Source organism: Emys orbicularis, chromosome 25, assembly GCF_028017835.1.
Source record: "Emys orbicularis isolate rEmyOrb1 chromosome 25, rEmyOrb1.hap1, whole genome shotgun sequence".
NCBI classification, from domain to species: domain Eukaryota; kingdom Metazoa; phylum Chordata; order Testudines; family Emydidae; genus Emys; species Emys orbicularis.
In genome coordinates this window covers 15,742,335-15,861,820 of record NC_088707.1, presented here as the reverse complement: position 1 = coordinate 15,861,820, position 119,486 = coordinate 15,742,335, and the positions used below count along the sequence as shown (strand labels likewise).

The window sequence follows — 119,486 nt, the reverse complement described above, 5'->3', positions numbered from 1 at the left end:
GTGAAGTAAAAGCCTGCTGGAAAAGATCAGTGACTCGCAAAGTAATGGTGCTTCTATTCAAACTAATCTGGTGCTGCTTATTTTTTGCTGAATGTCCCTCCCTGCGAAAGAAGTGTGTTCCATTTACTGAGCTCTACGGGTTCCCATCTTAGAGGAGATTCTACTTGGGATGGAAATCTGATCGATTTCCTGTGTGTAAACCCACAAGGTTTGCAGTGGAGTGCCTGTAATGGAAGTAGGTTAAAGGTCTAGTTTTTTAGGATATTCGCAATACTGAAAGCCAGAATTTTTCATACATGACTTTGCACAGGAACTGCATCTCGCCTGCTTGGGAAATAAACATAGCAGCTACCTGCAGCCAAACTGCAGGGGAACTTTTCAAGAAAAACAAAAACAAAACCTGACGCTGACATGAAGCTCTTGTGCCTTTAGCACTTTGTCCACAGCAGCTGCCTGGTCCTGCTGTTTTCGTGCCATGTGCCAAATGGCTGGGGTCTCCTGTGTACGATGAGCTGGTCAGACGTCCCCCTGTGAGAGGAAAGACCATTCTTCTCTTCTGCAGAGAAACCGCCGGCTCTTCTGCATCTAGCATCCACCAAGGAAAGAGGCCTTTTAAATAGCAAAACAAAAAACCCTGATCCTCCTGGGCTGCTACTTTTTATTTCTTGGCCAATAACGAGGCTGCTACGAGATTTTATTTTCCTTTCACTCTGATATGGGGATTATTAAAGTTTATCTAACAGGGAATATGTCCTTTGTGGAGGTTGCTCCTCTTGCTGGTGGATTATGGAAAAAGCTTTAGACTGGTCTGGAATCCAGTTTCTACATTCTCAGTGGAAACACCTGCACAGGGAAGAAATAAATTGGCCTACAGCATGGTATTATGTTACCCAGGGTAGATCCGTACCTTTGTTTTAATTACAAAAGAGGCCACACTTTGATTAAGGGCTTCCTTGGTGTTTAACTGACTTTGTTGGGACAGGCAAGTGGAAATGAAATTGTGTGTTGGATTTTGCTCCAGAAGAGCTTTGCATTTGTCACCCGTTTTTCCCTTAATGGCTGAGCAGTGATCCTGGATCCAGCTTGTCTCTTTCCCACCCTCCTACTCCCCTTTGCATCCAATACTTTAAGTGCAGCTGGTCAAAGGGGGTGCAGACCTGGAAACACATGTTTTACAACTCTCACTGGGTTTCTTACAGCCCTGCTGGGAGAGGGAGAGGAGAGGCTCTGACTGATTGGCTGCTTTTCCCACTGCCCCGCCTCCTGCGGTAGAGCAGCCAATCAGAACTGCTGCAGGAAGCAGACAGCGCTCCCTCCCCCTCTTCTCTCAAGAACTGAAGCCATTCTCACATGAAGGGAGGGGGAGAGCGAGGAGCCCAGCAGCTCAGGGCAGCTCTGCTCCCCCCTCCCATCCAGTGAGCAGCAGGATGGCTCCTAGCCCCACCCCCTGAAACACCAGGCCTGGGAATGGGGGGAGGGGAACTGCTGCAGCCCCCCCTGGCCTGGGAGAAGTGGGGAGGAAGCAGATGTGACATCGCTGTCACTCAGAGAGCAGCCCCCACTCAGATTTGCTCTTGCTGAGCTGCTGGGCTTTCCTCCTCACTTCCTCCCCCTGTTCCCTATCTCCACGGACACTCCACTCTCCAGCTGCCCCATCTCGATGCCGCCTCTGACTCAGCTCCCGCCTGCTCTGGCCTCTTGCTAAATCGTGGAGTTGCTTCTCCAAGAGCTGCCTTTGGCCCCTGCCGAACCCCTTGACATCTGTCAGCTGGATCACTGTAACCTTCTCCGTCTTGTGCCGCTGCTGCCTCCCCATGTGCCCAGACCCCGCTGCTCACACCAGGCCTGTCTCCTATGACATCACTTTCAAGCCCCTTGTCCTCAGCTGCAAGGTTCCTGCATAATCCCACTGTCCATATCTCTGCTGCCATTTCTCCCTCTCACTTCCTCCCCCAGTCTCGTCTTACAGCTCCCTTTGTAGTGTTGTGCCCTCTGTCCCATTGCTCTCTGCCTCGTCCCTGAAGCATCCTTGAGTCCCTCTGAACGGAGCCCCACAGCCCTCCGTTTCCATGCCTTGCCATGGGCTTGTCTGTCTCTTCTAACTCAGACTGTGAACCCTCTGGGGCAGGGGCCTGGGTTTATCTCTGCGTGTGAATTGACTGCACTGTGCACACACGTGTTTGATAATAGCTCTCATGTCTGCTGTACCTTCCAGTCCGTGCTTCTTGCACTCTTGAGAGTTGTTCATTCTATGGGCAGAGTCCCCAGTGGGACCAGGCTGCCCAGCAGCACACCCTAAACTCCACAGCAATGTCAGTGCCACAAACTAGCCTTAATCCTATACCTCACCCTCACCCCAGCACAGCTGGTGATACTAAGTGACACGAAATTCATGGTTGATGGAGGAGGTCGTGTCCATTTGAACCGACAAGGATCTCCACCCAACTGAGAGAGCTGTGACGTGCTTGTGAAAACCCCATTGCACACCAGCCTGGTACATGTGCAGAGCCCTGGCTTCCTGTTGTTCTCCCAGGGATTTCATTGCTGCCCGGAGCCTTCCATGTGACTTGTCACTCACTAGGATTCAATGGAGGGTTCCCACTGAAAACTGGAGCTGTAGAATCCCAAACTAGCATCTGCCGCGCAGACATCTGCGCCTGTCCCATGGTAATGTCATGGAGCTGCACCCAGCACATTCCTCTGCCAGTGGGAGCTTCCCAGCCAGTGAGGTTTCATACATGCTGGTAAAATCAGTTGTCCTGAATGCCAGCCCTTTCTGCCCAGTCCTTGCTGTGACAGCATCATTTTCAGGGGCTGCAGCCATGCCATGTGGGCTGTGAGCGAGCTGAGCAGGTAGGAGGGGCTCAGTGTGGCAGGAAGGGGTCTGTGGTTATTCAGCAGGCAGAACTTTTCCTTCTGCTCCGTGGTGCAGCATGGCATGTGGGCAGTATGGGCCACCTTTGGGGCGAGACGGGAAATGGAGCACTCCGCTACCTGCGTTCATGAAGGATCCCATGACACTATCTGTAAGAATTGACTTGTTAACCATCTTACCTGGGCAAAATGCCAGCAAAGGTCATTGTATTCTGCCTAGCAATGTGTCTGGGTGCTTTGGGTTAGATTTAGCATCCTCTGGCACTGCCTGTCCTGAGCCCTGCTGGGTAATGGTGTCCCTCTGTTAGGCAGACAGGATTGTTCCCTATGGTACCTTAGCTGGGGGCTCATCCCGTGTGATTGTTACCATTTAAAAACTAGTGAATTCTCAAGGGGAGAGCAGCTGGGGCCTGGCTTATTTCCTGGGTTGGAGGGGAAGCCAGTAGGGGGCACTGTGCCATGAGAATGGCAGGGCTGGATGGCTGGTAGGAGGCCTGGCAGATGGGTTGGAGATGCCCCCTTTCCACCAGGTGCCAGACCTCACCCTCCCCATTCCCGGGCTAAAAAGCAGCAAGGGGCGGGTGCCCAGCAGCAGAGTTTCTAGCAAGGAGCCAGGCGCCTGTGTGCAGACAGGCCGGCCAGCAAGCAGAGATGGGCATGGGGCATGAGGCTCTCTCCATAACGTCTCACTGGAGGTGGGTGGTGGCGGCGTGGGGCTTGCCGATCAGGTGGGCGGGTTCGAATGCTCTCAGTTCGGGTGTGGTCATCACTGTGTATTTGAGTTACTAAGAGGAATGCACAGGGCTGTTTATTGGCTGGGCATTTTATTAAAGCTCCTGTGAATCTAAATAATAAATCAGACCTGCAGGGGAGCCAGGCAGGGGGTAGAGGCAAGACAGAGCTCCACCTTATTACCTCAGTGCACCCAGTTCAGTGTCGCAGGTGCTGGAGCCACTCCCCAATGGAGGTTATTTGTCACCCTAAGAGCTTTCACTGCCGGGGCATTTCCAAATATTCAGCCTAATTACATCATGCTATTCCTCTTACGAGCCCTTGTTCCACCCTGAGCAGCGCAAGTCTCCTGGGCGTTTATACCTTCGGTACTGGAGACTGTAGCAGGGCCGGCTCCAGGCACGTGCTTGGGGCGACACCTTGGAAGGGGCGAAGGGGCGGCCAATCCTCAGGTGGCGGGGCAGCGCTCGGGGTTTTGTTTTTTTTTTTGGTTCGGCGGCGCGGCGCTCAGGGGGGAGGTTGTTTCGGCGGGGCAGGGCGGCGCTCAGGGGGGAGGTTGTTTCGGCGGGGCAGGGCGGCGCTCGGGGGGGAGGTTGTTTCGGCGGCGCGGCGCTCGGGGGGGAGGTTGTTTCGGCGGGGCAGGGCGGCGCTCGGGGGGGAGGTTGTTTCGGCGGGGCAGGGTGGCGCTCGGGGGGGAGGTTGTTTCGGCGGGGCAGGGCGGCGCTCGGGGGGGAGGTTGTTTCGGCGGGGCAGGGCGGCACTCGGGGGGGAGGTTGTTTCGGCGGGGCAGGGCGGCGCTCGGGGGGAGGTTGTTTCGGCGGGGCAGGGCGGCGCTCGGGGCGGGAGGTTGTTTCGGCGGGGCAGTGCTTTTTTTTTTTTTTTTTTTTTTTTTTTGGCTTGGGGTGGCAAAAAAGTTAGAGCCGGCCCTGTTCCTTGCTCACCCAAGTTGTGTGTGTGGAGCTCTTCAGTTACTCAGCCCCCTGGTCCTTGTCATGACGCTTTGCAGAGCGCATTTCAACTTGTCAAGATCTGGCATAGCTGGTTTGCACAGCTCCGTGATGGGGCTGCTAGTCCGTACCCTCAAGGGAAGCCCTTGAGACATGGGACAGGTGGTGCAAGCAGTAGGCTCCATGCAGACAGATGCTGTGCAGAACTATGAGGCTATTGAGTAAGGGGATCTACTGGCCTAGGGGGCTGAGCCACGACTTGTTCCATGGTGACCTCTCCCTTGGGGGAGCCTGCCCTACTCCCAGGACCTTTTCGGGTTTTCAGCTAATGTGCGTGATTTCCCCACTCATGTTACCTGCTGAGACACGAAGTGCTAAACGTCTGGTACCATTTTTCCAGCCATTACTGCAGCAGAGCCCTGTCCTGTGAAATGTTCACAAGCAGAAGCTCTAGAAAGTGTCGCTTTCTGGAACCATGCTGCATTGGCTGGTGGGGGTTCCATATTTAATGGCTCTCTTCCATCTCAAACTGCTGCAGCTACTTGGGCATTCCCCAGAGCCAGTGGGAAGCCCATAGGCCATAGGGATCCGATGCATTCCAGGGTGGTTAGATGCTTAGTCACAACACACTGGAGTTGTCCGTTCCTTTCCCTTCTGGGTCTGAGCTGTGGCCCTAGTTCTTATAGGAGCTGTTGTAACCTCTGGGCTTCTCCACATTCTGCCGCATGGGAAGTCTCTCTTCAGAGCCCCAAACCCCCATCAGCTGTAGCTCAGCAAACTAAGCTTCCGCTTTCTTTTTTCAAGTGTGATCCTGCTGCTTCCCATCTGTAAATAGCAGGCCGGCTTCCAGCTGCAGCGGGCAGGTTTTGCTCTCCTACCACCACTTCCCTGTACCTGTGATGAGATCCAAATTCTCTTCTGACCCATGATGCACAGAACAGAGGAGACTAGCATGACCGTCCTGTGGGTGCACCTGGCTCTGATCAGACTGTAGAGTGACTCCATGTTTGCACTTTCTCTTACCAAGCTGTTTTTGACCCTCTGTGATGGGACCCCCAGGGTACAACCTGGAGCTATGGGACCACCATGTCCCCCTTAACTCTCCAGCCTGAGCTGTCTTCACAAAGCTATGCCAGTGACAACAGTAACCCCCTCCAGGCGCTGTGATCACTCAGCCATCAGCATGGGAAGACCCACACTGAGCTAAATTGTATGAAGGCTCTGCAAGCCACTCACGAATTGTACAGAGAGAGGAACCAGCCTTGCACCCCAGAACTATAGCATCTTTCACGGCCCAAGACTCCCTTGGACAGCGCCAGCTCATCAATTAGTTTGCCACTACATTAAAGGGTAGTGGATGTGCAGCAGCCCTTGTTCACCGCAGCTGAGATTCTCCAAGCACTTCCACCAAAACCGCACTGGTTTAGATAAAATATAACACAGATTTGTTAACTGCAGAAAGATGGATTTTAAGTGATTCTAAGGAGCAGGCGCAGAGACCAAAGTTGGTTACATAGGAAATAAAAGTAAAAATGCAATCTAAATTCTACAGACTAAGGAAGGCTGGGTCTACACTGCGCTCTTTATCGCCGAGAGAGAGCTCTTCCAGTGACACAATAAAACCACCCCAACAAGGGTCTCCCGCCAACAAAGCACTGTCCATACCGGCGCTTTTTGTCATTAAAACTTTTGTCGTTCGGTGTGTGTTTTTTTCACACTCCTGAGCAACAAAAGTTTTAACAACAAAATGCGCCAATATAGACCTGGCTTAAGGTTTGAATCGAGCAATTTCTCACCCTAATAGATGTTACAGGCAGCTCACAGTTCTTAATACACAGGCTGGATTCCCTTTCAGCCTGAGATCAATCTCCCCAGTTCAGTCTTTGTCTTCCAGACAATCTTCCAGGTGTTGAGAAGGGGGAGGAGAGAGGCCAAGTGGTGATGTCCACGTTCACTAATACTTTCTCTCCAGCTAGAAAGATTCTTGCTGTGACATGTTAGGCCGCCCACGTGCTCTCTGAGGAGTCTCTGGGAGAGTGGATTGTTCTTGATGGGCTATCAACGCCTGTCTGGCCAATGTTAGTTGCTCCTTTGTTGCCACTGAAAGGCCAGTTGTGGGTGTCTCCCAACCTTAGTAATACACATCTAGGAAAACTTCCTAACTTCAGATATGACAGTAACACACGTAATCCAACAGAATCGTAACACTCAACAGATCACGACTTCTCAAATGGTACCTCACAAGGCATACTTTGTACAAAACGCATCATAATCCTATCACAGTGGTGACTCGGGGGGTCCAAGGTGCTATTTGAGGTACAGAGTATCACATCCTCCCCTTGACACCTATAATAACAGCTCCCTCCTGCCTGCGATGGTCTCCTGCCAGAGGGCTATTTTCTTCTGCAGAGTTTGAGGTTACCGGGATTCTGTTCAGTCAGCTTTAAAAATCACCACAGGAAGTCTCCTGCTCTTTGTGCTCCTGCATATCTCTGAGCGCTGCGCTGGTTGTATTCGCTCAGGGAGCAGCGCACAGGGATGTAATGAGAGACTTCACAAATCCAGGTGAGAAAATAAAGGCTGATTTGAGTTGGCTGGACAAGGGAAAGAACTTCCCACCAATTGGTTTTTAAAATTTGGTTTTGGAAAAAAAATCTCGAATCGGGACAACTTTCTTGCGGGAAGGAATGGCCTGTCCTTTGTGGCTGCCCTGCTAGAACTCTGCACTCTGCTGCCCTGTGGGGCACGTGGGGGACCAGGAGCCAGCTGCCAGGGGGAGGGGGGGGGGGGTTGGCTGTCAGCTTAGAAGTCCTAGGAGCCATAGGCTGGAGGGGGCAACTTGGGGAGCCTGCCCCCACTAATGAACTTGTCAGTGAGTGGGACAGCAGAGCCGGTGTGGAACTGGTGCCCGGCTGGGTGATTCTGCGTGTGCACCCTCGTCCCTGAAGGGTGACCAGATGTCCCGATTTTATAGGGACAGTCCCGATTTTTGGGTCTTTTTCTTATATAGGCTCCTATTACCCCCCACTCCCGTCCTGATTTTTCACATTTGCTGTCTGGTCACCCTAGGTCCCTGCTGGCTCAGGACCCCCTTGTTCAAATGGCTTCGTGTTCCTCAGTGCACCAGGGCAGCAGCCGTGGGTTGGGGGCGGCCGTAGAGGCCTCGTGGAACAGGGAAGGGATGGTTCCTGGCTCCTCTCTACCTGCACGTGGCTCTGGGGACGCTGCCCCTGGGTCTCGGGTTAAGTGCTGGGCACCAACACTGGGACGGAGCAATGGAAGGGAATGCTGAGGCTGGAGGGATAGGCCTGCTTGGCGCCTGCTGCTCCGGAGCAAACTCCCACCTCCCTACCACAGGCTTCCTGCAGCCGGAACCTCTCTTCCCACTGGAATGAAGGTGCTTCCTCTGCTCCTCCCCACGGCTGTTTCTTGGTTCCTCTACTGGGCCGTAAAGGGGCTCAGCTCTGGCAAAGCAAACTTAAACCCTTGTTTTCAAACACCACTGGAAGCAGCCCAGCCTCCCCGTGCAGCGTTTGCAGCCCAGTCCCTGCAGCATCCATCCTGCCTGGTGTGAGAGCTGGCCCGGTTCCTTGTTGCTCACACGGAGCGGAGGGCAAAAGCGGAAAAACAGCATGAACAGTGCAGAGCGAACTGGACTTTCAGGTGGATCTGAGGTCAGCCAGTGCTGGTGTCTGTGGGAACCAGGGGGTGCTGGAGCGAGGGGCCTGCTGGACTGAATTCAGGCAAGCACCTTACTGGGAAGTTGGGGGCTGAGCCTCGCTGTCTAAATCAAACGAGACAAAACCAGCCAATGAGGCATTCTGCTGTCCTTCCCTGGCCCTGCCCCCATCCCGTGGGGTGGGGCTTCCTGCACATTACAGCCCCTTCTCCTGGAGGTGGGAAGAGAGAAAATGGCACCAACTCCCCCCCTCCCAGTTAAGCCCTGCACAAATCCTGGAGATATGGGACACAACTTGCTCCCCTGGGCGAACTCCTTCCCTTCCTGACCTGCTCACCCCGGCCCCTGCCCCAGGAGAAGGGAGAAGCTGCAAGATGCCCACCACATGCCAGGAGGGGAAGCAGGAAGGGAAATTCTGGGAGTGGCTGTCCATTGCTGCAAAGGGCTTTTGTTTTCTCCAAGTTACCAGCGGTAAATGTATTGCACGCAGGAGGATCAGAGCCATTTTCCCTGTAGTCTGGTGCTGTCCTCAGACCTCATTTCTAATGTGGCGTAATCACGTCCAGTTGTGTCGGAAGCTGGAGAAAAACTTGTGCTCCTTAGCAGACAAGGGTCTGATGGGATGCAAAGGAAACCAGCTCTTTTGGGGCTGGCCAGTTTCAGTCTCCTAAGGAAGATCCAGCGCTGGGACGGGACAGGCACGCAGCGTGGTTACAGGAAGAATTTTCTGCACTGCTGTCATCTCCCCCGTTCTAACCTACAGATCCTCTTGATGTGAGGAAGTTGGTGAGAATCTCGGTTCTGTGAATTCGCTCTCTGTATTGTTCAACAGGAAACGAGGGAGCGAGCAGAAGGCAAGTTGAGACCAGCTTTAGTCACCAACACGCGCAGTCAGAAACAGGTTCCCTGCGCCGCTCCTGCCGCAGCAGGCATAGGGGCCACTGCAAGCTGCTCTCCAGCAGTCGGCAAAGCTGGCACCAGAGTGCCACGGAAATGCAGAAAATGGAAACTGGTGCGACACCACCGTAGTGACCACGCTGGAGAGGAGCTAGCAAGATGTGAGCCTGCAGGTAAATGCACCGGGCATTTCTGAGCGGGGCTGAGTGATGAACAGCCAGGTCACTGGCTGACTCTCGGAAAGTTGTCGGGGTGGGAAGCTCTTTGCCAGAGCCTTGGTTTCCCTCACGCTGTTGAAAGAGACTGCGAAGTCAGGAAGGGAGTGTAATCTCCAAGGCAGCTGGCGGGGATCAATAGCTGTTGGTGGAATTGAGCCCATGGGGGGGGTGCTTGTCTCAGCTGGAGACCTGGCGATTGGTTTCTCTTTCGCCCTGCAGCTCCCATGAGAGAGTTTGACACACAGGAGCCAAATGAAGTCTGATGGTTTTCCAGGTCAGTGGTCATAAGCCACTGTATAATTACAGAATTGCAGAGCGGCAAATGCTAAACATTTCACCGCGGTTAGCAATCCAGACGGCTTCACGGATAATAGTCTGACTTTACAATGGGGCATGCGCTTGAGTCTATTCAGTGTTACCATGTTTGGGTGTATTTAATCTTGGGCTGTACCTGGAGCTGAGACACGCGAGTGAATGGCAGGTGCTGTAGCAAACTGGTTTGGAGGCTGTGCTGCTGGGGGCTCTGGACTTGATCCTAGGATTTTTAAAGGGTTGATGCTTGTGCTCAGCTCCCCAACCATCAGGGCAATTAATGAGAGGCCTCCTGGTTGGGCTGGCCTGGGAGCTTCACATCAGCCACCAGGAGCAGGGTTTCCAAGGCTCCAAGTGTGGGGCTGACATGGCCCCTCCTTGAGGCATTTCTGAAAATCCCAGACCCATCAGGAGACGTTCTCTGCTTTGGGGATGTTCTCCCCCAGTCCCCTGGGCTCACTGCACTGGGTCCTGCGTGGTGTCAGGGCAGCCAGCAGGCTGGGGGGGAGGCACAGGGGGCGCGGATTTGGAGCCAGCCCCTGCTTCTGCTGAGCTCCAGCCAGAACTCCCTCCCAGTGACGGCAGCAGTGCAGGATTGTGCGCTGGAGCTGAGCTGCTGTGGACGGACAAACAGGCTCGCTGCCAGGGGCGCAGGGGGACGTTCTCCGGCCTAGCTCGTGGTGGAGCTCCGACGAGATGATCTAATGGTCCCTCCTGTCCCACTCCTTGGATCCACACTCAGCGGGGCTCCGTTTGGTCCAAGCAGCCCCGTGCCTGGAGCATGGCGTGGCACCATCTCCTGCTGTATCTGGTGAAAGGGAGAACGCGGGGGGAGTGGAGTAAAGGCAGCCCATCCTGAAGCGTCGCGTCTTTTGTGCATGTCTTATTGTTCTCCGTGTTGGAAGGAGACGCTAGCCTGGGCCCTGCTTGCCTGTCTGCCATTCCCAGGCTCCCCAAGGCAGAGAGACAACTAGAGACTAGGTTGCCTTGGAAAACCGTCTCACAGACACTGTGTGTCTAGCACAAACACTGCCAGGCTGGGTCAGACCTGAGGTGCCTCCCGCTCAGTGTCCTGTCTCTGACAGGGGCCAGCACCAGACACTGCAGAGGAAGGTGCAAGAACCCTGTAGTAGCAGATAATCTGGGGGGATAATCTGCCCTCTCATCGAATATCAGGGTTGGAAGGGACCTCAGGCGGTATCTAGTCCAATCAGGACCAATCCCCAACTAAATCATCCATGAGTTCTCCTGGGCTCTGATAGTCAGAGATTGCGTCTGAGTTTAAACCAGGAGATTTAATACACCTCCCCAAATGTTAGATAGCATTAACTATTCTAACTCTGCATATTCTTGTATGCAATCTCTTTTAATCTTGTTAAGCCATTGGCCTGAACATCTTCCTGTGGCAGAGAGTTCCACAGTCTAATCACATGTTGAGCATGACTTTTATCATGTCCCCTCTTATTTGTCTCCTTTCTAACAACCCTAATTGTTTCAGTCTCTCTGCACAGGGAGTTTTCCCAGGTACTTGATCATTCTCTGAGCCCCTCCAGTTCTGCAATACCCCTTGTGAGATGGGCTGACCTGTACAGCTCACAGCATCCACGCTCCCCAGTGAGCCATATCAAGCCATTAGGCTATTCCTTGTGTTATTCTCCATCCCACGGCTGATTCGGCTGCACATCTGGCTGGTTTTCCTGGCAGCAGTCGAGAAGAACACGTAGCTTTATTGTGACTTGGCTCCTGCGGGGGGATTAAATGCTGTTTTCCTGTCATTATATTATTGCCGCAACACTCGGAGACCTCGGTCAGGACCCGGCCCCACTGTGCTAGGTGCTGGACGAACGCGGCAGGAGGCTGGGCTCTTTTCTGACCCACATTCAAAGAACTAATTATTGTGTCAGCTCCGCAGCTCTCGCCGCCAGTTTGATTCATTGCCTGATTTACACTGCTGCCGCTTCTCCCTCTCCTCCCTAGCGATGCCAGAGGCGCATGCCGACAGTTCTGCAGCATACTGGGACCTTCTGGCACCAACCCAGTCCAGGATGGGGGGCAGGAAAAGGTCACTGAGCCACATTTCCCCATGCCCAGCTCCAGCTGCACCAAACAGCTGGGCTCAGCAGGGACCAAACCTGTAGGCTCTGAGTACCCACCTCACGTAGCTCTAGAATCATAGAATATCAGGGTTGGAAGGGACCTCAGGAGGTATCTAGTCCAACCCCCCTGCTCAGAGCAGGACCAATCCCCAGACAGATTTTTTGCCCCAGATCCTTAAACGGCCCCCTGTCAGGGTTTCCTCCCCACTCTGAACTTTGGGGTACAGATGTGGGGACCTGCATGAAAACCCCCCTAAGCTTATTTTTACCAGTTTAGGTTTAAAACTTTCCCAAGGCACACATTCCTTCCATGCCCTTGGTATTGCTGCCACCACCAAGTGATTTAAACAAACATTTAGGGCGGGCCACTTGGAGCCCTACCTCCCCCAAAATATCCCCCCAAACCCCTACACCCCCTTTCCTGGGGAGGCTTGAGAATAATATCCTAACCAATTGGTTACAAAATGAGCACAGATTAAACCCCCTGGGTCTTTAGGACACTGAAAAACAATTCGGTTCTTAAAAGAAGTTTATTAAAAGAATTACCTCTGTACAATCAGGATGGAAGATAACTTTACAGGGTAACAAAAAGATTTAAAACACAGAGGATTTTCCCTCTAGGCAAAACTTTAAAGTTACAAAAACAGGGATAAACCTTCCTCTTAGCACAGGGAAAATTTACAAGCTACAACAAAAGATAATTTAATGCATTTTTTGCTATTACTTACTATTTTTGTAATATTAGATGCTTAGTTCAGATATGGCTTAGGGAGATGTATTTTCCCTGCCCTGGTTCCTCACTGACCCGGAGAGAACAAAGGAACCCAAAACAAAAACCTTCCCCCACAGATTTGAAAGTATCTTCTCCCCATATTGGTCCTTTTGGTCAGGTGCCAACCAGGTTATCTGAGCTTCTTAACCCTTTACAGGGTAAGGAGGGATTATCCCTTTACAGGGTAAAGAGGGATTTTATGCTACCCTTAGCTGTATGTTTATGACACGCCCACCAAATCACAGACGGTGCTGGACAGCCTGCTCTACACTGGCTGTGATTTCTTCCTGGAGCTCTAGGAGAAAACAGAATTAATAAGACACATGCACCTCTAGATATACTACTGATTATATAAAACCTAATAATATTTTTTACATTTTAAGGACGATTTTAACCAGTTGATTCTGGGAAACTTTCACGGGAGAGTGCATCAGCCACTTTATTAGCAGCTCCTGAAATGTGTTGTATTTCAAAATGAAAATCTTGGAGAGCTAAACTCCACCGAAGAAGTTTTTTGTTATTGTTTTTGACGGTATGAAGCCACTTTAGCGCAGCATGGTCGGTTTGCAGGTGGAAACGCCGTCCCCAAACATATGGGCATAGCTTCTTCAAAGCGTACACAATGGCGTAGCATTCCTTTTCGCTGATTGACCAGTGGCATTTTCTCTCAGACAGTTTTTTGCTGAGAAACACGACAAGATGGAATTTTTGATCCGGTCCTTCCTGCATTAAAACTGCTCCCACACCATGCTTGGACGCATTTGTGGTTACTAGGAACGGTTTGTCAAAGTCTTGGGCCCTTAGCACAGGGTCAGAAATGAGTGTTGCTTTGAGCTGGTTAAAGGCCTTTTCACACTCTTCAGTTTACTGAACTGCATTTGGCTGTTTCTTTTTGGTTAGGTCTGTTAGTGGGGCGGCAATTTGGCTGTGGTGTGGTACAAATCGCCTGTAATATCCGGCCAAGCCTAAGAAGGATTGGACCTGTTTTTTTGACACTGGGACAGGCCACTTTTGGATTGCATCCACTTTGGCCTGTAGGGGGTTGATAGTTCCTTGACCCACCTGGTGTCCAAAGTAAGTCACTCTGTTTAGGCCTATTTGACACTTTTTAGCCTTAACAGTTAGTTCTGCCTTTCTTATGCGCTCGAAGACTTTTTGCAGATGCTTCAGGTGTTTTGCCCATGAATTAGAAAAGATGGCCACATCATCAAGGTAGGCCACTGCAGATTTTCCCAATTCCACTAGGAGACTATCTACAAGTTTTTGGAAAGTGGCGGGTACATTTTGCAGCCCGAAAGGGAGTACATTAAATTCATACAGCCCTACATGGGTGATGAAGGCTGACCTTCCCTTGGCAGATTCATCCAGCGGTACTTGCCAGTACCCCTTCGTTAAGTTTAAGGTAGAGGTGAACTGGGCACGTCCCAGTTTCTCCAATAGCTCATCTGTGCGTGGCATTGGATAGTTGTTTTGGGCGAGTTACAGCATTTAGCTTATGGTAGCCACGCAAAAGCGTATCTCCCCATCTGGCTTGGGAACTAGAACCACTGGAGATGCCCATGCACTGTTAAAGGAGCGGATTACACCCACTTGTAGCATGTCCTGGATTTCCCGTTTTATAGCAGTTTTGGCTTGAGAAAACACCCGGTAAGGTTGGGCTCTAATTGGGCGAGCATTACCTGTGTCAATGGAGTGGTACGCCCGTTCGGTCCGTCCTGGGGTGGCTGAGAACATTGGCGCGAAGCTAGTGCACAGCTCCTTGATCTGCTGTCGCTGCATACATCCCAGGGTCATGGAGAGGTTCACCTCCTCCACACCACCGTTACTTTTTCCTTCGTAGTAGACACCTTCAGGCCACTCAGCGTCATCTCCTCCCTGGGCTGTAAACTGACAAACCTTGAATTCTCTGGAATAAAAGGGCTTTAGAGAATTAACATGGTACACCTTAGGCTTTAGGTTTGAGGTGGGGGATGCTATGAGATAGTTAACAGCTTCCAGGTGCTCTTGGACCGTGAATGGCCCTTTTCACGACGCTTCCATCTTATGGGCCTGGAGCGCCTTCAAGATCATGACTTGGTCCCCTACTTTGAAGGAACACTCTCTGGCATGTTTCTCATACCAGGCTTTTTGCTCTTCCTGAGCATCTTTTAATTTTTTTCTAGCAAGGGCTAAAAAGTTTTGTAGGGTGTTTTGTAGGTTGCTTACAAAGTCTAGAATGTTAGTTCCTCGAGAAGGCATAAACCCCTCCCATTGCTGCTTCACCAACTGTAATGGCCCCTTAACCTCGCGGCCATACACAAGTTCAAATGGTGAAAACCCTAAACTGGGATGTGGTACAGCCCTGTAGGCAAAGAGCAACTGCTGCAACACTAGGTCCCAATCATTGGAGTGCTCATTTACGAATTTACTTGTCATGGCCACCAAAGTCTCATTAAACTTCTCCACTAGGCCATTTGTTTGATGGTGGTAAGGGGTGGCAACCAAGTGGTTCACCCCATGAGCTTCCCACAGGCTTTTCATGGTCCCTGCCAGGAAATTAGTTCCCGAATCTGTAAGGATGTTGGAGGGCCAACCTACCCTGGCAAAAATATCTGTTAATGCCTGGCACACACTTTTAGCCCGGGTGTTGCTTGGAGCTACTGCTTCTGGCCATCGGGTGGCAAAATCCATGAAAGTCAGTATGTACTGCTTTCCTCTGGGTGTCTTTTTTGCAAAAGGACCCAGAATATCCACAGCTACTCGCTGAAATGGGACCTCGATTATGGGGAGTGGCTGGAGAGGGACTTTGACCTGGTCTTGGGGTTTTCCCATATTTTGGCACACCTCACAAGACTGGACATAGGTAGAAACATCTTTGCCCATTCCCTCCCAGTGGAATGACTTCCCCAAACGGTTTTTGGTCCTGTTCACCCCAGCATGGCCACTAGGATGATCGTGGGCTAAGCTCAAGAGCTTTACCCGGTACTTAGTTGGAACTACCAACTGTCTTTGAGGATGCCAGTCTTCCTGGTGTCCACCAGAAAGTTTTCTTGTATAAAAGTCCTCTTTCTACAACAAACTGGGATCGGTTAGAAGAGCTGAGAGGCGGTGGGTTGCTCTGTGCTGCCGTCCAAGCTCCTGGGAGACTGTCATCTGCTTCCTGCTCGGCCTGGAACTGTTCCCTTGATGCTGGAGACATCAGTTCCTCATTGGATTGTGGACTTGGGCTTGGTTCCTCTGGAAGCGATGTAGGTGATGGGGCTGTTTCCGTTGACTTTGAACCGCTCTCCGCTGGCACACTAGGTTGTATTTCAGGCTCCTGCTGAGCCTCTTGCGTAGGTTTATCTGCTGCTGCCAGTTCAGGCTCGCTGGTGCCCTCTGGCGTTGGAGTTGTAGACGGGGTTGCAAGCGCAGGATTCAGTGCTGGCAAAGGTTCTGGTGCTGGTTGCTCCGTCAGTTCCGGTTTTGGGACTGGCTCTGTCTGGGTCTCTGCGACTGGATCCACTACTGCTGCCGTAGACATGGGCATGGGGTCCGGTTCCATCACCTCAGTCTGGGTCTCTGGTAACACAGACTGGGCCCTTGTAGAAGGCGCAGGAAGGGAGCTAGGTGTGAAGGTTTGCTTAGCCTGGCTGCGGGTGACCATTCCCATCCTCTTGGCTAGCTTCACATGGTTGGCCAAATCTTCCCCCAGCAGCATGGGAATGGGATAATCATCATAGACTGCAAAAGTCCACGTTCCTGACCAGCCCTTGTACTGGACAGGCAACTTGGCTGTAGGCAAGTTTAGAGAGTTTGACATGAAGGGTTGAATCGTCACCTGGTGGGTTGATGAATTTGGGGTCCACTAAGGATTGGTGGATAGCTGACACCTGTGCTCCAGTGTTTCTCCACGCAATAACCTTCTTCCCGCACACACTTACGGTTTCCCTTTTTCCTGAGGGTATCTGGGAGGCATCTGGGCCTGGGGACCTTTGGTGTGATTCCGGTGTAATGAACTGCAATCTGTTGGGGTTCTTGGGGCAGCTGGCCTTTACATGCCCCAGCTCATTACATTTAAAACATCACCCAGCTCACTGGGGTGAGATGGGTTGCTGGAGACTGGTGTGGTGGGACGATAAGGGGTTTTGGGTTTTCCTTGGGATGTAGGTGGGGCCTCGGGCTGCCCCCGGTGGTAGGGTTTTGTTTCGGATTGCCCCTTCTGATATTCCCTCCAACTGCTACTAGTTTTTTTCTTTTCTGCCACTTCCACCCATTTGGTTTCCATCTCCCCCGCCTTCATTACAGTTGTGGGCTTCCCATCTAGGATGTACCTTTCTATTTCCTCAGGAACACCCTTTAAGAACTGCTCCATTTGCATTAGGAAGGACAGATTTTCCAGAGATTTAACACTTGCTCCTGATATTCAGGCATCACAATTTTTTACAAGGTGGTAGGCGTGTCGGGAAAATGCCATGTCTGGTTTCCACTTCAGGGCTCTGAACCGCCAACAAGCATGCTCGGGTGTTAGCCCCATTCTAATTCTGGCCTGGTCTTTAAAAAGTTGACAGCTGTTCATGTGTTTCTTAGGCATTGCAGCTGCCACCTCTGCTAAGGGTTCACTGAGCTACAGCCTCAGCTCCACCATATACTGGTCTGTAGAGATGCTGTACCCAAGGCAGGCTCTTTCTGAAATTTTTAAGAAGGCCTCTGTATCATCGCCTATCTTGTAGGTGGGGAATTTTTTGGAATGGGGAGCGGCACCGGGAGAAGGATTGTTAGAGTTATCTGGTAGACCCAGCTTAGCCCTTTCCAGATCTAAGCGCTTCAGCTCTGACTCCATATCCAAGCGTTTCGCCTCTGCCTCCAAGCGTTTCATCTTCGCCTCTGCCTCCAAGCGTTTTGCTTGTTTTCTCTCCTCTGCGTCCAACTCCAAACGCTTTAAGGCCATCTGTCTTTCATGTTCTTTTTGTTTTTCTTCACCTTCAAATCTGGCTAATTCCAGTTTTTTCTGGACGTCACTTTCTGTTATCCTAGCCTTTCTGCACTTAGCCTAGCTTAACCCGAGAGCTAGAAAGAAAAAAAAAACAGCTTGTGAATTCCCTTGCAGGACTTAACTACTCTGCCCTGAGGCAGAGAAAAAAACTTCAGGTGCTTTCAGCTTAAAAAAAAAAAAAAAAAAAGTCCTTTTAGGAAAAAACCTCCCTGGCTTTTAAGCAGCCAAAAGAAAAAATGTTTTTAAACTCCTCAGGTCTGTGTTTCTGGTTCAAAATGATCCCACTGCTGCCACCATGTCAGGGTTCCCTCCCCACTCTGAACTTTGGGGTACAGATGTGGGGACCCACATGAAAAAACCTCTAAGCTTATTTTTACCAGTTTAGGTTTAAAACTTCCCCAAGGCACACATTCCTTCCATGCCCTTGGTATTGCTGCCACCACCAAGTGATTTAAACAAACATTTAGGGTGGGCCACTTGGAGCCCCCAAAATATCCCCCCAAACCCCTACACCCCCTTTCCTGGGGAGGCTTGAGAATAATATCCTCACCAATTGGTTACAAAGTGAGCACAGATTAACCCCCCTGGGTCTTTAGGACACTGAAAAACAATCAGTTTCTTAAAAGAAGTTTATTTTTAAAAAAAGATAAAAGAATCACCTCTGTAAAATCAGGATGGAAGATAACTTTACAGGGTAACAAAAAGATTTAAAACACAGAGGATTTCCCCTCTAGGCAAAACTTTAAAGTTACAAAAACAGGGATAAACCTCCCTCTTAGCACAGGGAAAATTCACAAGCTACAGCAAAAGATAATCTAACGCATTTTCTTGCTATTACTTACTATTTTTGTAATATTAGATGCTTAGTTCAGATCTGGCTTAGGGAGATGTATTTTCCCTGCCCTGGTTCCTCACTGACCCGGAGAGAACAAAGGAACCCAAAACAAAAACCTTCCCCCACAGATTTGAAAGTATCTTCTCCCCTTATTGGTCCTTTTGGTCAGGTGCCAACCAGGTTATCTGAGCTTCTTAACCCTTTACAGGTAAAGGAGGGATTAACCCTTTACAGGGTAAAGAGGGATTTTATGCTACCCTTAGCTGTATGTTTATGACACCCCCTCAAGGATTGAACTCTCAACCCTGGGTTAGCTATCCCTCCCCCCGGGGTGCAGGGGGAGCGCTGGCTTAAAGTGAGGGCAGTTAGGGATGCCACCTTTTTACCACTGACATCTAGTTGTAGATGCCTCAGTTTTGGGGGACCCAGCATCAGACACTTCCAGGATGATGGCCGAGCACCCCAAGGCTGGGCGGTGTTGAGAGCAACCCAGGGAGTCTCAAGTTGGTCTCCCAGGCACTGAGGCAACTTCTGGCCACTTCCCCAGGTCCTGTGTCGTTACTGACCTCGGAACCGAATGTAGGAGTGGGCTGATAAAGTTTGCGGATGACACAAAGTTGGGAGGTATTGCCAATTCGGAGAAGGATCGGGATATTCTGCAGGGAGACTTGGATGACCTTGTAAATTGGAGTCACAATAATAGGATGAGATTTAATAGTGGGAAGTGTAAGGTGATGCATTTAGGGATGACTAGTAATAGTAAATATGGCAGGCGACCAGCTTGGCTAAACAGTGAAATCCTTGCTGATCTTAAACGCAAAAAAGAAGCTTACAAGAAGTGGAAGATTGGACAAATGACCAGGGAGGAGTATAAAACTATTGCTCAGGCATGCAGGAATGAAATCAGGAAGGCCAAATCACACTTGGAGTTGCAGCTAGCAAGAGATGTTAAGAGTAACAAGAAAGGTTTCTTCAGGTATGTTAGCAACAAGAAGAAAGTCAAGGAAAGTGTGGGCCCCTTACTGAATGAGGGAGGCAACCTAGTGACCGAGGATGTGGAAAAAGCTAATGTACTCAATGCTTTTTTTGCCTCTGTCTTCACAAACAAGGTCAGCTCCCAGACTGCTGCACTGGGCAGCACAATATGGGGAGAAGGTGACCAGCCCTATGTGGAGAAAGAAGTGGTTCGGGACTATTTAGAAAAACTGGACGTGCACAAGTCCATGGGGCCGGATGCGCTGCATCCGAGGGTGCTAAAGGAGTTGGCGGATGAGATTGCAGAGCCATTAGCCATTATTTTTTAAAACTCCTGGCGATCGGGGGAGGTCCCGGATGACTGGAAAAAGGCTAATGTAGTGCCCATCTTTAAAAAAGGGAAGAAGGAGGATCCGGGGAACTACAGGCCAGTCAGCCTCACCTCAGTCCCTGGAAAAATCATGGAACAGGTCCTCAAGGAATCAATTATGAAACACTTAGAGGAGAGGAAAGTGATCAGGAACAGTCAGCATGGATTCACCAAAGGGAAGTCGTGCCTGACTAACCTAATTGCCTTCTATGATGAGATAACTGGCTCTGTGGATGAGGGGAAAGCAGTGGATGTGTTATTCCTTGACTTTAGCAAAGCTTTTGATACAGTCTCCCACAGTATTCTTGCCGCCAAGTTAAAGAAATATGGGCTGGATGAATGGACTGTAAGGTGGATAGAAAGCTGGCTAGATCGTCGGGCTCAACGGGTAGTGATCAATGGCTCCATGTCTAGTTGGCAGCCGGTTTCAAGCGGAGTGCCCCAAGGGTCGGTCCTGGGGCCGGTTTTGTTTAATATCTTTATTAATGATCTGGAGGATGGTGTGGACTGCACTCTCAGCAAGTTTGCAGATGACACTAAACTAGGAGGCATGGTAGATACACTAGAGGGTAGGGATCGGATACAGAGGGACCTAGACAAATTAGAGGATTGGGCCAAAAAAAAACTGATGAGGTTCAACAAGGATAAGTGCAGAGTCCTGCACTTAGGACGGAAGAATCCCATGCACTGCTACAGACTAGGGACCGAATGGCTAGGTAGCAGTTCTGCAGAAAAGGACCTAGGGGTCACAGTGGACGAGAAGCTGGATATGAGTCAACAGTGTGCTCTTGTTGCCAAGAAGGCTAACGGCATTTTGGGCTGTATAAGTAGGGGCATTGCCAGCAGATCGAGGAACGTGATCGTTCCCCTTTATTCGACATTGGTGAGGCCTCATCTGGAATACTGTGTCCAATTTTGGGCCCCACACTACAAGAAGGATGTGGAAAAATTGGAAAGAGTCCAGCGGAGGGCAACAAAAATGATTAGGGGTCTGGAGCACATGACTTATGAGGAGAGGCTGAGGGAACTGGGATTGTTTAGTCTCCAGAAGAGAAGAATGAGGGGGGATTTGATAGCAGCCTTCAACTACCTGAAGGGGGGTTCCAAAGAGGATGGAGCTCGGCTGTTCTCAGTGGTGGCAGATGACAGAACAAGGAGCAATGGTCTCAAGTTGCAGTGGGGGAGGTCCAGGTTGGATATTAGGAAACACTATTTCACTAGGAGGGTGGTGAAGCACTGGAATGCGTTACCTAGGGAGGTGGTGGAGTCTCCTTCCTTGGAGGTTTTTAAGGCCCGGCTTGACAAAGCCCTGGCTGGGATGATTTAGTTGGGAATTGGTCCTGCTTTGAGCAGGGGGTTGGACTAGATGACCTCTTGAGGTCCCTTCCAACCCTGATATTCTATGATTCTATGATTCTATGACTAACAAGAATTTTAGTTATAAGTTAGGGACGCATAGGTTGGAAGTGACGGAGGAGGAGAAGGACCTCGGAGTCCTGGTTGATCGCAGGATGACTATGAGTCGGCAATGTGACGTGGCTGTGAAAAAAGCTAATGCGATCTTGGGATGCGTTAGGCGAGGTATTTCTAGTAGGGACAGGGAGGTGCTGCTTCCGTTATACAAGGCGCTGGTGAGACCTCATTTGGAGTACTGTGTGCAGTTCTGGTCTCCTATGTTTAAAAAGGATGAACTCAAACTGGAACGGGTACAGAGAAGGGCCACTAGGATGATCCGAGGAATGGAAAACCTTTCCTATGAAAGGAGACTCGAGGAGCTCGGTTTGTTTAGCCTAACCAAAAGAAGGCTGAGGGGGGATATGATTGCTCTCTTTAAATATATCAAAGGGATTAATACCAAGGAGGGAGAGGAATTATTTCAGCTTAGTAGTAATGTGGATACGAGAACGAATGGATATAAACTGGCCGTGGGGAAGTTTAGGCTTGAAATTAGACGAAGGTTTCTGACCGTCAGAGGGGTGAAATTTTGGAACAGCCTTCCGAGGGAAACGGTGGGGGCGAAGGACCTCTCTGGCTTCAAGATTAGGCTTGATAAATTTATGGAGGGAATGGTTTGATGGGATAACGTGATTTTAGTCAATTAGGCATTAACGTGCCATCGCGGGTAAAATGAGGGTCCGGCTGTAGAATCTTGCCTGTATGCTCGGGGTTCTGCTGATCGCCATATTTGGGGTCGGGAAGGAATTTTCCTCCAGGGTAGATTGGCAGAGGCCCTGGAGGTTTTTCGCCTTCCTCCGCAGCATAGGGCAGGGGTCACAGGCTGGAAGATTCTGTTGTGGGTGGGTCAGCTTTTGTGGCCTGCATCATGCGGGAGGTCAGACTAGATGACCATATTGGTCCCTTCTGACCTTAAAGTCTATGAGTCTATGTGTCAGGATTGGGCCCACATGCCCAGCTGAGTCACTGTAGCAGTTGAGGCCAGTCCCCAGGCCTGGCCCAGGCTCTAGGGAAAAGGTCACGATCTCTGTGCTCCTCCGATTCCTGGGGCCACCAGCCACGGACTGCCCCATTGCGGCTGTCTCCAACAACAATTCCCCCAGGCATGCCCTAGACCCATCCCTTTGCCGGCGTGGGGGAGCAGGAAAGGTTGGTGCAAGGCTGGGTCTGGCAGCTCTGTGCCATCTGGGATGCACCAAGCCTCATCCTGCGGCAGGGAGCTGCAGTGATCTGCTTCCCACAACGCCCCTTTCCCTGTGACGGTGAGCACACCAGGCACAGCTGTAAACTCCACTGCCCAGGGTCACAGAGCCTGGAGAGCACCTCCCCCGGCTCTAAACCCCTGCTGCCTCTTCCCGACTGCCTCTGGGGCGCGCACACCTAGCAGGTCCCCCTTGTTGTGTAACTGCCCAGCCGACCGTGCCGGCCCCAGGCACTAGATGTGCTCTGGCCTGGAGTAGGCAGGAGGTAATGGATCTCCTGGGCCTGTGGGGAGAAGAGGCTGTGCAGGCCCAGCTCTGAACCAGCCGTGGAAACAGCTTGCCTGGGGGGTGCAGAAGAAGGGGTACGGCAGGGACCAACAGCAGTGCCACGTGGACGTAAAGGAACTTCGCCAGGGAGACCAACGATAGATCTGGTGGTGCCCCCCCAGTTCCGCTTTTACACCGAGCTCCATGCCATACAGGCAGAGACCCACCATGAACAGTGAGAAGGAGGAGGGGGGAGATGCGGCAAGCCAGGAACCCCTCTGAGACTCCGCCACAGACTTGCCAGTGCCTCCAGGTGAGTGCGAAGGAGCCTGATGCCGAGGAACATTGTGTGTGCATTTCTCCTGATGATGTTTAAATGTAAAGATAGTGCCTAGCCCATCCTCACGCTAACAAGACACCGGTATCAACTTTTCCTTGTTCACTTGGACGAGAAGAGCTGGAGGCACAACAAACAGAGGTAGCGGGGACATCTGCTTTTCCCCTGTACGGCCAGGTGGTGGGGGGCATGCGGAGCAGGGGGGTTAGGGACACGGGGGTGTCCCTTGTATCCTCACTTGATAATCGCCCTGTTCTGTTCATTCCCTCTGGGGCACCTGGCACTGGCCGCTGTCGGAAGACGGGACACTGGGCTAGATGGACCTTTGGTCTGACCCAGTGTGGCCGCTCTTACGTTATGTTCTCCTGAGAGATCTCGATGAAACTTCCACGGAGGTTTCTAGGGATGGCAGCCTTATTTCTTCCTCCACAGTAGGACACTTTCCCATGCCACTCTGCAGCAAGTTCGGCTGGCACCATTGCAGTGCACAGGCTAATGGCACATGTGCCCGGGACACTTTGGGCTCTGTGCCTTTGTTCCCCTCAGGAGTGAGATCAGCTAAAGCCACCAGCGCCTGTGGAAAATAGCGTCAACATTCAGTGTCATTGCCCTGCACTCGTACCCGTGCTACAGCCAATGACACTTTATTGTTTCATGCAACCAAAAATCCTCCCTCCCCTTTCTCTTAGTGGGCCACCCGCACCATGGCTGGGGCTGGAGAGCGGTTCTGGGCAGATGCGCCCCAAAGCTGAAGTGTCAATAAGCATGTCTTATTAGGGAATAGAGGCAGGGAGTTCTGAAATGAATCTGCCCCTTTCCGTTGTGCCTGTAAATCCAGTGTGTGGTTTCTCTGTGACTGCTGCAGTTGTGGCTTGAGCGATCCCCCTCCAGGCCTGCAGAATGCCTGACCCTGAGGAGGAGGAGGAAGAAGACTGGGGAGGACAAAGGGCCTAGAGGGCCATATGTCCATCAGCCTGGAGAAGGGAAGAGCAGAGAGGAGAAAGGCCCCAGAGTCCCAGCAGGACAAGGAGAGGGAGATGCAGCAGGACATGATGTGATTGCAGAGCCATTGGCCATTATCTTTGAAAATTCGTGGCAACTGGGGGAGGTCCCGGATGATTGGAAAAAGGCAAATATACTGCCCATCTTTAAAAAAGGGAAGAAAGAGAACCCAGGAAACTACAGACCGGTCAGCTTCACTTAAGTCCCCAACAAAATCATGGCGCAGGTCCTCAAGGAATCCATTTTGAAGCACTTGGAGGAGAGGAAAGTGATCAGGAACAGTCAACATGGATTCACCAAGGGCAAGTCATGCCTGACCAACCCTGATTGCCTTCTGTGATGAGATAACTGGCCCTGTGGATATGGGGAAAGCAGTGGATGTGATATATCTTGATTTTAGCAAAGCTTTTGATATGGTCTCCCACAGTATTCTTGCAAGCAAGTTAAAGAAGTATGGATTGGATGAATGGACTATAAGGTGGATAGAAAGCTGGCTAGATTTTCGGGCTCAGCGGGTAGTGATCAATTTTCTCCATGTCTAGTTGGCAGCCGGTATCAAGCGGAGTGCCCCAGGGGTCAATCCTTAGGCCGGTTTTGTTCAACATCTTTATTAATGATCTGGATGATGGGATGAATTGCACCCTCAGCAAGTTTACAGATGACACTAAGCTGGGGGGAGAGGTAGATATGCTGGAGGGCAGGGATAGGGTCCAGAGTCTAGACAAATTGGAGGATTGGGCCAAAAGAAATCTGATAAGGTTCAACAAGGACAAGTGCAGAGTCCTGCACTTAGGAAGGAAGAATCCCATGCACCGCTACAGGCTGGGGACCGACTGGCTAAGCAGCAGTTCTTCAGAAAAGGACCTGGAGATTACAGTGGACGAGAAGCTGGATATGAGTCAGCAGTGTGCCCTTGTTGCCAAGAAGGCCAACAGCATATTGGGCTGCATTAGTAGGAGCATTGCCAGCAGATCGAGGGAAGTGATTATTCCCCTCTCTTTGGCACTGGTGAGGCCACACCTGGAGTATTGTGTTCAGTTTTGGTCCCACCACTACAGAAGGGATGTGGACAAATTGGAGAGAGTCCAGCGGAGGGCAACGAAAATTATTAGGGGGCTGGGGCACATGACTTATGAGGAGAGGCTGAGGGAACTGGGGTTATTTAGTCTGCAGAAGAGAAGAGTGAGGGGGGATTTGATAGTAGCCTTCAACTATCTGAAAGGGGTTTCCAAAGTGGATGGAGCTCGGCTGTTCTCAGTGATGGCAGATGACAGAACAAGAAGCAATGGTCTCGAGTTGCAGTGGGGGAGGTTTAGGTTGGATATTAGGAAACACTATTTCACTAGGAGGGTGGTGAAGCACTGGAATGGGTTACCTAGGAAGGTGGTGGAATCTCCATCCTTAGAGGTTTTTAAGGCCCGTCTTGACAAAGCCCTGGCTGGGATGATTTAGTTTGGGTTGGTCCTGCTTTGAGCAGGGGTTTGGACTAGGTGACCTCCTGAGATCTCTTCCAATCCTGATATTCTATGATTCTATGACACAATGAGGCTTCTCAGGGAGCAAACCAAGTGCTGCAGACCCTGGTTGACCTACAGGTCCTTGCAGTCCTTGAAGAACTTCATGGTAGCAGCTCCCTACATCCCCCAACATATGATGTGGTGTCACAGGCTGCAGCAGTACCCTACCACGCCCCGCTGAGGGACAGCAAGGAAAACCACAGCCTCATCTACCTGACCTGTGAGAACCACGTGTGTGTGTGTGGGTGTGTGTAGCCACAGTGGACTACATTCGTGTGCTGAACCACACAGAACTGTTTGTTGCCTTTCCAATTTTAAAGTCACGTTCTGTTCATTTATGTTAAAACTTTGTATTGCATCACCTGTTGCTCTTCTGCCCGGGGTTTGCCACTCAGTAAATGTATATTTGTGGAGAATAAACTGCTCTGTCTTACTTCACAGCATACATTGCAGAATGCACGGTGGTGCTGAGTGCACTCAACCCCTGGACAGCAAGCACCACATAATTCACAGCTTCAGGAAAACTCCATCATATTTACCAATGTAAAGCAAGTCCTACACAGTTCCCAGCAGCACCCAAAGCTTCCAGCCCAGAGCACATGCCAGCCCAGAACGCTACTGTGGCCGACCATTGAAGTGCTCTTCTAAAGCCTCCTTCAACCACACAGCCAGTCCAGTCCTAACTGTGTCAGAAGAAATATGGCTGCCAGTGCCATCCCTAGAAACCTCCATGGAAGTTCCATCGAGAGTTCTCAGGAGAACATAACATACCAGTCCAGGACTAGCCGGTGCTCGTTTCTCAAGCCCAGAAGTGATGCTCTGCTGCCAGCAGCTGCTCTGTGAATGCCACCCACAATCTGGAATTGTTTTTCATTGCATCCCTCAGCAAACTGACCTCCAAGAAACTGTCGTGTTCCCCATTGTTGCAGTAAGTCCCACAGGTCTGCAAATACAGGAGAATCATGCGGCCTGTATTTGTGAAGTTCATGAGAATAGTGCCAAGCTCTGTGAGCTCCAGGCCTCTGTCAGAGATGTTGGATACCTGAAAAGTGCCACACAATTTCGTGGGATTTTAAAAAGACATTACAAATATGGGGTATGGATGGCATTATGGTCTGGAGAAAGTTACATGCTGAGAACTTGACCCTGAGCTCCCAGAGATCCCTGGGCGAGTCATTTCTACCCTACACCACAGTGCAAAAAAATTCCCAAAAGACATCGCACTGAATAGTGGTGCATGGCACACTGGGATACCTACCTGTGGTGCACCGCACTTTGCATTGACACAAGCACTTCTGGTCAGTACACGCAGTGTCAACGCAAGCAGCCAGGTTAGGCATGTGCACAAGCAATATACAAACTTTGGCAGCTGGATGCCGACGTAACTTGTGTTGACCAAAGTTTGTAGCATAGACACGGCCTAACATGGTGCCTTCATAGCCAAAGCTCATATGCCCAGGTAACTGAGGGCTCCATCCTGTGCTCTTTGGTTTCATTGGTCCAGGGTGGGTACCGGCATACAGCCCTTGCATGAAAACAGGAAAGGTGAACGTGGAGACAAAGCAGCTTATTTAATATCAGAGACATGCACAGTTGAAACACATCATCAGCAATGCCAGCCTCAGACACTCAGCCGTCATGAATCAGGCCTGCAAACGTCATGAGATTGGTTTGAAGATCATAAGTGTTTAAAAAATAATACATTTTGTGTCCTTTTTGTATTTCTTCTAGTCTCTGAGTCTTTACAGGGCACATGGGTCATGTTTTCAAGCTTTTCTCCACAATTATGAGGGCTAAAAAGTCCTTTTTTTAAAAAGTGGAGATTTCCCCCATAATCCCAGGAGGTGGGGCTTTAACACCAAACACCATGATACTCAAGATAAAAATCACACGAGCTGCCAACCTCTGGATTTTGAGGGGAGGTAGTTATTGGTGAGGGGTAGAGTCATAGGTGCCGACTCTGTGGGTGCTCTGGGGCTGGAGCACCCACGGGGAAAAATTAGTGGGTGCTCTGCACCCACCAGCAGCCAAGCTCCCCACCCCACCCCCCTGCTTCACCTCCTCCTCCACCTCCTTCCGTAAACGTGCCGCATCCCCGCTCCTCCCTCCCAGCGCTTGTCGCCGCCAAACAGCTTTCACCTAAGCTGCCTTCCACTTTCAAATTCTCAACCAGTTCCTCCCTATTTATCAAAAATAAAATCTAGACCAGCCTCTCCCCTAGTAGCTGTCTCCACCTTCTGAAATAAAAAATTGTCTCCAATACATTCCAAGAACTTGTTGTATAATCTGTGCCCTGCTGTGTTATTTTCCCAACAGATGTCTGGGTAGTTGAAATCCCTCATCACCACCAAGTCCTGTGCTTTGGATGATTTTGTTAGTTGTTTAAAAAAAGCCTCATTCACCTCTTCTCGCTGGTTAGGTGGTCTGTTGTAGACCCCCTAGCATGGTATCACCCTTGTTTTTTATCCGCTTTTATCCTTACCCAGAGACTTTCAACAAGTGTGTCTCCTATTTCCAAGTGTATACATCTTTGATAAATAAGGCAACACCTCCTCGCTTTTTCCCTGCATGTCCTTCCTGAGCAAGTTGTACCATTCTATACTAATATTCCAGTCATGCGTATTATTCCATCAAGTCTGTGATGCCAACTATGTCACAGTTGTGTTTATTAACTAGCATTTCTAATATACTGTGATGGGGCTCGCTCACTACATTGGCTGCCCTGTCTCACACCATCTCTGGGTACAGAGGGGGGCAGTTGCCAAGGGGAGGGTCTGGATCTGGCACATACAGAGCATCACAAGGAGGGGCCTGCGGGGGCGGCTTTCCAAGCACCCGGAGCTGGGGGGAGACACAGCAGCCACACACACAGTTTACAGGGAACAACACGCAGGGGCAGAAACATAGATCAGTCCCCACAATATTTCCACTAGCCCTCTGCCCCCTCTCTTCCTGGTCCACCACTCCTGGGCGGTGCTAATAACAGCACCTTTAGTTAAGGTTGCCTGTTACTTCTCATTCTAAGACCCTGGTTTGGGTTGCTTATAACTTTGTCAAAGTTCAACCATTCAGGCTGAAATCTTCCAGGCTGGGTCTCAGTCTCAGGCTCCCACCGCCGGTAGCTATGCCCCTGGTGGAGGGTGGGCTGTTTTGGGGAGAGCTCTCTCCCAGCACTGGTGCTGCGACTACACAGCCATATGGCAGCGCTTTAACGTTGCTAATGAAGACATACCCTAAGTTACTATCTTTCTTTGAGACGAGAACTGATTTTTTAGACAAAGGAAATGCAGTAGATCTAATCTACCTGGATGTCAGTAAGGCATTTGATACAATTTTACATGAGAAATTATTAGTTAAATTGGAGAAGGTTTGGATTAATATGAGAACTGAAAACTGGATAAGGAAGTGGTTAAAGGGGAGACTACAATGGGTCATACTGAAAGGTGAACTGTCAGGCTGGAGGGAAGTTACTAGTGGAGTTCCTCGGGGTCAGTCTTGGGACCAACTTTATTTAACATTTTTATTACTGACCTTTGCACAAAAAGTGGGAGTGTTCTAATAAAATTTGCAGATGATACGATGTTGGGAGGTATTGCCAATATGGAGGAGGACCGGAATATCATACAAGAAAATCTGGATGACCTTGTAAACTGGAGTAATAGAAATGGGATGATATTTAACAGTGCAAAGTCCTGCATTTAGGGACTAACAATAAGAATTTTTGCTATAATCTGGGGACTCATCAGTTGGAAATGACCGAGGAGGAGAAAGACCTGGGTGTATTGGTTGATCCCAGGATGACTATGAGCCGTCAATGTGATGCAGCCGTGAAAAGGCAAATGCAGTCCTGGGATGCATCAGGAGAGGTATTTCCAGTAGAGACAGGGAAGTGTTAGTACCATTATACAAGGCACTGATGAGACCTCATCTGGAACACTGTGTGCAGTTCTGGTCTCCCATGTTTAAGAAGGATGAATTCAAACTGGAACAGGTGCAGAGAAGAGCTACTAGGATGATCCGAGGAATGGAAAACCTACCTTATGAGAGGAGACTCAAATTGCTGGGCTTGGTTAGCCTAACCAAATGAAGGCTGAGGGGAGATCTGATCACTCTCTATAAATACATCAGAGGGATAAATACCAGGGAAGGAGAGAAGTTATTTAAATTAAGCGCCAATGTGGACACAAGAACAAATGACTATAAACTGGCCATCAACAAGTTTAGGTTTGAAACTAGGCGAAGGTTTCTAACCATCAGAGGAGTGAAGTTCTGGAGCAGCCTCCCAAGGAGAGCAAGTGGGGGCAAAAAACCCTAACTGGCTTCAAGACGGAGCTTGATACATTTATGGAGGGGATGGTATGACAGGATTGCTTACAATGGCATGTGGCCCATCGGTGACTGCCAGTAGCAAAAATCCCCAGTGACTGGAGATGGGACACTAGATGGGGAGGGCTCTGAGTTAATTCCCCTCCCTGTTCAAAGGTGATGGTTGGGTTCAGCTGAAATCAGGTCTTTTGGAGTAAAGAGGGTGACTGGAAAGAGACTGCATCAATGAGCAGGGGGAAGCAGGCTCTGGCAGGGCTAGCAGGTTGTAAACTTGTTCCCCTGCTTCGTGTCTTTCAGGCGGAGGAAACAGGAACCATTCACAGGAAGCGGCTCCACGGTGCAGGAATTTCTCAACCAGACATGGAGCCGGCCGGCGCTCTGGAGGATGTGTACGTCCTAGTGGAGTACGAGTTTGAGTATGTGGCTAAGGACGGGACGCTCATTTCCATAAAGCCCAACGAGCGGTACGTCCTGTTGAGAAGAACAAACGATCACTGGTGGCATGTTAAAAAAAGCAAGGACGCCCGTCCATTCTACATCCCGGCAAAATACGTGAAGGAACTGCCCCCAGTCACCCGGCCCACCAGTGTGTTTGAGCTTCCTCCAGAAACCCCTGGACAGCTGGTCTCCAGGGACGCCTTGGAGACAATTGTCCTACAGCCAGCCAGGGCTGGCCAGGACCAGCCTTTGGCATATGAGTACAAATTCCTGAGCGCTGCTCAGCAGAAAGAGCAGCACAAAATGGATACCAATGAACCCGACACTGACTTGGGGGCTGGGTCCATCTGGTCAGGGTCTGGAACTCTGGGGCCCACCTGCAAAGACGCCAGCTTCGAAGGCGAGACCCTGACTCGAGCCGTAGGAGAGGGGAAAGACTCCCCTCCAGTGCTGAGCTCATTTCACAACCCTCACTGCGCAAAGAGGAGCAGCCACTCTCCGGCGCTGCACATCCCCCCCAGCGAGCACATGCGCCCGACGCAGTCCCTGGATGACCTGGCCAGGGTCACCCCCAGCCCCCAACGTAGAGTCAGTCACACGGGGTCACGCAGGGCGGGGACCACAGCGGGCTCTTTGCTTTCCCCGCGGCCTCTCAGTAAGAGCCAATCTGAGAACATTTATGAATCCATCAAGGACCTGGAGAGACAGGAGAAGGCAGGGTCCAGCCAGCCAGCTCAGGTGAGTAGCACAGCTTCCTTCTGGGCCACAAAAGGGAACACAGGTGGGCGGTTAGCGGAGCTAGGGTGATCAGATGTCCTGATTTTCTTATATAGGCTCCTATTACCCCCTCACCCCCTGTCCCAATTTTTCACATTTGCTGTCTGGACACCCTAAGCGGAGCAGACTGGGAGTCAGCACTCGTGGGTTCCTAGGCTAACTCAGCCACACTATTAAGCACCTGGAGCGCCTCAGAGAAAAGGCACTGCTGACGAACAAAGTGCTGCCATGATCACACCTGCTTTGTGCTTCTGCAGGGCCATGAGGAAACCCTTGGAAGGGCTGGTCTGGGGACTTTAAGGGGCTTTTCTGGCCTTCATTTATTTTTTTCAGCCCTGTGTCTGTCTGGTCTGGCTGTTTAAGGCCCAGTCCTGTAGCTTGTCCTATGCAATCAGCGCCCCAGCTGGCGAGGCTGAATAGCTGAGGTGGAAGGACACAAGCTCATGTTCTGCCTGCAGAGCTTGTACCTATGGGGGGCAGAATATCCTAGTATTTCCCTTCACAATCTGCGAGGAGCGCTCTGCCATTGCGGGGCGCGACCCAGGCCAGCGAGGGGCTGTGTCAGCCCTGCCCTGCAACCTGGGGCGCCTCACCGCGCTTCGCTGCTGTAGCTCCCACCTGCGCTGCTCACAAACAGCCAAACTGTGTGCAGGTCACACCCCGAGTGCCTGTCTGTAGCCACAGCCTGGTCCAGCCGCTCCGGCCTCAGCAGCCTGTCCGCAAACACCAGCCACAGTCTGGCTTCCAGCAGCCTTGGTTACTACTCACAGGGTGACCCCAAGACTCCCTGTCCTGAATTCCCCCCCACCCCCAAAAAAGCATGTTCTGCACTGGCCAGCCCTCTCCTGGATAGTCCAGATATACTAGGTCTGTTGCGCCTCTAAGGAGATCAGTGTACTGGTCTGCCACCTTAAACGGAGTTACCCCCACAATTCCCATCACTGGCTTCGCTTTAATTAAAGACTAAAACAGGTTGCTTGTCTTACACAGAGAGAAACTTGAACTGAGTGCAGGTCAGAAATGGTCACAAGAAAAACTAAGATAAACCGCTTCTGAAACTGAGCAAACTCGGCCTGGTTCGAGGTGAAGTCCCTTGCCACATGTGTCTCTTAGCACTGCTGACCCAGATCTCAGGCCGAGATCTGCTCCCAAAGGCCACGGCTGCTTGATGTGTTGGCTGAGGTGAAAAGAGAGAGATGGGGAGAGAGAGAGCCTGGGGGGCGGGCTGCAGCTGCCCCTCACTTTTACAGTCTCCCTTGGATATGGTTTTTCTCGAGAGTGACCCCGGATAAAGTTCTTTCCAGCTGAGAGCAAGGAGGCATGGAGCTGGGGGGCAAGCAGAGCTGTTGTCCCTGCCCCACTTCCTTGCCAAAGATCGGCCACTTGGCAGCTGATGGCCCATCAGCTCTGATGGCACCTGGCTAGAGGCGTCAGCTTGTGCTTTGTCTTTGAGAAACAGGTTCACCCCTCCCTGAACTCGTCTGGTAAACACACCTCAGTCCTGATTTCATCGCATGTTCCTAACTTTGCATGTAATGTTGCTGCACACATTGCACCATGGTGCTACTGACCAGCGAGTTCTTAGTTTTCAAATGATGCCTCCCAATTGCGGCGTAGCTAGGAGTGGAAATTGGGGTGGGCCCCGACTTCTGGGTGGACGGGCAATGACAGATGGTGCTAGCTCAGCTTCTCCCCCGATGCCCTGTTCCTAGCCCTGGCGCCCCCAGGCAAAGGGCTTCACCTGCTGAGCTGGGCAGGCGCATGGGGCAGCTCAGGAAATGGCAAGGTAGAGCTGCTGGTGCATAGCTTTCTGAAGGGCGGGCGCAGAGCTCCATCGCGCACCTCCTTACTCCTGTCTGCACCTCCTCGCCCCCAGAGACAGGGCTGCGGCTCCAGGAGGACGGGACACAGACGGGGTAAGGGGTCTGAGGCTGGTGCCACAGCAGCCAGGGCTGGGAGCAAAGCCCCAAGCGTGTGGCCAGCAACAGAGCCCTAGGCATGGGGCTGGCAGCAGAGCCCCGGGCGTGGGGCCGGCAGCAGAGCCCCAGATGTGTAGCCAGCAACAGAGCCCTGGGCGTGGGACTGGCAGCTGGGACCCCAGGTCCGGGGCCAGGAGCGGAGCTAGGTGGCGCTCCCTCCCCGCCCCTGATGGGGTCTGGCCCGGGCCCCAGTCACGCCCCCCTGAATGGTCCTCATTTCACAGCCTGGGACATTCCCAGAGGTTGCTCCGATCTCACAGTCCCAAAACCAAGCAAAGTTGGATAGAAAATAACTTGAGTTCTGAGTCTTCCTACACAGCAGCATTTCTACTGCCAGCGCCTCACCTGCACTAACGCTGAGTGAACGTCGTGGGGAAACCTGAATTTCAGGCCCTGCCTGCCTTTCCAGCGCTGGAATTCGCAGCTGTGCTGTGACATTAATACTCTGGCTTTTGCATTGAATGATTATTGTTTGGGAGGTTGAGACGGCCCTGATCGGGTGTGACCTTTGGGCACGTCACTTCCGTGCCCTGTGGCTCAGTTTCCCCATCTGTAGAGGGAGGTTAATGATACTTTCTGGTGCCTTTGCAAAGTGCTTGGTGATCTCTGGGTGGAAGCCTCGTATCAGAGCTAGAATCCTCATGCTGCCTTGTTTAGTTATCAAATTCTCTCCTTCTTTCTGTGCTCACGTAGCGTCAAGGGACCAGCAGAGGCCGCTGTGACTCTAAGCATTCTGCAGTGGGGTCCCTTGGGCTACCGCTCCCCCTCTCCTGCCCCGGGAGCCTGGCTGCCTTTTCAGATGCAGCTTGTGGCTCAGCAATTCAGCAAACATGTTCAATTCCAGAAACTGCTGCAGCTAGCGGGGCAGTTTGAAGCTGCCGTATTTTCTTCTCCAGACTCTTCCTCTCCTCTTAGTTCTTGAGGAAGTGGCTAGTAGCAGCTCCCAGGTCAGCTTTAGTAACCACCCCTGCGGCCTCTCCCATGCGAAGCATTCAGAGAGTGACAGCCAGGCCCCAAGCAATGGGCGAGGGCCATGAAAGCTGTCCGGTTTTTAATAAGACTGAACACTGGGTTCAGTTCCTTTGTCTCCTGGTTTCTGAGCTCACAAGCAGCTCACGTGTCCCACTTTTCCCGACAAGGCCAAGAGCTAGGCGCTCACTGTCTGCCTAATGCTGACATTCTGCAGAATCATCAGGCTCCAAGAGCTGGTGATTTAGTAAAAAATACGAAATATTGTCAGACTGATAAAATCACCAGTAATCGGCGGACACTGGAGAACTAGGGTGACCACCTTTTCAAAAGGCAAAGTGGAACACATGCAGGAGCCCACCCCTCTCAGTGGCCACACCCCCTGCCCCTCCTCTTCCCCCTGAGGCCCCACCCCCTGGCCTGGGCAAAAACCAGAGTGCCCAAGGAGCCCAGGCTGCTGTGGGGAACCCTAGACACTCCACCTGCCCTGAGCAGAGGGCTGAAAGCAGGCCCCAGCCTGTGTCCCTGTCCCCCGGGGCGCACCACCCAGGGTGCTTGGAGGCATAGACACTGACTCCATGGGTGCTCCAAAAAAATAGTGAGTGCTCAGCACCCACCAGCCACCCGCCAATAATCTGTTCAGCAGCCCCCGCCGATCAGCTCTTCGGGGGTGGGTGGGAGGGGGAAGAGGTGGAGCGTGGGTGGGGCAGTGGGGGAGGGGGCGGAGCAGGGGTGGGAAGAGGTGGGGCCAGGGCAGAGCGCTCTCAGGGAGGGGGTGGAGTGGGAAGAGGTGGGGTGATGGTGGGGCCTTGGGGGAAGGGGCAGAGAGTGGGTTGGGGGTGTGGAGCACTCACCCAGAAAAATGAAGTCGACACCTGTGGGTGGAGGGTCCGGGCTGCAGCTGGTAGTTCCGGGGTTGATTTAAAGGGCCCGGGTATTTAAAGGCCCCGCCTCTTCCGGTTGAGGCCACGCCCCCTGCTCAGGACTCCGGCGTACCGGTAAGTCCTTTGAGTTACTTTCACCCCTGCTCCCAGCACTTGCCGCCTCCAAACAACTGTATCAAGCTCCAGGAGAGAGGAGGGAGGAGTGGGAATGTGGCACGCTAAGGGGAGGAGGCGGCGAAGAGGCAGGGACAGGGTGGGGATTTGGGGAAGGAGTCAGATGGGGCAGGGAGGGGGCGGAGTTGGGGAGGGACTTTGGGGAAGGGGTTGGAATGGGGGCGGGAGGGGGCAGAGGGGGGTCGAGCACCCACTGGCGCCATTAGAAGTCTGCGCCTGTGCCCAGCGCTGGCACATTACAGCGCTGACATTTGCAGCGCTCGGGGGGGGTCACACCCCTAAGCAAGAAAGTTGCAGCGCTGTAAACTGCCAGTGTAGACAAGCCCTAAGGCTTGAAGGCACCATTAGATCATCTCGTCTGACCTCCTGGAGAGCACAGGCCTTCACCCCCCTTACTCCTGTGCTTGTATTTGGCTAAAGCGGCTTCCAGAAAGGCCTCTAGCCTGGCTTTGGAGACAGCAAGAGATGAGGAATCCACCCCCAGGAGTTTGTTCCAGGGTTAATTCCCCTCCCTGGTACACATTTGTGCTGTATTTTTAATGTGACTTTGTCTGGCTTCAGCTTCCACCCCCGGGGTCTTGTTCTGCCTTTCCCTGCTCGGTTAACGGGCCCTTTACCCCCCTCTTCGCTCTGTGGAGGCATTTACACACGGCACCTCGCAATCTACTTTGCAATGAGCTAAACAGACCGAGCTCCTTATGGCTCTTCTGTGTCTTCTCCCGCCCTCCAGTCGTCCTGGTGCCTTCTCTCTGCACGAGGGGCGCTGGAACGGGGCGGGCCAGCAGGCCATGGCCCCATCATTTTTAAAACTCCAGCGGTGCCGGGGCTCTGAGCTGCCAGGCCCAGAGGTGCCGGGGCTCTGAACTCAGGGCCGTCCCTAGACATTGTGGTGCCCTATGCAGCGTGCCCCGGGGCAAGCCTCTGCGGGGGGCACATCCAAGGTCTGTGAGGGGCAGGAGGGAAACCGCCCCCCAGCACGAGCCGGCAGAGCGGAGTGGGCTGGGGCCGGGTCACTCCACTTCCTGCCGCCCGGTGATTGCAGGGCAGGCCCAACCCCGCATTCACGGAGCAGCAGGAAGTGGAGTGACTGGGCCCCAGCCTGCTCCGCTCTGCTCCCCTGGCTCCCAGCCTTGGGACTTGGGGGACAGGGGGGAACTGCCCCCCAGCACTCACCAGTGGGAGCCAGCAGAGTGGAGCAGGCTGGGGTCGGGTTGCTCCACTTCCTGCTGCCCGGTGAGTGCAGGGCGTGCCCGACCCCTGCTGCAGTCCCCCAGGTTGTAGCTCAGAGGAAGGGGTGGGGTGCAGTGAGGGCGGGGCAGGGGCTTTGAAGAAGAGGTGGGGTGGGGCGGAGCAGGGGTGGGGACAGCTCAGCCAGCCGGGGGATCGCAGCTGCATAGGGCATAGGGCACCAGGAAATTTGGGGTTTGTGTATGGGTAAGGACGGCCCTGTCTGAACTGCCATGCCCAGGGGTGCCAGGGCTCTGAGCTGCCAGGCCCCGGGGTGCCAGGGCTCTGAGCTGCCAGGCCCAGAGGTGCCAGGGCTCTGACCAATATCACTTAGGTGCCTGCTGGGCACTCGGCTGGGAGACCTGGACTTTGCAGGTGCTGAGACAGTTTCAGTGGCCAAATTTGGGAGCCACGAGGGTTTGAGTTGAGGGACCCTGCTGGGATCCCTGTGAAGGACTCCGGCGCTGGAAAGGTCGTGAGGCCCAGAGGAGGGAGCTGTTTGCTGTGATTCGGTCAGCGCAGGGCGGCTCTCCTTCCCTTTGCTTGCTGTTTGCTGCTCCCTGGTGCAGGTTGGGCGGGGTGGGTGCAGCCTGCTAGATGTCAGGCCATGGTGCCTTTCACATTCAGCCCCTCCCTGAGGCGCTCTGGGACTCTGTGCTTGGCACTGACGCTGCTGGTGGCTGGAGAGAGAGGGAGAAATTCCAGCTGCCAGTAATGAGGGCTTGGTATTGCCTGCTTCACTCAGCCTGCCTGAAAGGGCCGTGTCTTCTGCCTGACCCAAGAGCAAGTCTTCCCTGCCCCCCCGTGCAGGGGGTCATGCCCATAATGGTCCCTTCTGGCCTGCAAATCAATGAGCCATTTCCACCTTTCCCTCTCGAGGGCGTTTGCCTGAACGCGACCAACTTGTGCAGTAGCCTCCAGTTCCTCCCTCGCAGCCGCTAACACAGGCTTCGAACTGGTTCTGTGGTTTGCCATTGGGCTGTCGTGCGTAAATCAATAAAGACAAAGCTGGAGCAGCGCAGCCAGTGTGGGGAGTGTTATACAAAGCTAACTAAGCCAGGAGCCAGGCCGACTTGCCGGACCGTTCTCATTTAAACCCCGTTTTCAGCCACGTGCTACTTTCAGGGCGGGAGGAGAGTGTCTCTGTCTCTCCCATAAACAATCAATTCTCACAGTGCTCGTTCGACTGCAGTGCAAATAAATGACTAAACGTATTAAATAATAAAAACATTTATCTACGGTACTTCTAAGGACCTCCTCACTGGAGTTTCTGTGCCCCTCACAGGCTTTAATGTGTTTATTAGAAGGTATTTATTTGGGCTTCAAAGAAACAGTTCCAGAATGCTGTTTCATCAAAGCCACATTGTTTAGTGGAAATATATCAAGCTTGACAGTTTTCAGGGGAAGGTGTCTGGTCAGAGAGAGAGAGAGAGAGAGAGACATGCAGTGCAACCTTGACCCTTTGGATCTGAAAACAGATGTTCTGATACACGTCCATTCGGGGAGGAGTTTGAAAGACTTCGGTTTGGTTCCAAGGCCAAACAAAAACAGATTTTGAAATATTGAAAATTGTCGTGAAAGGGATTTATCGGTCTATGGCCAGCTCGAGGATTTGTCTTCACATTCCCATGTGGGACGGGACAGGGCTGTTATCCCCATTGTATAGATGGGAAACTGAGGCACAGAGCAACCAAGGGCCTGGCCCAGGGTCACACAGGAAGTCTGTGGGGAGCAGAGATATAAACCCAGGTCTCCCAAGCCTTTGGCTAGTGCTCTGACCACTGGGCCATCCTTCCCCTCCCGCAGTTTAATAATGGTATTTAAAATACTAATAACGCTCCACCGGTGTCTGGATGGAAGTCAGGCAGTTTGGCCAACCCTGAGCATTCAGAAATCCTGAGTCAGGACCCCACAAATCATGAGGTTGGCTGAAAAGTCATGAGATTTTTAGCAAAATACAATTAAGTTCGGGGTCTCGTTTCTGAGCTGTCAGGGTCACGCTCGGGCCACGTTGCCAAGCTGTTCTCCACATGCAGGAGGGCTAAAAACTTACTTTAAAAAAAAGAAAAGGAAGCTGGGAGTCTGACAAGCTAACATGACTCCAGGAGCTGGGGCTTTAAGAGCAACACCAAATATTGTGAGGCTCACGGTACATTGCGAGAGCTGGCGATGGTGGGGGGGCTACTTTGTACTTGCAGGTTGGTTTCTCTCCTCTCTGAAGCCGCACATGGAGGGAGGCTGAGCCCTCCCGGAGCCCGGTTCCATTCAGTGGTCACTGGCTCAAGCTGCCGAAAACGCTGCACGTGGAGCACAGGGCAGGAAAACTCCCAGGAGGAACGGATGTGATATCGGGGCAGGTAACAGAGCCAGGATTCCTGCCCCCCCAGTCAAGGCAGGGTCAGGAGACACGCAGGGTGACATCAGGCACATCACTCAGCTGCCAGTCCGAGGGGAGGGGACAGGATCTCACTGGTGGGCCTCCAGGGCAGTGGTGGATTAGCCACTGGGACAACGGGGCCTGTGCCCAGGGCCAGGGTTACCTTAGCAGAAAGGACTGGGAGCATTGAGAAGCAGTCTGGGTCTGATCTGAGGCCAGGGGAGCGGGTGGCAGAGGGCGGTAATTGGGGCTTTTCTGCTACAGTCAATAGAAACGTCAGAGTAAAACCCATCAGCTTCTCCATGGGCACCACCGCTCCAGAGCTCAACTCCTGCTGGGCCCTGCTGCCTCTTCTCCAACCCACCCACAGTTACAGAGACCAGCCCCATGCCAGGGATCTCCTGCAATCAGTTTGCTGCAGCGTCAGCACAAATATTCCCCAGCCCCACAAGAACCAGGCCTACGAATTAAGGGGTGCGTTGCACAAGGCTGACTCAGCACCGAGCTCTTCCTGCTTCCCCAGCGTTTGGGTCAGGGGGCTCTGAGCCCCCAGAAGGGCGCAGTCAGCGGAAGGCCTGTTGTGTGGCGGAGACCCTACCTCACCCTAAGGCTTAGGAAGTCAGTTACACCAGAGCTGCGGCTCCTGCAAGAGTTTGAGAAGTTGGGTTTGACCCAGAAAGCCTGGCACCGACTCATCTGAAAGAGACCTCTCTCTCCGCAGCTCCAATCAGAGCAGGGGCAGTGGAGCGGAGCTGTAGGCTTTGGAACTCACTTGCAGAGCCCTTGGTTAGAAATAGCTGCCACTCTGCAAGGCCAGGGGAGACCTGAAAGAGGGCCTTGGCTTCTTCTAGGATATTGTTGCTTGTGGCAGATGTGTTGATTCATGGTCGAGCGAGGTTTCGACAGCACTATTATTTCACGGGTGTGGATTACAGGCTATGTCTACACAGCAGCTGGAGGTAGTTGTGCATGCACTAGCTCAATCAGAACTTAAAATAGCAGCGTGGCGTGGCAGCATGCATGGGCGGCAACTCAGGCTAGCCACCCGAGTACACCACCGTCTGAGAGCCTAGGTACGTACTCAGTTGGCCAGCCCATGCTGCGGCAGCCATGAGGCTAAGTCAGAGCTAATGCACGTACGTCTACCAAAGCTAGACACTGTAGATGTGCCCTGGGGGGTCGTCAGCTGTGTGTACAAACCTAAAGAAGTAAAAAATAGAGCCCTAGAGGCTACACTTGTGTATCTGCCTGCAGAAAAAAGTGTGGTGTGGAATTGCACTGGGAAATAGTTGGTGATTGTGTAACTAGACTGTCTCTGTATATGCACCGGGGCAGAGTTAATGCAGCACGACTAGACTTTTCGTAGCCATTCCTCTTGATTTTAGCGACCTTCTTCAGGCAGCCTGGACGTTCCCTGAACCCAGGGTTTTGTTTATAGTGGAAGACGCATAACACGCATGGGACTGTCATGCACTGCTCTTCTTAAGCCAGAATTGCTAGCAGTAGATGGGGCACTTTTTATTTCTGTGACATTTCAGGCTGGAAGGTGAGTCTGCAAGGCATTCAGCAAACATGGCTGGTGGCCAAAACTTGGCAGGAAGCAACACGGGGAGGACTGACACCACACACAAAACACATTGACAGTAAGACTGTGAACTTTTTGCCTCCGCATGTCTCAGTTTTCACTACTAGATGTCACTGGTACTGAAGTACTGAGGTTGCCAAAGGCATGCCAGCCTGTTGTTCACCTGTTTGTACTGCAGATTACCCGCTCATGCCAGTTTTACCTCTTGCCTCACGCCATTCATGTTCAGGCTTGTTATTCGGGCTATGTCCCTCTTTCTAAAAGACCTGCTAGGCCCTAATAGATACATGTACGTCGCCACTGAGCTGGAATGGTTGTAATTCCTGTTGGGTTGTTTTAGTGTTATAATTATTTGTCTTGTCATGTTAATCCCTGTGCTATATCTGAAGGGCAAGGCATCTTTTCCCAGTATAACTGTCCACACGACGGGGGGTACTGGTCTGGTGTAGTTATGCTGGGTCCACATCCGGCCTAAACTCAGGGTTGGAAAATGCCCCTGTTGGCATCACCCCTCCAGCTGGCAGCGCCATGCGATGCTCTCCATTCACCATCTTGCACTGGTGGCTTTGCATTGTGCTGGATTTACTCTTGGACATGCCCACCCTGCCAAGCCCACTGTTCTCATTGGCAGAGGAAAAGGTTTTGCCTAGTGCAGGTCAACATGGGGCTCCATGGCAGCCCATCAGCTTGGACAGCGTCTTTCTGAGGGGCAAGCGGCAGCGCCGCTGAAACGCTTTGACAATTTTGTGTTGGGTTTTCATTTTTTGGTACATTGAAAATTTTCAGTGTTTCAGTTTGGTTTGGGGATTTTCAAGGCTTTTTGCCCTACTTTTCCCACTGGAATGAGAACGGGGGAGGGTCAAGGGGAGGTAAATAGGTGTGATAAAATGGGCAAACGCATTTCACACATTTTTGTATTGTTTCCAACTAGAAAGAGCTAGGGTGGGGGAGGGTGGGGGTTCCCAGTGGAAAAGGGGGAAGAGCCTGGAAAGTCCCCAAAACCCAATCAGAAAACCGATGGATTTGTTTTGTTTTGTTTCCAAAAAGCCAAACAAAATACAGGTTAGCAGGACATTTTCTTCTGACTTTTCCCAACTGAAGTGAAGCCAATGGTGCTGAAAAGTTTTGATAGTTCAACTTTTCATCTGGCATCAGGACAAAAAATGTGGGAATGTTGCAATTTACTGCAGACGAAGATTCCATTTCTCAACCAGCTCTGGTTTATCCCTGTGTGCCGGGCTGTTCTTTTGATGGTGGTCTCCATCCAGGTCCAGTGTGCGGTTCCATATGAGACCATACCATGGGGGGTGGGGTTAGGAAGTAGCACTGGTGGGCCTTGAGGGACTGGGGGAGGGGCAGGGGAGAGGGGCAATCACACCGTCATGCCTCTGGCTGGCTGTGAGCTCTCAGGCATGGAGCGAAGCAGAGACTATGGGGGGTAGTGGGGCACTAGAAGGGCTGTGCTGTATCAAGCCGCTCCCTGACGGGAGAAGGAGGAACGCCCCCCTGAGGTGCTGGGGAAATGAATCTTCTCCTCTCACGGGGGAAGGAGACCAGTGGGGCTCTGCTCCTAGACTAGCTCCTAAGGAGGCAGGAAGAACCCCCAGCGCAGGGAGGCACCTGGGACAGACAGGAGGGGTCTGCACTGCAATTGAACACTGTGGCTATTCAATTAATAGCGGTGTTGGTGTTTGGGTTCAGGCTGGAACCGGGGCTCTGGGCCCCCGTGAGGGGGGAGGGTCCCCAAGGACTGGAGAAGGGCAAACATAATGCCTATCTTTACCAGGGGGTACAAAGAGGAATTACAGACCAGTCAGCCGAACTTTGCTGCCTGGAAAGATACTGCAACAAATGATTAAGCAATCAGTTTGTGAGCACCTAGCGGCTAGTAGGGTGCTAAGGAACAGCCAGCATGGATTTGTCAAGGACACATCATGCCAGACCAACTTAATTGCCTGCTTTGACAGGGTAACTGGCCTAGTGGATGGGGGGGAGCAGTAGATGTGAGATAAGGCTTTTGACACCATCCCACATGACTCTCATAAACAAACTAGGGAGATGTAGTCTAGATGAAATCACTATAAGGCGGGTGCAGAACTGGTTGAAAGACCGTACTCAGAATAGTTATCAATGGTTTGCTGTCAAACTGGGAGGGCATATCTAGTGGGGTCCCTGGGGGGGTCAGTCCTGGATCCAGTACTATTCAATATTTTCATTAATGACTTGGAGAGTATGCTTATACAATCTGCAGATGACATCAAGCTGGCAGGGGTTGTAAGCACGTTGGAGAACAGGATTAGAATTCAAAATGACCTTGACAAATTGGAGAATTGGTCTGAAATCAACAAAATGAAATTCAGTAAAGACAAGTGCAAAATACTGCACTTAGGAAGGAAAAATCACAGGCACAATTTCAAAATCCTGAATAACTGGATAGATGCTTGTACTGCTGAAAACGATCTGGGGGTGACAGTGGCTCACAAATTGAACATGAGCCAGCAATGTGATGCAGCTGCAAAAAAGACTAATATGAACATAAGAACATAAGAACGGCCGTACCGGGTCAGACCAAAAGTCCATCTAGCCCAGTATCCTGTCTACCGACAGTGGCCAATGCCAGGTGTCCCAGAGGGAGTGAACCCAACAGGCAATGATCAAGTGATCTCTCTCCTGCCATCCATCTCCATCCTCTGACAAACAGAGGCTAGGGACACCATTCCTTACCCATCCTGGCTAATAGCCATTAATGGACTTAACCACCATGAATTTATCCAGTTCTCTTTTAAACGCTGTTATAGTCCTAGCCTTCACAACCTCCTCAGGTAAGGAGTTCCACAAGTTGACTGTGCGCTGCGTGAAGAAGAACTTCCTTGTATTTGTTTTAAACTTGCTGCCTATTAATTTCATTTGGTGACTCCTAGTTCTTGTATTATTTTATGGGAATAAGTAAATAACTTTTCCTTATCCACTTTCTCCACATCACTCATGATTTTATATACCTCTATCATATCCCCCCTTAGTCTCCTCTTATCCAAGCTGAAGAGTCCTAGCCTCTTTAATCTCTCCTCATATGGGACCCGTTCCAAACCCCTAATCATTTTAGTTGCCTTTTTCTGAACCTTTTCTAGTGCCAGTATATCTTTTTTTAGATGAGGAGACCACATCTGTACGCAGTATTCGAGATGTGGGCGTACCATCGATTTATGTAAAGGCAATAATATACTCTCAGTCTTATTCTCTATCCCCTTTTTAATGATCCCTAACATCCTGTTTGCTTTTTTGACTGCCTCTGCACACTGTGCGGACATCTTCAGAGAACTATCCACGATTACTCCAAGATCTTTTTCCTGACTTGTTGTAGCTAAATTAGCCCCCATCATATTGTATGTATAGTTGGGGTTATTTTTTCCAATGTGCATTACTTTACATTTATCCACATTAAATTTCATTTGCCATTTTGTTGCTGGGTTCTATTGACAGGAATGTCGTGTGTAAGACACGGGAGGTAATGGTCCTGCTCTGCTTGGCACTGGTGAGGCCTCAGCAGGCACACTGTGTCCAGTTCTGGGTGCCACACTAGGAAAGATGTGGACAAAAATGATCGAAGGCTCAGAAAACCTTTGAGGAAAGGTTAAAACAACTGGGCTTGTTTTGTCCTGACAAAAGACAACTGAGGGGGGACATGATGACAGTCTTCCAGTGCTCAGGGCTGTTATAAAGAGGATGGTGAGCAATTGTTTCCATCTCCACTGAAGGTAGGACAAGGAGTGATGGGCTTGATCTGCAGCAAGGGAGATTTAGGTGAGATATTAGGAAAATCTTTGTGACTCTCAGGGTGGTTAAGCTCTGGAACAGGCTCTGGAGGTTGTGGAGTGTCCCTGTCACTTTTTTAAGAACAGGTTGGACAAACCCCTGTCAGGGATGGTCGAGGTTTACTTGGTCCTGCCTCAGCATAGGGAGCTGGACTTGATGACCTCTTGAGGTCCCTTCCAGCCCCACACTTCTCTGATTCCAAGCAGAATGGGGTCCCCTAGATTTGTCCTACCTGCAGGAGGGGTATCTAATCCCTCAGCCCTGAATTTAGTTCATCACACTGAAAATGTCCCCAGGGTACACAGCCAATGCTGCCATGGGCCCCAGCATGCTGAGAGTAGCGGTCCTGGAAAATACCAGCAAGTGCTAGCACATGTGTGGCAGCAGTCAGCCCACCAATGCTTCAGCTAAGTGCACCACAGGCTCCCCAAATCAGGGCAAGGAGAAATGAGAGGGGACATGATAAAATAATGACTGGGCTTGAGAAGGGAGCCCGGGAGCTGCTGTTCTCCTCTCTCACAGCACAAGGACAAAGGACTGGTCAATGAAATTAGATGGTGGGAAATTCAAAACTGATACAAGAAAATGCTTTTTCCATACATAGTGTGATTAGACTGTGGAACTCCCTGCCACATGAGATTGCTGACTCCATGAACTTAACGAGATTCAGAAAGTGTTTGGACATTTCTGTAGATAAGGCTATCCAGCCTTCCAGCATTATCGTAATTAACAACCACAGGTTCTGGGAGGGATATTAAACTGCCAGCTGCAGGGCTTCCATCAATCTCTGCCTAGCCGAGAACAGGATGAGACCTGTCAGGAGGGCAGATTATCCCGCAGCTGCTACTGAAGGGTTCTTGCACCAGCTGGTGCTGGCCACTGTCAGCGACAGGACACTGGCCCAGCTGACCCTTGGCTCTGATCCAGTCTGGCCGGTCCCGTGTTCCATGGCACTGGGTGCTGTACAAACACCTACGCAGCAACTGTCCCTGCCTTCAAGAGTTTATAATCTGAGGCCTGGTCTACACTACGGGGTTAGGTTGAATTTAGCCGCGTTAGGTCAATTTAAAAATGAATGCGTCCACACAACCAACCCCGTTCCGTCGGCCTAAAGGGCTCTTAAAGTTGACTTCTGTACTCCTCCCCGGCGAGGGGAATAGCGCTAAAATCATGTCATTTGAACAGTTTGATTTTTAGTGTGGCTACAATAAACAATGTGGCCTTGTCCTTCCCCACCCCACCCGGGCTACCTTGTCCGTGATCTCATTTTTTTTAATTAATAAAGAAAGAATGCATGGTTTCAAAACAATAGTTATTTTATTTAGAAGGGGGGAGGGTGGTTGGCTTACAGGGAATTAAAATCAACAAAGGGGGAACACACACAACTGTCACACTGAAGCCTGGCCAGTTATGAAACTGGTTTTCAAAGCCTCTCTGATGCGCAGCGCGCCTTGCTGTGCTCTTCTAATCGCCCTGGTGTCTGGCACGAAATGACTGTCTGCCGTTGCTTTCATGGAGGGAGGGGAGACTGACGACATGTACCCAAAACCACCCGAGACAATGTTTTTGCCCCATCAGGCATTGGGAGCTTAACCCAGAATTCCAATGGGCGGCGGAGACTGCGGGAACTGTGGGATAGCTACCCACAGTGCACTGCTCCGTAAGTCGATGCTAGCCACGGTAGTGAGGACGCACTCCGCCGACTTAATGTGCTTAGTATGGACATACGCAATCGACTGTATAAAATCGGTTTCTAAAAATCGACTTCTATAAATTCAACCTAATTTCGTAGTGTAGACATACCCTGAGAGCAGACAAGACAAAAAGCAGGAGGGGAAAGAGGATTGGAGGTGGGGAGGGGGTGATTTTCCCAAGGTCACCCAGAAGGTCAGTGGCAGATCTGGGACCAGGAGCCAGCTCTCTTGACTCCCCGGCTGGTGCCCTACCCCCTAGACCACACCCGACACAGCTGGTCACTCACTGCGCTCCGGTGCAAAGGCTGCAGGCATTCTGTGTGCACTGCTATAAATAGCACCAGGAGACGGTGTGTGCCGCATGCCAGAGATGGCTTGTCAGAGCCTCGCCCCGCCAAGGCGATGGGCTGCCACAGCCCTGCCAGCCACCCAGAGCCAGCGCGCCGGCTTCCTTCCGACACTGACCGCGCAGCACGAAGCAGCATCTGCAGGAGCCAAGTGCTCCTCAGCCCCCTGCTGCGCTAGGCAGAGACCCGTTCAGCCATTCCGCTCACCCCTAGAGCCAGGACATTCCCAACCATAATGCCGGGAAGTGTCAGCGCTCCCCCCCGCATCACTCCCCCAGTGTCAGCGCTCCCCCACCGGCACCGGTCCCCGTGTCAGCGCTGCGCTCCCCCCAGCGTCAGCGCTCCCCCGTGCGCCGCTCCCCCAGTGTCAGTGCTCCCCCCTGCATCGTTCCCCCTGGTGTCAGCGCTCCCCCCCCCGCACGGCTCCACCCATTGTCAGCACTCCCCCGTGCGCCACTCCCCCAGTGTCAGCGCTCCCCCCCCACATCACTCCCACAGTGTCAGCGCTCCCCCCCGCACGGCTCCACCCATTGTCAGCGCTCCCCCAGTGTCAGTGCTCCCCCCCCGCACGGCTCCACCCATTGTCAGCACTCCCCCGTGCGCCGCTCCCCCAGTGTCAGCGCTCCCCCCCCACATCACTCCCACAGTGTCAGCGCTCCCCCCCGCACGGCTCCACCCATTGTCAGCACTCCCCCGTGCGCCGCTCCCCCAGTGTCAGCGCTCCCCCCCCATCACTCCCCCAGTGTCAGCGCTCCCCCACCAGCACCGGTCCCTGTGTCAGCGCTGCGCTCCCCCCAGTGTCAGTGCTCCCCCGTGCGCCACTCCCCCAGTGTCAGCGCTCCCCCCTGCATCGCTCCCCCTGGTGTCAGCGCTCCCCCCCGCACGGCTCCACCCATTGTCAGCACTCCCCCGTGCGCCGCTCCCCAAGTGTCAGCGCTCCCCCCAGTGTCAGCGCTCCCCTCCCCGCACTGCTCCACCCATTGTCAGTGCTCCTCCGTGCACTGCTCCCCAGTGTCAGCGCTCCCCCCCGCATCGCTCCCCCGTGCACTACTCCCCCAATGTCAGCGCTCCCCCACCAGCACTGCTTCCTGTGTCAGCGCTCCCCCCCGGCACTGCTCCACCCATTGTCAGCGCTCCCCCCTCACACCGGTCCCCCCATGTCACTGCTCCCCCCAGTGTCAGCGCTCCCCCGTGCGCCGCTCCCCCAGTGTCAGTGCTCCCCCACCAGCACCGGTCCTCGTGTCAGCGCTGCGCTCCCCCCAGTGTCAGCACTCCCCCCTGCATCGCTCCCCCTGGTATCAGTGCTCCCCCGTGCGCCGCTCCCCCAGTGTCAGCGCTCCCCCCTCACACCGGTCCCCCCCCGCATCGCTCCACCCATTGTCAGCGCTCCCCCCTGCATCGCTCTCCCTGGTGTCAGCACTCCCCCCCACATCGCTCCCCCTGGTGTCAGCGCTCCCCCCTGCACTGCTCCACTCATTGTCAGCACTCCCCCGTGCGCTTCTCCCCCAGTGTCAGCGCTCCCCCCCGCATCGCTCCCCCTGGTGTTAGCGCTCCCCCGTGCGCCGCTCCCCAAGTGTCAGCGCTCCCCCCTCAAACCGGTCCCCCCATGTCACTGCTCCCCCCAGTGTCAGCGCTCCCCTCCCCGCACTGCTCCACCCATTGTCAGTGCTCCTCAGTGCACTGCTCCCCCAGTGTCAGCGCTCCCCCCCGCATCGCTCCCCCGTGCACTACTCCCCCAGTGTCAGCGCTCCCCCACCAGCACTGCTTCCTGTGTCAGCGCTCCCCCCCGGCACTGCTCCACCCATTGTCAGCGCTCCCCCGTGCGCCGCTCCCCACCCCCCCTCCGCCCTGAGGCACCCCCCCCGTGACAGCTCCCCCCCCCCCGCCTGGGGAGCCATGCGGCAGCTCCCCACCCCAGTTCACCTCTGCTCTGCCTCCTCCCTGAGCCCTGCGGCAGCTACCCCCTGAGCCCTGCGGCAGCTCCCCCCCCCCTCCGCCCTGAGGTGCCTCCCCTCGCCCGGGGAGCCATGCGGCAGCTCCCCACCCCACCCCGGCCCGGGGAGCCATGCGGCAGCTCCCCACCCCAGCTCACCTCTGCTCCGCTCCCTCCCCGAGCATGCCATTGCTGCTCCACTTCTCCCGCCTCCCAGGCTTGCGGTGCCAATCCGCTGTTGGCGCTGCAAGCCTGGGAGGGAGAGAAGCAGAGTGGGGGCGTGCTCAGGGGAGGAGGCGGAGCAGAGGTGAGCTGGGGAGGGGAGTTCCCCTGCGTGCCGCCCCCCCCTTACTTGCTGCAGGTGGCCCTCCCCGTGCCCCCCTGCCCCAGCTCCCTCCGCCTAAATGCCGATGACGACTGGGGTGGCCGAAGATCCGGCCGCTGCAGTCGCCGCCGAAGAAAATGCCGCCCCCCAAATCCTAGCGCCCTATGCACTGGCCCTGCCCATGAACCTCACATGTGTATTCACGAGGCTAGTGGAACAGGAGGAGAGTGTTAATTAAACAAACCCAGAGTTCCAGAGCTGCTCAGAAAACAGGAGCATTTTTCACAAAAAAATAAAATATCTAAAATTGGATCGTTTTTAGGAACCATCCCGCTGCTGGATCTTGATTTAACTCCAAAGCCCTGGTGTGCTCAGACTGCTCACAAAAGCTCACACACTTAAACAGTGGCAAGAAGCGTATTCCTTCCCCTCCCCCGACCCTGCCCTGCTCGTGCCCCCTCTCCCCCATCTTCAATATAGGTGACATGGTCTCATTTCTTTAAAAAAAAATTCACCCCCAGGAGAAGCCAGAAGTGGAGACTTTTTCCCAAAAGGTGAACAACTGGGAAAGATTTTAGCACCTACCGAATGAACTCCCTTTAGGCTGGGCCTGTTTAACAGCCCTATCGCCCAGGTGAGCCGTGTGCTGCATGTGACACAGCCGCTGACGGCGTCGCTGGCCGCGTGACCCATCGGAGGCAGCGTTTTGAACTTTCATAGCTGACAGGCCAAGGATAGAAAACACCGGCAGTGGCAGGAAGTAGCCACTCATTGCAGGCAGATAAAGGGATTTCAGGACCCACCAAGCACCTTTGCAATGGGGCAGATCTTTGGATACCGCCTGAGGATTAGCTAATATCCCCGGCCTTCGGGGAGTTGTGCGGCAGTCTGCTGAGGGTGGGGAGTCAGTTTCTAGCTGCTAGGAGCTGGGGCAAAGTCATGCCCCTCCCTGGCTGGGAACTCCTTCTCCCGCCCTCTCCCACCCCACCCCAGTTCCCAGGCAGCAGGGTGTAGTGGGAGGGCAGGCAGGGGTGCAGGGGTGGGGGAATGTAGCATAGAGCCCAGAGGATCTCTGTGCAGGGAGGCAAGGCTGATTGCACCGCACCCTGGGTGGGGGTGTATATTGGGTTTAACTTGGAACCGATCTGTTGGTCAGTGAGATGCTGCATGTGTGAGGGCTGGGAACGCCCCATCACTTAGTGGAGCGGGGCAGGGCTGAGACTGAGTTCGGTCAATATCAGCCCTCCCCATGAGGAGCCCCATACCCCTCCCAGGGCCGGCGCTTCCACTAGGCGACCCTAGGCGGTCGCCTAGGGCGGCAGGATTTGGGGGGCAGCATTTTGCCGTCCCCGGCGGCAATTCAGCGGCGGGGGTCCTTCCACTCCACGTCTTCGGGGCGCTTCGGCAGCGGGTCCTTCACTCGCTCCGGGACCTGCCGCCGAAGCGCCCCGAAGATGCGGAGCGGAAGGACCCCCACCGCCGAATGCTCTGAGGAGGAGCGCTGCTGCCTAGGGCGGCAAAAACCCTGGTGCCACTCCTGACCCCTCCCCCTGGCATTGGGGGGTCTCCCCGTGCTCTGGAGAAGGTCCAGTCATGGCTTAACACATGTTAACAACCAGCACGTCTTGGCGTCACCAGCAAAATATATTTTCACACCACGCTGACCTGTGTTCCCATCCTGCTGCAGCTCCAGCTGCAGCTTTAACCCGCATTAGCCGGATCAGGTAACCCCTCCCCGACCACTTGGGTTCCCCGCTGCAACTGCCTTGTGTGCACTAGGAGTGTCACATCACTTGCGTTAGCACGCGCCTGGCAGAGACACCTTTTTCTCCAGGGCACACAAGCCTGCTCCCAGCTGTGATTAGGCATCGTGTTAGGAAACGTGAAAACAGGATTCAAAGTTCCAGGGACAAGATCCTCATGGCCTCAGGTTTGGGGTTTTCAACCTGACACCCCCAAGTGTGGCCCTGTTTGCAGATGGGGCCAGGCTCAGCCTTTGAAAGTCAAGCCCCTTTAATGTGCCTCACATTGGGAGCCCCAATTCACTAGTCACTTCTGCAAACGTCCTGCTGAGCCCCTGCAGGCCAGGCTGTGTCCTCAAGGGGGTGGGGAATGGGGGAATTGAATTGAGGAGAGAGGTTCTGCTTGCTAATGCTTTGGACCCAAACTCCACTAGCAGGTGGGGCCGTGCTGCCTGCAGGCACAGAAATGCAGCAGGCTCCGCACACCAAGGGCATGAGACAGACCCGATTTCCCCACCTCTCTGGATTTGACTGAACTGCCCTGGCTAGAACGGCCTGCCTGGCCTACAAGCAGATGGCCACAGACTCCGGAGCATTACCAGGAACGTTACCTAGGGAAGGTCCCGCAGGCTCCAAAGGGCTTGGTCTCTGCACAGGTTAAATTTGCTTAAGCCAGTCCTTTGTGATTAGTCAGAGCACTCCCCAGCAGCTGGGATGGGGCAACAGAAGGGTTAAAGCCAAGGAGGACTAGCCCCTCCCTATGCAAATCAGGGTATGTGTCTTACCTGATCCAGACCAGGATGTGTGAGCAAACGGAAGACACTGTAAGCAGGGCGGAGGGGTGGCTGTTGAATGCATTCACCATAGTGCCATGCAGGTGGGGATCAGAGCCCCGAGCAGCCAGGAGTCTCAGCCAGCCCCATTCACCTCACTGTGAGTATGTAGCAACCGGCCTTTTCTCACTGATGCCCTATGGGGGTGTTCAGAGATTTATAGGAGTGGGGCACGGGTGCAGGATGGCTGGCTCTGAGCTGGGCCTCTCAAGAGGTGAGTGGGGTGGCACCCAACTGTATGGGCCAGGCAGGGCAGGTTCAGCTGGCTTGTGACTCATTTGTCCACTTGTCACAGGCCAGGGCTGTTAAGGGCAGAGTGTTCTCCTTTAACAGCTTTTCTGCAGCCTTGAAGGAATAAGCGTGGCAGCATGAAATGCCTGCCCAGCCCCCTCTCCTGTTAGCAAGGCATGTCCAGGTACCAGCCCCTCAACTAGGGATGGACTCTGTCCCCATCAGCTCAGAGGTCGTTCAGCAGGCTTAGAGGTGAATTGGTTGGGAAGGCAATGGGCGAGTCCGTTCCCAGTCTTCCCTGACTGTCGGTGCTCTCTGTGGGACTATCTCCTCCATCCCTGCCCCACTGACACAGACAGGAGCTGGGCAGCACATTTACACCCACCTGCACTGAAGGGGCAGATGCAGACATGCACAGTGCGCACAGGAACATGCATGTGAAAAGGAGAGGTGCATTCCTAACATCCATGCGTGCTTCATTGTGGTCCCAGAGTCCCCAGCTAAACCTGATTTTATAATCCAGTCCCCGTGATCTCGCAAAATCAAACCTATCACCTGGGAACATCACATGCCATGGCTCATCCCAAGGTGGAATCCCAGAAAGCTTGGGCCAGCTGCAGAACAGCGAGGGTCAAAATATCCCCTTCACTCACCTAGGGTGTGATTTTGTGACTGCTTTTATTGCCAGAATAGTAACTCTGCTGCTGAGTGCCTGAACAACCTCTGAAAAAGTCCCTAGCTAAGAAGCAGGCCCTTCGCAGGACCCATGCAGGAATTCAGAATTCAAAGGGGTCTTCTCACGAATACAGGGACACAGGAATCTATTCACTTGAATGTATAGTTTGAGGAGTAACAATGTCTCTCTTGCACTTGTCATTGTACGTGTCCCAGTTCCCATGCGTTGCACAGATTTTAATGTGTGCGTCAGTCTGATTCTCTCCACTCACACCCCACACTTAGATGCAGTTGCAGCAAAATACCCTCGGGAGAATGTTGTTTCCTTAAAAAAAGAAAACCAAACCCAAAGACATTTGAAATACCAAGCTCCGTTTTCACAGGTGAGGGTCACTTCACCAGCCGTACCTAGGCATGGAAATGGGCTTCTCCCCCCTTCGTGCTGGCTCAGTAGCATTAAGCGGAGAAGTATCCAGATGTGTTTTTGTGGTCACTAAAAAGAAGATCCTGTGTGGTAGCTGGAGAAGGATCTCGGGTGTCTAATGGAGCTCGGGCTGCTGCTATGGGTCAGAGTTAAGGGCATGTCAGGGACCCTCAACAGGCAGATGGATACTTTGGAGTGCATTGTTTGTGTCAAGTAGGTTCAAGCGGTGGGATTGGCCCCCTCCTATTTATTACGGGTGCCCCTTACGGGTTTTACACTAGCCTGAACTCCAGGGGAACACCACACTTGTTTGGAATATAGCCATGGGATTTCGAGATGGAACAGACCCATCAGGGGCACCCTGCCCCCCGCAGCTGGCACCAGAGTTACTGTGAGGCCAGGGCTGAATGACCCAGTAATTACAATCCCCCATCCCACAGCTTCCCTGTCACTGCTGCTTCCAGAAAAGGGGGGTTGGAGAAAGACCCACTCCCATAACCCCAGGAGGAAAGGGGGGGCTTCGCAGCAGCCCCAGAAACTGATGGGGGAGGGGCATGTGGCACTTGAGATGGAAGGGTAGCCCCAGAGTCACCCTGCCAGGAGAAGCAACATGGGCTGCAGGGAAGGGGGCCAGGCAGAGCAGCAACAGCCTGGGTGGGAAGAGATCCCCCGACTCCTTTGGTCTGGAGGAGTGGGGACAGTAGGGGGAGGGGAGCCCCTTCTCCTTGGTCCTGCTCAGCGGTGGCAGCTGTGAAAGGGCCGGTGGCTCCAGAGCAGGGTTCATGCTAACCGGGGCACAGGGGTGCTTGCCTAAGGCCTGTGGTCTCACCCCGAGACCGCACAGGCTCCCTCCTGCAAAGTAGGCCAGGGGCCAGGTCGCTTTGCTGGGCTGAGGGGAAGCCCTGGGGCCGAAGCCCCTCTCTGCTAGTGCTCAGTCCAGCGTCTCTAGGGCTGGTGCCTCTACCCCTCCTTCGGGCACAGTTCTCACTGCCTGCTGCAGCTGCTTATGCCCTAGCACAGTTTGTTCTTTTCCTTCCAGGCTCTTTACGTGGCCCCTATTACTGTAATATCAGAGCACCTCTCTGTTTGCACAGCTGTCTCCTCACGCCCCCCTCAGCGGCAGGGCTGGTAACCCCACTGCTCAGAGCGGGCTGAGGCGCCGACACACTAAGTGACTCACCCAAGGAGTATGTGGCAGAGCAGGGAATTGAATCCTGGTCTCCCCTGTCCTAGGCCAGAGCCCCAACCACTAGGCCATCCTTCCTCCTCCATTGCTCCCCTGTCTCTCCTCACCCATCTCCCAGGAGCCTAGCCTGCTCACCCTCTGGGCCTTTCCTCAGCTGCGCCTTTCAGACCTCCGCTCTCCACAGCCTTCACTCCTCAACAAGGGCAGCCAGGAGCAGCTGCTGGATCTCTGACAGGGGGAGCAGGAGCAGCCGACCTCTTCCTCCTGTAGTGGCCCTCCCACCTCACTGCCTCCTGGCAGAGCATACCCTGAGCTCTGCCTGTCAGCTCGGGGAGTAGCTGTCTTGCCCCCCAACATGGGGCTCTTGCTCCCCGCTTTCCCTGGAGCTACAGGTTTCCTTGCTGCCTCCAAAAACCTCTCCATCAGGCTGCAAGTGCCTTCACTTTGGGGCCAGCCCCTCAGGCTCCGCCCCAGCCGCCATCTTAGCACTATTCCACCCACCGCTATCCCCTGCCAGCCCCCTGCCACCGCCTCTCCTCAGCCTCTTCTCCACTCTCCTGCTGACCTCCTTCCGCCTATTCCCAGCCTTCCTCCCACCTCCCCAGCACCCTCCTGCCTCCCCCCTGGGCTCAGTGTGGCCAGCATGCACAGGAGGGAGGGCAGCAGGACTGGGCTGGAGAGCTCGGCTGGCTGGGCATTTGGTACAAACCCCAGGGGGCTCATTCCTTGGGGGTCCATGAGCCCGGACCAGAGGAGCAGGGCTTGTGGTTAAGACCCTGAGTGGCTCAGCTGTTCTCCCGGGCAGCCCAGCTCACCGGGGCCGCTCAGAACAAACAGCAGCACCAGAGAGCCGAGTTCACGACACCCCAGTTATAACACACGTGGCAGCCTAATATTCGTATACCCTAAGGGCACATGCCAGCTCCCCACAGTCCCTGTACCCTGCTGGGAGCCGCTTATCTCCCTCTCTTCCCTAGCTCTGCTTCTCCATCTGCAGGGAGAGCCCTGTTTATAAAGGGCCCCAGGAGCCATCCTGATCAGCCTTCTAAAATGTCCGCCTGGCCTGGGCCTGCCTTTCCCAGCCAGCCTGGTGAGAGTGCTGCGCCAAGCCCGGGCAGGCTGGGAATAAATGCCCCCCGATGGCCAGCGCTAGGCTCCAGCTGGCAGTTGGCCCACCACAGGTGAGGGGCTATTTGAGGGTTTGTTCTCTCTCCCTTCCTGGTGGCTGTGTTTTATAGGAGCAAACACAGGACGGGGGAGGTTTAGCCGGGGGTTAGGGGGTGAAGGAAGGGCATGGGGGGGGAGAACAAAGGGGACCAACTAATTGGTCAGGCAGCCGTTCCCCTTCTGGAATGAAAAGCTGGGCCATGTTACTGAGGGGGTGGCACGGAGACAACAGGGGTTATCCTGGGTCACTTTTCCTGCTTCCCTCAGACCCAAACCACTGAACTAGGCAGTACTGGATTGCCCTATGTGCTCAGTGCCCAGTCTGCCCGGCTGCTTGGGGAACCCGCCCTGGCTGTGTGTGCCTCCTACCCAACTGGAGACACCTGGGGCCTCATGTGCAGAAGTGCTGAGCACTCCCAGCTGTAGCTGAAAGCAGTGGGAGCTGTGAGTGCTCAGCGCCTCTGGAAAAACAGGCCCTTGGTGGCTGTAGCTGAGCACCCAGGAACAGAGGCCCCAGCAATTCATGGATACTTTTGCAAACGTTGGCCTTGCTCTCCTTGTGTCTCAGTGAACCCATCTGTAAAATGGGGGTAATGCTATCTCACCTTGTATTGCTACGGTGAGTTCAGGACTGGTTTGCAGTACTCCATTTCTGCAGCCATGAGCACTACAGAAAAGCCTAGGAGGAAATGAATAATTCTGAATTTAGTGCAGCATTTGAAGGGTGTGCAGTAAACAAGGCCTGGGGCTGCGTATTGAACAAGGCCGCCCAGAGGGGGGGACAAGTGGGGCAATTTGCCCTGGGCCCCGCAGGGGCCCCGCGAGCCCTGGCCCGGCGGCGGTCCGGGTCTTCGGCGGCATTTCGGCAGCGGGGGGCCCTTCAGTCACTCCAGGTCTTTGGCGGCGGGGGGCCCTTCAGTGCTGCCGAGGACGCGGAGCGACTGAAGGGCCCCCCACCGCAGAAATGCTGCCGAAGACCCGGACCGCTGCCAGGTGAGTACAAGCGCCGCAGCTCCCCCGCTTTGCTCCAGGCCCCCTGAATCTTCTGGGTGGCCCTGGTATTGAATGAGGAGGCGAAAAAGAAATAATGAACTGCTATCTAATCCACTGGGCACTGAATGAGCCCAGGGTCCTGTGGGGAAAACAATAGTCTGTGATTAAAAACTACATCCTGATGCGTGTGGGCCCAAATTAAGGTTGCATGGGCAACCTTTACTCGGGCATTTCCTGTCTTTTGAGCAACTGACTGTGCACCTTTGATATTCGTGTTAATGTAGATTTTTGCTTATAGTTAAGGCTACGATTATGTCATGCCTTGACTTCCATTGACCTCTGTGACATTTTCTGCCCCAGGGCTGGAACTCCCAGCCAGCCCCCCAACAGATCCCAGCCCCTGCCCTGGAGGGAACCCCCTGCATCTGCCCAGCCGGGAGGGGCGGTGGGGGAACCCCCCGCAGCAGCCCAGCTGTTGCGGGGGACCCCCCTGAGCGTCCAGCTGCCCTGGGGGGCAAGGGGACCCCACAGTAGCCCAGCCCCTGCAGGCAGGGGAACCCCAGAGCTCCTACTCACCGCAGCGGTGGGGAACCCTGGACCCTCAGCAGCAGTGGGTGCTGAACCCACCTCTCCATCTTATCAGGGATGTTTTCAGTGAAAGTCAGGGACAAGTCATAGACTTCCGTGAATTTTTGTTTATTGCCCATGACCTGTTCATGACTTTTACTAAAAATATCCGTGACAAAAACTTAGCCCTATTGATAATATAATATAACCATGCTTTATTTAACTTCTTTGCCATTCCAGTGCCATGTGTCATCTGGGAATGGAATGATTTTAGATGCCATTCTAGCTGCCTCTTTTTAGGGAGTCTGGAGAAACTGCAGTCTGAAGCTGGCTTGTTTGCAAGCTTAGATCAGCTTTAGCATGCTAATGTCTTGAGAGTTTAGTCCATGAGTCAGCCTGCATGTCTCCTCAGAATATTGTGTTCAAAAGCTCTCCTGCAGTGAGGCCTTTGTTTGGCTTAAATCTGGTTTTCCTGTCTTCGCTGCTTAGATGATGCCTTTTACACTAATCCTGGCTGTCAGTGCTGTGATTCTGTGTGTCAGCGAAACAATACAGCAGCTATGAAATCTGCTTTCACCATTACTAACAAAATGAACGCTGAACTTTCAGTATGAAGCTCTGGAGTGGCCTATGTAGTTAGCTGGTCTGGCCCCACGGACCTTGTGTGCCGTATTAGCTCTATTCTATAAAACAACTGCAAGACTGCGCCAAACCGTTTAAAAAAGAGATCTTGGCTGTCAGCTCTCTTTGAGGGCAAAAGGATAAAAGATGCTTGGTGTTTCTAGGCCAAGTGGTTTGTTGAACGGACTAATCCAAAAAAGATTGTGGCCCTGATTCAGTCTGGCCCTGGAGCACATGCTTAACTTGAAACATGTGAGTCATTGAATTTAGCGGGGCTATTCCCATGCTTAAGATTACGTGTGTGCTTAGGTGCCTTGCTGAGTCAGGGCTGAGGAAAGTTTTGCAAAAGTGAAAACCTCCAGCCACATGGTACTTTTCTCCCCCCACTTCATTTCCCTGTGTGCACCCTCCAGTTTGCTGGGTGGAGAAGCTACAGATTTGTGCCTAAATTCTAATTGGAATTTGTCTGCCCCGTCTGCAGACTCAGGCAAATGTTGCTGAATGGGTTGTTGCTTTGCCCATGTTTTACTCTGGAGTAGGTCTCCTCCGGGTGTATTGAGCCACCCCCGTGCCCCGGGAGACGCTGTTTCTGAAAATCTAAGGGAGAGCTCTTCAGTGGCTTTTGAGAACTTGTTCAGCGTTTTCAGCTGGTTGTTGCTGACCGGTAAATCAGAGAGCTGGTGTGAACTCATACCCTTGCACATGCAGCTCCTCTCAAAGAGGCATGATTGTTGGTTTCTTTTTTTAACCAAATCACCACATTAGTGCAACACAAGATCGACTAACGCACACGCTGAGTTTCCGATGGGAACTTTAACTCTCCACTGTCACACGGCTGGACTGTTGTAACCCGGCCTCCTGCCAGGCGCGGCTGGGTGTGCGGCAGGTCCAGTCCCCTAGAGAGGTTGGGTAGTGCACTGGGCGCACCGGGAACAGAGGCGAGTGCTGCAGGTGCTCCAGGTACTGGGCTTGTTGGTGGATTCCCGTGACCACTCGCACGTTCCAGGTGACGGAGGATTCCTTCAGGAGGGCTGCCAGGAACAAGCTGCCAACTCCATGGGCACCAGGACTGCAACAGTCAACGAATGCCACCCCCGTTCCTAACCCAGCCCCTAAGGGCAGCCCCCTGAAGGGGTCAAGGGTAACTGTGTTCCGTGCAGCTCCCCAGACTAGTCTAGGGCCACGCCTCCCATTGGCCTGTTAAACCCAGGGTTGTGAGTTCAATCCTTGAGGGGGCCATTTAGGGATCGGGCAAAAATCTGTCTGGGGATTGGTCCTGCTTTGAGCAGGGGGTTGGACTAGATGACCTCCTGAGGTCCCTTCCAACCCTGATAGTTTATGATTCTGCAGTTCTTTTTTTATGAAGCAATGCCAACACGCACACCCTGGCCTGCAGAGCCAACCCATGGCCGGCTCTTTCGTCTGCACTCTCGCTGCGGCCCATTCACCCACGCTGTCCTGCTGTCACACCCTGCAGCTGCCCCCACGCCTCCTGTTCCCTGGCAAGCCACAGGCTGCTTCCTTGCCTGCCACTGGCTCCCTGACCGCCCCATGGTAGCTCCTTTTCCTATAGGGGTTATGGAGCCCTCTGCAGGCTGGATGCTGAGCTGGATAGAGGCGCCCTCAACTGGCTGCATCCTTTCCCTGCAGCTGAGCCAAGTGCAGTACAGTGTTTTTCAGTCCTTAATATGTGCTCTATTCTTTGCCAGTCCCCAGATGGTGTTTGTCTCACTTTCCTCCTGGGAGGTGGGAATTTAACAGTCCTCTGTGTAGATGAGACTTTTCTGGCTCTGGAGGGAATCTTTAGAAAAGCAAATCTTTGAAGGTGGGTTAAACGTTGGCTCTTTCCCCTCGATCCAACCTAGTCCCAGAAGTTACTGCTCAGATTTTCGCCACCAGCGAGCCACTTTTAGAAGCGTGAATGCAGCCGCCAGGTTGCAAGAATATGTAAAATGTCAACAAATAACTAATTATGCATAACTTGAAACTTGTGTAACCACGGCAACCCTTCCGCCCCACAAACCCCAACAGGAAACGTGTGAAAGGCTCAGGCCCATATCAGGGCAGGTTTGGGGAAGTCTCTCTCCTCTCTCGATTGGCCTCTCGCTAGGGGCCAGTTCCCTTTGCTTTGCTGCTGTGACGCTCCTGCCCGCCAAAGCGCCCGCGCTCGCTCCTCTTCGTGGTCCCGGGGGCTGGAAGATGGACACCCATGCTCCTAAAGCGCTGCCCAGAACTCGGAGCAGGCTCTTGCGTTTGTTCAGCTCATCCCAGGTGCGGAAGCGTAGATCTTAGCCAGCAAGAAAGAGTAACTGTCGCTTATGGGCTAAGCCGAGGGCGCAGCATCCTACCGCTCAGCACTCGCAATACCCTGGAGTGGGCTTCAGTCGACGGGCTCAGGGGATCGGGCTCAAATTGTAAACGTGTCTTGACGTGGCTGGGGGCTCTGCTATAGGTCTGTGACAAAGGGTGACGGAGATGGGAATCATGTTACGTTGTGGAGGGTTCAGTGAATCGCCCCAGAGACTGATGTTGAGTCTGTAAATAGTTTGTCTCCATCACCGGTTTGGAAAGGAAGAGGAAGTAGGTAGCATGTTGGTAAATATAGCCAGCAACACTGACGGGGGGGACTGTGGCAAATGGGGCCTGGAGAGGAATAGTATCCTGGGCCTAAAATAATTCAATGAGTTTCAACTGGGCAGAATCAACCCAAGCTACAGAATGCCCAAGAGAGGGGAGAGGCTGGGAAAACGGTGATTGCTATGGGAACCTTTGGTGGGGACCTTGTGGTCAGGGGCTGCTCTACCTCTAGGCAGCTGCCGCAGGTGGCAGATTTCTGGGAGGAGTGGGGGTGGGGGTTGGTTATTTTGAGTGCTTGGCTGGTGAAATTTGCAGTGGCGCCTGAAGGACTGCAACAGTGGGGAGGGGGGGCGACCAGGCCAGCTCTGAGTGACTGGTGCTGTGACGCGGTACATGGGGTCACAGCACCACTCCAGCTGGCCCAGCTGCCCTTCCATCATGTGTGAGGGGTGGCTGGGCCAAGGTAAGGGGCAATACAGTTACACCTCCCAGCTTCAGTCAGGGGTCAAGGGGGGCACCTGCCCCCCCTCCCCCCCGTTGTCACACCTCTGCTGAGTTCAGGTTCTCATATGTGGGGAGCAAAGATTCCAGCACCAAGGAGGGGGTGTCACACTGAAGTTCTGCCTAGGGCAGCAGGTTGGCTTGAGCAGCCTCCGAGTTTGGTCTAGCCAGCGGATGGGAACAGGGTGCCAGGTGAGAGAGGTGGCTTCTGTTCCTGGCTCTGCCTGTGTGAGTGTGAGCAAGTCACCTCCCTGCTCAGTGCCTCAGTTTCCTCACCTGCCCTTTGGCTGGGTTCTCAACTGAGACTGCTGGCTCTGTGTGTGTGTACCGTGGGAGATGGGCGTGAGACGCTGCGGGGCAATCAACTCTCGGTGTTTCTGTGTGAAAACTTTGTACCCATTATAGCTCCAATAACACATATGATCATAGAACTACAGCGATCACAAGGAGAAAACAACTGTCTGCGTCTTATCAGCTCATTTCCTTTGGACATGTGACAGCAGTTTACCTGAAGCCAGTTAGTTTCCTGGTACAGTCAATAAGCCAATCTTCCCTCTTGCTCAGATGACATTTAACAACGCCACAGGGGCGTGGTGGGAAAGCTTTATATGTTTGTAGTAGGAAAATTTAAAATTTCCTGCAATTGAAAGGGGATTTATCAGAAAGTTGACAATGTTCTGAGGTTGTGCATTCCCTGACTTTCCAGAGGGAACTGCACATTTTTCACGTTCCATTAAATTGGGCCAAAATGTCCAAATTTGGATGATTAAATCTAGATATGTAAAGAAGCAGTCTGGTTTGGCACCAAAAAAGTGACCCTGCTTTAACTACAAGTGTGCGGATTGGTTGGGTTTTTTTAAATCAATTTGGTGAAACCTGTACAAATGCAAAAGGATGCTGGCCCCACCTCAGTCTGCTGCCTGGGACCCATTGCTGGATTATCTGAGCACCTCACAATGCTCCCCTCCCCCCACGAGGCGAGGCAGGGCAAGGCTATTCTCCCCTTGCTCCAGATGGGAGCTGAGAGAAATTAAGTGACTTGCCCAAGATCACACAGTCTGTGGCAGGGAAGAGAATTGAACTGAGCTCTCTCAAGTGAGGGCTCTAACCCCTGGTCCAGCCTTCCTCTTCTGCCCTTCCCTTTCATGCATAGGAAACAGCCCAATTACAGGAGCAGGTGCTGGGTTTTTATTGTGTGCAATACACTGCTTTTACACTGCCTTACCATGCCACTATTTTTAGACCTCAAGTGCAAGTGTAGCACTGTGTAGTTTTTGCCCTGTGTACTCACAATAATGGATCTCTATCCAGCTGTATCTCTAGTGACTTTATCGATATTCCTTCTGTAGAAGGGGTTTTGTAGTGTCATTTTGTCCCCAGATATGTACAAAGTATGTTTTGCAGCAAAAATAGCTCCGCGTTAAGGGGGCTAGTTTGAGCTCCTCCACTGGCTACAATGCCCCCTGAGGGCGGTTGTGCTGAGCAGGGATAGCCAGACTGCAGCACTCTCTCGCAATGCCCTCTCCACCCTGGGGGGCCAGGAGAAGGTGAGGTAGAGCTTGTGGTGCCCACTGGGGGGGCAGGCAGGTGGAGGGCTGGCTGTGTGGCCTGGGAGACTGAATGAATGGCTTGGCAGTGTAGGGCTGTGAGTGAAGGCTCCAAAACTGCGATGTTGGGGCTCTCCTGGGGGGGCCTGGGAAGAGCCTGGTGCAGCAGTGGGGGAAGGGAGTGAAACCTGGCATGCCCCATGAGGATGTGTTACAGAGGTGAGTACCGGACTCTTTCCCATGGCTGGAGTTCAGGGTTGGGGAGGCTGAGTTGCCAATGGTTACAATTCCATCATGAGTCTCATGACGGTGTTTGTTTGGTTTTTAAAGCCCCAGCTCCTGGAGTCTTGTGAGAGCTCAGTTCTCATTGACATCAGAGTGAGTTCCTAGGTGGAGAAAAGCTGGAAAACATGACCCCCAAGGGCTCGAAACCCAGAAGGTCCTCGGGCCACAGTATTTATAATCTTTTAAACTCATGACTTTTGGGGCCTGGCTCATGGGTTTGGGACACGTGGGCTTAGCAGTCCCGGGAGGGAGCCTGGCCTGACAGTGCAGCAATGTCCCTCTGGCAGCCAGAGCCCTGCCATGAGTTCCCAGAAACCCTGGCTCCGTCGGCTGTTCTCCCCACCACGGCCGGCGCATTTCTGACGGTCCGACCAGAATGCTCTCGCCATCCCTGCCCAGACCCCACCCACGTCGTCTCCTGCCCAGTGCTGCCATCCCAAATCCACCCTGACAGACTGTGGTCCCGATCTCTCCCCAGGCCTGCCAGGAGGAGGAGAAGAACCCCACCCCAGTGTATGTGAACATACAGGAGCTCCGGCAGCAATCAGCAGCCACTGACCCCTCCCCACCCCAGCACTGCCCTAGCAGTGTCCTTGCGGACTGGGAGACCCATACGGACACGGGCAGTGGGCACTTGTTCTACTACAACTCTGTGACGGGCGAAACCACCTGGGATTCCCCGTTCGGGTGCCCAGAAGATGGAGTGAGTCCTGCTCCCTCTCCCTCGCCATCTCTTGCCCCCAGTCCCGCGGCGGCCGAATGGGGCCAGTATGTGGATGATGCCAGCGGCGAGGTGTTTTTCTATAATTCGGTAACGGGTGAGACATCGTGGGAGCCGCCTCCGGCTGCGGACGAGCCCAGCACCCAGGAGATGCAGCCTGCAATTGCACAGTACGGACCCATGGACCAGAGGGTGAGCCACCAGGAAGAGCAGGAGTGAGAGAAAAGCTGGCTGGTCCAGGAGGGGGGCACAAGGGGGAGCCCAAGCCAGTAGCTCTGGGGAGCGCGGGGTGATGGCTGGGTTTGGTGAAGTGCAGAATGGAACAGCGCCGACCGGGCGGGTAGATTCTTGGTGCTGATCTGGGGAATAACCCAGGGAAGTGCTGGGGATCTCCAGGATCCTGCTGGATTCTCTCCTCTCTGCGAGGGGGTCTGGGGAGCGCACCCTGGCGGGGCACAGGGAGCGTGGGGGGAGGCAGAGAGGTGCGCAGAGGTGACCTCTCTTACGTTCTCAGCCGCCGACTCCGGAAACGGACTATCCGGACCTGTCCCCTGAGGAGCTGGACGGTTACCCGGAGGAGGACTATTCTCCGGTGGGGTCCTACGAGCAGAGCACCTACCCTTACCTTCTGCCAGGGAGATCCCCCAGGCACTCGGCAGAGCTGAGCCCCTCTCCAGGCTGGTGCAGCCAGAACAACCCCGAGGGGCAAGCCTTCTACCCTGACCATTATGCCTCGGACACGGTACGGAGCTGGTGGGGGAATGGGAGTCATTGGAGGGGGACGAGAGCCAGGCAGGACGTATGGGGTTTGAAAGGAGAGGAAATGGAGCCTGATGGCTCTTGGGGAAGAAGTTGGGGTGGAAGTGGAGTGGGGGGGAGGGGTGAAGGGGAGTGGGGACAGCACAGGGAAGGGGAGGATGACGTGTGCTGGAGACTCAACCTGCCCTTTTAATGATCTGGCAAGCCCCTGGGCTGTGGAGGTGGCGGAGGGGCACCTGGGGAGAGAGGCCGAGAACAGACTGGCCCGGCGTCCGTGCGGGGCACAGAGCTGTTCCCCAGGGAAGGTGGGCGCAGTCCGCCCAAGCGCTGGATTTCCCCAGAGGTTCTCAGCAGTGAGGGGGCAGGAGCGAAGGAAGCGGGTGCCACCAGTGGCAGGGCGGGGAGTGAGAGAGTTCAGCCGGCTCGGTGGGAGTGAAGGAGTGTCTGTGCAGAGCGGCGGGGCTGGGGGCTGAGAGGAGTCTGGGGGGCGACGGCTGAGGAGTTCCCAGCATTAAAGGGCTGATGCTCAGGAGCTCTGGGGCAGCAGGGCTGGGTGAGGAGAAGGCTGAGGGCTCGATGTGGGGGGGAGGGGCTGGCGCCTTGGGCTTCTGATCTCAGGAGGGGCCTCTAGGCACGACTGGAAAACCCACAAATGACGTGATGAAAGCACCAGCCCCAGGGCGTGGGGCCAAGCTGGAGGCAGCAACGTGAGAGGGGAAGGGGGACGATTGGGCTTACAGGCAGCTGGAGGGCACTGTGTCAGGGTGGGTGATGGAAGAGCTGGGAGGGTAGAAGTTCCCCACACACCCTGTGGTGGGGCTGGGGTGGAGGGCGGGAGCCCACGATCCCGAGGGAGCAGCTGTGGCAGGCTGGCGCTTGAGGGCGAGCCAGGAGGGAAGCCCTGCAGTGACAGCTGCCCACTAGGGGGCAGGATCCCACAGCCGCCCAGCACTGCCGCTGCCAAACGTGTGTTCGTGGGTTTCCAGGCCAGAAGGGACCATGTTGACCCTCCCATCCATCCTGCATGGCCCAGGCCAGAGAACCTTCCCGCGGCAAGGCCAGAACTCCTGCCGGAGCGAGAGCAGTGGGGGTGCCCCGAGACCTTGGGCCCCCGCGCTGGGTGCTGTATGTGCACGTACCAAACATGGGCCCTGCCCCCGAGACCACCTAGTCTGGGGCTCTGCCTAGCCTGGAGTTCCGAGCTGGGGCCGCTGCCCCAGCACAAGCCCCATATCGCTCCAGGGCAGCCAGTCCGTGCTGTGGGATTGCAGCTGTGCCCCCCCCTGCAGGGACAGGGCCTAGGACAGAGCTAGTAAGCAAAGTAACGCCGAGCCCCTTGAGGGTGGGGTGGCTTTACACAGGCTGGCCAGGCAGAAAAAGCAGCTGCGCTCCATGGGAGCTTTGAGGTGGAGCCGGCCCCTGCTCCTGGGGGGATACAGGGCTCCCTGCAAACACTGGCGTTCTCCAGCCCAGGGAGGGGCTGTGCCGAGGGGAGCCTGCCCCACCCCAGCACTGTTCCGTAGTCTCTGCACGGGGCCTGCTCAGCGGAGCTAGTGGCAGATACTTTTAAAGCAAACCCTCCTTTCCCTGCCAGGTGCCCGGCTTGCGGGGCCATGTGGCTGGGGCTGGGCTGGAGAACGGGCTGGCCAGTGATATCAGGGTTTCTGCCTGCTAAGCTCAGGGCAGTCATATCTCACGCCACAGGCTGTGCCCTGAGCCTCGCAGAAATTCTCACGCTAGCCGGGGGTTGGCCTCTGAGCCCTCAGGTACTGGCTACAGTATGAAGACGAAGGCCAGGCATGGTGGGTTTGCTTTGCCCGCTGCCACCCTTGGTCAGGGAGTGATTCACTCCAGCCAGCAGAGTGACGCCAGAGGGCACAGAGGAGGTGTCAGGAAAGTGGAGGACAGCATGGCCTGTGGGCAGGGCACTGGCCTGGCATGCAACAGACCTGGGTTCTATTCCCAGCTCTGCCCTGCTGGGTGACCTTGGGTGAGTCCCTGCTCCTCGGCTGCTTCTGTCCCCTCTCCTCCCAATCTTGGTGTGTTCAGAGGAAGTTCTCTACTGTACAGCTCCCAGCACAATGGGGTTTGCTGGCTGGGGCTCTCAGCGTTGGTGATAAATACAGTTTGTGACTAACTGGTATCTGCTTTCAGGTCTCTGTGCCAGGGGGCCGCCGGAGAGCGAGCAGTGGGTCCAGCCAGGACAGCAGCCCCTTTGCCAGCTGGCACAACTCTATGCCGGCCATCCTCATCCAGAAAGAGGAGAAGGTGAGGGAGATGGCTGGGCTCATTTTGCTAATGGGGTCATGCTGGCTTCTTTGGAGCTGACAGCAGATCTGACTTTAACTCTGCCCTTTGGTGCCGTTCCCCAACAAGTTCTGTTCACCTGCCTGGGTCCCGGGGGGGGGGCACCCATACGGCCGGGGCCGGGCAGCTGTTGTAGTGGCCAGGCTGGCTAACTCAAGGGGTACTGTAGCTGTGGAGCAATTGTGACCATAAAGGACAGCTGCAGGGATCCCCAGACTCCTGACCCCACCCTGTCAGCGGGCAGCCACTGGGCCTCGGGTCAGGGAGGTGCTGTAGCATGTGCCTGACTTGAAGCGCGTGGGTCACCTCCTGGATTTCAGTGGGCCTGCTCGTGTGGGCTTCCAACTAAGCATGTGCTCCGAGCACTTCCTGGGGCAAGTTATTTTCCTGGTGAGCTTGTGATCCAGATGCCCAAGTGAAAATCCATGGGCGTTTCCCGGGTGCTTACCGGGCGGGGAGGGAGATGGCACCAGGGCACTAGAACGGTGCATTGTGGCCACTCCAGCAGTGGCCCTGATGATCGGCTGTTTGAAAGCCAGTTTCCCTTGGAAATGCTCACGGAGCAGATTTAAACCCTGACTTATCTTTGATTTCAGTTCAAAAGCCTGGACAAGGCCGGAGTTCTTTACCGGACAAAAACAGCTGATAAAGGAAAGCGATTACGGTAAGAGAGTCTCAGCGTGACAAGCACCAGGGCAGACTTCCGACTCGCTGGCCTTCCACAGAGCAGACAATAATTCCCAGAACAGAGCTTTTAGAGCAATGTCCAACCTTGATTTAAAAATGATCAGTGATTCTCCATCACTGACAACCCTCGGTGGCTAATGACCTTCCCTGTTGAACATTTTCACCTTCTTTCCAGTCTGTTGAATGGATCCAGGGGACGTGCTGCTGTGGGGTATGGTTGGAGATGGGAGTAAAAGCCTCTGGGCGCCTGGCGGTGTGTTACTAACAGTGCTGTAGGCAAGGAATAAAGGAGACTTTTCCCATAACTTCTTATTTCCCTGCTTTGAAGGTTTGGGGGGGCTGGGGGTTGTCCTGCTTGATCTTTCACTAAAGGGAGACAGGTCACTAATGAGTTGTTTGTGTTCACGCTATTAACCGCTCGGTCACAGATTTCCTGTGTGATCTTGGGGCAGGTCACTCAGGGTGTCGCTATGTTGCAACCAGGGGGTGACTGCAGCATGCACAGCCAGACCCAAGCTAGGTTGGATCTTGCTAGCCCAAGTGCCAAGAGCAGCGTGTTCTCCAGTGCTGGAGAGCCACTCAAGCCAGTACTCAGGGTACGGGTGGGATCGTACAGCCTGCGCTGAAGTCTGTTCTGCCCCGGGCTTCGCTGCTGTTGGTACCTGGGCTAGCTAATTAGAGGTAGCTTGGGTCTGTCTATGCGTGCTGCAGTCACCCCCCGCCGGCAGCGTGGACGTGTTCCATGCGTCTCTCGGTGCTGCAGTTCTCCATGTGTGCAATGTGGTGGTAGCCGCACCCCACAGGCCTGTTCAGATACTAGAATGAGGTGGGCCCTGGAACCACCTGAGCCAGGGAGACGAAACTAGGAAAGTCTCAGCCAGTCCTGCTCTTTGAGGGTGTTGCCACCATTTTTGATGCATTCTGCAAATTTCTCCAAATTTGGCAAGATCCAGCCTCCATTCCAAGACGAGACTGAGGAGGGATTTGCTCTCCTGCTATGGCCCTTATACATCACTGCACCATCCTCCAGGGGCCAGGACAGTCACGGAGCTGACTAGGGGACAATTCCCCCAGTACAAGTTCTGTGCAGGGGTTTGTCTCCTGGGCGCTTACCCCTGGCCCATCCCCACACACAACTCCCATACCCAAGTGGGGTGCAGCTTTCAACTCGGCCTAGCTGGCCCATTGGGGGTCTTGGTTACAGCCCTGGGTCTGGTAATCCGCCCACACAGAAGCCCTCCAGCGCCTTCCCACAATTCCCTCCTGTGTGCCCACAAGGGCAGAGGATCACAGAGCGGCTCAGTGTAGTGCGGCACAATGAACCGGGGGCTGCCCCCCTGAAATCCTAGTGACACGCACTGGGCAATGCAGCACCACTGAGGTCCCAGTGACGCCGGCAGGGCTTTGCAGCCTGGCTGCTCACACCTGGGCTAGGCCAACCCGGAGCTGATCCCCCAGACTAGCTCTGCGGTGTAGACCCGGGGGCTGCAGTATCCCAGCTCACTGCTCTGGGGACTCACTGCTGGCTGAAGAGGGGCCCATGGGTAGTCCTGGGGGGGGGGGGGGGGCAGAACCTAGAACAGCTCCCAGCTATTATGCAGGAGGTCAGACGAGATTATAATGGTCCCTTCTGGCTTTGAAATCTATGCACCTGCTTTTGCAAACATTCACGTTTTGAGCAGAACTTGCCAGGAGCTCCCTGCCCCAGCCTGAGCAGCCTGCGGTGGGATGCAGGGTTAGGTAGATAATGTTCATTTGGGTCTAACCTCCCCTCCTCTACTGGTAAGTTTTCCAGGCCGCCCAGCCTCCCGGACAGCAAAGGACTGTGCCAGCATCTGGCCACAGACCAGCAAACTCTGCACTTCTCCCTGCGTACAGCTCCGAGCACAGGGAGGAGGATTTTGATGTAGAACTCCCGGACCAGCCAGCAATGAAGGAACCATTGTCTCCTTAGGAAGTGAGGAGGCCATTGAGGGAAGGGGCTGTGCCATGCGTAGGGCTGCCCCCCACCTTCCCTTCCTCAGCTGGCACCATGAGAACAGGGTCCTGCCAGCGTAACCAACATCTGGGTTTAATGCTTTCCTCACCATTCCTCCCCCAGGAAGAACTGGAGCTCATCCTGGACTGTCCTGGAGGGGGGCAACTTGACCTTTTTTAAGGAGTCGAAGCATTTGTCTTCCAGCAGCTTGGTGAGTTGCCAGCCTTTGGCTACTGTCCTTGCTAGGCCCAGGTTGGGAATTGCTGACAGGCTGCAGGCTGCTCACCAGCACAATTTCCCAGCCCTTCCCTGTGCAGCCTCTGGCTTGTACCCTCCCTCCTTCATCACCCTGCAGGAGACGCTTCCCAGGTACCGAGCAAGCTTTCTGCAAGGAGCAAAGTGTGCAAGCAGACTCTGGGCCTGGCTGACTTGTCTCCCAATTGACCCTGAAAATAGTGGGACCATAGAATCCTAGAAGATTAGGGTTGGAAGAGACCTCAAGAGGTATCTAGTCCAACCCCCTGCTCAAAGCAGGACCAACCCCAACTAAATCATCCCAGCCAGGGCTTTGACAGTCAATTGACCAGTTGAATCCCGCTCTGGAATCTGAAATTGGGTGATGTTCCCTAGAGTGTGTGGCTTGCATTCAAAAGCCCCCTGTTCATGTGGCTTCCAGACCCCTTCTAGGTGCTGGATGCTAGTGGAGTGACTCAGCAGGGGAAGAGACAGAGCTGCTCTGCAAGGGCTGTTTTCCCCCTCCCGGATTAGTGTTTATAATAAGAGACGCGAGTAAGTTACCGCCAGCGACAAAGGAAACCCAGAACTCCCTCGCGTGGCCTTCGAGCTGTGGTCAGAGCCGCTCGAAATAGGGAAGGCTGCTCGCAGCACTGGTGTGTATTGTCACACAGCTCAGGGCTGGTGTGGGCTTGCAACACTTTTGGCGGCATTTTGCAGCAAGGGGAAGAGAATGAGGGCGAGAGAAGAAATGTATCTGCAAGGAGCTCCATGCCCCAAGCAGACCCCTAGCCAGATGCAGCAATGTTGACATCCACGCACAGTGCGGGGAGCTCTGTAGGGCCACATCCTATTCCTGCAAACTCCATCACTGAGGCTCAACCAGGGTGGAGAGCTGTGCTCATGTGGGGGGAAATTAATAAAAATGATGCATCCGGGGAGCCCTTCAGCCCACTGAAATGCCTGATGCAATTTCCTGACTGGTGGACGATGGGGGCTAGGATTTCAAAGGAACCTCAGGGAATAAGGTGCCAAATCCCCACTGAAATCTAATGGGATCTGGGTTCCTAACTGCCTTAGGGCTTGTCTGCCTGGGGAACCTGAGCAGAAGAGCAATTGTGGAACAGAAATGGCTAACCCAGGCTAGGTCTACACTACAGCGGGGGTCCGACCTAAGATACGCAACTTCAGCTACGTGAATACCGTAGCTGAAGTTGCGTATTTTAGGTCGGCTTACCTAGCGGTGAGGACGCGGGAAAGTCGACCGCTGCCGCGCTGCCGCCGACTCCGCTGCCGCCTCCTGCCGAGGTGGATTTCCGGAGTCGACGGCAGAGCGATCAGGGATCGATTTTACCGCGTCTTCACTAGACGCGGTAAGCCGATCCCCGATAAACCGATTGCTACCCGCCGGATCGGCGGGTAGTGAAGACAAAGCCCCAGAAAACGGCACTCTTCTTCTGGAATAAGAGAGTCCGTACAGGGAGTTAATCAGAAATAAATATTGCTCTTGCAATTCAAACCCTCCCTTATTCCGGATTAGTTCCCGAGGTATACTCGCTCTGTGGAAACTCCCCACCCATGAGGTTGGAGCAGACAGACTCTTTAATCCCCTGTGGAATAGCAAAGTGCCTGGGTATTTCACTGACATTTCCCAGTGGAAAGCTGTGTTCTATTAGAAAAACCCAGCAAACCACATGCACACCAGAGCCCTGACCCCCCCAGACACAAAACCGATAACCACGTGCCCAATGCCAGCATTACTGACGTACCAGAGAGAGCATCCAGGAAGGGGCGTTCCTCCCCTTTATGGGAGAATTCCGTGCTGGCCCCCTAGCCGTCACCACCTCCTCACTCAGGCCTTGGCTACACTTGCGAGTTACAGCGCTGTAAAGCCTCCCCCAGCGCTGTAACTCACTGACCGGCTACACTGGCAAGGCACGTACAGCGCTGTATCTCCCTGGGTACACTGCTGCGGGTACTCCACCTCCCCGAGAAGCGTAAGAGATACAGCAGAGTCGCTACGACTCTCCCCTGTGAGTGTGTACCAGGAATCAACCTGCAGCGCTGTACTGATCACCTTGTCAAGTGGCCAATCCTCTCCATTGTTGTGACCGGCTGCAGGAATGCGGAAGTGCCAGTTTCAAAGCTCGTACCACAGAGAAAAAGCAAATAGTTTGCTGTTTGCTTTGAGTGAGTGAATGAGTGAGCAGGGGGCCGGGAGTTCGGAACTTGCAAAATAGAGTGCTGACACGCTCCAAAAAGCACTCTCTCTCCCCCCACGCTCCCCGTCACACTCCACCCCCCACCGTTTTGAAAAGCACGTTGCAGCCACATGAATGCTGGGATAGCTGCCCATAATGCACCGCTCCCAACACAGCTGCAAATGTTGCAAGTGTGGCCACACCACTGCGCTGGCAGCTGTCAGTGTGGACAGACTGCAGCGCTTTCCCCACTCAGCTGTACGAAGACAGGTTTACCTCACAGCGCTCTACAGCTGCACGTGTAGCCAAGGCCCCAGATTGCTTCAGATGTGAGTTCTGCTCCCTCTGGTATTTAGGTCTAGGCTCCTTTAGGCACAGTTATAGTGGAGATGCAGCTTCCATCAACAAAAGTGTGGCTTTGCTGGTATAGCTTATACCAGTTCAAAATAAGCTCTCCCAGCAAAAGGACTTTTGGGCCAGTATAACTGTGTCCACGCTAGGGCTTTTGCCTGGATTAAAATGTCATAAAAAGATTGCATCCCTACCTGCAATTGCTAGCCAGGCAAAAGTTTCTAGTATTGCCCTAGGCTTAGAAATACTCGGGGCAATCTTGGTGTCCAGTCCAGGGGAGGGTTGAATTACATTTTTAATTATGGCCCATGAGCATCCGTTTAGAATTGAAAACTCCCCTCAGTGCACGCACATCGCCCGGTGACCTCACTGGGAGGCACAAATGAAATAGTCAGTTGTCATCACTGAGCTTTACCCCAACCCCTCTCCCTGAGGTGATTACTAGGGACCGGCAGAGTTCATTCTTCTCGGAGCTATTGTTTCAGGCATTCTGCAGGCGTCACTGCAAAGTCCCACCCTGCTTCTGCTGGGGTGGTTAACTGCAACCACGAGCAGTTTTGTTTTGAATGAAAGCTGAGATGCTGCAGAATGGGAGAGAGTTCCGCCACCTCTTGTGGCTTCATCCCAGGTCTCGTGATCTTTGATGTTTTTCTTAAAGCCCAACTCCTGCAAACATGATTAGGTGTAGGGTGACCAGATGTCCCGTTTTGAAAGGGACAGTCCAGTTTTTTGGGACTTTTTCGTATATAGGCATCTATTACCCCCCACCCCCTGTCCTGTTTTTTCACAGTTGCTATCTGGTCACCCTAATTAGGTGAGAATTTCAGCTTTCAGTTTTAAAAAAGGAAGTTTCTACTCTCGTGGTTGTGGAGAAAAAGCTGGGAAACACAACCCCAAATGGCTCCAGCACCCAGAGGCAAAGGAAAACACCCCACAGTAGTAGTATTTTAAACTCATGGTTTTTAAGCCAATCGGATGGTTTTTTGGAGCCTGACTCATGATCTTTGCCTGCTTGGGCTCAGTGATGCAGCAGATCTGCTGCAGGCTCGATCAACACACTGCGCCAATGGAACGAAACCGTATGAACCTCTGATCGGCTGGTTCTGGTACAACTGACTCTGGGCGAGGTGTCCTGTGAGAGGCACTCGGTGGCCGGGAGCCAAAAGGCCTAGATTCTAATCCCTACTCTGTGTTCCCATGGCATGGCCTGTCTCCACTGGCTAGCCCCCCTGATGGTCCATGGCAGTTGGAGTGTGGAGGGGCTGCCCTCTGCCAGCTCAGATGGAACGAGGAGCTGATCGGGGTCCTCTCATCCAGGGTTCTAGCCACCTTGTGCTGGGTCTGGCACCGGGCTGGGTTCCCCTTCATACCTGCAGCCATGTTGCCTATAGAGACCTGTGTCCCTGGCAGGAACCACACCAGAGGGGTGATGGCAGGAGGGCAGGACAGCGCTGGCTGTACCTGCCTCGGTCCGTCCATGCCCAGCTCTGAGCCCGATGGAAATGCCAAGGACAGACATGGGACCCCTGCCCACATGGCTGGTTTTATAGCCCATGTAGAGCAAACGTTCTCCACCCTGCGACAGCCTCGCTGCTCTGCTACTATGAACAGAGCCCAGTGTCTCCCTGGCGTGACCATCCTCTTTCCTTCCTCCAGAAACACCCTTCCATGCTGACCACACCCGAGCATACTGTGGATCTGCGGGGGGCTGCCGTGTCCTGGGCTCCCAAAGAGAAATCCAGCAAGAAGAACGTTCTGGAGGTGAGTCCGCTCAATGCAGCGTGGCTTTGGTGGGGCCGCAGGGCCAGGTGGGGGGAGAGATGTGTTGCCTTGGTAAAGAGGCTAAAACCATTGGAAACACCAAGGCCTGCTCCGTGTGCAAACTGGGTTAGTTAAACCCACACAGACCATGTGTAGATGCTTACTTTGGTTTAAAGGTGGTTTATTTTGGTTTAGCTGAACCCTGTTCCTGAATGACTTATGATTAGTCTGCATTACACAATCACCCCCCCCCCCCGCCCCAGCTGACAGCTCTGCTAGCAAAGCCCCTGGTGTAGATGCAACAATGCTGCCAGAAGAGCGTTCGGGGAGGTGGTGTGGCTATGCCGGCAGAAGAGCTCCATTTGCTGCATATCCACCAGCGACTCTGCTGGAGTGGCAATGTCGGCAAAGCTCTGTAGTGTCGACAAGCCCTGAGGTAAGGCACTGCTAGATCGGAATCGAAGGCCGTGTCTACACTACAGACCCTTGGCCGGTATAGCTGTGCCAGCAGAACCCTCTAGTGTAGACACAGCATCAGACAGCAGTTCTTCTCCCAGCATAGCTACACCACCTCCCCAAAGGCCATTAGCTACGGTGCGAGAAGCACTCTTCTGGGGGTATAGCTGTGTCTGCCCCAGGGGTTGGCTGGCATAGCCATGTCGGGAAGCGGGAGTGATTGTTTTAACACTCCTAACCGGGGCTGGATTAATGCAGGGGCTTTAGGGGCTGCAGCCCAGGGCTTCAGGCTAAGGGGAGCCCCACAAAAATAAATCCATAATTATAGACAATTCAGTGGTCACCAACCCATCGATCGCGATCAACCGGTTGATCCTGGAGCCTCTGCTAGTCAATCGTGACCTCCAGGATGCTAAAAGTCCAGCGGCGCAGCAGGGCTCAGGCAGGCTGCCTGCATGCCGTGGCCCCACACCACTCCTGGAAGCGGCCGGCTGCTTGCACGTCTCTGCAGCCCCTGGTCGGGGGGGGGGTGGGGGGATATGAACCGGCCAATGGGAGCTGCAAGGGCGGCGCTTGCGGGTGAAGGCAGAGCACGGAGACACGCTGTCCCCCTCCCCACAGGGGCGCACAGAGACGTGCCAGTAGCCAGCCGCTTCTGGAAGCAGCATGGGGCTATGGCAGGCAGGCAGGCAGCTCAGCTTGCCTGAGCCCTGCTGCACTGCCAGCCGGGAGCCTCCTGTGGTAAGCGCCTCCCGGTCGGAGCCTGCACCTCACACCCCCTCCTGCACCCCAATCCCCTGCCCCAGGTCAGAATCCCCTCCTGCACCCAAGCTCCCTCCCAGAGCCCGCACCCCTCACCCTCTCCTGCACCCCAACCCCCTGCCCCAGCCTGGAGCCCCCTCCTGCGCCCAAACTCCCTCCCAGAGCCCGCACCCCTCACCCTCTCCTGCACCCCAACCCCCTGCCCCAGCCTGGAGCCCCCTCCTGCGCCCAAACTCCCTCCCAGAGCCCGCACCCCTCACCCTCTCCTACACCCCAACCCCCTGCCCCAGCCTGGAGCCCCCTCCTGCGCCCAAACTCCCTCCCAGAGCCCGCACCCCTCACCCTCTCCTGCACCCCAACCCCCTGCCCCAGCCTGGAGCCCCCTCCTGCGCCCAAACTCCCTCCCAGAGCTCGCACCCCTCACCCTCTCCTACACCCCAACCCCCTGCCCCAGCCTGGAGCCCCCTCCTGCGCCCAAACTCCCTCCCAGAAAGAAACTAATAAAACAGCTGTTCTAAGGTAAGAAGTCGGCTATTTTGAATTAACTTAACTATATTCTACGTGTTTTAAGACTAAACTGTAACCACAAAATGGCTTTATGTTAATTCAAAGGCAAGTTCAGTACAGCGTTAATGGCCCAATGGTATAATTGTGATCATTTTGTTTTAAATTAGGAAAAAGACTTGTATACAGGGGCCCCACAAAATCTAATAGCCCCGGGCCCACAGCAGAGTTAATCCAGCCCTGCTCCTAGCTGGCAAAGCTATGCCAGCCAAACGGCATTTTGGGCTGTATAAGGAGGGGCATTGCCAGCAGATCGAGGGACATGATCGTTCCCCTTTATTCGACATTTGTGAGGCCTCATCTGGAGTACTGTGTCCAGTTTTGGGCCCCACACTACAAGAAGGATGTGGAAATATTGGAAAGAGTCCAGCGGAAGGCAACAAAAATGATTAGGGGTCTGGAGCGCATGACTTATGAGGAGAGGCTGAGGGAACTGGGATTGTTTAGTCTCCAGAAGAGAAGAATGAGGGGGGATTTGATAGCTGCTTTCAACTACCTGAAAGGGGGGTTCCAAAGAGGATGGAACTCGGCTGTTCTCAGTGGTGGCAGATGACAGAACAAGGAGCAATGGTCTCAAGTTGCAGTGGGGGAGGTCTAGGTTGGATATTAGGAAACACTATTTCACTAGGAGGGTGGTGAAGCACTGGAATGGGTTCCCTAGGGAGGTGGTGGAATCTCCTTCCTTAGAGGTTTTTAAGGCCTGGCTTGACAAAGCCCTGGCTGGGATGATTTAGTTGGGAATTGGTCCTGCTTTGAGCAGGGGGTTGGACTAGATACCTCCTGAGGTCCCTTCCAACCCTGATATTCTATGATTCTATGTACCGTAGACCAGGCCATAGAATTAAGGAAATGCAGGGCTGAAAGGGATCTTGGGATGTCATCTACTCCCATCCCCCAGCGCTGAGGCAGGATGAACTATACTGAGGCCTTTTCTGACTGGTGCTAGAGTATCCACGCAGGGGCTGGCAGGGGTTTAACGGAACAGGTTTAAATTCACACCTGTAACTAAACTGGTTCGACTCTGCGTGGACAAGACCCCAGGAGGGTCCTGAGGCTTGGTGAGAACAGAGCCTCTTTGTGCAGGGCCGTGGTTTGCATCCAAGAGCTGATGCTCCCTGGCTGGTGTGTTCTCTGGCACGTGCACACACGGCCCTCACACCTGTGTCTCTTTAGTGCCCTGCACGCTGGCTGCTTGTTGGGCTAATGGCCACTTCACGTTCCCTGTCGCCCGGCGCTGCCGTCTGCCCCAGTGCCAAGCAGCTGGGTTATGCGCCTCAGTCTGAACCGGGGCAATCTGCCCTTCCTTTGCAGCAAGGTGGCGGCGGATGGGGCGGGGCAGTGGGAAATCGCGACTTCAGGCCTTGACTACACACCCAAGTTGGCCTGGTGCAACTAAAGTGTACAGGCCCCCTCCCACCCCAGTGTGGACGCAGTTCTCCTGAGATCAAGGTACTTCTCCTGGGATAGCCAGACCCGGGCAGGTTGGGGAATAAGCTATGCTGGTGTTAGGCCCTGTTCTTCCAGAGTAACTGCGTCCATGCTAGGGGTTGTACCAGTAGAACTATAAGGCGCATGGGGATCATATCCACAACTGACACAGTTATACCAGTACGAGCGCACCAGGCCTCCCTGGCCATTGCATAACCCTCCACTGGCTGCTGTTTAGCAAACCCAGTGTATTTTTTAAATAAGACGTGAGTGGCCAGGGGCCACACGCTATTGCCGAGGGGCAGCCAGACTTCAGGGGAAAGGGAGAATTAAAAAGTGGTGTCTCCGTCAGCAGGGCCCCTCTCTGCATACAGCAGGGCAGTACGGGCCGGTCCCCTTTGCCAGTGCAGACAGCAGGCTCCTTTGGGACGCCGGTACAGCCAAACCCTGGCTCTTTTGGGCTTTGCATTGGAAAGGAAACTGCCAGCCTGCACAATGGGACAGTGGATGGAACCGAGATGTTTGGCCGCAGCTTTGAGCAAACGAAGCCGGGGGTTGGTTGTTACTGAACACTTCTACTGCAGTAGCACAGAGGGGTTGGCCAGCTAAGTCCCACAGTACTGGGGGCTGGCCGTACACGGAGCAAGTGGCAGCCCCCACCCAAGGAGCTCACAACAGGTGGATGAGACAGACTGGTGACCCGCACTGGGATCACAATTCTAGCCAGTCAGGAGCAGCGATCACAACGCCCCGCCTGCCTGGCCAGGTTGCGGGCAGAGCTGGGACACTCCTGCTGCAGAGACAGCTTAGAGATCCAGCTAAATACCGGGGGAGTCCTCCGTGCAGAGCCAGGGCTTAGTCTGAGGGAGTCCAGTGCAAGGGATCTGCCCCTAGAAGCCAGGCATCTTTTCCTCAGGACCTGTGAGCACCGAAGACAAGGGCTGAGCCTGGGGGGAGGGGAGAGCTCAGTGGTTTGAGCATTGGCCTCCTAAACCCAGAGTTGTGATCTCAATCCTTGAGGGAGCCATTTAGGGATCTGGGGCAAAAATCTATCTGGGGATTGGTCCTGCTTTGAGCAGGGGGTTGGACTAGATGACCTCCTGAGGTCCCTTCCAACCCTGATATTCTATGATTCTATGTGGTCTGTGTCGATGGGAATTTGGGGTGCCAAGGAGCAGAGACTTGAGCTGTAAAATTGCACAGAAGTCAAGGCCAACAGCAGGGGCCCTGTCACATGTGCATGTCTCAGCCCAGCCCACTGGTGTCTGAGCGCTTTTGTGCCATGGAAAGAAACTGCCCTTCTTCCCCTATGGACCCTCTGGAAGGCTGTCACATTGGGGGCGGCACAGCACCTGTTTCACCCTGATAACTCCCCCGGTGCTTCTTTCAGCTGAAGACCCGCGACGGTTCCGAGTTCTTGATCCAGCACGACTCTGAGCCCATTGTGGCCACGTGGCAGAAGGTGATCGCCGACAGCATCGGCAAGCTGGTGAGAGGGGCTTCTCTGGGCGTTTTATTAGAGCTTTCCCGAGGCACTGGCCTGGCGGGAGCCTGAACCCAGGACCTCCGGGCCAACCAGCAGGAGCTCTGGGCTAAAGTTCCAGGATCAGGCCCCTTTGTTCAGAAGACCTTTTACACAGTCCAGGCCCCAGATGGGGACAGAGACCTAGATAGGTGGCCGGTGAGTTACGCACCACGCCCCCATCCTCAGCACTGACCCTGACCCCCTTCTCCTGCCCCGTTCTCTGCTCAGCCTCACTTTCCCTTCTATGCCCATCTTCTGCTCAGCTCTGTCCCCTCCTGGAGCCCCACCCAGGTTTCGTCTTTAGGATCTGGCATTGCCATCCTGGGACTGGCTTTCTCACGAGATTTACAGCACTTTGGCTGCTAGAAACACCCTGCCAGCCGCTGTCCCCCTGGGAACTCAGCACGGCGGGATTGGTTTCTTTCTTACCCCAACCTCAAAAAAAGGTGAATTTTGAGCAAAGTTTCAGGTTGGCTCCTGCTGCGGTTGCATTCTCTGCACTGCAGTAGCCCTAGGCCCCGGACCCCAGCGCACCAGGTGCTGTACAAACACAGAACAAAAGCCCATCCCTGCCCCAAAGAGCTGACAGTCCAAGTAGCTGTTGTGTCCAGACTGATTTGTGGCCCATTACTTGTGTGTCGGGGTGGGGGAATTTTCGCATTATCCGCTGTCTCCCTCCCAACCTACTCAGCCGTGTCTAGCAGGCTCTGGGAAAGCACCACACCTCCCGCCCTGAGCTGCACACCTCTGAGCTCCTTCGGGGCCTTGATGGGACAAGAGCTGATGCCATGTCTCCCTCAGTCCACAGACTTTCCTACTCACGACGAGAACGGAAATGTTGGGGACTTTGGAGCCAAGGAGAGACTGGGAAACAACAAAGACGAAGACAAAAAGAATCCAGGTGAGTGGGTGAGATCTGAGCGGAGCAGCCTGCTTGGGAACAGCCCAGGGGCCCGCTCTGGTGCAGCCTCCAGGCCGAGTCTGCCTGGGAGCTGCTGCCGAGCTCGTTGTCTGCTCAGCTCAGGCCAGGCAGAGCTGCGTTAACTACCCAATGGCCCTTGGTAAGGTGCAGCTGAGCAGCAGTGTAGATGCCCTAGTTAGTAGCATGCAGCGAAGGCGGAGGGCCAGGTTCTATGCTGGGAGACAGCCCAGAAGGTGCAGGAGTGCTCACCACCTGGAGCCTGGGCCAAATGGCTCCTTGGGCAAGTTAGAGCAGCCTTCATGGGGTGGCTCTGCAGCCCCTGATCTCTGGAACCCCAAGCTCTATGGCTGTTCCCAACCCCCACTTGCCCAGGCCTTGCAGTGGGGCAGTGTAGGGTGGTTGTACCTCGGAAAATTCTCCCCCTGCCTTGGAGGCTTGCATACAGCCCATATGTACCCAGCATGCCCCGTGCTGCATTGCAGGGCAAACTGGCTGAAGGGCACAGATGGCAACACGAATGCGAGCTGGCTGGTGTGCTCAAGGCCAGGTCACGTCTGGCCCTTTGGCATGTCCTGTCATGGGAGCGGGACTAGGATGGGGTACAGTAGGCAGGGATGGTGCTGACACCGGGCACCTGGCGGCACCAGGCTTGGGGTGGTAATGTCCCTGCAACAGGACTCTCTCTAACATGGAGTTTTCTTTCTGGTATAAAGCAGCTGGTGACCCAGGCAGACTGAGACCAGAGTGGGGAGCTGGCAGGGGCAGCGCTAGCCTCTTTCCAGTGTGGGGGGCTGAGGTGGACTAGACAGAAAATTAGAACTGCAGAAGTAAGGGTGGCAATGCCATACCATGCCACCCTTACTTCTCTGTAATGTTTGGCCTTCGCGCTGGGAGGGGACCTACGGGGAGGGCTAAGCCAAGCAGCCTGTCTGCAGCCCATTTGGGGCTCCTTGTCTGTGCCCAGAACGATGCCTGTCTCCTCCCTGCTGGGGCATCTCCTGGTCTCGCGGTGAAACGCTCTCCCTTGTCTCCCGCAGCCTTCGGGCCGGCGGCCAGTAGCCTGGGCTCCGAGAGCGACACCAGCAAAGTTCGGAACAGGCTGCGAAAGCTCCTCCAGAAACGGCCCCCTCTGCAGTTCCTGCGGGAGCGAGGGTACATCAAAGGTACAGGCTGGGCGGGGCGCTTTGGGGGGTGGGCGCTTACGAGAAGAACAAACCCTTCTTCCGAGCCAGGAAACCCAAACCTTGCATCCCCAAGCAAAGCTTCTCCCCCAGCACGTCCCCAGACCGGCGATCCAGGGGGGCAAATCATCCTGATCCCCTGGCAGAGCCCCGAGTTACCTGCCTAAATGTCTGGGTTTGTTGGTTTGTTTTTCAGACCAAGTGTTTGGCTGCTCCTTGCAAGCGCTGTGCGAGCGGGAGCATGGCACGGTGCCGCGGTTTGTGCAGCAGTGCATCCAGACGGTGGAACACAGAGGTATCCTTGCCAAATCCTCCAGTAAAGAGCAGGGGGCCAAGAGAGACCCTAGCCAGCCCCTTCCATGCTCCAGGGCTCCAGCCCTCGGGGAAGCACAGCCCCTTCTGCCCTGAGTAACCAGCCCTGACTGCACCATCTCTGGCACTGCAGCCCCTCCCAGCGTTACCTGGTGCCCTTGGGCCTAGATGGGCTACGAGAAGGGGCTGCAGGCTCAGGGGGGTTAGTTTCCCAAGAAGCATCCCACAAACTGATTAATGGAGCAGCTCATTGCTCACAGCTCATTGCTGTTAGCATCTGGCTTCTGAATTCTTCATCTCGAGGCTTGGTTCAAGCTGGGTTTGTAGAGCAAGCTGTTGGGGTGTGTCTGCACGTACCCTCCCACCTTAAAAAGTAGTCCCTAGGAGAAGCAGAACAGAAAGCAGCACAGAAGTTTCTAAACTGCCTTTCTCGACTCTCTTTCGAATCTGCGTGGCCCTGCTCCCCTCTCGGTTTCTGCCACAGCTTCTGCAGACCTGGACCTGCCCCGCTGCATCCCAATGCATTGCTCCTTCCCCCAAGGCAGGCTGCAAGTATGAGCCGTGTCTGGGGCATGGAGGGCCCCTGCTACTCGAGTACCCCACTGCATTCCGCTTTGTAAGGAACAGGGCAGAGGTCCAAAAGAGCTTGGGGCCAGACTTCCAAGTGCTTAGCACCTTCAGCCTGGGCCAGGTTTCCCAAGCAGTTCGGGTGCTAAGCACCCCTGGAAATGCAGCAGTAGGTATCAGCACCCAGTCCGCTGAGCACTTGTGCAAATCTGTCACATCCTTTTGAGAATGCCGGCCCTCCTAGTGCCTATGGAGCATGAAGCTCTCTTCACACTGGGCTTGCTTTATGTGTGAATCTCTGTCGCAACGTCTCTCCAGCTCCTTGTTGGCATATTCCCGTTGTCCAGCTGCGGGGTGACTAACTGTAGTTTTGGTCCCTGGTCTAATAGGTTTGGACATTGATGGACTTTATCGAATAAGTGGAAATCTGGCAACTATACAGAAACTGCGCTACAAAGTGGACCACGGTAGGCCTGCTTTCAGTGGGTTAGCTGTAGCTTTCTTACCATCTAATGTCTTTAAATAAACATGCCTTTGACTTTTTAAAATCTTTTTCTTAAGTAGAACGGTGAGAAAATACAGAATCAGGTAAACTGGTAATGCTTTGAGAGCCTGTTGGTCATTTGTCACCAGAATAGCGTGTCCCCACGGTAAAAAGGATGTTGAAAAATTGGAGAGAGCTCAGAGAAGAGTTACAAGGATCATTCGAGAACAGCCGGTCGGGAGTTTTCCAATGAAACGGGAGAGTCCCTGGAGGTCTGTCTTCCAGTTCACTTTTTCCAAAATGAAAAAATTCGTTTCCTTTTCATGGAAACTGAAAATTTGAGTTTTCATTCCAGGTTGGAATTAACTTAAAGAAAAAAAAAAAGTGTCAGAATTTCCCATGGAACAGAAATTCCAAGTTTTAACAGCTCTAGATTCAAAATCTGGAAACCTGCCTCATGGAGAGAGAGCTTCTTTAGCCTCTCTGTCTAGCTTATGAAAGAGAAGGCTAAGAGAGGATTTTTTACTCCCAGCCTCCAAGGGCCGGCTCCCATTTAGACACCACAAGACATGGTCCCATTTTAGAAGATTGAGCACATTGAGCTTCTCCCAAAAGGAGTGAAGGTTACTGAGAGCCAAGGGCAGACAAAAGTACAGCAAGGTTCAGTGGGTGGAAGCTGAAGATAGAAAACCCCAACTGGAAATTGGGTGCCCATTGTTAACGGCAAAGGTAAATAACCATTGGAACAACTGCCCTAACGGTGTGATGGGTTCCTCCTCGCTTGGAGTGTTAAGGTTGGCGTTTCTCTCTCTCTCTCTTGCTCAACGAGAAGTTAACAGGCTCAATGCAGGAATCTCTGAGGCTTTCTGATCATGTTACACAGGAGATCAGACTAGATCTTTATTAGGGTTACCATATTTCAACAATCAAAAAAGAGGATGGGGGAGCCCCGCCCTAGCCCCACCCCCATCCACTCCCTCCCACTTCCCGCCCCCTGACTGCCCCCCTCAGAACCCCCAACCCCCCCCCCCGCTCCTTGTCCCCTGACTGTCCCCTCCTGGGACCCCCCACCCTAACTGCCCCCACTATGTTCTCTGTCCAGAAAGCGGAGGGGCAGAGGGTTGGTCCCACACCGCACAAGATGTGGCAGGATCCAGTTTTAAATTTACCCCCTGCCCTTGCTTCACTGAAGGGGGGAGGGGAGAGTTGCTCTTGACTTGTGTGGGGTACCAGGGAGTCGAAGCCCCGACCCCGCCTGAAGTCACTGGTGCAACCCCTCCCGCTCCAGCTGGGGAGCTGCACCTGGCCCTAGGGGCTGCAGGGGCTGCCACTCCTGGAATCTCCCTCCCTCCTGCCACGGCTGCGGGAGGCTCCCTTGCCCCGCTCGCAGCCTTGGCGCGCGCGATGCGGCAGCCGGAGGGGAGGGGAGGAAACCCCCGTTTCTCCCCCCCCCCCCCCCCCGCCAGGCAGCCTCCTTTGTGAGGGCTCGGCCGTGACGCGCTGCCCTGCCCGAGCTGCAGCTGCGCCGGAGATCGTCCGAGGGCTGCAGGCAGCGCTGGAGCTGCCGGAGGATGAGTCGGAGCCAGCCCCGCACCAGCGGGCTGAGCGGGGAGTTGTCCCAGGAGAAGTTTCCCTGCAGGCTCCGCTCTGGCCGGCAGAAAGCCAGGAGCCTGAGGGCGCCCGTGCTAGTGGCGCCGCAGGGAGGGAGGTTACGGACTTGGGTGCCCAGGGAAACTTCTCCCGGGACAATTCCCCGCTCAGCCCGCTGGTGCGGGGCCGATTCCAACTCCTCCTCCGGCAGCCCCGTCGGCTCCAGCGCTGCCTGCAGCCCTCGGACACTCCCCGGCACGGCTGCAGCTCAGGCAGGGCAGCGCGTCAGGGCCTTGGCACTCGCCACCCGGGGCTGGGGGGCCCTGGATGGGTCTGGGCTCAAGGAGCACCCAGCTGTGAACGTGGCGCCGAGCTCAACAGAACCCCTAGCGGCTCCTCGGTAAAGAACCTCTCCGAGCCCTGCAGTTCCTGGGACAGGCGCTCAGAGGCTTGCTCCGGCAGGGTTACCATACGTCCATATGCCGGCCGGCCGGGAGGGATTTTTAAATATCGAAAAACCCGGACGTTTTTTAGATATTTAAACATTCCTCCCGGACGGCCATTTAACAACCAAAAAGCCGGACATGTCTGGGGAAATCCGGACTTTTGGTAACCCTATCTTTATGGTCTCTTCTAGTCTTAAAAATCTGTGGCTGAGATCCTGTGCCCATTGAAGCCAATGGGAGTTTTGTCATTGACTTCAATGAGGGCAGGATTTTGCACTACGAGTCTCTGTTGCTTGTAAGAAATGCCAAGTCGAATGTGGGATGGATTCTGGGCCCACACCTCAAAGCCTGTGTTTTGTTCGAACACAGGGAGTGAGCCAGTCTCCACAGGGGGCTGTCAGTGATCTCGCAGGAATCCTGCCGACTGGATACTAAAGGGTTTTGCCAAACTAATATGGGAGAAGCAGCTTGTTCCTGCTCTGTCCCCTTTTCTCTTCCCTCCCTCTTAGATGCCCAAGGGTTATCATTGGAGGGGGAGGGAGGTGGTCCCTTAGCTGTCTCTTAGCAGAGCAGACACACCTCATGAGCACTGTGGAACCAGCGGGACCCTCCTTCAGTTGGGTTTGTAAGAATTGGGGGAGAAATCAGTGTCCAGTATTGCAGCAGTGATGGTAGCAATAGCATCTCCCTGGCTCTGTTCATCCGGAGGTGAGCCATGGATTACAGCAGTGCCGAGAAGGTCAGGACCCGACTGCACTAGGTGCTGTACAAACACAGAATGAGGCACTTTTTAGATACTTTGCCCACAACACTTGCTGGAATCACTTAAGCTATCATTGAATTGCAGCCACCTCTGGGGTAGAATTTGGTCACTTGCTTAGTTGTACTACTGCCCAACAGTTTAGGGGCAGGAAGTGAAGAAGAAATTATCCAATTGAAACTCCATGAGGAATTTAAGGAGACAGTGTGATTACAGAAGTTAGCGATCCCTGTTAACCCTCTTCCTCCTATCGAAAGAGCTGTGGGGCTAACACATGGTGGGAAGATTGGTTTTATAGCTCACTTGAAGAATGTAGCCGTTCCGTAGCACAGCACCCTTAACACTCCCTGATACTAGGACAGTCCCGGCTCAGGGTGGGTCTACACTGCAATCCAAGGTTTGAGCGCAACACTAGTAGACATAATTGTGCTTGCACAGCTAAGTACAGCCATGTAGATATGGTGGCACAGGCTGTCTAAGCAGACCGGGGACCCTACGTACGGACTCACATTGCTAGTCTCTGCTGAAGCCTGTGCCATCGTGGTCACACTGATGTTTTTAGCCATGTGTTTTAGTGTTGTGTACGTTTACGGTGCGGCAATAGCACCTCAGATGCAGTGTAGACGCACCCTCTGAGGGAAGTCGGCCTGCTATTGGATCACCAACATCCCCTGGAGTTTCTCTAGAGATCTCCTGTCCGAGTGCTGAGCAGACCCAGCCTGGCTTCATTTGAGAGCTGACGAGATTGCAGGCAGTAAATTGTACATTTAATCCTCCTCTGTTGTTAAACTCTGTGAGGTCTCCAGTGATGCAGAGACAACTTCCAGGAAATGGGCTCCACCAGGGAGGGCCAGCATTCTACTCCTGTTTGGATTCACAGAGATTAGGGCCAAAAGGGGCCATTCGATCATCCAGGCTGACCCCTGCCTAGCACAGGCCAGAGACCCTCGCCCCGTCACCTCATGTTGAGCCCAGTAACTTGTGTGTGGCTAAAGCATTTTCCAGTCTGAAGCTGCAGACTTCAAGAGCCGGAGACTCTCCCCCTTCCTTCAGTAGCTTGATCCAATGGCTAATCCCCTCGCTGGTAGAAATGTGTATCTGATACTTCCGTCCCCCTTTGCACTACTGAAGAGCACTCTCACCTATGTGCCCTGAGCTTGCACACATGTGTGCACATCCGGGCCCAGGACTGCCTGACCTGACATAGATCCATACATGCATGGAGCAAGCCCCTCCCACCCCAGTATCAGAGCATTGGCTAACCTACCTGCCTCCTTCCTACAGATGAAAATCTGGACCTGGATGATGGCCGGTGGGAGGATGTCCACGTCATCACGGGGGCTTTGAAGCTCTTCTTTCGGGAGCTGCCAGAGCCGCTCTTCCCATTCAGCTACTTTGACAAATTCATCACTGCGATAAGTAAGGGACAAGAGAAGCCACGGCCCTGTCTGACACCTGCAGTGTGGGTGGCGGCCAGTCCTCTACCCAGCAGGGCCGTGCTCATTTGGATTTCCTGAGCCCCTTCACTCCGCAATTCAGCCCCAAAGCCTGGCCCCATCTCCCCAGCCAAGACACAAGAGCAGACTCTGAAGGGATCTCTCCTATTATCATTAAGGGTACAGTTATGCTGTGACTGGGAGGTGTGATATCCAGTGTGGGTAGATAGACACGCACTAGCTCTCTGCGAGCTAGCACCTAAAAATAGCAGCATGGACACAGAGACATGAGTGGCAGCTCGGGCTAGCACTCCCAATGGCTCCATGTCTAGTTGGCAGCCGGTATCAAGCGGAGTGCCCCAAGGGTTGGTCCTGGGGCCGGTTTTGTTCAATATCTTCATTAATGATCTGGAGGATGGTGTGGAGTTTGCAGATGACACTAAACTGGGAGGAGTGGTAGATACGCTGGAGAGTAGGGATAGGATACAGAGGGACCTAGACAAATTAGAGGATTGGGCCAAAAGAAATATGATGAGGTTCAACAGGGACAAGTGCAGAGTCCTGCACTTAGGATGGAAGAATCCCATTCACTGTTACAGACTAGGGACCAAATGGCTAGGCAGCAGTTCTGCAGAAAAGGACCAAGGGGTTACAGTGGACAAGAAGCTGGATATGAGTCAACAGTGTGCCCTTGTTGCCAAGAAGGCTAACGGCATTTGGGGCTGTATAAGTAGATCGAGGGACGTGATCATTCCCCTCTATTCGGCATTGGTGAGGCCTCATCTGGAGTACTGTGTCCAGTTTTGGGCCCCACACTACAAGAAGGATGTGGAAAAATTGGAACAAGTCCAACGGAGGGCAACAAAAATGATTAGGGGTCTGGAGCACATGATTTATGAGGAGAGGCTGAGAGAACTGGGATTATTTAGTCTGCAGAAGAGAAGAATGAGGCGGGATTTGATAGCTGCTTTCAACTACCTGAAAGGGGGTTCCAAAGAGGACGGATCTAGACTGTTCTCAGTGGTAGCAGATGACAGAACAAGGAGTAATGGTCTCAAGTTGCAGTGGGGGAGGTTTAGGTTGGATATTAGGAAAAACGTTTTCACTAGGAGGGTGGTGAAGCACTGGAATGGGTTACCTAGGGAGGTGGTGGAATCTCCTTCCTTAGATGTTTTTAAGGTCAGGCTTGACAAAGCCCTGGCTGGGATGATTTAGTTGGGGATTGGTCCTGCCATGAGCAGGGGGTTGGACTAGATGACCTCCTGAGGTCCCTTCCAACCCTGATATTCTATGATCCCCCCCGGGTACATACATGGGCAGCTAGCACGAGCCATCACCCGTGCAAGCCCGGTGAAGCGGCTCTTTTTAGTGCATGTGCGTGTACCTGAGCTGGGCTGGGAATTACACCTGCCCCGTGTGGACGCATGCTAAGACATCATGGGTTTTGACTGAGAATGCTGGTGCCCACTCAGCATAGACTGCCGTTCTGGACACTTGTTTAGAGTCCGGTGCCATTCTGAAAATGGCTCCGTATTATGGAGCCATGCAACCAGCTCTGCTTTCACAGCTGAGCTGTGATTTGTTGAAGAGGATGCATGAGAAACGCATGGAAGGTTAAAGCCCTCTGCAGTCTCTGTTTGAGGTACAAGGCCAGAGAGGTAGGCCAGGCTGATTTGGAGGTGGGCCAACAGACCCAGCCTGTGTTCTGTGCCTGGTGCCAGAGCAGTGGGCTGAGCATCCAGGCAAGGTTTGAATTGCTGTTCATGGGAGTAGCTTGGTACAGTCACAGCCTTTAATTGGCTGCATGACAAACCCAGAGCCACACCAGAGATAAATGATTTCTGGCCCACAGGCTGTCCTGAACCAGGATGTAGCGCCAGCCAACTTGGTTCCCTGAGGGAAGATGTGATTTCTGTATCTAGCTACTTGTCAGACGGTCCCACCCCCTGTAATATCTAAGCACAGCAAGGGCATGAGTGGATTTATCCTTGGAACTCTGAGAGGAGGTGGTGGTGTCCCTGTGTTAGTGCTGGGCAAATCAAGTAGGGGCAGATCCTCACCCGGTGGGAATCACTATAGCTCCGGCGATGTCAATGGACCTGTGACAACTTGCACCAGCCCCGCAGCTCTCCTCAAGGTCACATGGCCAGTCGGTGTCAGAGCCAGACGAGAGCCCAGATCCCCTGAGTCCCAGTCCAGGGTCTCCCGCCCACGCGCTCTGACGCCCAGTCCTGACGAGGTGGAATGACCTGGTTTTCCATCTGGTTGTAGAAATATATGACCAGGCGAAGCGCAGCAAGTGCATCCGTGACCTGGTGTGTTCCTTACCTGAGGCCAACCGCGACACCATGAAGGTTCTCTTCCAGCACCTCTGCCGGTGAGTTTTTGCCCTGGTACCCAGGCCTCTCCATGTGCATGGAGCTTTGTGCTTTGATCTGCACAGTCCCCAGCCATTCATGTAATTCTCCTCTATGTCTGAACACGGCCATCAGGGAGGCCAGAGATCACTGCTCCTGCCTGAGCACTAATCCTGCAGGTCGGTGCCGCTTCCTTTCCCTTGACTCTCATCAGCAGTGTTATGAGGCGCTTGTCCCAGCCCGTGCCACCCTGTACCATGGTGCTGGACTGGAGTAGGGGAGAGATGGCAGCATGGTGCTGACGGCCGCAGGGGCCTGGTGCTACCCTTGGCAGGTATATAGGGGCAGATCTTCCAGGGTACGGTGCAGTCTGAGGAAGCCAAATCTAGTGGCAAGACCTTGGAAGGGGAGAAGGAAATTAAGCTACTGCTGGTTTCCTTTGTACCCATGTGCCTTTCCCTGCTAGTCTCCTCGGGAGGGAATTTTCACCCCTGGTCTTAGCCTTGGCTCCTGGAAGACCCTTCAAAACTCCCCTGGCCATGCCCCTTACAAGGTTCTTCCTCAGCTCGATTGTTGTGCTTGGAGTATCCTATGGGACTCTGCAGACCGCTCCCACCCTGCTGGGTTTTAACAGCGCCTCCCGCTGCAGGATGCTCAGCCAGAGTTGGGTGGAAAGCAGGGGGAGGGGGGATTTTACTTAAAGTGAAAACAAAAAAACAATTGTAGCAAAATGTTCTGTGGAAAATGTCGATATTTTTCTTTTTCAGTGAAAATTTGAATGGCAAAAAATTATGTCCAAAACCCAAAATATTTTGTGCCTCATTGAGTTATAATTTGGGTGTCTTATGTTCCCGTTCTCTTCTGTAGGTAGGGGGTCTACTTAAATCATGGAGCAATCACACATTTTTCGCAGGTTTGTCATGGCATAAATAGCAAATTTTGCGGATGTGTTACACGTCTGCAAAATTTGCTATTTATGCCATGACCAACTCAAAAAATGTGATTTTTCTCTGCAGCATTTCTCAAACTGGGGGTCCCAACCCAAAAGAGGGTTGCAAGCCCATTTTGGGGTGTTGTGGTATTGCCACCCTTACTTCTGTGCTGCTGCTGGCGGCGACGCTGCCTTCAGAGATGGGAGCCCAGCCAGCAACTGATGCTCTCTAGCCACCCAGCTCTTAAGGCAGCACAGAAGTAAGGGTGACAATAGCCTACCATGCCACCCTTACTTCTGCCTGCTGCTGGCAGTGGCACTGCCTATAGTATAGGGTAAAAAGCACACAAAAGACCAGATTTCACAGTCCGTGATGCAATTTTCATGGCCGCAAATTTGGTAGACCCCTATCTATAGGCCAAGCTCCCTGGTTGGACTACATCTCCCACAATGCATCATGGTCTGCCCTCTTGAATGGGAGAGGCAGTACATCATGGGAGTCCCTGGCTATGATGCATCATGGGAGTTGTAGTCTGGTTGAGGAGCCCAGCCGCTGGAGGAGAATGGGGTCTTGAGGCAACCAAATTACAACTCCCATAGACATCGCAGCAGAATTTTTGAATTGAAATATTTCGGTTTTTGGGCATTCACTTTTCTGTGGAAAGCAGACATGTCCTGTGAAAAAATTAATTTAGTCAAAAACCCAACTTCCGGTCAGAAAACAGTTTAGATGGAAAACTTTGGATGAGTCCTGGGATCACTGGGTTCCTTCCTTTGCTTGTTGAGCCCTGATCCCCTGGCACTGCCATGCTGTGCTGGATTCATGCCACGTGGATTCTGGATTCACGTGGTTCTGGTCTCAGCCCATTCCTGTCAGGTGCAGCATTCGTCAGAGTGAGAGACGCCCCTGGCAGTTCCCAGTGACTGACTGTCCTTCTCCCTCCAGTGTGATCGACTACAAGGAGCAGAACCGGATGTCTGTGCAAAGCGTGGCGATCGTGTTTGGGCCCACTCTCCTGAGACCAGAGACCGAGGAAGTAAACATGGCAATGCACATGGTCTTCCAAAACCAGATAGTGGAACACATCTTAAATCAGTACAGCTACATCTTCCCAGACAGCTAAGCCTGGTGGCGAGCCAGAGCCTACAGTGAAAGCAAGGAGCAGAGTCCCTGGGATGGACCGTGGCGGCTGCTAGTGTGTGACACTGAATTGTCCCAGCCTGGACTACAGACAATAGTGGCGACAATCCTTAATAAATTGGCAGTGCTGATGCTGGACTGCAGCTACCTGGGATGACTTGTGCCATTGGCCACTGGAGCCATGTGACCAGTGCGCCTCCTTGAGAGATGGGAAAACAGAGTCAGAGAAAACAGGCACCAGATCGGTCATTCTGCAAAACACTCCTGCTCGCCGGGGTTGGTACCAGGCTGTTCCCTGGGAGAATGGCCCCAGGAGAGCACAGGGCCTCTCAGCTTTCGGCTGTCCAGCTGCTGAGAGGGGAGGGTCCTCCGTGGGGCTGTGCACTTTCACTTCGCTACAAGTGAAAGCAGCCCAGGCAGGTACTGGAGAAGGGGCGGGACAACCTAACAGATAGTGAAGTGGGGACAGCATCAGCTGTCCGCCCCATGCCTGCACCACTGGAACTGCCAGCAAGAGCTGCTCCAGAGCCCCTCTCCCCCACAGCTCACACCACCCCCTGGACCCTGGTGCTGCAGCATCCACCTCTGTGTGCCCGTCTGCCCCTCAGCCAAAGCAGCCCCTGGGACCCCCGACAGAACAGCATGTTATGCACACCGCGCTGCAGCGCCTCCCCCTGGGCTCCAGCCAGCCCGCCTCCCTGCATGCCTGAGCACCTGCAGCCATTGGGGGATGAACCCTTAATGCCCCCAAGGTTGTTATAGTGCTGAGAAGCCGAGACACAGGTTTTCAAAAGAGCTCAGCTTCCAGGGAGAGCAAGAGCAGTCGTCCCACCCCCCGGCCCCGTGGGAGTGGCCGAGCACTCCCCTAAGTGCCTTGCTCTAGGCCCCCCCTCGGCAGTGAGCAGCAGCGTAGACCATTGAGCCCAGGTCTCTGCAGTCCCACTCCAGGGCCGTGTCACCCCCAGCCTATGCTGTGTTACTGAGATGGGAGTGGGCTCTGGTGCTAAGACAGCTTGGAGCCGGCGCATGCCAAGGAGGGGGCTGAAATCAACCAACCAACCCCCCTTGAAAACTCCCCTTTTGTAATTAAAAGGAGACCTCCCCCTCCCCTCGCAGCTCACTCTCCCGCAGGGAAACTGCTCCAGTTCTGCGGGCTCCTGCCCATGCCTGGGTGAGGAGCTTAGTTCAAAGTCCTCTGGGTGTCTAGCTGTTGGTGGCTGCAGAGGCCCTGGGCTGTGCATTTAAATGGCTCACTGGCTGTTTTAGTGCATTGCCTGAACCTGCCCCTGGAATTGGCAGCGACACCTCCACGCAGGGCTACCAACATTTCAAAACATCGGACAGGGCAAACCAGTGCATGAGGCAGGGGCCTGGGACCTCTGAGCCCCACCTGGGCCAGGTTCTGCACTGCCATGGGGTGGGCAAGTATTTCTGAGCTGAGTATCCATGAGCCTGGCCTAGGTGTCTGGCTCCTCCTGCCTCCATTGCCCAGAGCATGTCCCCCATGGAGCAGGGCTCCCCCCAACTGCTGCCTCAGAACAAGGCCTGGACTTGTCTCCCACTCCCCCTGCCCTCTCAGACCCTCTTTTCTCCCCACATCTGCCCCCCTCCAAAGCCCCCCTTCAGCACCCATCCCCCACAGGCACAGCTGCCTTCCTCCCCACAAGCTTGCCCCATCGCCACTGGAGAATCATGGGAGTATGCAAGAGTCACGTCCATTCACAGGCAAGTCCTCAAGTCACAAGTCCCATCAATGCCGTGTCTAACAGTTGCGCCCTGTTCTACTAGGCCCTACACAAACACAGTGCAGGCAGAGCTAGTGGGGAAATGGCCGTTATTTTCTGTGAAACAAGTTCACAATGTGATGGATTTTTTTTTGTCAAAAATTTGTTTCCATTGGAATCAAAACATAATTTGTTTGCTTGGGGGCTTTTTTGAACTCCTGCCCCCCCAAAAAACACAAAGAAGGGGAGGGGGGAACCCAACAAACACTGACAAGGTGGTGTTTTGGTTTGAATTAAACTGAATGAAAGATTTTTTTTATTTGAACTGAAGAGTTTTCATTGGCCAGCGTCAGAGGATACCAGTTTTTTGGGTGTAAACGTGTGGATTGTTCAACAAGCTGCTTTTCACTGAGAAAACATTGTCACAATAATCTTCCACCCCGCTGCAATTCTCTGAGCCTGGCCCTGCCCCAAAGCGGTCACAGTGTGACCAGGAAGAGAAACAAAGGGGCTTTGCCCAAGGTCGCTGGCAGGGTCAGGAAGAGAAGCCAGGTCTCTGGAGTAGCAGCCTGCATGGAAGGTGGAGAGGAGTCCAGGCTGCAGGAGGCCCCCCGAGAGTCAGGCTGCATGCACATGGCTGGAATGCCAGCTGCAGTTGCAGCAACGAGTTCTCTTAAGAAAGAGCCAGTTTGATTTTAGAAAGCGGGAGTCCTCTCCTGTTCTTACCTGGCATGAGGGACATGAACCAAGATCTAGTAAAATGGCATTGAGGTGAGGGTCAGTAGCCATGGGTGCTATGCCCAGCCAATAGCAAAGTCACTTGTCCACTCTCTGCCCAAGGTCAGACTAGATGATGATATTGATCCCTTGGGGCTGGACAATGCCTGACTCTCCCTGCAGGAATTGCCCCCTGGCTCAAGGGCAAAGGCCTTTCTTTGACAGTGGATCTGCTGGTTCTCTTCCAAATGTCTGGTTTTGCATATGAATGAAATCTGGATCGCCCATTAGTTTGTCTGGCTGTTCCTGTGTTTAGCGTGGTTCCTGGTTTTACTGATTAGCCACCTGGGGTTGAAACCCAGCCAAGTACACGGTGTGACATGGAGGAGAGCTTCTAGTTTCTTTGGAGAGCATGAGAATACCAGCCAAGGGCAGGGTGACGCCCAAGACCCAGTCAAACAATATGGCACTGCCAAATGACAGCTTGCCCTCAACCATGCCTCCCCACACCACAGAAGGAGTTTCTGTGATGCACATGGATGGGCCCACAGCCCTCTGTTTCTTTAGATGGAGCCATGGCCGGGCTCTCTGTGTGGAGGGCAGTGTAGCTCAGTGCATAAGGTGTTGTACTGGGATTTGGGTGACTTGAGTTCCACCCCAGCTTTGCCATTGGCCTACTGGCTCACCTTGGGCAAATCACATCACTGCTTTGGGCCTCAGTTTCTCCATCTATAAAATTGGGCTAATAATAAAGGGCAAGATTTTTAAAGGCATTTAGGCACCCACATACCTTTAAAAACCTGGCCCAAAGCGCTTTGAAAGCTGCAGCCCAGCAGAAGGGAGAGAGCGCAGTGCTCTCAGGCTCCCAAATCCAGCACCCCAGGTGAGTGAGTCTTGCAGCAGCTGGTCAAAAAGCAAAGGGGAAAAAAAATCATGGAGAAAAGGTAAAATCCGTTTAGTTTCAGTTTTGGCATTTGACGTGTTTTGTGAAAAAAAAATGTATTGGCAATTTGTATTGAAATGTTTCATTGACTGTTGACCAGTTTTGAAATAAGGAAGCGTTTGGTCGGTTCAGCCCCGGGGGGGGCTTTCCCTCCCCTCGGCCTCACCACCCAAAACAAAGGGAAACATCGGCCTTTTAAAAAAATTCGTTTTGGAAATTTTTTCCTTTCAAAACCAGAAAATGAGCGAAGGAAAATTGTTGATTAAAAAAGTGAAAATGTTCATGAAAAACGTCCCTGTAGAACAAAGAGGCTGGTGATGGGAACACCTTTGCCAGCTGCACCCAACGAAAGCCGCGAGGTGGGTGTTTTAAAAATACAATTTGCCAAGGGGAAGTAATACTTTCCAAAACTGTGTCTGAGCAGGTGGAGGAGCAGTGCACATCACATGATCTGCCAGTATTAGCAACCCAAGCGGGAAATCTGTACAGAACACGTTGCAAAAGCTGCCTCTCTTCTTCCTACGTTATTAGCATGAGCACGTCTAACCCACTCTTCCTCAGCGTGGTGCTCTGTGAGCATTTGCCCAGTCACAGCACAGCCCATGCACTGATATATCAGCCACTTTAAGCAAGCACGTGGCCTGGGCTGCATCCTTAACATCAGTGTTATAAATGCTAACTAGCTGAATTCAAGCATGGCTCTGAAACACCTGGATACAGCGAGGCCGGCTCGCTGACTGCCCGCAGGCGTAAGGGCTGGTGCAAGGGGAGAATGGGGCTGAGGGACGGGATCTGCCAGTGAATGCTGATCCAAATTACCTAGGGTCATTCATAGATTTAAAGGCCAGAACAGCTCACTGTGATGGTCTAGTCTGACCCCCTGCATAGCACGGGCTGGAGAGCCTCTCCCAGGGCGTGCTGCAGCAAGCCCAGATGTTCAGGTTGCGCTAGAGAGCATTTTACATCAGCCCCCTCTGAGGGCTCTGGAAATCCAAGGAAGCAGAAGGAGGGGGAGGGGGTAGGAGGCGCTGTGAGACAGGGCATCCCTGCCCCTGGGGTTCTACCACACCCTACTCCAGAGAAGGCTCCGCTAAAAGGCCTTGCAGGGCCTTAGGAGGTCAGGTCCTGGCGGGGCCCAGTGAGACCATGCGCCTCCCCTCTCTGCTCCCTCTGGCTGCAGGAGCTTGAGGGATAACCAGAGCCAGGCTCCGGCTGTATTTGCTGGGGCTGGGGGAGAGGCTGAGAACCTTAGCCCTGAGCTAAGGGATGATGAGAAAGGGGCCGGGTGGGCAGAGGCCCAGGATTGGAGTGCTTGGCTGCTGTGGGCAAGGTCCCTGGGCTGGAGCCCGGAGCAGTGGCAGGCCCGGGTCCCTGCACTGGCCACTGGTGAAGGAGACAAGGTTCTTAACTCTTTACAGGTAAAGCAAGCAGAGAACAGACCAAGAGGGATTTTACAGCTAACTGGCTGGCTGGGTGTCGATCAAAGGGAGCTACTCACCCCCCCCCTTATTTATCACAGTTGCCATGGTAACAAGGCAGCTTGGTGAGGCCCTGGTAGCGCTACCAAGCTTTGAGCCTCGCGCAGCACCACGTCCGGCGCCACGGCTCGCTGCTGGAGAGTGATCCGGGATGCTGGAATCAGCTCACCACGGGGCCGTGACGCTGTGAATATTGCTCAGTTACAGCAGAGGGAAAAGGCAAGCTGTAGCGAGTGGCTGTGGGAATTATGGGTTAGGCTGCGCCTCACATGTCTGGGCTGAAGTGACCAGGTGCTGCCGTGCTGAACCCTGGCTGGGCTGTGCTGGGAGCATGGCTGGGTGCACAGCATCACACCGTGCCAGCTGTTGGCAGAAATGCAGTGACAGCCCAAGGCTACTTAGCTTTGCTGGCGTTGCCCTACAATCAGTATGCGCTGTTCCTTCCCCCCACTGCATACCCACTGTGCACATGAGCTGCCTGAGCACTGATTGTCCGCGGCCTTGCAGCATGTGTGTCATTCGCAGGTGTGCAAAGTCAGACCCAGGGTATCTAAAGCACAGCTGGCCTGACCCAGGACCGGTCACGTGAGCACAACACATGTTAATAGCGACCAGAGTCTCATTACATTCAACATCCCGGGGAGCAGGAAGGTACCAAAATCCAGCAGGGTGACACCAGTGTGGAAATGGAGTGTGCAGGTTGGGGTGGGGGAAGAGGGGGGAGCTTGTACAAATGTTGGCAACAGCTTAAAAAAAAAAAAAAAAGCCAAAATAAAGGAATTAAACTGCTTAGCTTAAAAACAATGGGCAATAGCAGTAGCCATCTTTACTAGGGGCAGCGTCACTCGCACGTGGTATGCTCAGGTGTGCTGGCGGGTGGCTGGCTCAGGAGCTCGGCAGGCTGGCGTGAAGCAAGCTCTCTTCCGCCCGCTGCCCTGAGTGCAGAGGAAGGGGTGTTGGGCTTGGAGCATGGGCAGGCAAATTTCAGCTTGTCCATGAAGTGCTGCGTGGCCTGGATTACAGAGCAACATCTCATGTCCCTCACTGAGATACATGCAAGTACAGTATCAACCCAGCCCGGTTTTCTAAACCCTAAACCAGAGCAGTTGGGTAGCATCTCTGCAGGCAGAGCTGGGCCCAGAACCCTGCCCGCTAATGAAGAGAGCGAATACCCGCAGCCACTCAGTCACAGAAAGGGCCACCTCCACGTACATGTGTATGCAATCTGTAGCCACTGTTCTAACCACTAGACACTTGTCCCCCGCACTGAGCAGAAAAGTGGCGCCTACTCACCCGGTGACGCTTCGGGTCTTCGGCGGCGCTTTTACTCACCCGGCGGCACTCCGAGTCCGCTCCGGGTCTTCAGCGGCACTTCGGTGGCAGGTCCTTCAGCCGCTCCGGGTCAGTCGGGGTTTTTCTTTTTCTTTTTTCTTCGCGGTGGGTGGTGCCTGTTTTTATTTGTTCGCTCCCCCTGCTGCTAAAACCTGGCTTCGCCATTGGGCGAGCAGGAGCGGAGTCAGGGTGGGGGCAGGGGGGCACAAGCACCCACTGGTGCCAGGAAAAGTTGGCGCCTATGAGTACCTCCTTCTGAGGTTAATTGATATCAGCTATTCTATTATCTTGCCCAGGATTGAAGTCAGGCTGACAGGCCTATAATTACCCAGGTCATCCTGTTTACCTTTTCAAAAATTGGGACACCATTAGCTGTCTTCTAGTCTTCTGGAACTTCTCTGGTGCTCCAAGACTTATTGAAAATAAACATTGACAGTCCAGCGATCTCCTCAGCCAGCTCTTTTAAAACTCTTTGATGTAAGGTATCTGGACCTGCTGACTTAAAAATGTCTGGTTTTAGTACACCTCTACCTTGATATAACGCTATCCTCAGGAGCCAAAAAAATCTTACCGCGTTATAGGTGAAACCGCTGTGACAAAGTTCCTCCTCTATCTTGGTGGGTCCTGTGCTTATTGGTGGATTTTCTTGCCTCAGAGATTCACCATGTGGGTTGGGGAACAGCCCAGAGTCCTTCCCCTCTGGAAGAACCCACAGTCCAGGTCAATTGGGAGGTTTGGGGGGAACCCGGGCCCGCCCTCTACTCCGGGTTCCAGCCCAGGGCCCTGTGGACTGCAGCTGTCTATAGTGCCTCCTGTAACAGCTGCATGACAGCTACAACTCCCTGGGCTACTTCCCCATGGCCTCCTCCAAACACCTTCCTTATTCTCACCACAGGACCTTCCTCCTGGTGTCTGATAACGCTTGTGCTCCTCCGTTCTCCAGCAGCACACCCTCCCAGCTCCTCACACTCACACCACAAACTGAAGTGAGCTCCTTTTAAAACCCAGGTGCCCTGATTAGCCTGCCTTAATTGATTCTAGCAGCTTCTTCTTAATTGGCTTCAGGTGTCCTAATTAGCCTGCCCGCCTTAACTGGTTCTAGCAGGTTCCTGATTACTCTAGTGCAGCCCCTGCTCTGGTCACTCAGGGAACAGAAAACTACTCATCCAGTGACCAGTATATTTGCCCTCTACCAGACTCCTGTACCCCACTGGTCTGGGTCTGTCACACCGCGTTATATCGAACTTGCTTTGATCCACCGGAGTGCGCAGCTCCCCGCCCCCCCCCGGGACACTGCTTTACCACGTTATATCCGAATTCGTGTTATATCGGGTCGCGTTATATCGGGGTAGAGGTGTAGCATCTGTTTAACATACGCAGCTCTCTCTGTGTTATGTGGGCCTGTACCTATTGGGGTCCAGAAAGTGGGCGGGCGTTCCTGCCCTGAAGGGCTTCAAATCAGCCCTGGGACAGGGCTGAGGCTGCGTGAGGGCTGCTGCTGGGGGGAGCAGCAAGCCTTGGCTGATTGGGGAAACAGCCACAGCTGGGGCCACGCCCCAATCAGACCTTAGCTGGCCTTATAAATTGAGAACCGCTGCTTCAGAGATACTAGCGGAATGGAAAAAGGGTAGCATCACCATATGGCGATTCTGTGTTCTCTTGTCTCTAAATGTAGGTGACATACGAGGCAAAGGAGACTCGGGCCTGGAGTCTTTGCTGCTGAACAGTCTTTAGGCAGGAAATGGGATGATGGGATGACACTAAAACGAGCTCACAGTGGTTCTGGGCTGTTTGGGTCAGATTCTGCTCTGGCTTACGGGGTTTTACGTCACTAGAACTCTGACACCATTGCATTTACTCCTGGTTTATGCTGTGATGAGGGAGAAGAGACTCAGGCCCAGGGAGTCACCAATGGCTATCTGGAAAGTGACATAACAATGTCCTTATTTTAGCCAAGTTTCACAGCTTTCATATCTTTTCAAGCACCAGGCCTGGGATAAGCGCCTTTCCCTGCAAACTGGCTTGTGGATCTACAGTTATTACAATCATTCTCTGCTTTTCGGAGCTCTGCCTCTAGCGTGCCCTAGATTCCTTGGCATCTTAGCTGGGACCCTGCTGCAGCCCTTCACGCGATCTGTGTCACCTGATGCAGAGGGTGAGTCTGTGGTCAAATGCTGGGTTTACAGCCTTGAGAGAGTGTCTTGAAGATGCCAAGCTCCAGGGATCCTGGTTAATATCCCTCCTAATTTCAATTGTCGGTGAGCCTCTTGCTGTAATCGAGTGAATGTCACTATGGGTGTGAATTGGTGCCCATGCAATGTTTGAAGTGCCTGCGTGCCCTTGGTCTCTCTCAGTCTCCGTTCCCCAACGGTACAATAAGGATCACAGCCCTGCCTACCTCACAGGGGTGTGTGATGAGAAAAACATGGATGAGGCTCTCAGCTCCCATGGTAATGGGGGCCAGCCAGACGGACAGATGTGTATGGGGCAAACAGGGAGGTAATTCAATACAGAGATTCAAAGGTGACTTTTAGTGTTTGGATTAGGAGTTTCCTGCTACACTAGTCATGAAGCATCTGCACAGTTGTTGTGGTTCTTTGTGTCTCCTAAGAGGGATCCTGGAATGCCTGTGCAGTGTGAGAGCAGCTGACCAGCAGAGAGCTCTCAGCCCCCTGTCAGGTTTGAGTCTGTTCAGTTTTACTCCTAGCGCACATAAGCACACCAGTCAGGAATGCACCCAAGCCAGAGCACACGGTGCGGATAACGGAGTGGGCACTTCTCCACATGTAAGTAGCTGGGAGAGAGTCCATCTTGGTTGAAGGGAAAGCAAGTTGTTTAACCAACGCTGGCAAGTTGGACCCTTTTGTCTGACACACAATATTTCCAGGTAACTGCACAGTGATCCAGGACTGAGGGCGGCCGGCAGCCTTGCTTCCAAAGGGGAAGGATCAGTTTGGTATGTGATCTGCATTGTTCTTTCCAGGGCTGTGTTTGAGCTGGGCTTGCTAATGAGAAAACACATTTTAAGGAACTTTCATGCAACTTAGCTTTAGTCCTTTAAAACAAACTATTCAGCAAGTAAATGGCTAACCCTGAGCACTGCTTTGTTTTCACTCTGTGAGCGGTTTGGTAGCAGAAAAGACATTCAAACTGTAGTATTAATCCTATTAAAGAATTCAAACGTGCCTGGGGGAGGTTGCACTTTGTCGATTGCTCTTTTCCCTCCTGGGAGTTGTTCGAGAAGCCATCATGAAATCAAAATTCCTTTGCAATAAGTTATAAATTCACTCGAAAGGCCAGGCTGTTCTTTCCTTCTTGTTGGGTCTCTAGCACGACTTTATAGGAAGGCTTTTGCTGATGATCGTGACAATCCATTTTTGTTGGGGGGGGGAGGGTGCTCTCTAAAATAAACTTAGAATGAGCCGAAGGCAGAGTATGGAGTTAATATGTGAGACGTCCCTTTCTCAATACGCTGAGAGGGAAATGTTTGCGGGCCAGGTTCTCCGTGTAAATCAGCACAGTTGCATTGTGGACGTACATTAGTTTCCACCAGCCGAGGATCTGGTCCAGTATATTTAGAGCTTGGAGATCGGCTACAGTAAAACACTAAAATGATGGCTGGTCTCTGGGGTTATTTGCAGTCTGTAGGTAGAATTCTGTTTGGAATTTCTCAGAGGTGGGGCCAAATCCTGGAAAAACAGTAGTAATTTCATTCTCGTGAGTAGCCCCATTGTGTTTGCAGGATGGGGCCTGAAATGTGCATAATGTGCCTGAATTACTGTCTGCAGCAATTTATCCGGCTGCCAGACAAGAAACATGGTTCCACCATCTACATGGGAATATTACAAAAGTGAAACTAGACCACAAAAAACTTGCAACAGTAAGAGGGAGATTGCATTCACCCCAAAGCCGGGAGGTGGGGTGAGGTCCAGCCCCAGGCAGGGGACCCTAACTGTACTCCCTTTTACCACACTGTTGTTATATGGCATATGAGATGAGGGCCCAGTGCTCGGCAGCAGAATATGGCAAATAGCACAATGTAATTCCAGGCAGAAAATGACACGGTCAAAAGCAGGGAGGACATCAAATGTTACACCCAGAAATCTCAGCTGGGCCCAGAGCCTCACTGCGCTAGGTGCTGAACAAACACATAGCAAGAGACAGTACAGGACAGTATTACAAGCTAAATAGACAAAGCATGGGAGGGGGAAACTGAGGCATAGAAGGGTGAAGTGACTAACCTAAGCAGCCCACTGGAGGAGCCCAAATTAGAACTCAGATTTCTGAAACCCACTGTACCACACTGCCTGCAAGTTTAGGTAAGCGCCTTTATGTGCAGACATTACAATGCAGCCTTTAACTGTGAACTCACTGTCTTAACTTTCCGTCCTGAATAGCCCTATTGACTCCCACGCCTTTAACACTGAGCTAGCTTTAAAAAAACAAGGAATCAGGCATCTTCCCGTGGTGCTTGTGAGCACAGCAGGAGCCCTGGGGTTCTGTTCAGAATCGGCGCTTGTGTTGAGATCTGCCTCAGCAGAAAGTTTTCTCCATTGTCTATTTCTTATTTCAGGATGGCCTGAATGGTTTCACGTTGCCACTACTGCCCTGGCTGCCAACATGGGCAGGGGCATGCCCAGGAATACAAATTTGGCCACTTTTGGAAGGGCACTTTCTATGCCCCCCCATGGTCGGAGGAGCTGGTTCTCCCACCCTGCCCCGCAGCCCCAGGATCGGAGGAGCTCGCTTTCCCCGCCCCGACCCTGGAGGAGTTCTGGGCCCCCGCTGACTGGGTGGGCACGTGCCCCTGCTTGCCACCCCGCGCACACAGAGCGCTTTGTTAAACAGGCTCTGGATTCATTTGTTGGGGGTTTCTGAATGTCTCACCCGAATCAGTGAAAACAGCGGGTGAGCGTGAAAACCAGGTGTGCAGCCTGAGAGCTACCAGTGACACCAGCTTCTGCAATGGGCATTGAGCCACCTGGAAGAGCTGACTGACTTGGACCCACAAGGGGCCAAAATGATGAGTTTGGCCCTGACAAATCATGCTTTTTTTTTTTTTAAATAACAAGGGTTTTGTGGGATGAGGGGGAGATTTGGCTTCTGGTGTTGGAGCACGGGAGGTGGGGGCATGTGTTCAGCTTTGCTCCACAACCAGGAGAGCTAGAAACTTTTTCTTGGCAAGGAAAGTGTCTCTCGTGATCACCTGACTCCGGCAGCTGGGGCTTGAGAGAACACCAAATGCTGACCATATAACCACATGGGGAGGAGAAAGCAAGTGGTGAGCTCCCAAAGGGAGGAACTAGGGGCTGCGGGTCCTGCCAGGGACAGGCCAGAGGGACCAGGTGGGGGGCCGATGCAGCAACAGGCCTGGCCTCCCCACCATTCGCTGCAGTGTGGGTGACAGGTTGGCGGAGGCGCGATGCTGCAGCCCCAGCCCTCCCAGCCAGGCAGCACCATCCCTGCTGGGTTTGCAGCAGCTGGGATATTAATCACTGGGGTAAAGGTCAGGCTGAGCTGCGAGTGTTTGCTCCATTTCCCCGGCCCTGCGGAAGTGCTGGCGGCTGGCTGGCTGTGCTCCTCGGCAGTCAGGTAGGAAAGCTTGGAGCTTTACTCCAGTTTATAGGATCGGACCATCCTTCTGAGCTCACCCTATGGCCCTCCTTGCTCTCCCCAACCCTGCCTGCCCAGGTTCCCCAGGGCCGAGACCCCGAGGGCAGGGCACCGGCCCTGCGAGAGCAGCAATAACCTGCTCTGCTCAAGGGCTCTGGGCTTGCAAACCAGATTGTCCCAGCTCAGCTTGGCAGCTGGCCGAGCTCCCTGCCCCTTTCGTGGGGCCCTGTGCCACCAGGGCTGGGACCGGCTGCTCTCCGTGCAGTTTGGAGGGAACCCACGGCACTTTGCACCTGGTGCTCTGGGGCCGGGCCTGGGTATCCCACGGTCTGTCTGGGCTGGGCCTGGGTATCCCACGGTCCCTGGGCCGTCTGGGCCGGGCCTGGGTATCCCATGGTCCCTTTGCCGTCTAGGCCAGGCCTGGGTGGGGTCTGGGCTACCAGAACTTGGTGCGGTCTGGGCCTGGACTGGGTCTGGGCACTCCTGGATCCCTCAGCTGTCTGGGCCCCTGTGTGAATGTTTTTTCTAACACAGAACAAGGAACTCTGTTAGAATAGTGAGCAGGGCTCTTCCCCATGCTGCACTCCCCCTCCCGGCTCCCTGGCGCCCCAGCATCTTTCTGTACCTCTCAAGAACAGTGCACGTCCCCTCCCCGCCAGCTGGGGTACTCAGGGATTCCCATACCGTGTGTGCTCATGGGGTCGGGGAGCTGTGCTATTTGGGCCCAAGCCAGGTCCAGACACTGACTGGGCTCTGTGTGCTTGAGGCCTGGCCCCAATACAGGTACTTCCACGGGCCTGTGCTGGGTGGACCTGTCCCAGGGTCTGCGTGTCCCTGTGAAGCAGGCCCAGCGCTGGGCAAACAGAGGGAAGGCTGAGGGATGCCAGACAGAGACAATAAAGATACAATAATAACACAGTCCTGATTTACGTGGGCTAACGACTCTGGGATCTTCCCCAGGCAAAGACCCGGGGCAATTTCCTGCAGCTTAGCAGATTCTAAACTAAGATTTTTGAAAAAGAAGCTGAAAACAAATCAACTAATAAAAAGAAGCCCCCTTGGAATTGCTCTGGGAGTCTCAAATAGCTGGGTCAGGGCCATGGCGACATACAGCTGAAATTGGACTGAGGGCAGCAGCAGACAGAGACATCTTTTAAGACGCCCACGCATTGTGCAGCGGCAGTCAAAAAAGCAAACAGGATGTTGGGAATCATTCAAAAAGGGATAGAGAATAAGATGGAGAATATCTTATTGCCCTTATATAAATCCATGGTACGCCCCCATCTTGAATACTGCATACAGATGTGGTCTCCATCTCAAAAAAGATATACTGGCATTAGAAAAAGTTCAGAAAAGGGCAACTAAAATGATTAGGAGTTTGGAACGGGTCCCATATGAGGAGAGATTAAAGCGGCTTGGAAAAGAGGAGACTAAGGGGGGATATGATAGAGATATATAAAATCATGAATGGTGTGGAGAAAGTGAATAAGGAAAAGTTATTTACTTGTTCCCATAATATAAGAAGTAGGGGCCACCAAATGAAATTAATGGGCAGCAGGTTTAAAACAAATAAAAGGAAGTTCTTCTTCACACAGCGCACAGTCAACCTGTGGAACTCCTTGCCTGAGGAGGTTGTGAAGGCTAGGACTATAACAGGGTTTAAAAGAGAACTAGATAAATTCAAGGAGGTTAAGTCCATTAATGGCTATTAGCCAGGATGGGTAAGGAATGGTGTCCCTAGCCTCTGTTTGTCAGAGGGTGGAGATGGATGGCAGGAGAGAGAGCACTTGATCATTACCTGTTAGGTTCACTCCTTCTGGGGCACCTGGCATTGGCCACTGTTGGTAGACAGGATATTGGGCTGGACGGACCTTTGGTCTGACCCAGTATGGCCATTCTTAAGTTCTTAGGAACAGGGGTGGGGGACAGCCAGGACCTGGTGAGGGAGAGGGACTGGGGTGATGAAGGCAGCCCCCCAAGTGTTCAGAAATCATGAGTCAGGTCCCAAAAGTTACAAGATTGGTTTAATAATCATGAGATTTTAAAAAGCAACAAGTTCTGGCCAAGTCACCCACCAAACAGAATGGACTGCAGTGCCAGGCATCTTCCCACAGCGCCAGCGTGCCTGCTGTCCACAGCCGGCTGGCAATTCGTTAGGCTGGCATTGATCCAGTGAAAACAATGTCATATGACCTTGGCAGACAGGTGATCATGAGTGAAAGCTGGCCAGGGGTCCAGCAACATCACCGCCTCTGGCCTTGTCTCCCATTCTTCCCTGAGCCTCTCTCTCCCCTCTGGCTTGTTCCGTCACAATACAAGCATGCTCTAGTCTCTCCCACCTCCAAAGAACCCACCCTGGACCCGTTTGCTCTCCACCTACCTTCCATCTGTATGCTCATTGAGTCGCTGTCTGGAGTTCTTCCTCCAGTCCCACGAAAGACCCTCTTCAACCTAGGGGCTGCCCTTGCATGCCACTGAAACTGTTATGCCAACGTCTTTAATGACCTCTTCCAAGGCAAAGCTCAGACCCTGTGCTCCATCCTCATCAGCTGCCTTTGACACCATCAGCCATGAAATCTTGTCCTCCCTTGGCTGCCAGGGCTCTGTCCTCTCCTGGTTCTCTTCATACCTCTCTAATTGCTCCTTCCATGTGTCCTTCAGTGGATCCTCCTCATCGCCTCTCCAGATTTCTGGGGGTTTCCACAGGGCTCCGTCCTTGGTCCCGCACTTTATCTGTGGGCAGTCGCCCCCGCAAACAAATTCAGCAACTACCTTGGGGCTGGTGACTGACTCCCAGATCTACCTCTCTGCTCCAGACCTGTCCCCTGCCCAAACTAAGATTTCTTCCCATCTCTCTGACGGCTTCTAGTGGATGGCTAGACATCAGCCCAAGCTCAACATGGCTAAACTTGACTCTTAATCTTCCCCCCAGTTCTTCCCCATTACCTCCTTTCCCTATCACGGAAGACAGCACCACAATCCTGCCCGTCACTCAGGCCTGGAAACTGGGCATCCCTGGATTCAGCCCCTTCTCTAGGTCCTCACATCAGTCTGTCTAAATCTTACCGGAGCTTTCTGCAGAACATTTCTCAGCTCCGGCCTTCCCTATCCCCATGGTTGGAGCTCTGGCCCAGGCTCCCATCATATCGCGTCCTGCTCACCACAACATCCTCTTGGCTGGCCTCGGCGCGGGCTGTCCTGCCCCGCTCATGTCCGTTCAGAATGCTGCTGCAGAGTTCATTTCTCCAGCCTACTGCTGTGACCGCATCTCCTCCTCATTGCATCCAGCATAAGCCGCTTGCCTTCGTTCAAGTCCCCAACCCCCACTGTACCTAGCATCCCTCGTTCACTATCACAATGGCAACGCTCGCCTCTGAGCAGCCCAGGAGCCCAGCCTCCTTCGCCCCCGCTGCCCCTTGTGCTTGGGAGGAGCTCCCCCGAGCACCTGCAAAGCCACCCCATTGGCCAGGCCCTCCTCAAAACTCTCCTTTGCCATGATGCCTGCACTGGGCTGCCAGTGCTCTGGTACCACTGCCCTGCCTGCTGACCAGGATTCCCCTGTGCTCCCTTGTCTGTCAGTCTTGCTTTGTCTCATACTGAGATTGTCAGCCCCGGGGGGCAGAGACCATCTTGTGTCCAGCACCTGGCACAACCAGGCCCTGGAGCTGTTCCTGGGTGCTGCCAGGACAAGCACCGTCATGCTGGGGAAACGTGTGAGGTGGAGACTGCACACACAGGGCTGCGGAACTGGCTCAATGCCAGGAGACAGGGCTTTGGGACCTGGCGCTGGTCCGGTTCTGCTGGTGATGCTAGGAGCGGGGCATCTCTGTGACTGGCTGGGGAAGAGCGACCTGAACCCGGACTATCCAGCTAAGTGCTTTGTAACCAATGCTCCTGCGAGGCAGCGTTTAGCCAGCTCACTGGGAGGTGCCCACAACCTGAGCTTCACCTTACAGACCTTGTGTCTGTGACAGGTCGTGGGTAGGGTCTAGAGGGTAGGGCTCTGGTGTGGGAGTCAGGGAGCCTGGCTTCTATTTGTAGCTCTGCCGGTGACCTCGGGCAAGTCCCGGCCTTTTCAATGGTCAGTTCTTTGGGGCAGGGGCTGTCTCAGGGGTGTTAGTACAGCGCCTGCACAACGGGGCTTGCGCTCGGGTGAGGTCTGCAGGTGCCTCCGTAGAATAAGTAATACCCATGCTTGTGGGTTACTCTGTTAGCCGCCGTGCTCAGGGTCCTGGTGCGAGGGTGGGCACCAGTCACTCTGGCTCTGACTAGATCTCACAGGTCACCCGGTTTGACCCAGTTAGTCGTAGAGTTTAAGGCCAGAAGGGGCCATCAGAGCCTCCAGTCTGAGCCCCTGTGCAGCACCGGTCACCAAACCCCACCCAGTTGCCTCTGCACCGAGTCCAATGATCTGGATTAGACAAAAACATTACGGCCCTCCAGAGAGTGACTTCAGTGCGCCACAGGCAGAGAATGGGGGCACCGAGGTGCCAGCATGCCAAGGCCTCTGCAGTGGCAGGGAATTGATTAGTGGGGTGTGAACCATGCTCCACACTGCAGAGGAAGGCGAATCCCACCCCCGCCCCAGGTCCTGCCAATCTGAGCTGGGGGAAAATTCCTTCCCAAGCCCGAAAAAGGTGATCAGTTAGACCCTGAGCATGTGAGCAAGACACACCAGCCAGGCATCTGAGAGAGAGGATTCTCTGTACCACCTCCAAACCCGTCTCCAGCAGCATCCATCTCTGATGCTTCAGAGGAAGGAAGAAAAAATAACCCAGACTGCATCGGGGGGAAAGAGTTCCTTCCTGACCCCAGCAGGCGACAGGCTGAAGCCCTGAAGCATGAAATTGAGAACATAAGACATAGAACTGGAATTAACCCCCTGGGCCACTGAGCCCAGCCCCACACTACAGGCCACAGTTCCACTGGTCAGTTCCTGGCCAGCTGCTCTCCTCTCGCTGTGTAGATTGACCTAACACATTAGAGCTATCAAAAATGTTTCCAATTTTGACATTTCTATGATGTTTGGGATTTTGAACACTTGAAAAATAAATGGGAAATTTGGGTGAGAATCCCTCTCTCCCCTGCCCCACTCATTCTTTGGCCTGCTATAGACGGATCCTATCAAGTCGTAAAGAGTTTGGAGTGTTCCATTCTGAAATTGGAAACAATGGGGGAAAGTCTCAAAAATGGTTGTGAAATGTTTCCCTGGCCAGTGTCTCTCTACGGAGACATTTGCTTCTTCAGAGTTTTCCAGATCATCTGAGCAGCGATGGGTCCCCACTTGCTCTCTGGGCGCTCACTCTGTGCTGCTTTGTTCCAGATAAAGCATTTCTGGAGGTGCCTTACGAGATGGAACTGCACATCTGACCGCGTGCAGGAGAGCAGCTCGGCAGAAATGGAAACCGTGGTGATAGTTGCCATCGGCGTGCTGGCTACTATCTTCCTGGCGTCCTTCGTGGCGCTTGTGGTGGTTTGCAGGCAGCGCTACTGCCGGCCTAAGGATCTCCTGAATCATTATGATACCAAGTAAGTGTCCAGCCCTCTCCTCCACTTGCACCAAATGAATAGGGAGGAAGCAAAAAGACTGATTGAAAAGTGGAATGAAGGGTGGAATGCATGCAGATTTCAGAGCTGCTGGTACTGACGAGTCCAGGCAGTGCTTGATGCACCGGAGACGCACTGCAGAACCTAACACTACCAGGTCAGGTTGTCTGCCCAGCTCAACAGTCACAGCCAGTCAGCGCCCCTGCCGGCGATGGCTGACGACTGACACAGAAATGGCAAGATAACTAAGGCAGAGAGCGTGATGGCAGAGAAAAGCCTTGTCCTCATTAGAAAACTGTATGGCTTTGACTGCAATGCTGTGGATGTGGTTACACGGAGATCAAAGTGCTTTACGAAGTGGGGAAGGGGAATAGCTACAAGGCACCTTTATCCCATTGTACCCACATCCAGGCCAGTGGGGTGCATTGCCTTAGGCCCACGGTGCGCTCCCCCTAACCGCCAGCATTATACAAACCTGGGGGTCGGCCGGGCCTAAGGAGTTAGAAACTCAGATCCCATTGAAAATCAGAGCGCCCGTCTCCCTTACGCTCCTTTTAAACCAGCATAGATGGATTCTTTGCATTTCCTGTCCCTGCCCAGCAGGGACACAGCACAATTCTGCCCCAGGCGGAGGAGGAGAGAGAGGTGCAGTCACGTCACTTTGTGCATGACCGGAAGGTGCTCAGATACTGGGATGATGAGGAACCTACACAGACTAGACTAACTTTTGTATGTGACAAGGAGAATATTCCCCAGTGGACGAGTTTGTGTGGCCAGTGAGAACAACAGGCTATCACTGAGCACCCGTTGGGGCAAGCATCTGAACTGACCCCGTCCCGCTCTGTCGGCTCAGCCTGTGCAGACTCAGGGACGCTCAGTCGGTTTGGAGGGTCCCCGGTGGCGGTTATCCCCGGGGTAACAGAACAGAAAATCCAGGTGGGTCAGTAATCGTGTTTCTAACATTTCCAAGAGAGAATTTCTCACAAACCCAAAGGTCCACACTCGCCTGAGCCCTGCCCCTTGGGACATCATTTATACCCAGGCTGCGTGCTGCGTGCCCCACTTCTGACAAGCAGGACCCATGGGGGAGGCTCAGGTTGGGCCCCCAAAATCACAGGTCACTTTTGAAATTCTTGGCCAGATGCAGCTGAAAATAGAAGGCTCTAACAGCTCAAACTCTGCGAAGCATCCAAATGACTTGGAAGCCTACGTCCCATTTTCAAACGTGACTCCCGTTGACAATGGGAGTTAGGCACCTAAATGTCTTTGAGGCTCTGGGCCTTAGGCACTCTTGGATATTGGCCCCCCAGGCTCTTTGGTCACTTTGGGCCAGACTTACAAAGATGGTCGGGCACCCAAAGCTGGAACTAGGAGCTGGGCAGGATTTTCAAAAGCACCTAGGCAAGTTAGGTGCTAACTTGTATTGAAATCCATGGGGCTTGGGCACTGCCCCTAGGTGCCTAAAGTCCTTTGTAAATCTGGCCCTTGGTTAGCCATCCCGACTGCCCCCTGTGCCAGGTGCTGAATGACCCATTCCTGTTTGTTCCAGACCGATCGTCGACCTTATTGGGGCGATGGAGACGCAGTCGGAGCCCTCGGAGCTTGAGCTGGACGACGTCGTGATAACAAACCCCCACATCGAGGCCATTCTGGAGAATGAGGACTGGATCGAAGACGCTTCGTAAGAGTTTCAAAGCTGCCTCTTGGGTGATCTTTAAAACGGGCTCCCGTGCTCTGCCTGTTCCTTGGCTCCAGGACGGTCGTCTGCCGCCTGGATCAGAGCCTGCCTTGGGAGCATGCTTTTATCTAGAGCAAAATCACTTACTGTAGGCAGCAGGATGGTCTAGTGGAGCAGCCTTGGCCGAGACATCAGGAGACCCAGGTTCTAGCCCCAGCTCTCCTGGTGATCCCATCCCCCTTTGGCTGATTAGAGTGTAAACTCCTTGGGGTGGGGTCCGGTTCCCAGGCGCTGCTCTAATACAAAGCACAATCATTCAGTGCCCCGTTGCCTGCCTATCTGTTGAGCCAGGAGTGCAGCCAGTGCCTCATGTGCGTCACCTGACAGTTGTGCAAACCCAGGCGTGTTTAGGGCCCTAATTTGCAACTCCAAATTCTTGTGGTACAAATCCCTGGTCACAATGTTTGTGCCCAGGTGCAAAAATGGAAGCCAGGTCTGGAATCTCTGGCCCTGCTTCAGCCTTCTGGCTTGGTTCCAGGTGCTCGGAGCCATTCCTTGTCAGGGTGGCTGGTGGGGTTTGGTGTGAGGAACTTTTCTTGGCGTGTGCATGATTCTACTTCAAAACACGGACGCTAGAGGTGGAGGGTTAACAAGCCAGTAAAGATTCAGACTTGAAGGCCAGAAAGGACCCTCCTCTAGTCCAGCGTCCTGCCTAGCACAGAGAATCACCGAGGTTAAGGCCAGAAGGGGCCACCAGACCATCCCACCCAGTGGTTCCTGGGTCAGGTACTAGACTCACCAAGGGACTTAGGCTCTGATCTGTCTCTTTAAGCATCTACATCCAACATCTGGGCACCACTGACGCTCAGCTGCTACTTTGCCCTGGAGGCACCTTGATCCCCACAGGCGTCTCAGGCGACGTTTCCATGATGGGGCCTGTAGCAGCAGAGTCCGGTGCCATAGCTCTGCCGGCATAACCCTGTCGTGCAGATGCAGCCTGCAGCTCTGGAAGGGGGTTTTCCATCCAGGAGCTAGGGGTTAGGGTGGCATAGCTCCGGCGCTCAGAGGCTGGATTTGTCCCACCCCTGAGTGCATCGATCTAATTGTTACGTGTAGACCAGCCCCGTGCTCCCGCCCATCAGCATGCACTAAGCTGCCTGTGTCCTGACGCTGTCCCCCGGACCAACACGTGCCCCATCCCTAAGCCTCAGCGTGATTCTCAGACGAGCCGAGAGGGGCCCATATGGCAGGTGTGCTCGGAGCACGCCGACCCCACGCAAACTGCTAAGAAGTAATGGAGAGCAGGACGCGTGTGGCGGGAACACACAGCCCCAAGGGTGGGGTGCTCACGGGGGAGTGGGAGACCCATGTTTGCACTCTGGTGCTGCCTGCCATGCAACAGGGATCTGAACCCCGGCACTCGCCCCATCTGTGCTCCCTCCCTCTCAACACATTTCGTTAGGTGTTCGCGACGGGAGAGACTGAGAGAACCTCACCCAGCATGTGCAATAGCCTGGTAGTCAGGGCACTCCCCTGAAACATGGCAGGGCTGAAAGCAAGTCCCTGTCCCCAGGCAGGCGGCGCAGGGGCTGGAAACGGGTCTGCACACCCCAGGGGAATGCACTGACCCTGGGCTGCTGGCTGTAGCCAGGCGGGCTCTCGCGCTCTCTCTGGTTAGCAGAAGAAAGGGCTGGCCTGGCTCGGGCACCCACTCCAGGGCAGCCAGGGTCCACGCTGTGAATCCCGAGGGAAAGGAGGCGTCTCCCTCTGGCCTGTCAGGCAGACACCTACAACCCAGAACTGTAGGGATCAGGGTGCCCTAGTACCCTGGTGGATCTGGGCCCTAAGCCCTGCCCCTGTCCTCTGCATCCACACCCTGCTGTGCTGGCTGGCCACTGAGAATCCCAGTCATAGGTGCTGAGCCCTCCCTGTGCATTGTATGGGGCCCGTGGATTCCACTGGATGGCAGGACACCTCCGGCCGACGCTCCGGTGCTGAGCAGAGCAGCACCCGAAGGCCCTCGGTGACGTGAGCCCCATGCTCAGAACACCTCTGCTGGAAAGAGAGCTCTAGCCTGGGGTGAAAGACTCACGTGAGGAAGAACCCACCTCCTCCCTCAGCAGGCAGTTACATGACCAGCAGCGCTGTAGCGTAGACACTCGCTACAGTGACAGAAGTGGGTTTTCCACCCCCTCGAGAGGCACTGGCCAGGGAGGTGGAAGAATTCCACCGACGACTTAGCCGTGTCCACACTGCATCTCTCAGGGGTGAATTTTTCACATTGCTCAGCCACGTAGGCAGGTTGACCTCAGTTTTAGGTAAGGACCAGGCCTTCCCGCCCTGTTAGACAAGCGCACCCTGCTTCCAGCCGATCGCTGAGGGCTTGGTTGTGAAGTAACGTTGTAATGATACCAGTGAGGCTCTGTGGAGCCCATGGGACATGCTTAGCTGATGAAGTTTCCACCGCAGGCTGGCGGACAGAAGAAGAGCCAGTAACAAGACAGAGCTTTTCTAACCAAAGGCGTTCTTTCTTCGCAGGGGCCTGGTCTCTCACTGCATCGCTATTCTCAAGGTAAGTCCCCCACAGAAACGCCTCCCCTGGGTATTAACCCAGGCTGCTGTGCAGGGAATCGGGGCCAGGAAATAAGCAAGGGGTCTGGAGGATTCTCCCAGAGGCTTCGGGCTCGATCCACACAGGAGATTTACCCTCCGACGTGGCAGCTCTTAGGGAATCCACAGTCCCAGGCCAGGCCCCCAGGCTCCCTGTATGATGCATGGGCAGAGCTGGGCACCTAAGAATGGGCTTCTCAGGAGCCAGAAAGATGAGCAGGGAGCCACCTACACTAGCCAGCAGGAAATGCTGAGGGGAGAGATGGGGCCTAAGACCTGCCCCCTAAGGGATTTGGGCACCCATCTCTCTGCTTGGGATTCTCGGCTGAGAACTCTCTCCTGGGGCCAGCTCAGCCCAGCATAGTCACTGTGCCCTTATGCCCAGTACCTGCTGGTTAGCTCCCCTGGGGTGTAGGAAACCCAGGTTGCAGTCCCCACTCTGCAATGGTTGGGAGCAGGGACTCAAACCCAAATCTCCCCTCCCCCAAGGGGGTGTTCTCGGGTGGGAGTCCCACCAGCTCTCCTGTTGAAGTTGTTCTACTGTGTATGAAATCCGTAAATAGGCATTGGCCTGAGAGCTGTGTCTCCCTGGGGAGCACCCTAACCACTAGACTCCCAAGTCCTTCTCTCTCTCGCTAGCCTCTAATGAGCCAAGCTGATCACGTCTCTCGCTCAACAGATTTGTCACACTTTGACAGAGAAGCTCGTTGCAATGACAATGGGCTCTGGGGCCCGAATGAAATCTCCCGCGAGCCTGAGTGACATTATTGTGGTCGCGAAGCGGATCAGCCCCAGGTGAGTGGAGGGGATTGGCGGTCCATTTCAGCTGAGGGCGCACAGCTTCAACTTGATCTGCAGTTCCAAAGGCCAGGCAACTCCTGGAAACATCGGGCATCTGCAATAACCCCTGAATGACAGCATGGGCGAATTCAGATTCACAGTAGTGCTGACTCCAAACATCCAAACCTCATGTGAGGTCCCAAATCCCATGAGATCTTAACAATAATAAATGGCTTTTTATTTGCTGTTTGGTCTTTGAGCCATTGGGGTCCCATTCCCAAGCCTGTCTCCACAGCCACAGGGGCTAGAACCTTCCTTGTTTGTTTGGTTTTTAAATGTAAGCGGAGAGTCTCTCCTGATCACAGGACTCCAGGAGCTGGGGCTTTAAGAAAAACACCAATTATCAATGAGACTTGGCAACACTGTGTGGCTCTTCCTGCCCAGCAGAGAGCTTGTCACCTTAAGGATCAAACCCAACACTTTGCGTTTCAGCCAGAAAGCAAGTTGGAAGCCAGTGCCATCTGTGACAGGGCTCAAGAACCGATTTCCCAGGGCTCAGCACCCACAACTGGGGCCAGAGTCTCGGAAGAGCTCTGCTCCAGTTAGGCACCTCAATAAGTGTCTGGCTTGGCTGGGGATTGGCATATGAGTCTAAGTACCAAGCTCCCACTGGCCTCCAGTGGGCCTTGTGCTCCTAAATCACTTAGACACTTTTGACATTGCCACCCTTTGATCTCAGTGGGGGCCGCTGGGCAAAAGGCGCTTTTGCAGATCTGGGCAGTACTCCCTTGAGTGCCAAATGGGAGCTGGGCTTTTATGAAAATCAGCCCCCCTCCTTGTGGGAACTCCTGCGACGCTGGCCCTAGGTGCCGTCCTACGCTGTAGGGGTTCACAGCCAACGGGAGAGATGCCGGGCTCTGAAATGTGCTCACTGAGGGAAAAAACCAAACCGCTACCAGGGCACCTGCAAAATACAGTGCGAAACAAGCAACGGTCGCTCTCTCTCTTCCCCCTAGGGTGGATGATGTTGTGAGGTCGATGTACCCGCCTCTGGATCCCAAGCTTCTGGATGCACGGTAAGCTCTGGGCGAGGTTCCCAAAGCCACTGGCTCTTAGGGTGTCATTCTTTAGCCACAGGGGAAATCCCCACGAGAATGCCCCATAGCCCAGTGGTGAGGGTACTGCCCAGGGGGGTGGCTGATTCCTGTTCAAATCCCTTCTCAGCAGGCAGAGCAGGACTTGAACTGGGATCTCCCCCACACCCCAGGGGAACAGCCTAATCCCTTGGCTAGAAGTGATGAGGGGGGTCTTCCTGCCACCTACCCTCCCCCTGCCATTTTACATAAGTTCTTTAGGGCCCTGAGCAAGAAGGCAAGCTCTGAGCACCACAGGAAGTTAGGTGGAGGGTCACCTGTCTTCCCCCAGTTCACACGTCACGCTGGGACGGCTGGACGCCGAGCGTGGGGCTGCAGCGCGTACTCACGCAGGCAGAAACATAGGGAACGAGACAGCTTTTATTGCAAAAATGTGGTGCCCAGAGGGTTTAGGTGCTTACAGCGTTTGACAGCTGCTGAGCGGGGGGCTCATGAATCCCAGTTAGGCCTGATTCTGGGACGTAGATACCTACCGTGGCAGTTAGGTGCCCACATCCTGTTGTGGACAAGCTCCCTATTATTATTTATATTCCTACGTTGCTGCCCTGGTGGAGTTTGCGCCTTGCTCTGGCACACACATTCCTTCCCAGCGCTCCAGGAGAAGCTAATGCTGTTTGCATCCATCCTGAGGGCCCGGTCCTGTCCTCAGTGCCTTTCCCAGGGCTTCCCCCGAAGAGCGAGGAGCAGCTGGGTCGTGGGAGTGAATTAGTGTGTGGGCTGTGGGAAGGTGCTCGCTCCCCGGGAGATGAATAAGGGCTGCCACACCTGCATGCAAGGCTCTGGCATGGTTACCACGAGCCCACGGTCAGGGACAGTGCCCCACTTGGAGAGTCACAGCTTGGCCCTTGCCTCCCCCTTGCTCCAGGGAGATATTTCCTGGGCCAGCCCCTCCCCTAGGACAGGTGCTGGCTCCTTCAGCACAGCTGAGCCTGGGTTGTGGATGGAGTCCGAGCTCCAGCCACTCCCTGCCCACTCCTCTCCCACATGTGAGGCCTGTATTGGCTGCGCTCTCTGGCACGCCGCGATGCAGGTAGCACGCGTAGTGTGATACAGGGTCTCTTTCACCTCCATAGCCCCCTGCGTGGGTGCAGGCGGAGATTTAATGACCGCCTAGGTAATCAGCTTGGGCTGTAGAGAAGGGGAAAGATCCAAAGAAACACTTGACGTGTGCAGAGGGTCGCAGCCGTACAGGCACCACCAGGATGGAAGCAGTGTCCTGGTGTAACCCACTCATCCTGGGTGTGGGTTACACTGGCGATGGGTACATCTCTGCACGGCCATCTGCAGCCAAGAGACTACTGCTGTCCTTTGGGCTACTGTCAGGAGCTGGGCCGAGCATGCTGGGTACAGAGGCAGCAGCGGCAGCCATCTTTACTAGAGGCATGCCCCTCCACTAGTGAGATAGCGGCCATCTTTGCTGAGGGCAGGAGCAGCTTCGAGCCCATGGGGCAGCTCCTGGCCCATTGTAACTTGTGGGAAACGGCAGCCATTGGGAGGGAGGGTTTAATGGCAAAGAGAGAAATGAACAGCATTAATGGCCTTGCTTAACTGCAACTAGTGTCCTCCAAGGTGCATTTGTCACTCGTCTGCAGCGAGTTTAACTGTATGAAAGTGGGCAGGACACAGATGGGCCGTTTATTAGCAAAAGAGGTGGGAGAAGGTGAGACGCTGCAGATATTTATCTTTTTAGAGTTTATTGAAAATCTCTCCCCACTAATTCCATCTGTGTACACAGATTCTGTGCTGCACACGTGGGGAGGTACGCTAGGTTCTGCTGCCTCCAGAACAAAGTGGTTAAAGAACAATAATTGTAACAGATGTGCCCAGGGGCCGACCAAGAATGGGGCTCAGTTTGCACAGGGCTGGCCAAACAGTCCCAGTGTTACGTGAAAACACAAACCCAGCCTTAACGTAGAAACATAAATGTGACGGTTCTCAGGGTACCCAGGACTGTGGGTCACCTGGTTACTCCTCTGCCTTCAGCACAAGGAAAAATTACTTGAGCTTAACTGGGTGTCAACTCCCTGACACTCCAGTCTGTTGGCCCCCAAACCATCTCCCCAGGGCCGTGCCAGCCCATACTTTGCCTTGCCAGTTAACAAGAGGTGCACCCCGTCCTCTGAGCCCCTTGGAAGTGTCCCCTGTAGTGTTCAGCCCCTTGTCCGCTGAGCGCTCACAGAATAGCAGGTTTACTGCCTCCTAGGAACAGGGCAGGAAAGCGTGAATGATTCAGCGCCCTGTAGAACACCCAGCACTGGGGTATCGTTCTAGTGAAACCAACATGCTTATTAGCAACGATGAGAGCGTAAAGCGTTAGTGAGCAAAGGTACCGGAAACCAAATCCGAACGCAACGTCTAAAGCCTAAACTTACCAGGCTCCGCTCTGGCTACGGCCATTTCTCGTACCCAAATGTCCATTGTGGCATTTCCTGCCAGGGCAGGCCGGCATTCTGTTTTCATGAATGGAATAGGCCTGTCCAGTTCCTGCCTGGGAGTGTCTCTTTGCCTTCTGCTTGTATCCTCAAAGGTCATTGGTTTTCCTCAGAGAGAGTAAACTGCCCCCATTGCTTGTTCCCTGGAGTGCTCTTCCCTGCTGATGTCCCGTTCCTCTGTCCACTTCATCTGTAACTGGGGCTTCCACTGCGCGAGCTCACAATGCTGAATTAGACAGAGATGTGCCTCTGACCTCCTGTCTGGAAAACACCTGCCTTCCTCTTTGGCTGGTGACAGATGTTAAAGCAGAGTGTCAGTGCCCACACCTCTTTCCTGACACTGCACACCGAGATTAATGCCCACTCTGACCTAGGATCTCCCGGGACATCACTCATGGAGAAGTACCAGGAAAGCAGTGCGCTGGGGCAGTGAGTTTGCCAGGCCTGCCAGGAGCTGCTGTTACACCACAGTGAACACTTTGCCAGTTGACTCCCATGGGCCTCTCTGTCCCAGCACAGGACTGCTGGGTTTATGCGGTGCCTGGGCCATGACTGGGGCTCTGATGCAGAATTACTAATACCTCTGTATAATAACACCACCACCTAGCTCCTGTGTCACGCTCCAAGTGCACTACAAAGGAAATCTGTACAATTATCCCTAGTGTCCAGAGGGGGAAACTGAGGTACGGAGTGGGGCAATGACTTGGCCAAGGTCACCCCACAGGCCAGTGGCAGAGTCAGGCCTAGAACCTAGGTCTCGTGTCCCAGTCCGCTAAGCTATCCACTGGGCCACACTGCCTCCTGCTGAGAGATTAATAAAGCTACTGGTTGATAAAGTCCCGTTTTGGCATGTCCCACCCCATCCCTGAGCAGTATCACCGGGGAGGCTGCAGCGGCCAGACCTCCTGCCCAGGCACCATGGTACAAAGGCCTGGTGTCCTCAAGCACTTGTAACAGCATCCTGGTTGCCTTGCAGGACAACAGCCCTGCTGCTGTCTGTCAGCCACCTCGTCCTGGTGACCAGGAACGCCTGCCACTTAACCAGTGGCATGGACTGGATCGACCAATCGCTGTCTGCTGCGGAGGAGCACATGACGGTGCTGCGCGAAGCTGCTCTGGCCACCGAGCCCGAGAGAAGCATCGCGGGGGGCGCGGAAAGCTTTCTGCAGGAGCAGTCTGCCATCTGACGGAGGCAGCACGGCCTGCCCTGCTGAGGGCTGACGCTCCACGTTCTCAGGGAGCCCATGCCGCTGCTCGGTGCACTGAGGTGGTCAAATATTTGCATGAGCCCTGCAGAGCTATTAGTATATTGACACTGAACTATTACCAGAGGGTAGCTAAGGCAATGCGCTTCTGCCGGTCCCCTGCTGCTTTGTAGTTTGGTTGAAGTGCCCTGCGCATGGAACAGTGGGGCTCTGATTAATAAAATCCCATGAGAAATCAGACCGTGGAAGGCTGCTCCTGTTTCTAAATACACCCCAGGCTGAAGCTCAGTAAACTCCGGACCCGTCCTGTGGCTGCTGCGGGCACTCCGGAGAGCCTCAGCTGCTAGGAAGTTACTGCAAAGCTGATTTAAGGGGTTTCCAGGGAAGATCCCCTGCCTGGCACCAGCAGGTTGCCCAGGAGTGGGGCTGGCACAATAGCCCTGCACCACCTCCTCCAGGCAGTCCCCAGCGTAAGGCCATCAGGGACAGGAGGAGGTGTGTTAACAGAGGGAGCAGGCATGCACTGGGCCCCTGCTAGTCTGGGGCAGTGGAGCAGCCCATGGGAGGCTGTTCCATGGCACCATAGGGTACCCCAGCCAAACCCAGTGTCCTGGAGGAGCAATGGTGGCATAACGCTGCCCCACACCCCACCCATGCCTCTCCCATGCTGCAGCTCCTGAGAGGCACAGACTGGCCTTCTGGGTAACATGGAGCTTCTTATCAGCCCAGGGCAGTGTTCCCTGGGGACCAAGATAAAGCACGTTGGGACAAGCTCACCCGCTGGCTTGTCTGGGAGCTTGGAGAGCATGGAGGAGGAGGGGCAGCAGGGTTCTGTAATTTAATGCAAGAAAATGCTTATTGAAGTCATTGAGTCTTTGGAGACAAAACCAGACAGACGCCGCGAGAGACAAGACAGACCCAGACAGACCCAGAGACATAGCTAGCCACAACACACAGACATAGACAGACAGACAGACAGACACAGAGACAAGAGACGCAAGCAAGCACTGGGCGCTGCCCTGCACTGGTGAATTCCACTCAGCAGAGGGAAGCCGTGAGATGCACTGAGCAGCCCAGGGCTGGAAGCCACTAAGTGCAGAGACCCAGGCCCTGCCCACCTTATCAGCGAAGCGCAGTTCCTGCCACCTGCCCAAGGCTACTACGCCCATGTTAAAAATGGGGGGTATGGCCCCCCCAAGTGTGGGGAGCCGAAATGTTCTTTGTGCCCAGAGCCCCAGTAAATCTTAATTCACCTCTGGCTAGATGTGCTCCTCTAGATCAGTGGTTCTCAAACTTTTGTCCTGGTGACCCCTTTCACACAGCAAGTCCCTGAGGGCGACCCCCCCTTATAAATTCAAAACACTTTTTTATATATTTACACCATTATAAATGCTGGCTGCAAAGTGGGGTTTGGGAGGGAGGCTGACAGTTCCCACCCCCCATGTAATAACCTCACAACCCCCTGAGGGGTACCGACCCCCCACTTTGAGAACCCCTGCTCTAGACCAAGTGGTAGAGCCTCGTGCTGGAGTTCCAGGGCTCCGGCCCTACTGGGACTTGTGATTGCACGTGACACACGCAAACACACTGGAAATACAGCCTGCACACCGGGCATATATGTCCGCAGCACTGCCCTCGGTCCATCGCCGTGCCGTGAGCACCCAGCCCACACAGGGGTGGGGGGCATGAGGGGTCCATGTTTCAGCCACCTGCCTCTCATCGCGACACCTGTGGATTTGCCAGGTGCCACTCGCTGCAGTCCAGGGATCTCGCTGCCGTGAGAGCAATGGCGGGTGCTCTGAAAGCTTCCCTCGGCAGAGTGTGCAGCTCCTTCCCGTCCAAAGCACTCGTGACACGGGGAGAATGCAGCCACTTCTGGGGTGCAATGGAGCAGGCAAGCAAACCCTCTGTCTATTGCACTGCCGTGGTGGAAGGAAATGCTTTGAGCAAGGATCTCACGGCAAACCCCCATGTGTCTGTTCACTGCTGTGTCCACTAGGAGGCAGCAGAAATACTCTGTCACCAGCACTGGCTCATTGCCCTATTCCCCTGCACCCTGGACGCTCCAACTTCTGATGCTAGAGATTGTGGGTTCAAGTGGAGAGGGGACTGGAAATTGCTGGCCACACTCTGGCTATGAACCTGGCCAGGCCTTTGGGGCTCCCGAGGGCAGTACAGGGCTCTCAGAGCCTTTACAGGAGGAATGGGAAGAGCTGCAAACAGCTGCTGCCCACTGGGAAGTCGCTGGCAGGACCTGGTGGCTGCAGCCCCCACTGCTATTGCTGTTCATATGGGAGCCCGCTGGGCGAGAGTGGGCCTCGTGGTGCTCGGCGCTGTATATACCCAGCAGCCCCTCTGTCACTGCTGCTCAGCGCTCCCCCAGCCTGGCCTCCTTGCTCGCTGTTGGGATTGTCACAGAGACAGCAGGGGAAGGGCAGTACAGCGCCATCCTGCCAGCTAGGCAGGGGTGCTCAGGGTCCTGCTGAGAGACATCCAAGGGAAGCCTGGGGGTGCCCGCGGCAGGGTGCTCAGAGTGCAGAGTGAACAGCGGCCCGGGGCGGGGGGAACTGTGCCACTGCGAAACACAGAATCAGGTACTTGCAGGGGAAGAGGAGAGGGATGGTGGTGTCATGCCAGCGCCTGCACCGGCTTTCCTGAAGCTGAGCTGCAGGGCAGATGTCGTGGGGATCCCACAGTGTGAGGAGGGCCCCCCACCCCAGAGATGTTGCAGGGGGGTTGATGGATTACAAGGGTGATGACAGTGAATATACTGA

The 119,486-nt window shown here is 53.9% G+C and overlaps 2 protein-coding genes across 2 annotated transcripts; both read left to right on the top strand.

The window, feature by feature from the left end:
* Nucleotides 1–30,127: 30,127 nt before the first annotated feature.
* Nucleotides 30,128–90,006, top strand: ARHGAP27 (Rho GTPase activating protein 27). Its single transcript, XM_065422582.1, has 15 exons — nucleotides 30,128–30,943; nucleotides 62,117–62,551; nucleotides 62,874–63,101; nucleotides 65,273–65,386; nucleotides 66,022–66,089; nucleotides 68,214–68,301; nucleotides 72,533–72,637; nucleotides 77,238–77,336; nucleotides 78,174–78,273; nucleotides 79,332–79,457; nucleotides 79,672–79,770; nucleotides 80,744–80,821; nucleotides 84,919–85,053; nucleotides 87,342–87,447; nucleotides 89,305–90,006. The coding sequence occupies exons 1-15, from the start codon at nucleotides 30,128–30,130 to the stop codon at nucleotides 89,480–89,482; spliced, it is 2,775 nt and encodes a 924-aa protein (XP_065278654.1). The 3' UTR covers nucleotides 89,483–90,006.
* A 16,629-nt stretch (nucleotides 90,007–106,635) lies between these two features.
* On the top strand, nucleotides 106,636–116,694 carry TMEM98 (transmembrane protein 98). Its single transcript, XM_065422773.1, has 6 exons — nucleotides 106,636–106,835; nucleotides 108,403–108,534; nucleotides 111,070–111,103; nucleotides 111,821–111,936; nucleotides 112,938–112,997; nucleotides 116,484–116,694. Exons 1-6 carry the CDS (start codon nucleotides 106,705–106,707, stop codon nucleotides 116,692–116,694), a joined length of 684 nt encoding a protein of 227 aa, XP_065278845.1. The 5' UTR covers nucleotides 106,636–106,704.
* Nucleotides 116,695–119,486: the final 2,792 nt, after the last annotated feature.

Bases quoted from the DNA above. Each gene is read 5' to 3' on its own strand.
- ARHGAP27 (XM_065422582.1), top strand. From the start codon at position 30,128: ATGGAGCCGGCCGGCGCTCTGGAGGATGTGTACGTCCTAGTGGAGTAC. The intron at 80,822-84,918 runs GTAGGCCTGCTT...TCCTTCCTACAG, and splicing joins GCGCTACAAAGTGGACCACG to ATGAAAATCTGGACCTGGAT. The intron at 85,054-87,341 runs GTAAGGGACAAG...ATCTGGTTGTAG, and splicing joins CAAATTCATCACTGCGATAA to AAATATATGACCAGGCGAAG.
- TMEM98 (XM_065422773.1), top strand. From the start codon at position 106,705: ATGGAAACCGTGGTGATAGTTGCCATCGGCGTGCTGGCTACTATCTTC. The intron at 111,937-112,937 runs GTGAGTGGAGGG...TCTTCCCCCTAG, and splicing joins GCGAAGCGGATCAGCCCCAG to GGTGGATGATGTTGTGAGGT. The intron at 112,998-116,483 runs GTAAGCTCTGGG...GTTGCCTTGCAG, and splicing joins CCCAAGCTTCTGGATGCACG to GACAACAGCCCTGCTGCTGT.